The sequence below is a fragment of the Mastigoproctus giganteus genome, chromosome 1 (assembly GCF_048544385.1).
Source record: "Mastigoproctus giganteus isolate SK-2022 chromosome 1, ASM4854438v1, whole genome shotgun sequence".
NCBI classification, from domain to species: Eukaryota; Metazoa; Arthropoda; class Arachnida; order Uropygi; family Thelyphonidae; genus Mastigoproctus; species Mastigoproctus giganteus.
This window is the reverse complement of record NC_143575.1, coordinates 12,442,257-12,586,435: the sequence shown is the minus strand read 5'-3', so window position 1 is coordinate 12,586,435 and position 144,179 is coordinate 12,442,257. Positions and strand designations below refer to the sequence as shown.

The 144,179-nt window shown below is 36.2% G+C and overlaps 2 protein-coding genes and 1 non-coding gene across 3 annotated transcripts in view; all 3 read right to left on the bottom strand.

Annotated features, from left to right (window-relative positions):
* LOC150090556 (adipocyte plasma membrane-associated protein-like) overlaps nucleotides 1-7,375 on the bottom strand; it is a 10,879-nt gene extending 3,504 nt beyond the window's left edge. The window contains exons 1-7 of the mRNA XM_090378747.1: nucleotides 7,325-7,375; nucleotides 4,865-4,985; nucleotides 3,384-3,499; nucleotides 1,448-1,537; nucleotides 1,225-1,341; nucleotides 931-1,102; nucleotides 554-688 (exon numbers count right to left, since the gene is read on the bottom strand). Of these exons, the coding sequence (XP_090234873.1) occupies nucleotides 554-688; nucleotides 931-1,102; nucleotides 1,225-1,341; nucleotides 1,448-1,537; nucleotides 3,384-3,499; nucleotides 4,865-4,985; nucleotides 7,325-7,346 (773 nt within the window). The 5' untranslated portion in view covers nucleotides 7,347-7,375. The remainder of the gene's footprint in view (nucleotides 1-553; nucleotides 689-930; nucleotides 1,103-1,224; nucleotides 1,342-1,447; nucleotides 1,538-3,383; nucleotides 3,500-4,864; nucleotides 4,986-7,324) is intronic.
* Nucleotides 7,376-38,010: 30,635 nt separating this feature from the next.
* Nucleotides 38,011-121,728, bottom strand: LOC150090555 (vacuolar protein sorting-associated protein 33B-like). Its single transcript, XM_090378735.1, has 20 exons — nucleotides 121,621-121,728; nucleotides 119,923-120,003; nucleotides 112,993-113,054; nucleotides 109,228-109,345; nucleotides 105,853-105,993; nucleotides 99,487-99,591; nucleotides 99,110-99,203; nucleotides 97,461-97,538; nucleotides 87,938-88,011; nucleotides 83,878-83,964; nucleotides 73,777-73,867; nucleotides 70,442-70,516; nucleotides 57,932-57,996; nucleotides 53,214-53,315; nucleotides 45,486-45,677; nucleotides 44,835-44,936; nucleotides 44,433-44,514; nucleotides 43,185-43,322; nucleotides 41,624-41,731; nucleotides 38,011-38,196 (listed from the first exon to the last, which is right to left on the bottom strand). Exons 1-19 carry the CDS (start codon nucleotides 121,705-121,707, stop codon nucleotides 41,652-41,654), a joined length of 1,854 nt encoding a protein of 617 aa, XP_090234861.1. The 5' UTR covers nucleotides 121,708-121,728; the 3' UTR covers nucleotides 38,011-38,196; nucleotides 41,624-41,651.
* A 14,780-nt stretch (nucleotides 121,729-136,508) lies between these two features.
* TRNAQ-CUG (transfer RNA glutamine (anticodon CUG)) lies at nucleotides 136,509-136,580 on the bottom strand. Its single transcript has one exon. It is a non-coding gene; the product is annotated as a tRNA-Gln (tRNA).
* Between the last annotated feature and the right edge of the window lie 7,599 nt (nucleotides 136,581-144,179).

Sequence of the window (144,179 nt, the reverse complement as noted above, 5' to 3'; positions counted from 1 at the left end):
GAGGGAGGTACCACTGGGCTTTGAAAGACCAAACGTCTGGCATAATTCATACAGAAAAACTACAGATTATGCGAGTCAGACCAAAAGAGAATTTCTTTAAAGAAATCTTTTGGATCTGCACTTTCGTATTAATATTTCTATTTCTTCTCCTAATTGTGGAAAATTCTTACGAAAACGAATACCAGTTTTAAACTTAGAAAACTTAGGAAAGATAGTATAAGGATAGAAACCTCGCCTTGCAAGTTTTAAATTGCAATCCTCCTTTCTGGGAGAAAGAAACAATCTGCCCTTCGCCTGAAACCGACTAACTCAGCCAAGTTGTGAAAAAGGCCCGTAAAAATTCCTCACGTCATCGATGGGACTCGAACTCAGGTCTTTCCCACCCATGGGGGAAGACGTTTCTACAAACTGCGTTAGCCACGAGCATGGTATACAGTTATCAAATTCATCACGAGTAAAATAAGTTATCGAGTTCTTTTAACCTATGCACCCATCATGCAAACGTTAGCCATAGTCAAAGCATCTTCAGAAGGCCAATGATTTCCTGGATTACCTGAGTACTCGTCTTGAAGAGAATTCGCAGAGCAGCAAAGAATCCCCGTCATGGGAGAGTTGCACTCCGTTGGGAAAGTGAAGATTTTCCACCAGCACTTCAGCCCTCTTTGTAAAGGGGTTGAATTTGATGATTCTGGAAGAAAAAAGAAAATTACTTCAACTTTGACTTGGAACATCAGGATTCAGAAATTATTTCATTGGGAACAGCGCCGGTCTTGGAGAGAAGGGGGAGGTGTGTACTTGGTCAACACACATGGACACCAGATTGAAAGGGCCACCAAATACAAAAGGGGTCTCCTCAGTCTAAAATTAATTCTTTCACCTAGGTCCCCCTACTCTAGGACCGGCCCTGATTGGATTGTCACGTCTGCTTACCTTCCAGTGCTATCGTACTCGGCAACCATAAAATATATCCCATCCAACGACCATTTCATGCTAGCATCGGAAAAATAGATATTTCCTGAATTATCGATATCAAGATCATCGGGAAAGATAACCTTTCTTCCTGCCACTTCTGTGGATATGGGCAAAAGGATTTCACTTTCACCTATAACGAAAGGTTTGGAACTATTAGGTCATTTTATTCCCAAATTATAAATTTCTTTAATAAATATTTTTTCTTCGACATTCTGGTGTTCGGTTACTTTTGAGAGGATAGTGTATATGTACCTGTACTGACGTTCATCTTATAAATTCCAAAGAAAGCATCGATAAAATATAGCATCCCATCTCTACCCATTCTCATCCCTAAGGGTCTTCCGCACAATTTTTCCTCCCATGGTTGTTCTATGGGGGGAAAAAAGTGTAGATATTAGAATGATGGACAGTAACAGCGCAGTATTTATAAACAGCATTGCAATAATAATCTATACAGTATCCAACGAAATCTCACCACAGTCCCTTCCTGTTTGGAAAATGGGCGTTATCTTGTTTCCGGTGACACGAAAAATGTAGCCGTCCATTGTACCAGTGTAGATGCTCCCTATAAAAAAATGTACCCGGTTGTAAATAGGAATTAATAAAAACCAAAAAAGCACATTTTAAAACTTTACGTCTGACAATAAAGTTTCAGAATGATTATTTTTTCGGGCCAGGTGGCAGCACTAGCTGTGGTTTTTGCTAGGGGACTCGTTTTTGTGGCAATTGATTTAAAGCGTAGTGTCGCTCGGTCTTGTTTTGTAGATGTATTGCGAGTTTTTCCAAGAACAGTGAAGAGTTTGGAAGATGGGGAAATTGGGGTATAGAAGTAATCCTTAGGCTTTTGGTGAATTTTTCTTTTTTAATTCGTCCTGGTTGACGAACTAAAAATGAAAGGAGGCTTCAAGTTCGTTCTTTCCTGTCAGACAGCATTCTGGAAGAGTCATGATCTGCTGAACAACATCATTATTTTGAAAAAACAAGCGATCCAGTCAGCTGTGACTGAGGAACTACATGGCCTTCCAGAAAACGACATTGAAGGATGCTTTGAAGCATGTCAGCAGCGTTTCAAGGGTGGATACTCTCAAGGAGATTACAGTACTCCGAAGGCGCCCACAAAACGTAACTGGTAATTTAGAATTCTTTCATTTTGATTTAAATCTAACTTCATTGTCAGGCTTCGTATTCAATCTTAGTATCAAGATAGTGTAACTTATCTTAAATTTTTAAGTGTGCATATTTAGGAGAAAATTTTCAAGTTGCTCCTAAAAATATTATATACTTGATTCAGATAGACACATTTTAATTCATCCTCCTTAAATCTGGCATTCCGTTTACACTTCGTTAAATAACATTCATGATAACTTTAGCCGGTTTTTACAGAAACAGTGTCTTATATTCCGACCAATACGGTAATATAAAAACCATTTATATTCATTACATACTATTACGGTTTAACAAAAAAAGATTAGCTTACAATTTATTTCATAGTCTGCTGTTCGAAAAGGGGCTTCGTTTGGGTTTTTCATCCCACTAAACAGACAGCGTAATGAACGCAGTTTACAGCGTTCATTACGCTGTAACCCAATCGTTTAGAGCCGTTCCTAGTCAACGACGAAAGTGTATATATATATATATTTTTTATTTATTTATTTTTTTTTTTTTCATTCTCGGAGCAGCAACTCAAGCCCACAGATGCAGTGGCGTCTCTTCTGCCTTTTTTTTTTTTTTTTTTTTTTATCAGACGCAATTCCTTCTAGGATTATATATTAATCGCGTTACGCAAACAAGTTAATGAAATTAGTAGTTTTTAAATCATATACCGGCCAGTAAGTTAAAAAAAAAAAAAAAAAAACCAACACGATGTTATGTTTTATCTTTGAAGAAAACCGGTTCAAATCGCGTATAAAGCAGCCCCAGGGACCTCATTTTCCTTTCATTAATCTTGTTAGAAACTGCTCTTAAAGAACTAGGTAATGTTTTTTATTTATTTATTTTTTTTTTTTTCCTTAGGAAGCTTTCATAACTATTGCCGGCAGCGACTGAACGAATTAATAAATCTGCAATATTTTTAAACCATTTCGAAAACAGGTCGCGACACGATAGCTATCCAGAAATTCCTCTAAGGGCATTATTTCTTCTTCCCAATAGACAAAATGAAATATAAAACTCGAATTAATACTTTAAACGCACTTTCGTATTCTGCCATCCTAAAAATCATCCACAAGGTCATAACAATTACCTGTTTAAGCTTATAATATGGCAATTTTATACGATACCCATACCGTATTTTTCGGCCTATACGACGAACTGTTTTTACAAACATGCCTTAAAACGTCTTCATCATACAAACAAGGTACCGGAGGTTCACACGTGGGGGGGGGGATATTTATATTAGGGGTCTGGCTTACCATCATGAAACACTAATGATTCCGGTCCATTCAGCTTTCCCTCAAATAATCGAACGCTGTCATCCAGTCGTCTGTTGATTGCGAATGGTCCTTCAAAAGATTTGGGAAAAGGAAGGCTGATAAAAAGGAAATTAAGCAATTAGTAGATATATTTATAAAATGAACTGCGGAGTAATTCTTTAAATTTTAATTAGTAAATTCACGTTTCGAGATTCATCTTTGAGCATCTAAGAAAAACAGAATAAACTAAAAAAAAAAAAAAAATCGGGGAAACAAGTTTGTCAGTGGAGGTTGCTGTTAATAGTGCTGAAGGCACAGTAGTTCTGCCCTCGTTGGGTAACACAGTTGGTACGATCGTCGTACTCAGGAAAAGACCTGAGTTCGAGAACGGGAGGAATTTTCATGGGTCTTTTTCACAAGGTGGCTGAGTTAGTCGGTCTCAAGCGAGGGTAGCATGGTTTTTCCTCCCTGAAGATCGGGTTTTTCGACCACAGAACACACTCCATTTATGGAGATAATATATGGAGCAATATGGTATTAGTCGCTGATGCTCTTAAAACCCTATTATAACAACAACAACAGAACGTAGCTGAGTTGGTTGGTCTTAGGCTAAGGCAGCATGGTTTTTCTTCCAAGAAACTTGAGTTTTTCATCCCGCAAACAGAAAATCGATCATGACAGACTACTTGAAACCCTAAAACAACAACAACAGCTCTGTCAAAATAATTGAACCATGCAAACAACAAGAAAACAGGTTTGAAGACTAAAAATACACGACTACTCCTACCAGGCTTTAAATCAGGGCCGGACTAAGGTATTTCTACGTCCCGGGTACAAAGATTTTTCCGTTTCCCTTTACTAAAGATATACATTTTTTCCCCTGATTGTTCTTCTGTTTTTGGCGCCCCTTAAAGAATGGCACCCCGGACAAGCCCCTGTTAGCCCGTACCTTAATCCGGCACTGCTTTAACTAAAACTACACTGAAATGCAAAAGTTAAATTACAAACATTTTAATTTCAAATTTCAAAAAGCCAAAAGATAGCAAAGATCTTTTGGCTATTTGCAAAAGCAGCTCACGAACGACACATTTAAATGGTCAGTGAGGTGACTGAACCAACTACACGAAAACCGTGCTGACACGTAGTATTCGACTTTTTTACATATAATAATATTCCTATCTTGGGCAGCGAGTTATGTTACTGGACTATAAATCCAGACAACAAAACCAGTTCTAAAAGGCAGGGGATAATTATCCCCCTGGAAAAGTTGAACAAAGGCAATAGAAAGATAGGACAGACTATATACGTTTACAATATCTGCACCATTACAAAATTCTTAACTTATTTAAGATTTTTAAATCCGATTCCATGATGTGATTCATATTCGATTACATAACAGTTCCACAACCGGCCAGCACGAAGTAATCAATTAAAATTTAGGTCAATACTGGCGCTATCTGAATTTCTAAGCAGATACTTACTTGAAATATGTAGGCCGGAAGTCCAAGAGCAGTGGTGAGTACGCAACAAACAGGAGAACCAACATAATTCCACATAACTGCTTCAACTTACCAGGCCGCTTGTCAGCATTGCTGCTGCTGCCTAAAAATAGTGAAATAAGTCCAATTAAAGCTCATGCTGGCCAAAGTCAAAATGTACAACATTCGTTATTTACAACTCAAACACTGAAAAGAAAGTCATAAATATCCATTCGTAATTCAGTTAGGGTTCCTTGCTGCCACACTTACTGTCTCAATTCTGTTTTGCAACTGTCATTGTTCGTTTATGGACCATATAGGGACAAACATCGAGGTTCCACCTACTGGGAACATTGACCTAGTCGTGTTAAAAACCATACCCGTCTCATGATGATGCATATTTTTAATTTACTGTCACACACCACACTTTTAATAGAAAATGCAGGCCACTGCGGTTGGGAGACTGGTTTTGCTATTCCGACCTTGGGGCCATATTTATAAATAAATATCCTTTTATTTTGTGGACAGCCAGGGAGAGTTTGCGAATAAATCGTGACTACAGACATTGGATTATTAAGGTCAGCCAGTTTTTCAGTGCCACAGTAACAATCTGTCGTTAATTTTTTTGTGGACCCGTACAGGCTCGAACCCACAACCTCCTTACGCTAGCCGATGATGGCCAGCCCATTAATCCTGTTTGGCATTCCACAGGGGTGGTTAATAAAGAGGTCATCGTTCGCAACAGGGAAGTGAGTGAAAACGATACAAAAGGAAGTTTCGACTCATTTCGAAACGGGAGGTTGGGTTGTTCTTCTGAATGGATTACGAAGAAGAAAGATCGATTATTTTCTCTTTAAACTTTCATTTTCGCCTATATGAGTTTAAAAAATAAAATTATGGACAGAATACAAGGTTATATTTATTGTAAGGCTACCTAAAGTTTTCTTTTAATTTCTTAACAATCACTAATGAAAAGTGGGGAACTCATTACACCATGGAACCTTGAAGATTATTAGCTACTGAACAGCCATAATTATCCAAATCCAATTTTATTTCAACAAACGTTTCCATTAATTTCTTCTGTATTTCTCAATGTGCCCTCAAAAATTGGTAGAATCGCCATCTTCCCCACACGGGGTGGAATAGACTTGAGTTCGAGTCCGGTCGATGAGGAGAGGAATTTTTATGGGCTTTTTCACAACGTGGTTGACTTAGTCGGTCTCAGACGAGGGTAGCATGGGTCTTTCTCCAGGAAATTCGGGTTTTTCGTCCAGCAAACAGAAAATCCACCAGAGAACACGAGAAATTTAGTCGCTAATACGCCTGAAACCTAATGACAACAACATTTCTCAATGTATCCCCAGCAATCGACCTAATTACTCCCCCCCTCCAATTGGCGCCTCCATTTTCCTCCAATGTTTACTTGAATCTCTGACACCAATCGGCTGAGTAACCCCAATTCGATTAATAAATGTCATTCATAAAATAACTCGTAGGTTAATCTGAAATCGTGAATAAAAAAACTTTTGTTTTATTCACGCCCTCTTCTCCAAAGTTTTACGATTATATGAGTTAAAATTCTCATATTTTTCTCATATAAAATTCTCATATGAGTTAAAATTCTCATATTCACAAAATTTCTCATGTTTAATTGTAAAGGTAATTAAGGCCATGAGATGTACGTTTTGTCTGTTAATTGCGTCTTTCTATGGTCATATTTTTGGACATATTTGATTTCCCGATACTCGCGTATCAAATTCATAGGGAGAGACATGATAGTGGATAAAAGGGACTTCTAAAAGTCGAATTCAACCTCTTAATTTACGCACGTTTCCATACAATAAAAAATAAATTTTAAATCAATAATCAATAATTAAAAATCAATTTTAAAATAAATCACCAAAGAATCTGTATTTATCTTTACATACATGGAATTATCTTTTAAATAAACGTTTTAACATTTCAATTTTTAACTTTTGTATATTATTAAATTCACTTTTCGTATTATTCCTTATTATGCCTCAGAAACATAATTCTTTCATTCTTTCATTTCATTTCATTCTTTATGTACAAATTCAAATTCAAATTTTAACATGTAATGCTGAAAAACGTATTAAATTAAAAATTCCAGCGCTTCGTAAATAATGACTCCAGCCACATTTCTACCTTCACATTAATCTCAACATACATTATAATAATAATAATATTTTCAAGAATATCGTTATCATAAATTAAACTTTTAAAGAAAACATTTTTTTTTTTCCCTCCTTGCTCGATTTTTGATAACCTCACTTCCTTCATATTTCAAAATCACTTTGTAACAACACGAAAAAAATGATCGTTTAGATTACAAACACTTTTATATATAATATTATAATAAAATATAACTTGTTCTGGTCAATATGCTCAAAGGGATTAGTTTATGAAGACATTATGAGGAAGTAAACAACAGGTTTTTCCTACCTGGAGACGAACTTTTAGCCATTTTCGTGCTGGTATACAAGTCAAAGCAGAGCAGTAGCATATATTCTCGTCTGCTATCGTGCGTCACGTCTTGTGCACCTGCAAAACCAGATGGCGCTTTCGCAAAAAAACCTATACTAAAATCAACGGTGGTCAATTAAATATTTTAATTAACTATCAAAATTTTTAATTAAATTTTGATTGCTGTAAAAGCATTTATCGACTTATATTGCAGCACTTGAAACTAAATTTCATTTTAAGCTAATTATTCAATAACTGTGCTTTAAAAAATAATAAAAATTACTACGCCGAGTTAATACAGATCGGTAAGGAAGGGAAACGAGATTATAAAATTTTAATTGTTTATTTTGATTTAATTAATTCAAAATTAATTTAATAAAAATGTTTTTAGACTAAGGCGCATTTAGGGCTAGAGCCTCAAGCTGCGAACAAATTTAGACTATGTATATAAAGTGCTTAGCATCATAATACACAGCCATTTCTGAATAAACAGAAAATTTTTAAGGTGGCATCGTTTTAGGTTATATCTCATATTGTGAATGCCTTCACAACGAGTTGCCATGATATTGCACTACTTCGAATAAGTAACGCTTCACCTAAGGAGAAGACTAGTGTTACTTATTCTCAGATAGGTACCACCACCCAGACAGCACTGCCTGGGTGGTGGTACCTATCTGAGGACTAAGGTGGTGGCACCTTAGTCTAAATACATCATACACCATCAGGCATCTCTCATATTGTGGAGTTATACTTCATAACTGTTTTTGCCATCATTGCATCACTTGGGTACCTACCCACTCACTGACGAAGGGCCAAATAGCCCTGAAACAGTGCTGTCTGGGTGGTGGTACCTATCTGAGAATAAGTAACACTAGTCTTCTCCTTAGGTGAAGCGTTACTTATTCGAAGTAGTGCAATATCATGGCAACTCGTTGTGAAGGCATTCACAATATGAGATATAACCTAAAACGATGCCACCTTAAAAATTTTCTGTTTATTCAGAAATGGCTGTGTATTATGATGCTAAGCACTTTATATACATAGTCTAAAAATGTTTTTTAATTAATAAAATTTGTAAACTTAAGCGTAAATTAATATTTATATGCATGTGAACTTCAATTGATTTACGAATTAATTAAGAAACAAATCAATGCGTTGACTGTAGTTCGATGTCACGTGTCCACTAAATATTGTAATCGTAGTCCCTATCTTGTAAATCGGTCTTATCCTATGTGGCCATCACGAGTGACAGATGACATATGACCATATAGTCAACCTCCACAAAGTGTTTGCAGCGCCAAAAACCACAAATACAGTACTCATTTCTTTCGACCACCGATTAGTATATTTGCAAAAAAATAAAGGCCAAGTGATGCAAGGATGCAGAATTTTTCTTCAATAGACAGTTCACTTGTATTATTATTACAATAATAAGAGTACTGTACTGAAATATTCCAATAATATTATTAATTTATTTATTATTTAATTATTGATTATATAACATTAGTTTCGTAATTTTATGTGTGGTTTTAACAAATTCAGCCTTTTTACTGTAGTAAGTATTGTGTAACGATGCCATTTTTTGATTCTGAAAAGGCTTGAAATTTGTAGTAGGCTTACTGAACTGTGTTATTTTATAGAAAAATTTCACATATTAAATTTTATTAGTTTTTTAAATCCTTATGCAAAAACTGAGATAAATTATTTCTTTAATTTAAAAAAAAAATAAATTTTCAATAGTAAAATTCCAAATAGTTCAGAATCAAGGGCGCGAATAATTGAGTCCAGGTCTACCAAAAACACGGTAATGTTGTTCTGTTGCCTGTCTAGTAACTTCTTTGCCCCAGTGTGGCCGTTCCTGAATATAAGCAGAATATTTATATAAATTTTCGGATTTCAACTTCAGGTGGAGAAAAATTTCATTCCGCAATTACGTCGAGTAACCAACAAGCAATGTCCAAATCACACGTTGTAAAGAGCTAGTTGGCCACAATAATTACAGGCGGAAACTAATCCTCAATAATTGTACCCTTGTATAATTGGCGTAGAAAAGTCTTGGATAATCTAGTCAATTAAATGAACAGGCCCTCGTGCTGATCTTTGCAGATGCTGACCAGTGTGGATACTGTATAAGTTGGAGCATGTAGGATTCTATGATATGTCCTAAGCAGATAGTTGCGATTAGTGGCTCTTCAAATTGGTGTAATATTAGAAGTGGCACCCAACAAGAATCGGTTCTGAGAGAGATCACTGTTGTTTTTGATTTTAATAAATTTTTTTTTTTTCTGTTTCTGTTTATACTCCGGGACGACCACACGGTCAGAGGAGGTCACAAATAGACAGAATACAAGAAACAGCACCGTATTCAGCAGTCACGGGCTTGAACCCCGGTCACTCAAGGCACGTGTACTTATGCACCCGCGCGCCTGACCACTAGGCTACGGCGGCATAGGGCGTCATGTCAAAATTTCTAGATAATGAAGACTGGGAGAGTTGTTAATGATCGGTACCAAGCGGAATTCCTTCAGGATAACTTGGATAGGGTCCAGGGATGGTTAGAAAAGTGTAGCAAAATGCAAGGTCTTACACTTGTGGTACAGCATTTCTAAAATAAATTATACACTTGGTGGAGCTGAATTAAAAACAGTAGAGGAAGAAAGAGATTTGTGGGTTACGATACTGACGGACATGCAGTTCTCTAAGCGATGTAGACAGCGGCAAGGTAGGCTCGTCTTATCCTCCTGATTCATTGCACATTTTCTTGCAGAGGAGGAGAAGTCTTATCCTTCTGAATAAGAAATTGTAGACCGCACTTGGAATACTGAGTCCAAGTATGGAGATTACATTAAAAAAAAGAAGATATCTAGTTTCCTGAAAGGATCCAAAGATGGAAAACCATTTAGTAAGATCTGCAAAATAGCATCCATATGAAGAAAGACTTAGAATTGTAGGCTACAGAACACCACCTACGTGCCTTAGAGGAGACCTCAATGAGCTTTTGTGAGGCGCTGAGAGAGGATAATAAAATGAATGAAAGCGAAATTTTCACTCTTATAAGTGATTCCAGGACTAGCGGTAAATTCAAAGCTCCAAGGCTCATTGAGGTTTCTATTAGGGAGTCTATCATTAGCAGCCCTCCTGCCTATAGAATCCTAAACATGCTCTCTTGGACCGAGGTCTGGGGATCTGGATGGCTAAATCCATAGAGTTCCATAAGCCTAATTATTGGTTCACTAGGAGAACTGTGAAGGGTTCTATAGATACTGTAATATGCCTGGATGCCAGTCCTTCTACAGATCTTAAAAGCTTCAAAAGCAAGTTGCGTGTTCTGGAGTCTGTAGTGCCTCACAAAAGCCCCAAGTCATCTTTTGCAGAGGTCACAGATATAATACCTCTGCTGGTCTTCAAGAGACAGTTTTAGAATTAATTCCAAGATCTGCTTGCAATGCTGCGATTGTAAGCAGATCTTAAGCAATTTTCTCAGTAAAACGGTATTTGTATAACAATTACACTAATGGCTAACTTTAAATCAGTGGTTCCTGCAATAAAAGCGAAACACAGTTCCTTAAGACTATTTTTCGGGTAGACTATTTTTCATCTGGTTAACAGATTAGGTGCAACTTTGTTTACGAGCCTTACGTAAGACATGGTTTACTTCACAGACTACAAATATTTGGTTCTATTGTAATTTTATTTGCACTGAAAAAGTATGCGCGTTTTTGCGTCCGTTCCTCAGTTTTTGAACATTAGTGTATTTTTGATTTGTAGTAGATAAATTTGACTTTGTGTGCATCCCACAAGATCCTAAGAAGGTCTGTGTTCCAGACCAGAAAAAAATTGCATACCACTGCTATGTAATGCCTGTATAATTTTAAAACCAACGTGAAAATGAAACGAGAAATTACACAGAGAAATAAACCTACTTAAAAATTCAGGTTCTGTCATTTTGCAATCGCATAATAGATTAGTCCCCCACCAGTTCAGGGCACACTTTATTACAACATGAAAAACTGGTCACACCGAAATATGTGATCAAACCCGCGACAGGAAACTAAGAACTGTGTATGACTTACAAGAATCAGGATTGATTGTTTGTTTACAAGAAGCAAGGTAAAATACTATTAAAAAATTACCTGTGCAAGGCCCGGTAATTTTTATTATTATATAAACATTAGATGACATAAATTGAACATTACTGTTTCGAAACGTAATGCAGTTCTTTTACATCATCTGAGTTCATTTTCTGTTTCCATTGATGTATTCTATCATACGCGATTTTTTCTTTCTTTCTTTTTTTTTTTCTTGTTTTACCGCGCCATAGCTTTTATTCTTATTCACCGATGTGTTTTATTCCGTGAAAGTAATCATTTAGTGCTTCGTTTCACATGGCATTGACATTGAAGCATCGTCTGAACAACGTGTCGACTTATCAAGGTCAAATAATGGTTCATTTTCATCCTGAATGACAAGTTCTACGCAACATTTGAAGAATCGAAGGACGATCGCTTGAGAAAATTCAAGAAACTGAGGAAACTCTAGCCATATGAAATTTGTACATCATAGAAATTTCAAATGGCTAGGTAATTAAATAGTATCTTTTATTGCACACAACCATTTCGTACGGTTTATATTTTAATTTTAATGGAAAGAAAAATATTTATTTTTCCTTATCTTTTTCAAGCAAATTTCAATTACTGGTATTCAAAGTGTGCAGTGTCGCACTGTATTTGACTGAATAACACTACATATATTAAGTTCTAAGTATAAAAACACTGCACTCAATGTAATGTAGGGAAACTCAATTATTTTTACAAATAACTGAGTTTGATTAACTGAATTGCCCAAACTATGTGCACAGTACTTAGTTTGTAGCTTAAAATATTTATAAATTCCGACGTGTCTTTATATAAAATGACTATTTAATCAAAAGCATGTACTCTTGTAGTGGTGTATCATCAAAACAATGAGCCTGGTGCAAGTAATTATTAGTGTAACTTTCCAATTTTTCTCTTTACTTTCGAGAACCCATGAACTGCGGCATTGATGCACTTGCACAATAGAATGAGATGCCACTGGATTCTCATTTTTGATGACGCATCGCCTTACAACTTTGAAGATTCAAGCGTAATTTTGTGAATTAACCGAGGTTATTTTTTTTTTTTTTTTCACACGAATTAGCAGCAGAGCATCATTCTCTGTGAAGTACAGAACAGCATAACCTGCACAATTCTTTCGTTTCTTGAATTTCTTCTGCCGAATGAACACCGTCCATCAATGATGGATGGTGTTCCTCTCTGCAAGCTGCACCACTTGCTTTCTGATCATTATGCGATTCAGGAAGTCATTGCTTTCTGCTTTATGTTAAGTTAGGTGCTGCAGAAACAATTCCATTTACAAGTTTCTGTTCATCAGTGACACAACTTCGGTACTCACTTTGCACAGATTTTTCCGTAATGCAGACCATCATGGATGAAAGTAAACTCATCATTAAAATCATTGAATGTTGTACACCAAGCTACCATGATGACGCATGCCAAGGCAATTTCTTCTTGCGACAACTATGTAATCTTTTATTGCGTTTAAAGAATAAAACTGGGGAGTGTCATCCTCCAGGTTTATTCCTTCACGGTAGTCACTCCAAAGCGCATTTGTCCATTCGAGGACGCAATACACAGTTATCTTAAACTTTTTCCATTCAGAAGTGAACTTCTGCTGGGCAGACGTCCACTACGGTAAGAAACCGAAAAAATGCTTTGTAATAACTTAGACACTAGTCATTGTGAACATCATTGTCTCTGATGACACTCAACTCACACAGAACAGTTAACGTGCCAAACTTTAATTGTTTGGCACGTTAACTGTTATTGGAAGTGAACATCTTTATGATGATAACGAAATTTTTCGGGTAATTTTTTCAGATTCTTCATGTTTATTTCAGTTGATTTAGCTTGTTGCTTTTGGATTCGGCATTTGCTGCTCTAAATTGGTCTCCACATTCAGAATATCATTGTCTCTCCCTATATATACACTGAAAACATGGAATTCCTGGTTTCTGGGCAATGCAACATTGTCATCCCTCTCACTAGAGGATGAACCCCACTGCTTGGTACATGCTTCAGTACATTCACATAGACCAGGGGTGGGGAACTTTTTTACATTGGAAGGCCATATTGACGTTAAATACGTTTTTACTAGCGTTATTCCAAAAATTTTGTAACTAAAAACTGTCATGCGAAAAGCGTTACGGAAGCGATGTCATCTTCAGCTTCCGCCAGAAGCGAATTATTGTAGCTTGTATTGTTGGAATCATTCTTGTATGATGGCAACAATAATTTATCTTATACTGGACCAAATTTAATGAAATTTTGCAAGGAGCTTCATCTTAGCTCTATACCAGAGGAAAAACTTTCAAACCTCTGAAAATTGCAGTACTTTTTCCAGTATAGTGGAAAATATGAACATGTGATGAAGGAAATTTTCTCATGTAATAAACGGGATAATGAGGACGTGTAGCATATCGTTGGAAAGCTAAAGAATTTAGAAACAGAAATATTACGGTTTTAAGATACACAAAAACTTTCGGAAACGCATTAATTCCAAAATGCATCTGGTTTCGAGTCACCCGGTATTTTCAGATTGAATGTAATTTTTTTCTTTACAATTAAACTCTGAGACTGGAAAAGTTCTCTACATTTATGAAAACATTCTTCAACTTGGGCATGTCATCAGATCTTTCGATAAATACTACACGTAATGGAACAACTATATTTGTATTTAGTCGTGAACTAAAATCTCTTCAATGTAAAAATTATACATTCTACTGTAGTCACATCACAGACCCATACTTTTATTAACCGATATGTAATTATTATTAATAAAAATTATCTGAAAAAACGTTTTAACGCCTGCCAATGACAAACGTAAAACACGTTAAATATGCTAGTGGTACCTGATACAGAATTTTTTTATTTAACCAAGATACTTATTAGACAGCATGCTGTGAATTTAATATATACAAAAAAAAAAAAAAAATTCTATTTCTGTAGGCATATTTAAATTTTAATTAGTCTGTTATTGTATGAGAAATTTAAATAAAAAATTAGCGACATTTATTTGTTTAGCAATGATGATAACAAAACTAAAAATGGACGAACTTAAACAACAAACCATCTAACTTTTTTTTGCGACTGCTTAATGCCAGATAGTAGTGTGATATTTGGTTCCAACATCGTTGAGTGTAGTTTTAATTCATCCCCCAAGTGAATATTTGAGATCTCAAGCTTGTTTTAATTTATCATATATGAAAATGTTGATTTACAATAGGTTGTGCCAAAACAAGATAGCATTCGACGAGCATGTTTACTTAGAGTGGGTATTTAACAGCATTTATCATATTTGAAGAGGATCCTTCATTGCTTCAAATACACTTCAGAATATTATCTTCTGAGAGGTCAATTAATTCCATCTGTGAGCTGTCGGTGCTTCAGAGACATCAATCAGGTTGTGATTGAAAAGTTAGTTTCAGTGAGAGATATTTCTCAAAATCAGCAAACCTTTCATTTTATTCTTCAATCAGGGAGTCTAGAATAGCTGTGTATTCTTTCACGTTGCATTTCCTTAAACTTAAACTAAATTATATAAGAGAATAACGATAGGTGGATTTTGCATTTGAGAGAAATAGACAAAAGGCCACAACTGGTACCCCACCCCTGACATAGACAGTAATTCAATGTCAGTATGGCTAAATGTCGTGAATTTACTATGAGGGATGATAGTGAGTGCCCAATGCATGGGTCACCCCATCGTGGAAGTGGTACAGAAATTGCCCTATCCCCTTTCAACAGTGTATCGGGAATATGCCATTCCCGAAATAATATCTCATCATGGACATCACTGTGTGTGAAGGTGGTGGATAAACATGGCTATCATGTCTCACATTGTTTCAACCAACCAGAGCGATAGTGGCACAAATCACTGCCGACTTCAATGAGGGTGCCAGAAATGTCTCCACCAAGACCATCAGGATATGGAACCGCTGACCCACCAGTCAGTCCCATTGCTAACATTATGACACAGGACTCTATGCAACTGGGAAAAAGAACATCAGCACTGGACCTTAGATGAATCTCCTGGTCCGATGAGCCACATTACGTTTTGAGCAGATAGGGTGCATATCTGGCAAAAACCGCATGAAGCTATGCCCCATCATGTCAACAAGGAACTGTTCAGGCAAGTGGAGTAACGATCTGGGGCGTGCTCAACTGGCACATGTTGGGACCTCTGGTACACTAGTGTATCTCTGAACGGTCCAGGTTATATCAATCCTTTCAGCCATCTGCATCCTTCATGGTCTTTATGCAACTACAGGACAATGCACCTTCCCACCGAGCCATGGTGACTAGAACATGGTTCGAAGAGCATTCTGCAGATTTTACCATGGATCGGCCTCTCCATTCACCAGACATGAACCCTGTGGAGCATCTTTGCGATGCAGCAGCAAAGTCCGTTCTAGCTTTGGATACTTCACCCAGGAATGTTGCAGAATTATGGACAGCAGTGCAGCAAGCACGGATGGAAATATCTGTGGAACGCTTTCACGAACTAGTGGACTCAACGCGTGACTGCCCTTGTCCGAACGAAAGGTGAGCCTGCCCATTACTAGGTAGATGTCCCATGATTTCTGTCCAAGCAGTGTTTAAGATATCAAAATTATTTTTCCTCATCCAATTTCTTCGTTACTGCATCACAATACCCCAGATTGATCAGACAAGATTGCCCCTTAACAGATCCATGCTGACTGCAGTATAATTGCATTTCTGCCTAGATGGCATGGATTACTTCTTTAATCAGACTCCATTATTTTCTATGGAACAGAAGTTAAGCTAGCAGATCTGACATGTAGGCTAGTGCAAAAGCATCATTTTAATGTAGACATCTACCAAAGTAGTTAAATTAATTAAATTGTCATCGTCATTGTTTTGGTTATATCTTATATTGTGAGTGCCTTCACGAGTTTCCATGGTATTGTACTACTTCGAATAAATAACACTTCACCAGAGGTGTTATTTATTCAAGGTAGTACAATACCAGCAACTCGTGAAGGCACTCACAATATGAGAGATAAACAAAACGATGCCAATTTAATTAATTAATTTAACTACTTTGGTAGATGGTTATGTTAAAATGATGCTTTTGCACTAACCTACATGTTAGTCATTCTACCTCATAGCATGAGGCCTTTGCCCTTAAATATTTTATAGTCTATATCACTGCATACCATCAGGCACCTCTCATATTGTAAAGTTATACTTCATAACTGGATTGTCACTATTGCAACACCAGGGTACCTGCCCACCCACCAAAGAGAAGCCAACAAGCTTTGAAACGGTGCTGTCTGGGTGGTGGTATCTGCTGAGAATAAATAACAGTAGTCTTCTCCACCGGTGAAGTTTTTTTATTTATTCAAGGTAGTACAATACCATGGCAACTCGTGAAGGCACTCACAATATGAGATATAACCAAAACGATGCCAATTTAATTAATTTAACTACTTTGGTAGATGGCTATGTTAAAATGATGCTTTTGCACTAACCTACATGTTAGTCATTCTACCTTGTAGCATGAGGCTTTTGCCCTTAAATATTTTATAGGCTAGCAGGTCTGTAATTACTCATGTTACCTTTTAAAAAAATTCCAATTCTAAAAAATTCTATAACTTTTAAAAAAATTTTGATGTATTCCCACTTTGTGAATTGGGAATACATTAGAACGTCTCCAGTCTACAGGGCCCTCTCCTGAATCAAAAGATGTTCTTATAATTATGGCTAAGGATTTACTTACCTCCTTTGCTACCTCCCTAATATAACTGTATAAGTATCGACCCCCAGGAGTTTTTTTATGTTTAGCTTCAACAATTTCTCTTCCATTTTCCTCTCAGTTATCACAAAATCATTTTAATCCCTGTTAGACTTCTGGCATCCCCTTTTCTAAAAGCATTCTCACAGGCACATGTGAGAATGTAGATGCAAAATTACCTATTTAGTTCGTCAGTAACTTGAACAGAATCATCAGGTTCCTGACAAAATGAATCTGGCAAAGACCTATCACTACTTGAGAAAAAGCGGAAGAGTGAAAAAAAAAAAATAACCCAGAGTTGCCTCTTTTGGAGTTGTGCCTTCCTGGTGGCAAATGCCAAGCCTGACTAACCGCCTATCCTAGTTTTGATACAGTACAATGTTATTTGACTATGATCAAAAGCACTTTCAAGTTTATTCTTGAATCTATGATCTGTTATATGATGTGAAAGGCACAAATCTACCCCACTTAATACTTTGCATCGTATATATATATAATGTGAAAGAAGATGCTGTACAGTATTCTCCACAATTAATTAATCACAAACAATTTTATTACTATTAGACAAAAAGTGGTTATGTCTACAAAACTATTAAACAAAAAGAAACACTATTTACTGTGAAACAAGTAAATGTTACAATTAGGGTAAATTCTTAGGAAGGTGCAATATCACCTATATCCCTAAGACACTCCAATATATTTTATTTCAATATTGGGGTAACTTGGAATACAGGTAGCAATATTTTACCACCCTAAGAATTTAGCATAATTGCAGCATTCACTTGTTATGTGGTAAACACTGTTTCTTTTTGTTATAATAATCACAAATAATGTTCTGATAAATAAAAGCTACAGAAATGTTTTAAAGAAGCATACACACTTAGTGATCACTGAATTATGACCACCCCCATTCATAATGAACTATGTGCATAGCTCACAGTATCAAAAGCCGAACAACTTCATATTTACTATGTCCTATAACTGCTATAACTTGATATAGATGTAGGAAAGGAAAGGAAAAAACTGACTCGAGTAAATAATACAAAGGTCTTTGAAATAACAGAGGAGGAGAAAAAGCAGTATGTACTGGAACTTAAGAACAAGTTTGAGCTTCTGCAGACTGCTCAGGACCAAGATATCGACGAGGAATATTACAACTTTCTGAAAGTGATAAAGCCCAAGAAACCTATAGGGAAACAGAAATCCAAAGAAGAAAAAATTAGTCAAGAAACACTTGTCATGATGAACCAAAGACGACAAATGAAGAGCAAGAAAAACACGGACAGGGAGAAAATTGAGTATACTGAGTTATGCAAAGCCATTAGAAAGAGAATCAGAGAGGACATAAGAAGATTTAACACAAGAAAAGTAGAACAAGCATTAAGGGAAAACAAAGGATTTAAATCAGCAGCCATGAGCAGTAATACAGAAAGACAAATGATACTGAAACTGAAGAATAGCGATGGTGTACTTATAAACAGCAGAGAAGGCATAATTCAAATAGCAGAAGACTACTATAGAGAATTATACATGGAGCGAGGGAATGATACCAGCAGTGGGGAAGATGGATTGCAAAGTAGCAACACATACGACATACCCGATATTCTTCCTGATGAGGTAGAACATGCATTGAAGAAAATGCAGAATCTGAAAGCCCCGGGGGAAGATGAAATTACTGTAGAGTTGTTAAAATTGGGAGGAAGAGACATAACACAAAAACTGGCAAGGCTCTTCACAAAGTGCATTAGAAAAGGTGTGATGCCTAAGCAGTGGAATAATGCAATCATAGTTTTGCTGCAAAAGAAAGGAGATAAATCAGAAATTGGAAATTATAGACCAATTAGCTTCTTATCCCATATCTACAAGTTGTTCACAAGGGTCATTACTAACAGATTAGAAAGAATACTTGATGAGAATCAACCGAAAGAGCAAGCTGGCTTTAGGACAGGATTCTCAACTATGGATCACCTTCACATAATATCACAGCTAATGGAGAAAGCAAATGAATATAAAACACCATTATGCCTGGCATTTGTGGATTATGAAAAGGCATTTGACTCCATACAGCATAAGGGAATGTTTGGGGCACTGGAAAGACAAGGCATAGATACTCCATATATTATGATTTTGAAGAAAATATATGAGAGTGCTACATCCTTTATTAGACTAGACAAAGACAGTAGGAAATTTAAAATCGAGAAAGGAGTTCAACAAGGAGACACAATATCTCCGAAGCTGTTTACTGCTGCCCTTGAGGAAGCTTTCAGAAGATTAGACTGGTCGCAGAAAGGAGTCAATGTGAACGGAGAGTACCTAAACCATTTACGATTTGCAGATGACATTGTGGTCATAAGCCACGATCCCAAAGAATTAGAGGAAAATCTTAATCAGTTATGCACAGTTAGTAAGGATTTTGGACTAAAGATGAATATGGCTAAAACAAAAGTAATGATGAACAAGTATGCTACGGAAAGTGAAATAATGATTGAAGGAGCAGTAATTGAAAAGGTGGAGTCATATACTTATCTGGGACAAGTTATTAGCTGTAATAATGATAAATGGCTGGAAGTCAAAAGAAGAATAAATTTTGGATGGATAGCATTCAGGAAATATAGTCACATACTGAAGAGCAATATCCCAGTTTGTCTGAAACGTAAAATAATGAATCAATGTATACTCCCCACCATGACTTATGGAAGTGAAACTTGGGCACTCACCAAAAGAATGGAAGAGAAGCTAAGAACTACATAGCGAAGAATGGAACGAATTATATTGGGAATCAGACTGTTAGATAAGAAGAGAAACACATGGATTAGGCAGCAAACTCAAGTAAAGGACATTCTTATCAAAACTAAAGAACTAAAATGGTCTTGGGCAGGACACATAGCTAGAAGACATGATGACAGATGGACTAAGAAAATAACAGAATGGTATCCAAGAGGAGCTAGAAGAAAACCTGGAAGACAAAGGCGGAGATGGATAGATGAAATTCATGAGTTTTTGAGTAGTAAATGGATGGCCAGTGCTCAAAACAGAAGGAACTGGAAAGTTGCTGGAGAGGCCTTCATCCTGCAGTGGATTGAAAATAACTGATGATGATGATGATGATAACTGCTACTCTATCACTCTGACTTGCGCAACCAAAAGCAAATTTGGTCGTGTGAGGCAGAGTGATAGAGCAACAGTTATGGGATGTAGTAAAGATATCATGGAGTTTCAAAAGGGCACGATTGTAGAAGCTTGTGCGTCTGCTACTTCCACATTGGAAATGGTACTCACAGCCCACTGTGGTTAAGATGTATAAAGAATGGTGTCGAATGGGTCAAACCACATCCTGCCAACATAACTGTAAAGGATTACACAAGGTGGATGTTTGCATTAAGCGAAAAGTGCATTGTACAGGCTCAACAGCAGGTCACTGTGTGACAGCTGACATCACAATACAATATGGGGAATGCAAGGACAATATCCAAAATGACAATGCGCTGCACACTCAGATGTATGGTATTCCACAGCAGACGACTCAAAGGACACTCTCTCCTCACCACTGATAACTGTGGTGTCAACAACATGCCGGTTGGACACTGGAGGACTGCAAATGAGTGTGCTGATTGGATGAGTCCAAATATCTGGTACAACACACCAATAGATGCTTTTGCGTGTGGTGCAAGCAACACGAGTCCATGGACCCATCGTGCATACTGCCCACTATTCAGGCAGCTGGTGATAGTTTCTTAATATGGGGAATGTTCTGTCGGCGAGAACTAGGATCCCTGATGGATATGGACCAACGTTTCACTGGTGAGGCAGAGTGAAACCAGCAGCTCTTTAGAGACCATGAGTACCCTGACGTATTTTTTCCAAGAAAGAAACAGGATCTTCCAAAATGATATGCACTATGTCATAGGGCCCACACTGTGCACAAGTGGTTTGAAGAACACTGAAGATATCACCCATTTTGATTGGCCACCAAATTTGCCTGACCTCAATCCAATTGAACACCTGTGGGATGTTTTGAAATGGGAAGTGAGGCATGTGGACATGCAACCATTCACTGTGGAAAACCTTACCAGCAGCATGGCTACAGATCCCTATGGACATCTTCGAACATCTAGTGGAGTCAATAGGCGAATAGTGGCTGTTATCCATGCAAATGATGGCTCAACATGGTATTAGGTATATGGTCATAATTCAGTGATCATTGAGTGTATGTTCATGTAAGTGTTGCTTTTAGAAGCTCTCTCTCCTCATATGATATGTGTGCTGTGTGACTGGATAAACGTAAACATTGTTGCTCAGCATACATTATGCATATGGAAAGAAAATTTTTAAAAAATAGTAGGGACATTACTATAGTACTATAATTCTGTATATGCCTCTGTCTGGAATTCATGTATGACCAGTATACAGAGATATTTGTTTTAAGTCGCAATGCTGCGTATTGTGAATAAGCAGAATGTAGTTGCGCACATGCGTATGTGTGTGTGCATGCACCTGTGATACTTCTGATCTTAGTAACAATTCATGCTGTACCACAGGGCTGGCAAACTTACAAAGCTATCACAAATTTTTGTATATTTGTTCCTTACAATGCAATATATTTTCAAATAATATTTAAATTAAATATAGAGTTTAAAAAAAAAAAAAAGAAGGCAAAAATATATACAGCTTTTGTTTGCTGGCTTCAGTTGCATTTCAACTCAAGACAAGAATCGCAGTCTCAATGACCAAAGTAAGTCTGCACTGAATTGTATTTATTGACAGGCTTCTGTGAAAAAAAAAAAAAAAAAAAAGAGTACTCCACTCTGTTTTCATTTTACATCAGTATTTGCAATTTGGGCAGTATATATGGAAACTGGAAATATGCCTTTTGGGCAGTATATATGGAAACTGGAAATATATGAAAAATAAATTTCATATGCTTTTTAAAAATGTTGGCTCAATCAGCAGAGGAAAAAAAAAAACATTCAAATTGAGGAAGGAGCAGCAGAGATTTTCAAGAATGGTGGAATGAAAGATATGTTATGATTAAATAAGATAATAAAGCATTATGTCTTTTGTTCCAAATCAGCAGTCTGTAGAACTTCTTCTGTGAAGTGGCAAAAAGAAACAGTTCATAAATGGCTTTGTGATAAAAGTGAGCAAGAACAAAAGGAACTTATTTCTTGAGCAATCAACAAAAAATGCAATTAAATGTTTTGCAGAAATTTGTTTTGGGTATTTCTGATTTAGTCACTGTTAGAATTTATGAATTTAGTGAATTGATCTCAAAATTACCTAAATTCCAGAATGATTGGAATAATTGTTTTGATGTTTCAAAGATTTCTGCTCAACATGGAAAACCATTCAGTGATAGGTATAACATAATAAAGAATCATGATTTAGAGTGTGCTCCTTTTCTCTTTGATAGTTTTTTCAGAAAATTAAAAATTATTCTGTGAGCTACACAATAACACTATAAAAGACAGTACATTAAATATGGAAACGCAGTGGAGCAATGCAATTAACAAAGATATTAGAACATGCAAGTTACTTCCTATTTGTCTTAATGAGAGTACTAATGTTACATCAACAACTAGGCTAGTCATTATTGCTTTATTCTGTAAAGGTAATGAAATATGTAAAAAATTGATCAATTTGGAAACTTTATCTGACAATACCACAGGGTCTGAAATACACTAGTGTGCAAAATTTAAAGACCAGTCAGGTTTTCACCTGTAGCTTCTCATAAGAGTGGCCTGGATATGGGAAAAGCATAACAAAGGAACCTTGTGTGGTACAGAAATGAAGGAAACAACAACAACGCAAACAAAACGGTACAGAAGGACTTTATTCAAAAATGGCAACATAGCACTGGCTGCCATGATACAGATGCATCACTCCCAAAGATGGAACAGAAGGAAGAAGTGGTTCTCAGTAGGAGATATGGCCATCCTTAATGTCGATGCAAGCTTTACTCTGCCTGTCCATACTTAGAACAATGTTGTTGATAAGTTCTTGTGGTAAAATCGTCCATTCCTCTATCAGCACCATCTTCAGCTGGTGAACATTTTCTGGTGGGTTTGGACATGCAGCTAGGCTTCTCCTCAGAATGTACCATATGTGTTTGATGAGATTGATCGGCAGAACGCACAGGCTAATCCATACGAATGATGTCCTCACTTTCCAAAAGCATATCACAGCTGCAGTACGATGGGGTGTGGCGTTATCATCCATAAATACAAACCTGGGCCCAATGGCACCTCGGAACAGACGCACATGGGGAAGGATTACCTAAGTACTGTAGCATGCACCGGTTACAGTACTGCCTTCCAGTATCTGGAGTTGTGTACATCCATCCAAGATAATGCCTCCCCAGACGAGAATACCTTGACCGCCATATCGATCCCTTTCAGTGATTTTTGCGGCGTGAAACCACGTGCCAACATCTTGCCAGATTAGCTGACGTGCAGAATTGCTGCTGAGACTGAATCTATTTTCATCAGTAAAGAGTACCTTAAGTAAAGATTTGCACACCACTGTATGTAGGGCAGTAGTAAATGAGCTATCTAATGAACAAACTGACCTTTCAAAAGTAGCTTCACTGACAACTGATGGCACCCAGTATGATTATAGTGAGTCAGATTTTGTAAATTTATTTACAAATTATGTTGAAAATCCATTAGTAGCTTTCATCGTATTGTACACAAGAAGGCTTTGTGAAAGAAACGCTGGGCTTAAGGAACTTGAAGATTTGAACGTTGTAAGCAAAGTAGTCAATTTTATTTCTGTGCATACCTTGATCTGAGTAAGTTGAATTCTGTGTACAATGGATTACTCATGTACATAATATTAAATATTAAGGGGAAGTCTTGTCTGACCAATTTGGATACTGTGATGTGGTCAAAAATAAAATGGATGCAAAAATAATTTTGATATCAAATACTTGGATTTTAGGAAAGCTTTTGATACTGTTGCACATGGAAGACTACTGTACAAGTTGGAGCATTATGGCATTAAGGGCAAGTTGCTACAATGGATAAAAGGATGGTTCAGTAGGAGAAGATGGAGAATGGTAATCAATAGATACTGCTCTTCGTGGACTAATGTTATTAGCAGAGTTTCCAAGGGTTTGGTGTTGGGCCCATTGTTGTTTTCTATATTTATCAATGATTTTGATGAAGGTATATCAGGCTTAATGTCCAAGTTTGCAGATGATGCGAAGGTTGGCAGGGTTGTTACTGATAGTAATGACAGTATGCTACTGCAACAGGATCAAGACAAGTTGGGCAAATGAGCTGAGAGGTGGCAACTGAAGTTTAACATTGACAAATGCAAAGTACTGCATATGGGTAGCAGTAACTGCAGAGTAGCATACCAACTGTGCGGCACTACACTCAGAGTAGTGAAGAATGAAAGGACCGAAGTTTTCTGAGCAGTGCAGACAGGCTGCAAGAGCAGCTCATGGTGTCTTGTCAATGATATACTGGAAGTTTGCTAGCAGGAATAAGGAGGTGATTATCTCCTTGTATAAGGTAATGGTCAGGCCATACCTTGAGTACTGCATACAAGTCTGGGGGCCTCATTTTAGGAAGGAAGCTTGAATAAGTACAGAGAAGGGCAATGAAATAGGAGGAGGAACAAAGGGGTGGTCTTACCAAGGAAGACTTAAGTTCTGCAAATTGCAATGTCTGGAGACTAGGCACCCGCAAGTTGATCTGATTGAGGTGTATAATGCCTTGAATGGTTTGGGCAAGCTCAATGCTGATGGAATTCTTCCTCTTGCTCAGATTATGCACCTGAGGGGGCATAAATTCAAATTGAGAAAAGATGGTTGTAGATGCAGAAATTTGCCTTTAGCCAGTAGGTGGTTGATCACTGGTACAAACTTCCATCTGTCATTGTGGAAATTGATATCTTAAATAAATTCAAGGCAGAACTAGACAAAATTTTTGGAATGAATGAATAGGTGAAATGTTTTTTTTTTTTTTTGCTGATGCTGTATAAGCTTGCTTTCTTGCATCAAATGCCTCTACTAATGCTAATGCTAATAATGTTTGTAGCTTAGATGAGGTACTGTTCTCAAATGATGTGTAGACTGGATGAAGCTCATCTGTTTCTGGCAAATTATGAATTTTGTTTTCAAGAATTAACTGATGTTGTGTGGGCTGGCTGAGTAATGTTTATTTATGGATTTTTCCTTACATTTGTATGACTCGAATACCAAATTGCACAGGGATGGCAAAACAGCTGATACTATGTTTGATAACATAAAATCCTTTAAAACCAAACTAAAATACCAAAATGTGATGTTAACTACAGTACTTTTAAATATTTTCCAAGCCTAAAAAAATACATGACTGATCTTGAAGCTAAACCAGACATTCAGAACTTTCATATGCAATTTTCAACCATCTTTTTGATTCAATGAGTACAACGAAAAAGCAGTGTGTTTGGCATGTAAGGAGACTGTGAGTTTTTAAACAATGCTACTGTCGATACAATGTCGGCAGAATCGATTGTGGCTTTCTATGCAATTACAAGGCCAAGTAACGAATAAATGCACTAAATTAAACAGAAAATCACAAAAAATACTATACTAATAAATTAAAATCAAAAGTTATACAAAAACAATAATTTCAAATCGATAAATAAAAAAGTTGACTTAGTGGCTTGTGAACACGACTGGCTCCCACTAGCCTCAACAGCAGACTCTGACATCCATTAGTCATGCACTGCTTGTTTGATGTTTGTGGAGCAATCAGGAATGAGACATGATATTGCCAAGGGGAATGTCTTTGTGTGTGCTTGATGTAAGAAGTGTGAGGAAATGAGGCACCAACTCAGCGTTGTTATGGGCCTTTATGAGAGCTTGAAGAACAGGGTAGATACCCTCGAAGGACTTAAATTGAGGGGGCCCATCAAGCTCTCAGATGCCCACATCAACACCAGAGCTTGCACTTGAACATCAGACAACACAGCAGCAATTCCAAGGCAGAACGTGCTGGTCCCACAGGAACTAGTTGTTGTCAGTGGCTCTATTGCCAGGGAAACAGGGAATATATTGTGCAAAAAGGATAGGTGGAACTTAATTAGCAGTAAAAAGAGGAATACATCACAAGCAGAACATATAAATAAGACTATAAAATGGAACATTCCAGTATTTATTCTTTCTTCTTAATAAATTTAGTATTATGGATAACTTATAACCTGACAATAATATATAAAATAAAATAATAGTATTAGTCTTTAAATACATCAAGAAGTAATAATAACAATTTTCTGTTCAGAATTCACATGGGCATGCACCAATTTTTTTTCATAAACCTAACATTATCAGTACAGGCAACCCCCATATAACACGGTACTTCTACAACACTGTTTTGCTCTAACATGATTGATAAATTGCGTCGATCCTCACACAATACGGTACTTCTACAACAATTTTGCTCTAGCATGGTTTGAGAATTGCTGGAAATCTCGCATAACATGATATTTTTGAGCTTTTGTGCTGGGAAAACCCTACTATGTTAGATGCAATTTTCAATGTTTCCATTCCTTTTTGTGAATCCCTGCTATTGACTCGCTAGTTGTTATCGCCTTCGTGATATTTTTTCAAAGCACATTTCTGGAGGTCACTACATAAAACAATAAAAACAATTTGTAGTTCCCATTTTATTGGACTTTTCTGTTAGTGTAATCAATTATAAACGGTACTAAACTCGATCTTCTTGCATTTGCTATAGGACCGATAGCTGGAATTCTGTGGGTTTTCATGTTATTATGGTGAAAAGTGTTTCCCCTTCCATGAAATATTCAATCATATAAAAAACATAAATAAATGTTCAGAAACTCATTACTCTGTATCTCACTTGTGCGCATCATGTTTGTTGCAACTTGTGCATTCCGTGTTCTTTGTTATTAATTGCTTATGATTTTTACTGTTTTAAATTTTACAACCAAAAAAAAAAAAAAAAAACAGAAATATCAGTTAGTTAGTATGTATGTATTACAGTACATATTAATTAAGTTATGTACATAAGCATAAGTTAATTTTTATTTTGCTAAGTGGAAAATATTCTTCCGATTTTCATGTATAACTTTGTTAATTGGTAACGTAATAAAGTTAAATTTGTGCTTTATATCTAAGCAGGAATACGCTGTATTTTGTTGGGAGATCCATGGGTTAGGTTCTGTGCTATTGAACCTGTGCTTGTTTGAGACCATAAAAAAATAATTGTGACTTTGAAGAGTGCAGTTCATGACTTTTAAAGAGAGCAGAAGGTACATGAAATCGAGATGCTGCAGAAGAGATTTTGCTTAGCAGCGATGAAGAGGAAGAAAATTAAATGAAAGTACATTATCTCACATATAAGTATCACAGTTTGTAAGTTATTACTATTTAAGAGCCAGCGGGTGGTTAATTGCTGGAACAAACTTCCATCTGTCGTTGTGGAAGTTGATAGGTTGAATAAATTTAAGGAGGAACTGGACAAGCATTTGGAGGGAATGGTGTGATTTTTTTTTTTTTTTTTTTTGGCTGATGCTGCATAAGCTCATACACTTGCTTTCTTGCATCAAATTCCACTGCTACTACTACTACTACTATTAGATTGTATGTATAGCTTAGCTTAATTTTCAGCACTCACATCAGAGGTGAGTGCTGAAAATTAAGCTAAGCTATACATATGATCTAGTTATTACATTACAGCACATAAGGACTCCTTAAACAATCAAGAGTTACTACTATTATAAAAATAAAGTTAAAATATTAAGTTATTACTACTATAAAAATCAAGTTTCCGATAGTCACATAAAAAAAAAAATGGCGTATTTTTGTTAGCTTTTGGAATGTAACCCCCCTTTTTGTACTGGTGCTTAGTCTCATATAACATGGCTTCTCATTACACGCGATTTTGTAGGAACCAAACTACTGTGTTATACGAGGGTTACCTGTACACGAATCACAGAAATAGATTAAGGAAACGAATATCAACAATGGGTTTGAAACTGTAATAAATTATGAGTGAGGGAAAAACAAAAATAAATAAGTAAATATTTAAAAAAATAGTTCCAGTGAAAACTATTACTAGACCATAGATGGAACTGACAGTGAACAACAGAGAGCAACAGTGAACAACAGGAGGAAGTAGGGAACAAAGGAGGGGATGGGGAGATTATGCCAGTATTTATGGAATTTTATGTTACAGTTGTTTATTATGATTGTGAAAGTGTTCAGTATGTAATTAGCATTAGTAGAGGCATATGATGCAAGAAAGCAAGCTTATACAGCATCAGTCAAACAAAAAAAAAAAAAAAAAAAAAAAACACCTCCCATTTCACCCATCCATTCGCTTCAAGTGTTTATCTAATTCTGCCTTGAATTTATTTAAGCTGTCAACTCCTATGACAGATGAGTTTGTTCCAGCAATCAACCACCTGCTGGCTAAAGGCAAATTTCTGCACATCTATTCTACAACTGTCTTTTCTCAATTTGAATTCATGTCCCCTCAGGAGATTAATCTGGGCAAGAGGAAGAATCCCATCAGCACTGAGCTTGCTCAAACCATTCAAGGCCTTATACACCTCAATCGGATCACCTCACAGGTGCCTAGTCTCCAGACACTGTAATTTGTGAAACCTAAGCCTTTCTTCATAACAACCTTTGTTCCATTCACTAATCTTGTTGACCTTTTCTGTACTTGTTCCAGCAGCTCTACATCCTTCCTAAAATGAGGCCTCCAAACCTATATCCAGTACTCAAGGTGTGGCCTGACCATTGCCTTGTATAAGGAGATAATCACCTCCTTATCCCTGCTAGAAAAATTCCTGTATATCATTGACAAGAAACTATGAGCTAATCTTGCAGACCATCTGCACTGCTCAAAAAACTTCACATCTGACTGCACAATTAGCCCCCCCCAGGTCATTTTCATTCTCTACCACCCTGAGAGTAGTACCACACTGTTGATACATTACTCTGGGTTTACTATTACCCATTTGCAGTACTTTACATTTGTCAATGTTAAATTTCAGTTGCCACCTTCCTCTCAGCCCATCTGCTCAACTTTTCTATATCCTGTTGAAATAGTGTACTGTCATTGGCATCATTAACAACCCTGCCAGAATAGCACTGAGATTAGCTTGAATTCTGTTGTCGTCCAGGAGCTGTAGAAGTCTGCAGAGCAACTTATAAGAAAACATTAATGTATATTAATGTTATGGATAACTTTTAGTTCTGAGTTTGAAATGACAATAAAAAGATTGGAAACCTAAAATACTGGAACTTACCTCTCAACTGCTTATGTGTTAACGAATGAGACTAATTAAAGGGAGGTGTAGAATTAAAAACTGTTTAAAATTAAATTGCATAGAGGAAAGTGCATCTTACTCAATGCTCATCATATGGATTTCAAATTTGGTTCAACAGTGATTTTATATAGTGAAACCCACATGACGAGCACTGAGTAAGGTGCACCTTCCTCTATGTAATTTTAACCAGTTTTTAATATCCACACTTATTTTTAATTAATCTCATTCATTACCACATAAGCAGCTGGGAGGTAAGTTCTGGTATTTTAGGTTTCCAATCTTTTTGTGAAAACATTAATGATAAAGGAGTAGGATGATGCTGCACTTTAACTGGCAGTATATTTTAATTCACTGTGAAATCTAATGTTTAGGTTTATAATTATCTTGTTAACCCCCTGCACAAAATATGTATTACAATTGCACTTTAGATGATTAATAAATTGTAGTGCATTTTTTGGAAGCTAAAATTACATCATACACATATTCAACACAGTACAGCCTGATTAAACCTATTGACATGTAATGCTTAAGCACATGCAGGGAGTATTATTTATTCAACTGAAATGTTAGTTGTTTTTCCTGAGTGAGTCAGTAATTTTATTTAAGTGGTGATTTAAAAAGGTGGAAAAGTACACACAACAGAAAAATATACTTACTTGATATTCCTAAGTGCTGGAAGATTTTGTAGCTTGTAGGTAGATTTAAGTAACACCAATGATCATACAGTAGGGCTGTGGTCTATGTCCTATTAAAATAAAACTAAAAAAAGAAAAGTGAAGTTGTTTCCTTACCACTGAGTATCTCTTGGGCAAAGTTGTGCACAATGGATTCTTTGGAGTGCTCAGCTGGTGCACTGAAAGTTTCTTTAGCTACTATCTGAGATAAAAATAACAATCAAAATGACCATTTGAATGGTTGCACTGCATTACAAATAAATAACATTATTTGCAATACAACACCAAGGCAACTCCTAGCAATAAATATCACAACCTGAGAGATCAATGCCTACTAAAAGGACTCTCCTTTTTTTTTTTCGGTTACTTTTTTTTTCCTTTTTTTTTTTTTACTAAGCAACTCCACGTGGTAAAAGTTTGTTACCTGGCAGACATATCAAGGGATTAGGAAATTTCAGTTATTTAAATTTTCCTTTGCCTAAATGTCTCTCAAACTAGGAAAAAGAGATAACAGTAAAATTAAAATTTTGATATTTATCAATATAAATTATATTGTAACAAAAAAAAAATAGGTATAGGACAATCAGAACAGTAAAATTCAATTTTACTTTATTAAAAAAGAACTAAGTACTGTACTATATTATCAATGCAAACTAAACATTTTCTCATTCTCATGATCAAATCACTAATGTTGTTGCTTTGTTCAATGCAAATAACTACTAATTCAAATAATTCAATTCTCACAGGCCAATTGGAATGATTAAAGTTCCCTTAATTTGACATGTTGATATTTAAAAAACACACCTTTCTTTGCATTCTGCAATAATAAAGATATGTTATCATAATAGTTACTTGACATTTCATTAATTTTATGCCAAAAAGGGATTCAGGTCTATAATGACTTACATAACCTGAAATACATTGCATATAAAACTAAACATCATAGCCCATATTTAATATGGGCTATGATGGAAACTACTGTAACTGGTGATCCCCCTATTCTAGGATATAAATGTGCTGGTTACTTCCTAGTTATCTAAGTGCTAGATAAAGCTTTTACTCTACAAAGGAACCTTGCACAGTCATAAGATTTCAATGGGCACACTGGATTTAAGTGCATGTTTTAATTCAGTGATGCAAGTGAATAAACAAAACAAAAAAAAAATACAAAATCACATCTGAAATGAATATATTTATCCAAGTTCAACATGTGTGAATTAAGATATAAATATTCAAATTCATGCATTTGTATCATGCTATTTACATATAAATATGAATTCTATGGTTTCTCAAGATAATTGGAACAATCTGTATAAATGGTACAAGAGATAGAGGTAAGCCTATATTACAAAAATTGATAATAATAATCATAATAATAGGCAAACACTATAATTTTTATGATGATAAATTTCCAAGACAAATATTTCCGACATTATAAATTCTGAGACATTGATACATATACATACCCCACAATCACGATATAATATGTATTTACATAATACTTATCTATGAAAAAGGATGATATTTACATAGTTATAATTCCTGGGTTAGAGGAAAAATTATAACAATATCAAATGTTTATAACAAAGATACAACTGTAATATTTATTCTAATCCCTTCTCTCCCAAAACTGAAAGAATAAATATTAAAAGAGAAAGGGGGAGAGGAAGCCTCCCACTTCAGCCAATCAAAATTCAACCCAATACAAGTAAATATATACATTTATATATAAATATATACAAGAATATCCTTAATTTTTCAAGAATATACTGAACCAAAAACACAGCAATACTGTCAAATAAACAGAAACAATAAATATATAATATTTATTCAAATGAAATACAGAAATGCCAATTGGAAGGGGGGAAGACTGGTTTGGACTACAGAGGCACTCTGTATGCACGTGCTGGAGATGCATAACAGTATGTATAACATACATACATACAGATTACAAGTATCCATGTGCATTACAGATGACCACAAGAATGTGTACATTCTCAGCATGTAATATCTCATACATCAGCATTAGCATGGGACTAGTTTCATATACAGTATAATTCGTCATCCAAATACCAGCTATCCAAAACTTAGATTATTTGAAAATTTTTCAAACTTTTTTATCCTAATTTTGCTTAAAGAAATTGACATTCAATATTCAACCAGTAAAAAAAAAACAAAAACTATCATATTATTATAATAAAATCATGATTCCACTTACACAAAGCTATAAATGAAGCAAAGAAGAGTAAACTTCACCCAAGTCACTTCTTTGTAATACACACCAAACCGATATGATGCATAAAAAACCCCACTGCAAAAAACAAAGCCACAAATTTGACATTACATAAATTACAGCAAATAGAAATTTATGTAATAGTGAATTTGTAAGTCATCTTTTAATATTTTCATGGCTCATATCAGTATGGTTATCAGTATGGTATGGTTATCACATGGATATCAGAGACTTGGTGTCACACAAATATAAGGAATGCAGAACTGGAATTTGGGGAGTACAACGTCTACAGAAAAGATAGACTGGATAGGAAGGGAGGAGGGGTTATGCTATTAGTTAAGAAATACATAAAATCCAAGAAAGTGAAGCCAGTGGACATCGCTGGACAGTGCAGTGTTGAGTCAGTTTGGTGTGACATAAGCATTGGGAGATCAAAATTGAGAGTAGGAGTGTGCTATAGGCCTAATGACTCTGATGAGTATAATAAGAAACTGTACAGGGAAATAGAGTGGGCCAGTAAATCAGAGTCTTATAATGGGAGATTTTAATTTCCCAGATATTGACTGGAATTTGTGGGCTGGTCACTCACACACTAGCAAGGCTTTTGTGGATTTATTGGATGATTGTTTTCTACATCAGCATGTTCGGGAGGCAACTAGAGGGAGGAATACTCTTGATTTGATTATCAGCAGTGATTCTTCATGCATTAAGAATCTGCAGATAAATGAACCACTAGGTGGCAGTGATCACAGTGTGCTGAAGTGGGATTTACTCAAAGAGGTAACTACCATTAGGGGTAAAGGGAAGGGTTATTGCTTTCGTAAAGGCGACTACGATGGACTGAGACAGTATTTAAATTCTATACAGTGGGACCAACTGATGATGTTACCAACAGTAAATGCAAAATGGGAAGCATTCAAAGAACTTATCTTGGAAGCTACTAGACTTTACATACCAACTAAGAAATATTGTTCACGGTTTAGGCCTAAATGGATGTCAGATGAACTGATGAGGCATATGGCAGAGAAGAAACATGCATGGGATACATACAAATTAACACATGACACAGAAGCCTATGATAGATACAAGTTGATCTGTAACCAAGTTACAAAGGAGGTTAGGCAGGCGAAGGCAGATTACGAGAAATCTTTGGCAAGGGATGCAAAGAAAAACAGCAAAGAGTTCTTTACTTATGTAAACTCTAGAAGGAAGGGGATGAATCAGATTGGTCCACTTGATATCGATGGGTCAACTGTTGATGATCCTGCTCAGGTAGCTAACAAACTAAATGAATATTTTGCATCGACATTCACACATGAGGAGTTATTTATCGAGGGGAATGCCAGAGGTGTATTCAACTCTAGCAGTAAGCTAGAGAATCTTGTAATAACTGAGAGTAAAGTGGAGGAGAAATTGTTGAAGATAAACACAAGAAAGGCACCTGGGGTGGATGGGATCTATCCAGTTATATTAAAGGAGGCAGCAAAGGAAGTAAGCAAACCCTTAGCCATAATTATGAGAGCTTCCTTGGACTCAGGGGAGGTACCCATAGACTGGAGATGTGCAAATGTGACCCCAATTCACAAAGGAGGATCAAAAGCTGACACAAGCAATTATAGACCTGTGAGTTTAACTTCTGTTCCAGGAAAATTAATGGAGGCACTAGTTAAAGAAGCACTGCAGGATCATTTAGACAAGACTTCAGTTATAGCTCGGACACAGCATGGTTTTGTTAAGGGGAAGTCTTGCCTGACCAATTTGATTGGATACTATGATGCAGTCACAAAGGAACTGGATGCATGGAATAACTTTGATATTATATACTTGGATCTTAGAAAGGCTTTTGATACTGTTGCACATGGAAGACTGCTGCACAAATTGGAGCAGTGTAACATTGGAGGCAAATTGCTGCTGTGGGTAAAGGGGTGGCTGAGGGGGAGAAGACAGAGAGTGGTAATCAATGGACGCTGCTCGTCGTGGACTAATGTTATTAGTGGAGTCCCTCAGGGCTCAGTGTTGAGTCCATTATTGTTTTCTGTATTCATAAATGATACTGATGATGGTATATCAAGCTTAATGTCGAAGTTTGCAGACGATACAAAGGTAGGCAGGGTTGTCAAGGACACTACTGACACTATGCTGCTGCAACAGGATCTGGAAAGGTTGAGCAGATGGGCTGAGAGGTGGCAAATGAAGTTTAACATTGACAAATGTAAAGTACTACATTTAGTTGCTCTGGGGAAACAGCAACCCCAGAGCAACGTATCAACTCTGTGGTATTACACTGACAGTGGTAGAGAATGAAAGGGACCTGGGGGTGGTTGTGCAGGCAGATATGAAGTTCTCCGAGCAGTGCAGAAGGGCTGCAAGAGTAGCTCATGGTGTATTGTCAATGATATATAGGAATTTTTCTAGCAGGGATAAGGAGGTGATTATTCCCTTGTATAAGGCAATGGTCAGGCCACACCTAGAGTACTGTATACAGGCCTGGAGGCCTCATTTCAAGAAGGATGTAGAGCTGCTGAAACGAGTACAGAGAAGGGCAACAAGATTAGTGAATGGAACAAAGGGGTGCTCTTACGAAGAAAGGCTTAAGATTTGCAAATTACAGTGTCTGGAGACTAGGCACCAGCGAGGTGATCTGATAGAGGTGTATAAAGCATTGAATGGTTTGAGCATGCTCAATGCTGATAGGATTCTTCCTCTCGCTAAGAATAATCACCTGAGAGGGCATAAATTCAAATTGAGGAAAGACAGATGTAGGATAGACGTGCGGAAATTTGCCTTTAGCCAGCGAGTGGTTGGTTGGTGGAACAGACTTCCATCCCTTGTCGTGGAAGTTGATAGCCTAAATAAGTTTAAGGCTCAGCTGGACAGGTATTTTGAACGAACAGAGGGGTGAAGTGGGAGTGGTTTTTTTTTTTTTTTTTTTGGCTGATGCTGCATAAGCTTGCTTTCTTGCATCAAATGCCTCTACTAATGCTAATGCTAATGCTAATGGTTATACAGAAGCAGCATGGATAATCTACCCAGCCTGCTTAGCTTTTTTATACAGACACATCAGAATTCTTAATTTTTTGATATACCTTGTTCTTTAAGTTTTAATTGGCATAGTCCCTTGATTTAACCTTTCATAATCATTAATTTTCTCTGTACAGTTTAATGTCAACTCATAAATTCTTTGGGAATTTTAATAGCAATGTTCAAAAGCAGAGAAAAAGCATAAACAGTTCATTAGCTATAGATTGCTTTCACAATGATCTAGGATATCGCTTCTGACAGATGAGGAGGCAGTGTCACCATCAATACTAATCAAAAGAGCTAAATGAAACCCAACTAGTGTATTTGAAGAAAATACAGAATCTTGTGGGGAGGGGGGGGAAGAGAATGAGACGGACATCTTTCAAAAGTAGCAGAACATCAGAAATAATTTTATGTACAAATAATAAATAACGTACAAATAATAAATGCAAATTACTGAATTTTATCTCATTACTTTTTTTCCCTGCTTCCCTTTTATAAGTAGGCACATTTAGAATAGATTACCCAAAAAAATCTGAAATACCCCAGCTCCCAATTGTTTTGGATAACCAAGGTTGTACTTGCACACTGCTGCTAGAAATAGAGGTCAAAACCAAAGACGAGCTTACAGTGGAAACAACAAAGCTCTCTTCTATCAAGGAAGACCACATAATATTTTGCTCATATTTTTTCTGTTATCTCCAAAAACCATTAATCATACAGTTTTTGCCACACAACACCACAATAAATGAATGATACTAAAAACACTATATTTAAGCAGGCAATAGCGGCCAAGCATTCAGACAAAATTAATGTATGTTATGTTACCAAATGACAATGCCCCCTTCTCCAAAAAAATATATACAATAAAGATTACAATAAAAATAAAGGTGTACACTTGAGAGATTTCATTGGAAAGTAGCAAACATCCTCTCTACAGTCTTGTAATCTAACTATGGGACCAAAGAGATAGCCAATGATGTAAAGACTACAATGAGAAGGGGGAAGGCATAAAGAGCAGTTGCATGAATGTTACAACACAGGATTGAATTTTCTTATGTTAACATTGGCAAACTGATTAAATAACTATAGTGAATTTGTATAATTTATAATTATTCAATTTAACATCTCATGCATACAAGATAAGCAAATACAATAACATTCTAGTGTGAACTGCATATATTTATTGAAGTAGTTCACATACAGCAGTTTATGATATCACAACACAAGAGATATTGTTCATGCAAAAACAGTTTCAATATGTGAGCCCTGCATATCCAACAGTCTGCAGATATATATAAATGTATATATAAAAAGTTTTCATATCGGCATCTAGTATTTCTCCATAGTAGCAGTGATTTCGGCTTACACACTGTCCTTAAGAAATTCTGATAAAAAAATAATCATGTAAATTCAAATCTGGTGAGCACAGTATACAGGTTCATCCAATTTCAAAGTATCCCAAATATTAATTGAAGATTGCCTTACCATGAAAATGTTCACTAAGGAAATCACAAACTGCATTTGCCATATGTGTTCTTGCCTTATATTAATGGAAAAATATTTCTGAAATATTAATACCCATGACTTGAATATCAGAATAAAGTGAGCCTAAAGAAATTGCAGGCAATGGTCAAAATTCACTGCCTTTTTTTTCAACACTTTATGATAACAGGTCCCTTCTTTCTGTCCCACATAGCACTGTCCTCTCTAAACTTTTCAACCAACCTGTTAACTGATTGGATATTTCTCTGATTTCTCATATAAAACTGGCAGTTCTATATGAGATTCAGTACTTTAAATACGTACTGAATCTCATATAGAACTGCCAGTTTTATAAAACTTTTTCACACAGAACTGCTCACTGCAAACAATTCTGTTCAAAACTGTTTACAGCATTTCCTGCTGGAAGGCACCATCGACTAGTAATACTCATTTTACATGTTCTGCAACACCATATTAACTGCCTTAGCTAATTAATATAACATAAGTAAGTAAGTAATTAATAATTACTTAAATATTAGCAATCCAAATTAGAGAATATTTTTTTTATTATTACACTGCAGTTTTGTAATTTTTTATGAGCAGCTACATTTGTTTACATTATTTGTTTACCTTCTTACATTTGTTTACTATTTTTAAATTTTGCAATTACATATAATTAGTCATGCCCATCAGCAGCACAGCCAGGAATTATGTTTGGGAAGGCTGGGAGTTTCCATGCCCACTCTTATCTTGATAGAAAATTAGTAAAAGTTTGCATAGTTGTGCTTTAAGCAGTAATGCTTAAAAAAATACTCAAGAGGCAACTAATTGTAATAGCCTAGATGCAAAATTAACCAAACCAACTTATTTCTAGTCTGGTTTTTTTTTTTTTTTTAATGAAATTTTTATATAAAACAATATTTTCTGATGTACATTTCATGGATAAATGAAAGCATAACTCTCAAAGAAGGTAATTCTTTCAAGAACAAGATTAAATCACTTAATTTTACCTTCTTAAGTTGCATAAAATTCATCACTGTTCATCAAATAGAAATTTTTCAATCAAAGAACTCTATGTTGGTTACCCTTGTATTTATACAGTTGGCTTTTGCTAAGTCATTATCAAAAATGTAGTATGGTAGCAACAGGAACATTTCTTATGAAATGCTTTGGTATACACGACATTCGGTAAAACCAGGTGACTGCTACAACGTAAATTTTTCGTCCCCACCTCCTAGATTTTCTTGACATCTTTAAGCGAATAATAGATTCTTCTTATTTGCTTCTTTAACCTAAGGTAATAATAATTTTTTAAAAAAAGAACATATAGTCTGTGTTTTCATGTCATCTAAATGCAAATAACTTCAAAATTTGTAACAGATTACCTTTGCAATTTTTAAATAACAAAAAATTCTTTGGACTAGACTTGTGAACAATATGAAATTAATGCATAAAAAAATAGAATTTTTTAATTCACAACATATGAAAATAAAAATAAAATTTCATATAAAGAGTGCCAAAGGAAAGATGATAAAGTAATATTTTAAATATAGTAATAAGCAGCTAGCAACAGTGATTCCCAATTTTTGTTTTAGTAGCATCCTGAATTTAATCTGAAAACTTCATAATACAGAATAATATATGATTTTCATGTTATATTTGTCATAATATATGATTTTCATGATATCACAGACAACAAACACTCGAATTATTAAGGAAACACTAAACACTTTGCTGTTAATTTTTTAAATGCACTACTTTTATTTTATCCTGTGCAGTTACATAAAAATTAAACAAACTAATTTAGCTCTTGTTAAAATAAGTAAAGCACAGTCCAGATAAACTAATAAAATTATCATACCATAAAACTATAGAACTGTCAGTTTAATCTGTTCCAGGGAAAATAATGGAATCATTAGTTAAATAAATAAAGAAAGAACATCTTGATAGGAGTGGAATCATAATCAGGCATGAGTTTGTTAAAGGAAGATTATGCCTTACAATTCTGATTAGCTACTATGAGATTGTCTCAAGGAAACTGGATACAAACAATTTGGACATCACATATTTAGAATTCAGCAAAGCTTTTGACACTTCCACAAGAAAAACTGCTGTACAAATTGGAACAGTGTGGCATTAGGCAAAAGTTACTGCTATGGACAAAGCGATGATTAAGTGGCAGAAGGAAGAGAGTGATTATAAATGGGAACTGCTCCTCTTGTACTAATGTTTTAGTGGAGTCCCTCAAAATTCAGTGCTGGGGCCCCTTACTGTTTATAATATTTATTAATGATACTAATAAAGACATATCAAGCTTATTGTATAAGTTTGCAGATGATACAAAAGTACTGCCACTGCATGGCAGTAATGCCAGAATAACATAGCAATTAGGTGGTATCACACTCATGGTGATGGAGAACAAAAGAAACCTAATAAATGGTTAGTTGGACATGAAATTCTCTGAGCAGGGCAGACAGGCTGCTTAAACAGCTCATGGGGTTTTGTCAGTGATATACAGGAACTTACCAGCAGGAACAAACAGTGATTATCCCACTGCAGAAGACAATAGTTAGGGTGCATCTTGAGTACTGCATACAGGTATGGAAAGCCTCATTTCAAGAAATGATGTGCCTGGAACAGGTGCAGAGAAGAGCAAGCAGATTAGTCAAGAATGCAAAGGGGTACTCTTGCTATAGAAGACTTCAGTGCTGCAAATTGCAGCACTTGTGGAGTGACCTGATTGACATGTTTAAGGCTTTAAATGCATTGAGTAAACTTAATGGCGATGGCACTCTTATTCTTTGTTACACACAAGGCAATACACAGAAAGAGGACATAAACTTAAATTGAAAAAAGGACGGCTGCAAGACAGATGTGTGCAAATTTGCTTTCAGCCAAAGAGTAATTGACTGTTGGAACAAATTATCATCTGGTGTCATGAAAGTAAGTAGTTTAAATAAATTTAAGGAACAATTAGACATATTATTAGAAGGGATGGACAAATAAGGCTGGCAGTTTTTTTTTTCTGATACTATATAAGCTTGTTTCCTTACATCATTTGCCATTTCTAATAATAATAATACATCAGAATTCAACAGCTAAAATAAAGTGACATTCTTGATGTGCAATATTCTAGATAAAAGCAGTGTACCACTCTCTTCATCCAGACTACAGTTTTGGTGGTGACTCAGAAGACTTAAAACTATCTTCTATTCATTCAAAAAATAAAGACCATTTAAGCCGAGGAGAAAATACAGTACTGCAATTCTGCAAGAAATTAAATTTACAGAAGAAAAAAGTTTTGCTGTTTGGGGATATGAAGTCATTTCCTCCTGACTCCAGCATTATGATTTGGCTGATAAACAATTGCTAATGTAACTGTTTTCAAAGGGGTAGTAGTGAAAATTGCCACTTGCACAGGAAATTAAAAATAAAAATTTAACTGCAGTATAGAAAACTACAATATGTAGTAAAACATCACTAATCAATCGCAGGAAATTAAAAACAGAACCATAACTTTAGTATAAAGTTTCATAAACTATTTCTGAATTTCTTACATCACACTATGAGTATAATGGCTGCAACAGAGATAGAGGAAAGAGAGTAATTGAACTCATGTTCTCAATAGCAGGTCTTTGTCATAGAAGTCACAGGATGGAGTTGATATGTTAGGAATGCTAGGATTTTGGGGTGCTAAACTATCAAATTAACCCTATAACCCTGACCTATAAAACTGTGTTAGAAAACTCTTTCCTGATGAGCCAAAACAGTCCTTTGGCTTTCTTATTCAAAATTTGACAAATACAGTAATGAATACCATACATATAAAATTTGAAATTTGATCCTGCAAATTATGAAAATTTATTTGCTTTTTCATCTATTTATTCTCTGCTCAAAGAAGAAACTGATAATCAATACTAATTTTATGGTATAAGTAAAAAATTAATAAGGATAAAAAATAGTAAAATCAATATTAATAAACTAATAAAATTATTTGGGAAGTACTTACAGCTGCCATTTCAATCAACTTATATAAAGCTATAACAATAGTAATTCTAGTCTAAGATTAATTTAGAAGAGTTATGGTCTTCTGGTATCTCATGAAAACATTGAATAACAGAATCAATGTTATAGCTGAATAGGCAAAATTCATGTTAAATGAGGAAATATTTGATGGAATTCTGTTTTAGGCCAGATTATGAACATCAACATACATGGCCATTAGGTTGGGTTGAAGAAGGAGTATAAGAAAGGGATTAAATTTTCAAAATTGGTCATGAAGGTTTTAGCTAGAAGGGTGGGTGATAAGGAAAAAAGCTGACTTTCACATTTAAAAAACCCATTTTGAACTAATAATAACCGACAGGGTAGCAAGCTCATTTGATTACAGTTGTTGCTTTTATTTTCTGTGCAACATGACTTTTAAACAATATATTAGAATGAAATATCAGATTACCCAGACCTTTTAATTCAAAAATATGAATTTTTGGATTCCTATTTTGAATTAACAAGGTTTCCTGTATTGTGGCAAATCTCAGAGTAGGTTAAGAATATACTGCTAAAAATAAAAAAAAATCAGACCTAGCATAAATACAATATAAAGTTTTCCTCCCATAAAGAAAAAATTTTTTTCATTAAAAAATTATTTTTCTTTAAAAGTATGAAGATTTCTAACTAAAATGTTTCAAGTTATTCAGGTATATATTTGCATTTACTTACTTTTAACAGGGGCTAGGTGCACCTAAAATTATTGTACATCAGGTATCAGAAGCTTCAAGAAAGAGTTCCCATTCACCATTGATGTTGTTGCCACTAAAATAGTACAATCTGAAATGTGAAATATTTTACAACTGCATGTAAAGCCCAACACTAGGAGGAGAGAAAGAGAATATGAAATTTTAATTTATTGTGCAGCTGTGATATAGGGAACATAAAACAGTTACAAGTATTTATGAAGTTTACTAGAAGCTAGCAACTGGAAGCTAGCTGTGAATAGCATCATCCTTGATAGAGAGAAAAGCACTAGTGCAAAATGAAAACAGTATGTAAAAAATACCTGATATGATGCTAAAAAAAATCCTGAGCCAAATGATAATTCAAAGCTTCTTTTGCTGCTTTCATCAACAACAACTTACCAACATTTAAAGATAGAAGTACAAATACACAGTAGAAACACAACTTTAGATATAAAGAACTGTCACTAGTTCATAATTTTATATTATCTCAGTTCTATTTTATTATTATAAGATCTTTTCAACCAAACATATTTTCATAATTCAATAGTGCCTTGAGGAATGCAAGCTAATTCTGAGGGGGGGGGCTACAAAAAATTTTATACTGAAATCAGGTTTGACAGCACATCAGTAAAAGAAGCCACAGTATGCCAAACTAAAATCAGTTCTGCTTCAAAAACTGCACAATTTTTTTATACAAAATGACAACAATTTTACAATGACACACAATTTTAAACAATGACAACTTTTTAATTAAATGAATTATCTCTCTCTCTCTCTCTCTCTCTCTCTCTCTCTCTCTCTTTTCTGTGTTTTGCAACTCAAAATATATTTTTTTCTATCTTATATTTGTATTATTTAATGTAAAATGAGTTCTTAAGTTCATTTTAAACAAAAAAATAAATTACTAATACTTTTTTGATAAAATAACAAACAAAAATGCTCTCAAGGAAAAGGGAGGAATAAAATAGGGAGAAATGCACTGCTGCAACAGTGCTTTTTCTCCCTATTGCTTCGTGCTAATCACTAATGGTCAAAAAATACTGGCTTCACTTAAACATTTTAAATACTGCCTTGTAACCATATATTGTCCCCTATATTACTGCTGCAGACAACATTCCTTTGATGTTTAATTGTTATTTTACAAAAAAATTTTCCAATACTTCTAATGCTTCAAACAAAAAAAAAAACTCCATTAGCTAATTTTGAAACAAAAAACTTCTAATGGTTATTCTAGAATAAAAGCTTGGTTATTTTAAAGAAAAATTATGGCTGCTATACAATAAAGCTTACTTATATCAAAAAATTAATAGACAAAACAAGAATCCACTTCATAGATAAGACAAAAATCTTAAGTATTTAAAAGTGAATTGCTTTTCTTTAACTTCACTCCATTTATAGTTTACTTATTTTGTTCTGTAACATTCTTAAAAGATTTGTCAGACATCACTGTATAAAAGTTGTTTTATAAAAAAAATTGGGCTACATTTTGCATACTAGCACAAGATTAAATGGTTTTTTTATTTATTTTTTTTTATATGACTCACTTTTAAGTTTGCCTAGAAGTCTCAGACTTGCCACTTCTGCATATGTAACCCCACCCAGAAAACAAACAAGGATGACTTTTGATGAACCAGGTTTTAATGATGATGGACTGGACTGCTCTGATGTACTGGAGCTGCCAGCTGAAATAAAATTTCAAATTCACCCATTAGATAAATTATAAGGTAAACAAGAAGAGCTCCATTAAGAAAACAACTCATTGACATAAAATAAATAAATTTTAACTAATTACATCTTTCTAAAATCTTAGAGTAAGAGCTTTATAAAATTCTAAAATCCAAGTAAAATCTGAAAAAAAAAAAAAAAAAAAAAAAAAATCTACAGGGAAGAAAATAACAAAAATCACTTTTGAGCTTAAAACATCAAAATTATTTCATCACCAAACAATGCTATCTCAAGTTATTACAAATTTTCCTTTTATAGGTAAATAGCATTCAGTATCATCAAAACTATCATTTAGATATTCTTGGCCTCAAGTTTATTCAGATTTTCAACCTATTGTAAATGATATTTCTGAAATAGCCCCAAAAGAAATTAACCATATGAAAAGCTGGTAAAATATACGATTCACCTCTACTGTTATATTTTAAGAAAACCATTTCATTCAGAAATTTTGTTTCATTTAAGATTTGGGGATTCCATTCTTAAAAAAAACTAATATTTAAAATACAAAGACAAAAATCTTAAGTATTTAAAAGTGAATTGCTTTTCTTTAACTTCATTCCATTTATAGTTTATTTATTTTGTTCTATGACATTCTTAAAAGATTTATCAGACATCACTGTATAAAAGTTGTTTTCTAAAAAGAAAGATAAAATTGGGGTACATTTTGCATACTAGCACAAGATTTAGTCCAGAACTGAAGGTAAAAAATAAATAAATAAAACTTATTTTTTTAATTCTAAGACATTTCAAAGGAATATTGCACAGGTTATCTTTGATCTGAAGCACTTGATCTGTGTGAAGTTTTAGAATCTGTTTATTGTTAATAGCGTCTATAAACCATTGATTTTGTGGAGGTTTTCTCTCCTTGGCTTTTCAGTGATTGTAATCTTGCTGTCACCACACACACACACACACACACACACACACACACACACACACACACACACACACACACACAGTAAAGCTAACAAATTGGCATAAATAGTATAATTAGCTAATTTATACTAATACTACTCAACAAAAAATTCTTTAAAATAATTAAAAATAAATCAGAAAAGGAAAAATACCTTGAAGTTTATTATTATGTACAAAACCAGGTAGCAATTTTAATGCTTCTTCTATTCCTTGGAAACTTCCTCTCTGAATAACCTAATGATAAGGTAGATATCGTTGAAAAACAGAATCAGAAATATTTTTAGAATAAAGTAAAAATACTGCATTACAATGAGAAGTCATCTACTTTGAAGTTAGTACTCTAAAAACTTATTCACATTTTAGCTGATATACTAGAACTCTGTAGGAATCCCTATACAGGGATCAAAGAGAGAGTTTATCTATTTATCTCTGATCCCATATAGGAATCAGAAATATACAGACAAAACAAATAAAATTTAAAGCACAGATTAGAATTCAGTGTGCAGATAATTCTTTAAATCTCAAGTAATACTAATAATTAAAGAAATATTTACCTGCTCAGTTAGTTTACAAACTACTGGAATATATGCTCCACCATATACATAGCCCAAGTCTTTTGGATTTTTCAAATCATAATTATCATCCATTCTAGGAATCTACAAAAAAAATAATTCATTCTATTAACACACTGAAAAAAAACTATAATGGTGTAGCATTTCCTTTATTGACTGATTACTAAATGGATATACTCATTAATATTATGATTTCATACAAAGGAATGCATCCACATTTAAAATTTTTTCATAAAACATGGGATTTTTTTTCAAAAAGATAAGTAAATTTCAATGAAAAAATATTTTTCCATAATTTTATTCTCAAAAGGAGGGAAATGAAATTTGTTTCAGCATTTAGAATTAAAAAAAAAAAAAAAAGTAAAGGAAAGAAAGGTAGGTACGAGGTATTGATACAGCAATAAATGAAATACAGTCTACTAATAAAAAATGAAATCTTAAAAAGATTTCATTTTTTATTAGTAGACTGTAAACTTCACAATGATTTTTTTCTTCCAACCTCAATAATATGGATAAAGAAAATTTTAATTTAGGAAACTGTGTTAGTTACTAATATCAGCATCAGTTACTTTAATACAGAAACTGTCTTCACAATCAAAATGATAAAACATGGTTTGGGCATGTCAAACTTACCAATGTTAGCTTTCTAGTAATGGCACTAAAAGAACTACGGCGCGGTAAGGCACTAACAGCAGCAACAACCACTTTACCAGCAATTTTATTGGCAGCAGTATTAGTGGTAGAAGGCACCAATCTAGGAGATTCTGTGAACAATCCTAATCTTTTCAGGTGATGGAAGGTAATTAAATGTTTATGACCATGACTCTAAAAACAATACACATCATAATGTACAATTCAATTCACTGAATTACTTAATATAAAATTGAAAAACAAATTACTCAATGTTACACACTGAGTAATTTATTTGTTTTTCAAATTTATGAACAGTTTACAAATATTTACCAAAATAAGTTCTTTAAAACATTAACTTTTAAGGAGAATATTTATTATAAATGTTTCTACAAACATTGTTCTCATTATTCAAATACAAAGGGTAAGGAGAATATTTACTATAAATGTTTCTACAAACATTGTTCTCATTATTCAAATACAAATGGTCTACAGCCTGATGAGGACTGCCAGAGATCCATTAACACTACAAGGGAAGTTACCAATACTATTCATAGCACCACTCGCATATGAACAGGTACATTTTTTGTTCCTTTTTGTTCCGTTTTTTTGTAGTCAGAGATAAACACATTCACACACTCTGATGGCTAACCTATTTAGGTAGTAGTACTGGCATGTGATGCAAGTGTATGAGCTTATGCAGAATCAGCCAAAAAAAAAAAAAAAAAAAAAAAACACACCATTCCCTCCTTAACTTTATTTAACCTATCAACTTCCACAACAGATGGAAGTTTGTTCCAACAATTAACCACCCGCTGGCTAAAGGCAAATTTCCGCACACCTATTCTACATCTGTCCTTCCTCAATTTCAATTTATGCCCCCTTAGGTTCGTAATCTGAACAAGTGGAAGGATCCCATTAGAATTCGGCGTGCTCAACCCATTCAAGGCCTTATACACCTCAATCAGATCACCGCGCAGGTGCCTAGTCTCCAGCCACTGCAATTTGCAGAACTTAAGCCACTCTTGGTAAGAGGATCCCTTCATTTCCCATCAGCAATCTTGTTGCCCTTCTCTGTACATGCTCAGGCAAATCTACATCCTTCCTAAAATGAGGCCTCCAGATCTGTACATTGCCTTATACAGAGGGACAATCACCTCCTTTTCCCTGCTAGAAAAATTCCTATATATCATTGACAAAACCCCATGACCTGCCCTGGCAGCCTGTCTGCATTGCTCAGAAAACTTCATATCTGCCTGCACAATTACTCCCAGGTCTTTTTTATTTTCTACCACTTTAAGTGTAGTACCACACAGTTGGTACGTTTCTCTGGGGTTACTTCTACCCATATGCAGTATTTGCATTTGTCAAGGTTAAACTTCAGTTGCTACTTCTTAGCCCATCTGCCCAAATTTTCTAGATCCTGTTGCAGTAGCACACTGCCATTACTGTCATTAACAACCCTGCCAACTTTTGTATCATCTGCAAACTTCGACACTAAGCCTGATATACCTTCATCAATATCATTGATAAATATACAAAACAACAGTGGACCCAACACCGAACCCTGTGGGACTCCACTAATAACATTAGTCCAGAAGAGCAGCACCCATTGATTATCACCCTCTGTCTTCTCCCACTCAACCATCCTTTTATCCATTGTAGCAACTTACCCTTAATACCATTCTGCTCCAATTTGTACAATAGTCTTCCATGCGAAACAGTGTCAAAAGCTTTCCTGAAATCCAAATATATGATATCAAAATTATTTTTTGCATCCAGTTCCTTTGTAACCTCATCATAATATCCTATCAAATTTGTCAGACAAGACTTTCACTTAATAAACCCATGCTGTGTCTGAATTATTGCTGCAGTCTTGTCTAGATGATCTTGCAATGCATCTTTAACCAGTGACTCCATTATTTTACCCGGAACAGAAGTTAAACTAGTAATTACTGGTAATTACTCATGTCACCCTTTGATCCTCCTTTGTGAATTGGGGATACATTTGCACATCTCCAGTCCATGGAGACCTCCCCTGAGTCCAAGGATGCTCTCATAATTATGGCTAAGAGTTTGCTTAGTTGCTTTGCTGCCTCCTTTAATATAACTGGATAGATCCCATCCACCCCAGGTGCCTTTCTTATGTTTAACTTCAACAATTTCTTCTCCACTTTGCTGTCAGTTATTACAAAATTATTAAGCACCCTGCTACAATTTGATAACCTTCTGCCATTTTCAACCCTTAATAACTCCTCATGTGTGAATGTAGATGCAAAATACTCATTCAGTTCGTTTGCTGTCTGAGCAGGATCATCAACAGTCGAACCATCGATATCAAGTGGACCAATCAGATTCATCCCCTTCCTTTTAGAGTTTATATAAGTAAAGAAATCCTTGCTGTTTTTCTTAGCATCCTTTGCCAAAGATTTCTCGTAATCTGCCTTCACCTGCCTAACCTCCTTTGTGACCTGATTACAGACTAGCTTATATCTGCCATAGGCTTCTGAGTCGCTTTATAATTTATATGCATCCCATGCATTTTTGTTCTCTGTCACGAGTCTCATTAGTTCATTTGATAACCATTTAGGCCTAAACCTTGAACAACATTTCTTAATAGGTATGAAACTTTTAGTAGCTTCCACGATTAATTCCTTGAATGCTTCCCACTTAGAATTTACTGGTAACTGCATATCTCTTTTGCACTTTACAGAATAAATACCGTTTAAGAATTAAGTAATGCAACAGAACCAAACCTGTTTTTTTATTCAATGTACTGAAGTAGCTTTATCATATTAAATATGTTTTATTTCACTTCCCATAATCAATGTTTCTGCAAAATTAAAATAACTGATAAGAGCAACCTACAGATATGATTAAAGTATCATTATTCATTAGTACTTTGTACTCTCTTGCATTCTCATGTCTAACATTAGCGTTAGTAGTGAACAAGAAAGCAAGCTTAAGCAGCATTGGTCATAAAATTATTAGAACAAATTATTAGAAAGGATGGGCAAATAAAGTGTGGCTGTTGCTGTATAAGCTTGCTTCCTTGCATCATGTTGCCTCTACTAATACTAAGTGTGATGTAAAAGTTTACTGATGATACAAAAGTCAGGAGGGTGAGCAACAACAGTAACTTAGATAAACAGTAATAAATTATTTAGTTAGTCTTGATACCAAAGACTTGACCCCAGTCTTTGACTATTAAAGGAGATTACAGTTAACATAATTCATTTTAATACTTACTATTTAAAAAACCTCTTTACCAGTCTCTCATAATGAATTAAAATTTCTTTTTGATCAGGAATTACACTGTATTTCATAAACAGTTGGTTGTAACAAAAGTATAATGCCAATAAGTGTAAGGTTCTATATTTAGTAACAATAATCCTAAACTGCCTGATTTGGGAAGCAATAGACATAAGATAGTTAATAACGAAAAAGACCGGAAAATCTGCTGTCTGGACTTGTCAGTGCAACCAGGCAGATGGTATTGCTAGCCTTTTTAAGTAAATTTCTTCTAGTTTGGTGGTGCAATCTACAATACATTTACTTAAATTAAGGAAGAAAGGAAGGATGGCAAGAGATTGGATATAAGAACATTTTCTTTTACCCAAAGAGAGTAATATATGTTTAAACGTGATGCCTGACCCCTTGAGATAACTACATGAAATAAGACAAGGTATTCTTTTGTTTTTCAAAGGTGACTTACTTTGCAAATATTAATAAAAGCAAAATTTTGCATAATTTTGCTTTTATTAAGGTTTGCCCTTTAATGAAATTAAGGATATTTTCATTATGTAGACTGACATTTTGAGATCTGGTTAAAAATCTTCAATTTAATATGTAGTTCTTCTGAATTGGCTTCTATTATTCCCGCTCTCTCTTTCAAAACAGTCTGAATATGTGCTGCCACCAGCCAATATCCATTTACTGTCCAACTTCAAACTCACAGGACCAACTTTTCATCTTCCTCGTTTATTCATTCAACTGCTGTTTTCTGGAACAACCTTCCTTCATAAGTATTTCCTGAAAATTATAGTCTACAGAAGTTCAAATCTAATGTCAACAAATATCTTCTTTTGTCTTCTTAACCTACAACCCGAGCACGGTACCAAGTACTATAGGTTCTAATACCTCTCATGTTTGGGGTTATCATAAAAAAAAAAAAAAAAAAAAGAACTTTGTGCACCGACATCATCTGGTTGTAAAAAATATTAGCCTAGTTCTTTATCAATCTCTCAGTATAGTTATTAAAACCATTAACAAAATAGTCACATAGCAAATATGATCGCCTTTTCAGAAAATTTTGCGTTGATAATGAAGAACAGTATGTATATTTTAGTGCAGTTGCATCATTTATACACAGCCAATTATAGATTAGCAAATTTGCAATAGCAGCATCGTTTAAGTTACATCTCATACTGTGAATACCTTAACGACGAGTTGCAATGACATTGCACTACTTCGAATAAGTAACGCTTCACCTGAAGGAGAAGAATGTTGTTACTTATTCTCAGTGGATACCAACCACCCAGACGGCACCATTTCAGGGCTATTTGGCCCTTCTTCGGGATAGCCCTGAAACGGTGCCGCCTGGGTGGTGGTATCCACTGAGAACAAGTAACAACAGTCTTCTCCTTTGGGTGAAGTGTTACTTATTCAAAATAGTGCAATGTCATGGGAACTCATCATGAAGGTATTCACAATATGAGATGTAACTTAAACGATGCCGCTATTGCAAATTTGCTAATCTACAATTGGCTGTGTATAAATGATGCAAGTGCACTAAAATATATATAGTCTAACTCTTTTGCAGCTTGAGGCATAAGCCCTTAATGCATTAGGGTCCTAACTTATACCATACACCATCGGGCATCTCTCATATTGTGGAAATATACTTCAAAACTGTTTTATCATCATTACATCACTTGGGTACCTACCCACCCACACAAGAAGGGCCAAATAGCCCTGAAATGGGTACCTACCCACCCACCGAAGAAGGGCCAAACAGCCCTGAAACGGCATCAGGGAGAGCCTGATGATGTCCAGAGTTTCCAAGAATAGGTAACAGCAGCCTTCTACACTGGGGAAGCGTTGCCTATTTGAGGAGTTTTTGAGTGGTATGAGTTGAAGGAGTTACTGTCCCTTCCCTTTCATTCTTCGACACCGTTTCTTTTCCTCTTCCACTCCTACTATTACTTTCCCTCAACCCTTTTGCTTTTCTAAGTCTAATAGGGACAAGTGGATAGTCGAGTTATTATCCCACACATATACAAATAGCCCTGAAACGGTGCCGTCTGGGTAGTGGTATCCACTGAGAATAAGTAACAACAGTGTTCTCCTTCGGGTGAAGTGTTACTTATTCGAAGTAGTGCAATGTCATGGCAACTCGTCGTGAAGGTATTCACGACGAGTTGCCATGTTTGAGATGTAACTTAAACCAATATGAGATGTAACTTAAACGATGCCGCTATTGCAAATTTGCTAATCTATAATTGGCTGTGTATAAATGATGCAAGTGCACTAAAATATACATAGTCTAACTCTTTTGCAGCTTGAGGCATAAGCCCTTAATGCATTGAAGAACAGTATGTGAAGCTTCTTTTACAAATCATTGAAAATTCAAAATCATAAGTTCTAAAGTACAAATCATTAGTTCTAAAGTAAAGCCATCTTTTCTAAATATTTTTCTAAAAACTGTCTAACATGATTTGTTGATTTGTAAACCTTTTTTGATACGATAATTACTTTTTTTAGAAAGTGAAGGAGAGACAGATTTAGCAAAGGGGATCAGCAAACATCAAAACCATATATACTATATGGCTTGTATTTTTTGAAAATGTAAGGAAGTATCACTTCAACTTCAAGGGAAATTAATTATAGTGATAGACTGCAAAACACACAGTAAAAGCCTTCACTGAAAAAACAAAATGTTTGAAAGCAATTTAATGAGAAACAATTTCATGGTAAGGAAGAGTTAGCTGAAATCAATGAATCTCTCACTGAGAATGATCTTAAGAATTATTCAGATCATTTGTGTTCTTTAAAAGGTAAAAATAGGTAAAAATTCAGATTTATTTTGAAGTGAAGCCATGGACGTTAGATCCCATCGAATGCAATGCTGGGTCTGCTAGCAAAGAAATTCAAAAACTCATTGAATTAAAATGTAACAAAGAATGCAAATATAAATTTGAAAAAGGTGGAATGGCTGAGTTGTGGGGAATCCAACTCAGCCATTCCATCTTTATCCAACAATGTGGTCTGAAATGGTGAAAGTACTTGTTTGTTTTCCAACATCTTATATGGTTGAAAGTGGTTTTAGTTCAGTAAACAAAATATTAACAAAAGAAAAGAAACAGAACTGATATATGTTCAAGAGGAGACATTAGAATTAAACTTATAACATTATACCAAACATAGAACTTTTAGCTAAGAAGCATCAGGCTCGGGGATCCCATTGAATAAAAAGAGTGAGTATAAAGTATTTTCTTGATTAAAATTTCATGGGGGACGATTAGGAAAAAAATTGTCTAAAAAAAGCCCTTTAGGGGGCAATAATTAAAAAAAGATTGAGAAACACTGGCTGAGATAAAAATGCAAAATTTCAGAAACTATATCCTGGAAGTCTAACTTACATGTGAAATGATTACAATCAATATATACATATGGTATCAGCCACCAACTTCGACATGTGAAACGTATACAACTTTTGTATACTTCATATTTATCAGATTATTTAAAACTGAAACGTCAAAATTTGCAGTTTGAGAGTAATTGAAAAGATTGAGAGTAATTAATGACCAGTACCAAGCAGCACTTCTTCAGGATGACTCAGACAGACTTCAAAGACAATCAGAGAAGTGGCAGCTATGTTTTAATGCAGCAAAATGCAAAATCCACTTCGAGAAGAGCAACCCCAAAATAACTTATATTTTGTGATACACTTTAATGTTGAATGAAAAGAGTAGATGAAGAAAGGGACTTAGAGGATTACAATCACATAGACACGAAGTTCTCTATATGATGCAGACAGACAGACAGCAAGAATGCCCTGTTGTGCCCTTTCAACGATTTGTTGAATGTTTACTGTACAAGGAAATTGTAAAACTGCACTTGGAATACTGTGTCCAAGTATGGAAACTGCACCTAAAAAATAACATTAAGCTTCTTGAAAAGATTCAAAGATAGGATGCTGTCTTCACAAGAATAGCAAAAGGGAATCCATATGAGGAAAGACTTCAGATATGTGGACAATACAGCTTGGAACTTTAGAGGGGACCTGATTAAAATCTATAAGGTTATGAAGGGGGGATAGTAAAATGTACAGAGAGAGAGATTTGATAAACATGAAATTTTTACGGTTATAAATGATACCAGATTGATGGTTTGGATTTATTAGGAACCATAAATTCAAACTATCAGGTTTAGAGTGCAGGAAGTTTTCTTTTAGACAAAAAAGTTGTTAATTACAGAATAAGTTTTATTTATTATGTTATATACTGTTGTTATATATTAATATTATCTATTATTATTCTTTTTTTTTTTTTTTTTATTTTACTTTTATTTATTTTTGGCTGGTGCAGCAAAAACTTGGGCCTTCCCTGCACCAAACGGCTAATGGACTAATGCTAATACTAATTATTAGTAAATCCTCAATGATACATTTTGTTAACAATACTAATAACTTTTATCTATTAAGCAAAAAAAATTACCATTTCTAATTACCTGAAGATACTGGGTTACTAATGACCTGTATTGTTTTTCTGACAGACCATCCCGAGTAATGGAAAACAGGCACAACAACCTCAATGACATAAGAGAAGTCAACTGAAAGAGAAGCTGATTTTTAAAACTAAAGTCATTAAAAATTAATTAAATTATACAATACAATCAGATGTACCAGTACTTTTACATTTTTTTGAATTTCAATTTAAAACAGTTTAACAATTATCCAATTTTAAAGAACTGTATCATATATAATAAATCATCATTTTTGATGCATTTCTTCAAAATATTTAACACTTAAAATTAATGATGCCTGCTAAAAGTTTAATTTTTAATGGAAAAATAATATTTCCAAGAATAGTAATTATTAATATATCACTTCAGAAATTAACTCTGCCATATGTCTTAATGTCATATTCGTCAAAAAGTAATTTAATAAAAGATATTCCACATTTTAAATGACATACAATTCATTTTAAATATACAGTAGCACTACATAACAAAAAAAAAAAAAAAAAAAACTTTTGTAATGATATTTATATGTATTAACAAAAGGGTACGGTCGAATTGAGTGGTCCTTTAGGCACCTCAGATCACAACTTGGTGATTGTCTCTTCTCCAATGGTGCCATTATCTCATGGCTATTCCCAACCTCATGTTGTTTGGCATTACAAGAATGCAAAATGGCATAACCTGCGAGATTTCTTTTCTTCTTTTCCTTGGTCAGACTCAAAACTTTTGATGTCGTTTGCTTAGATTGTGTCATTGAAATTATTCTTGTAGGAATGGAATCCTTTATCCCACACTCCACTTTAAAATCTCATCCTTTATCTAAACCTTGGTTTTCCAATAAAAGTGCTAAGGCCGTTCAGGAGAAGAATGTTGCACATCGTAATTGGATTGTTTCCAATTCTTCAGTTTCATTTTCTGCCTACATCAAAGCTCGCAACAATTGTAAAAGCAGTTATTAATCAGTCCAAACTAGATTTTGAACAGGCTAAGAGTAGAAAACTTGCTTCTTGCCCTAATGATAGCCGAGCATTCTGATCTCTTGCCAAAGCTATTGGCCGCAACTTTTGTCCATCTCTGCTCCCACCTCTGTCAAAATCAGATGGTTCTGTTGTCACTTCGGCCAAGGATAAAGCTGACCTGCTAGCATCCCATTTTTATTCCAACTCATGTATTAATGATCTTGGTAAAACACCTCCCACCTTTCCCAACACACTCCTTTCAATGCCTCCTGTGGTCTTCCGTCAAAAGGATGTCAGAAGGATTTTGTTGAATCTTGATGCTAAGAAAGTTCCAGGTCCTGATGGTATTTCTCCACTTGTTCTCAAAACCTGTGTTCCTGAACTTACTCTTGTTCTTTGCCGCCTTTTTTCCCTTTGTTATTCCAAAGGTACTTTTCCTTCTGCTTAGAAATTTGTTCGTATCCAGCCAGTTCCTAAAAAGGGTGACAAATCTCTCCCATCCAATTATCGTCCTATTGCAATTACTTCTACTCTTTCTAAAGTAATGGAGAAATCAATTAACTGACAACTCTTAAACTACCTAGAAACCTTCCATCTGATTAATGATCGCTAGTATGGATTCCATCAGTGTCGATCCACTGGTGATATTCTGGCTTACGTTACCCATTTATGAACAAATTCAATGGAAAAGTTTGGTGAAATACAAGCAGTTGCTCTTGACGTTTCGAAGGCTTTCAATCATGTTTGGCATAAAGGCCTTCTAAACAAGCTTCATCTTATGGTTTGCCAATGTTTTTTGTAATTGGTTATCCAGTTTTCTCTCTGATCGCTCACTGAGGGTGATCAGTAGATGGTTCTCTATCTTCTAACTTCTCCACCAATGGTATCCCCCAAGGTTCAGTTCTTTCTGCCACTCTTTTCCTCTTGTATATTAATGACCTTCTTCCATTGACTGGAAATCCTATCCACAGTTTTGCCGATGATAGCACATTGCATTCCACTTTCCATTTTGAGAAACCTTGCCCTGCTCAATCAGCTTCAAATTCTTAAATATTCGCTACCAATTCCTTAAATGCCGATCTCCAGGTAATTCTCCAGTGGAGCAAAGACAACTTAGTTGATTTCAATCCGTCTAAAACTCAGTCTTGTCTTATATCTCGCAAAAAGGATTCTTCTGCTCCTATGCTTATCTTTGGTGACATTCCAATTTCTAGGCAAAATGATATATCTCTTTTGGGAATTACCCCAACTTTTAATCTCTCTTGGCACAAGCACATTACAAATAATGCTTTCTCTGCATCTAAAAAACTTGGCTTTCTCTTTCGCTCTCAGTGTTACTTTTCTTCCAAGCAACTGTTCACTCTGTACAAATCGCAAATCCGTCCTACCATGGAATATTGTTCCCACATCTCGGGCGGTGCCCCCAAAACCTCTCTCTCTCAGGCTTCTAGATCCCATTCAGAAGAGGGCAATTAAGTTAATTGACTCATCTCTAACAGAGTCTCTCCACTCGCTGTCTCATAGACGCACTGTTTCTGCTGCATGCCTTTTCTACAGATACTTCACTGTTCTTCTGAATTGGCTTCTATAATTCCCGCTCTCTCTTTCAAAACAGTCTGAACACGTGCCGCCACTAGCCAACATCCATTTACTGTCCAACTTCAAACTCAGAACCAACTTTTCATCTTCCTTGTTTACTCATTCAACTGCCGTTTTCTGGAACAACCCTCCTTCATATGTCTTTCCTGAAATTACAGTCTACAGAAGTTCAAGTCTAATGTCAACAAATATCATCTCTCGTCTTCTCAACCTCCAACCCAAGCACGGTACTAAGTACTATAGGTTCTAATACCTCTCATGTTTGGGGTTTTCATAAAAAAAATAAAATAAAGAAATAAGAGGTTTTTTTCTTTCCAATTTGCTCTGGCCATCAAAATAAAGGTATAATTCATCTCCAAGAGCATAACTGAGATTACACCTCAGAAGTCTGTTCAAGTAAAACACTACATTTCTCTAAGGAATGGATTACTTAGTGAGAGACTTGGGTTTAACCAAACCTAATGAGCTCCTGATACCTTGTTTAAAAAAGTGGGATCTATTGCATCCCAGCTGAAAGACTTCCACATACTGAAAAAAAGACATGTTGCTTATGCATGTTTTTACACTGTTACATAATTGCTGTGTCACTGTATTGATTTGCCTGATCTCTATGAGGAAATTAGTATTGGTCAAAATCCAAAAGAGTGGTGTCTTTTCACACACAGTTCAAGTAAAAGTTTGAAAGCTGTGTTGCTTCACAATGGGAATATACACTCGTCAATTCCTGTTGCACACTCTGTTCACATTAAAAAAGACTATGGAAAAATGAAGCATGTGTTAGAGAAGATCAAGTATGACCAGTGTAAATGGGATGTCTGTGAGGAGTTCAAGGTGCTGGGATTCCTTCTGGGTTTGCAAGATGATTTCACTAAGTTCCCTTGCTTTCTCTACCTCTAGTGGAACAGCTGGGCGGTAGATCAGCACAACAAAAGAAGATAATGGTCTGTCAGAATTGAGTTTCAGCTGATGCAATGTAGTAAACAATCCCTTGGTTCCAAGAAACACTCTTGATTCCACACTCCATACCAAGCCAGCACTGGTCAAACAATGTGTTAAAGCACTGGTGTTTTAGGTGACACCTTCAGTCATATATATATATATATATATATATATATACAATCTATGTTTCCAAAATTGCTTGATGCAAATGTGAAAGGTGGCATATTTATTGAGCCACAAGTTAAGAAGATATTTACTCCATAAGAACTGAAACAAAATTGACAACCGATAAGCAAAATGCCTGGCAGTCACATCACCACACATTTCACATAAATTCTGATGCAGAATGTCAAATCAAGCTCCACACTTGCATTCTCTCACCTGGACGATGTTAGTGAAGAGATATAACTAGGTCATATAGTCAATGGAGAAGAGATACCAAGGAAAGTGGGAGGAAGCTATGACTACAAAACATAAAGATGTTAAAATGTACATTTTTAAAGAATTTCTTTTATATCATTACAGGTGAGACATAAGCTTTGGTTATGCCTCTGAAACAAAGGTCCACCCTTCACAACTTATCATGGAAAAGTCTGCCATAACAAAAAAAAAGATGGCATCATTCAAATGCTAAAATATTGATCACTAATAATTCTTTGGGCATCAATGAAGTGTACTGAAGAAACAACAAAACTGTATCAGAGTGGCTGCAAGAAAAAGTAAAGAGGAAGCAGCCTGAACTTTAGCATCTCAAGAGCTGGACTTGGAATAAAGACAACATACCAGCCAAATGTGCACTGAGTGATCAAATTTTTGGCTAATGTTGGGCCCCCACATTTCTGCAACCTCTTTATTCTCCAAATCTCCCCTTGCAATTTCTATTTATTTATAAAAATGGAATAACTGCTCGAAGATAAAAGATATGACACGGTTGACATGATTCAAGAAAATGTTCTGAATGTTCTGCCGACCCGCTTCCCAAAAAAAAAAGAAGACTTCCAAAAATACTTCCATAAGTGGAAATTTTTCCAGTATGTGTTGAGGCCCATGGAACTACTTGGAAAGGGACAACCTACCTGCAATAGTTCACAAAACCCATGTTTGTTATTTACAGCCTTAGTCAACAAAATTTTTAATCACATTTCATAATTTTTTTTTTGTCTGATACTACATGAGGTTGCTTCCTTAACATATAAAATCAAATCTCACCTGCCTGTTAATAGTCTCTTCAATATAATTAATACCCTCAGTAACTTCCACACTTTCAAGCAGATCTGTGCATAAAAAATTCAATGTTTATAGAACCTGGACATGCATTTATTATATATATGCAAGGTTTAATTTTTTTTTACAAATTAATTAGTACAAAATACTATAAAAGAAAGTAACGTGTTTAAAAATGTATTCCAGTGAAAGTCACATACACTATATAAAACAAAATATACAAAAGTTTTTTTTCTATATCAACATTGTCTTTGTTTATTCTCCCAAGGTGATTACATCTAAAAGAAATAAATAATATACAGTAAACCCTCATTAAACCGGACTAATAGGGGCTGAGAGGTGTCTGTTTTAATGAAAGACCGGATTATATGAAATACGCTTTGTAATATCTAGTGTGTAACAAAGTTGTACACCTGGTTCAATTGATTACCCTCCTTTTGAATAAAATCATTCAGTTGTTTCCTGAAAAGCTCAACAGCTTCAAAATCAGCACTAAGAATTTCCTCACACATTTTCTTATTTGAAATATTATGCCACCTTCTACATCTAAAAAGCCAACCTGAGCTTGCTTTAAATTGTTCAATTCCTAACTGTTTAGCCAGTCTCTCTGCCGCTGCTTGAATTTCTATTCCTCGCACAGCCAAACCAGATGAACGAAGTTGGGAAAACCATTTGTACACAGCATCATCTAGTGCTTTATCTGTAGGCATCCGTATTTGTTTAACTTTACTTTTTTCTTTCTCCACATTAAACTTGAGAACAAAATTACGAATTTCACTTTTTTTCTTTTTAATGTCTGACATGGTTTGTTTTGCGATGCCGTACTCAAGACAGAGGCCAGACACAGAAGCTCCTTTTTCAAATTTTTCTGTCACCGATAGTTTATCATGAAGAGAAAGCGTGTTATTCTTATGCTTCTGTCCTACAATAGGCTTACTTAAGGACATTGTTTAACTGCACAGATACAAAACAACCGAAGAGAGAAGCGCATAACTGCAGAGCAAACGACAAACAACTGGCTGAACTGCAGCCGGGAACCAGGTTGTTTGTACAGCGTGAGTCATCACGGCCCAATGACCTCAGACACAATACATATGACCTTTGAGCCCGATTGTCATTTGTTTTTATACTTTTAAATTTTTTTAGAGCTGTCTGGATTAATGAGGGTTTACTGTATCCTATATTTTAAACTGATTTAAAAGAACTTACATTTCAAAGATAATTGCATGTCCCTTGTCAGAGTTACTAACATAAATCTTCACTAATATGATAATAACCACTTTTCTGCTTCACATTTTTCTGTCTTTCTGCCTTTGGTAAGTTTTGTTTCCTCCAGTAACAGCAACAGGCTTAGGCAACATAGCCTGTATTGAAATAAGACCATTATTTTGCTCAATCAATCTGTATTGTTAATAATTGTCCACAATAAAGCTGTGCAATAATTTTTGAAATGTAAATACTTTTAATAAATCTCTTTCAGAGTAGAACACACTTCTTGTTTCATTTAATGTTTCTTGTGCCTATGTGGTTGTGTGTTGATGAGAAGTCATATAAGACTACATCTAGGAAAAATTTGTCCACGACTACTGCTATGCAGCATGCACTCACTGAATCAAATACAGTGAAGATTCTTTCAAGCAGAAAGGTTATGTACACAAAATAAAAAATTAAAAGGACCACACACAACAGACAGTGTTAAATACAACCAATTGATAAAGTGTTCCTTACAATACTATAGGATTGCGGGGGTATTTCAACACAATAGTTGGAATCAAATCAAAATTCAAACACTTTACCTGAGTGTGATTTCAATCATGGATAGAACTTTCTGCTCTCATTGAAGACCAAGCACAAAGACCTTGGTGATTAGGGCCTATGCTCAACTTAGAGAACATAACAATAGTATTGTACTGTACAGAGAAAATGCAGCCCAATTCTAGAGGTTAAAGGGAAAAACATAGTTATTTCTTTAAATGGGTTTACTTCCATACACTGCTTAGCTGTTTACTTAGGGAAAAATACATTATTCACAGTTTGGCATATGTTTCCTAATAGAGACTGTCCACCAGCCAATAAGAAACCAGTAAGCTTTAAGACAGCTGTATTGTCAGTATTGGTGGTGGTGTTGTTGTGGTGGTTTGAATTTATTGGTGCACTAGCTACTTATGCCATATTGTACCTTTGATACAATGTTTGCAAAAGAATCTGTATGCATATACAGTTGGTCGTCAACTTACGACCGACTTCTGTTCTGACTGATAGGTCGTAAGTCGATCTGGTCGTATGTCGGCCATATATTTATTAACAGTATTTTTTAACCTTTCTAATCTTTTTATTATCTTTATAATTTATTTTTATCATCTTTTATTTTTCATTTTAAATACAGTAATGCTTTTATCTTTTACTTCGTTTCTACGCCTAGGCTATCTCTCTCTAGGAGGTTAAATTCAAATGCTCTGTACATTTTAATTGGTTTATTTTATTATTTTTTTTTTATGAGAACCCCAAACACGAGAGGTATTATAACCTATAGTACTTAGTACCGTGCTTGGGTTGGAGGTTGAGAAGACGAAAGAAGATATTTGTTGATATTGGACTTGAACTTCTGTAGATTGTAATTTTCAGGAAATACGTATGAAGGAAGGTTGTTCCAGAAAACGGCAGTTGAATGAATAAATGAGGAAGATGAAAAGTTGGTTCTGTGGGTTTGAAGTTGGACAGTAAATGGATGTTGGCTGGTGGCGGCACGTGTTCGGACTGTTTTGAAAGAGAGAGCGGGAATTATAGAAGCCAATTCAGAAGAACAGTGCCCATGGAAGTATCTGTAGAAGAGGCATGCAGCAGAAACAGTGCGTCTATGAGAAAGCGAGTGGAGAGACTCTGTTAGAGATGAATCATTAATTAACCTAACTGCCCTCTTCTGAATGGAATCAAGAAGCCTGAGAGAGGTTTTGGGGGCACCACCCCAGATGTGGGAACAATATTCCATGGCAGGGCGGATTTGCGATTTATACAGAGTGAGCAGCTGTTTGGGAGAAAAGTAACGGCAAGAGCGAAAGAGAAAACCAATTTTTTTAGATGCAGAGGAAGCAATATTTGTAATGTGCTTGTGCCAAGAGAGATTAGAAGTCAGGGTAATCCCCAAAAGAGATATATCATTTTGCCTAGAAATCGGAGTGTCACTAAAGATAAGCATAGGAGCAGAAGAATCCTTTTTGCGAGATATAAGACAAGATTGAGTTTTAGAAGGGTTGAAATCAACTAAGTTGTCTTTGCCCCACTGGAGAATTACCTGAAGATCGGCGTTTAAGGAATTGGCAGCAGATTTTCGAGAACTTGAAGCTGATTGAGCAGGGCAAGGTTTCTCAAAATGGAAAGTTGAATGCAATGTGCTATCATCGGCAAAACTATGGATAGGATTTCCAGTCAATGGAAGAAGGTCGTTGATATACAAGAGGAAAAGAGTGGGGGAAAGAACTGAACCTTGGGGGACACCGGCATTAGTGGAGAAGTTAGAAGACAGAGAGCCATCTACCATCACCCTTAGTGAGCGATCAGAGAGAAAACTGGATAACCAATTACTAAAAACAGTTGGCAAACCATAAGATGGAAACTTGTTTAGAAGACCTTTATGCCAAACACGATCAAAAGCCTTTGAGATGTCAAGAGCAACTACTTGTGTTTCACCGAACCTTTCCATTGAATTAGTCCATAAATGGGTAACATAAGTCAGAATATCACCAGTGGATCGACACTGACGGAATCCATACTGGCGATCGTTGATCAGACGGAAGGTTTCTAGGTAGTTTAAGAGTTGGCGGTTAATTGATTTCTCCATTACTTTAGAAAGAGTAGAAGTAATTGCAATGGGACGATAATTGGATGGGAGGGATTTGTCACCCTTTTTAGGAACTGGCTGGATATGAGCAAATTTCCAAGCAGAAGGAAAAACACCTTTGGAATAAGAAAGTGAAAAAAGGTAGTAGTAGTAGTAGTAGTAGTGGCACATGATGCAAGAAAGCAAGTGTAGGAGCTTATGCAGCATCAGCCAAAAAAAAAAAAAAAAAAAATCACACCATTCCTTCCAAATGCCTGTCCAGTTCCTCCTTAAATTTATTTAACCTATCAACTTCCACAACGACAGATTGACATTTAATTCAATAAATTAAATGTCAATAGTATTTGAATAGAAACTATTAAATAGAAACAGTGAAGCGTATTACTATACAATTATGCGTTAGAGCTACCTAACGCATAAGGTGGCAAAGAATAGGAGTAAGTTCAGGAGCACAGGTTTTGAGAACAAGTGGAGAAATACCATCAGGACCTGGAGCTTTCTTAGCATCAAGATTCATCAAAATCCTTCTGATATCCTTTTGATGGAAGACCACAGGAGGCATTGAATGGAGCGTGTTAGGAATGGTGGGAGGTGTTTTACCAAGATCATTAATACATGAGCTCGAAGAAAAATGGGATGCTAGCAGGTCAGCTTTATCCTTGGCTGAAGTGACAACAGAACCATCTGGTTTGGACAGAGGTGGGAGCAGAGATGGGCAAAAGTTGCGGCCAATAGCATTGGCAAGAGACCAGAATGCTCGGCTACCATTAGGGCAAGAAGCAAGTTTTCTACTCTTAGCCTGTTCAAACTCTAGTTTGGACTGATTAATAACTGCTTTACAATTGTTGCGAGCTTTGGTGTAGGCAGAAAATGAAACTGAAGAATTAGAAACAAGCCAATTACGATATGCAACGTTCTTCTCTTGGACAGCCTTAGCATTTATTGGAAAACCAAGGTTTAGATAAAGGACGAGATTTTAAAGTGGAGTGTAGGATAAAGGATTCCATTCCTGCAAGAATAATTTCACTGACACGATCTGAGCAAACGTTGACATCAGAAGTTTTGAAATAGTAATCAGACCAAGGAAAAGAAGAAAAGAAATCTCGCAGGTCATCCCATTTTGCATTCTTGTAATGCCAAACAATACGAGGTTGGGAATAGCCATGAGATAAAGGTTCCATTGGAGAAGAGACAATCACTAAGTTGTGATCTGAAGTGCCTAAAGGACCTCTCACTTCAACCTTGTACTTAGAAGGGTTGTTTGTGAGAAAAAGATCAAGCGTATTGGCTGTATGATTAGGATTGTCCGGTATTCTTGTAGGTAAATGAACAATCTGTGCTAGGTCATTAGTAATTGCAAAAGCCTCAGCATCTTGACCTGCTGGGTCGGTGTGACTAGAAAACGGAAGCCAGCTGGAGTTGTGAACATTAAAATCACCAAGGAAAATTACCTCACTGTTAGGAAAGTTGGACTGGAGAAAGTCAAGTTGCAAAGAGAGGAAGTCAAAGAGCTCCAAGTGATTAGTGGAGTTGGGAGAACGGTAGAGACAACAGATGAATTTTACACAATGAGGTAGAGAGATTTTAAGCCAGAGAAGATCAAAGAGAGGAGATTCCAAATTGCCAAGTCTCTGACAGGGAATATCAGAACGGACATATGCACAAGTACCACCTTTGAGTCGAAAGGAATCATGCAGCAAATAATTTGGACATCTGAGATGAGCAGTAGTTGAATCAACTGATAACTGAGATTCAGTCAGAAAAAGTACATGGGGTTTGGAAGACTGCAAGTGGAAATGGACATCGTTGAGATTAGAATTGAGACCACGTATATTTGTGAAATGAATTAGGAAGTCCTTGGGAGGTTTAGATCTTTTCGCAGATAAGCTTGCTCTATTATTTTGACAATTCATGGTGTATTCAATAGTAAGAAAAAGTGGGTGGGACATGCTGTATGAAGTAATGAAATTTTTGGATATGGCGTACATGTGGTAAGAATATACCCAGATCTTTGACATAACGTGGCCTCGACAATGCTTCCCGCATACACACTACTCGGACTCCCTCCAGTCACTATCTGGCAGAGTAGAGGTAGCAAGATTATACACTAGCTGATCCGGAAGCTTCCTAGAGAGTTACCAATAGGTTCAGTCCAGTGTACTAACTAGCGGCCGGCCTGCGAACACCGTTTTAGAGCTGTACCCTCGAAATGTAAGGAATATTGGATCTCGCCACGACATTCATCATAACCTCAAAAATCATCAATCATACTGCATGATGGAAGAGATAGGGAAGGGTTGGCCGGAACTTAGCTCTAGAGACTAAACATGGGTTCCACCACTTCAAGCCTCCAATAAGCAAAGTGGTGGTATTTCACCGGTTGATGAGAGTCATCTACCACCTAGTACTGCCTGGTAACATAGAGGGGCGGCGTTCCTCCATGTGGTGTGGGCGCCACACCTCGACCCCTGCTTACATTGGTTCACACCTGGGTGGTCACCCACCATGTACTTGTGCATGAAGGTTATACCCAGGATTACTAACAGTCCCACCATCATGAAGGTGCAAGCAGAGGATTTGGCTGTCATAGACCGTCCGGACTTCGCCGAAATTGGGTCCACTTTGACTTGAGTGTCACCCGAATATCAGTTCCATCAGCGTTTTAGACTCCCAGGTAGCAAGAACAGCTTGTCTGGCATATCTGAGAGAATGTCTGTGACAACCTCAAGGACCAAATACTGTTAATAAAAAATACAAAACTACGATCTATAATTACATATACAGTATTGTCATAATTTGAAAAATAATACTGTACATAATGTACTGTAAACACAAAAATACAATCTAAAATTAATGTAAAAATTAATACAAATGAAATTTATAAAATCAAATTTTTTGTGGTCGTAAGTGCGGCCGGTCGTAAGTCGACGACCAAGTGTATTTGCTTACAAGTAGATAGTATGAACCAGAGCTGTAATGCTTACAAGTTTATATTTTTCTTTTGCTTTGACATATTAAATCTGATTATAATAGTGAGTAATTCTTAAAAAACAGAAAACTTCTATGATGTTCATTCTATCCTCTAACATTTGTTTTAGGGTCAAAGTACCATACCTATTATAGAGGGAAACAAACTCTCTTTGCCATTCCTGTTAGTATATATGACAATCAAGAAAAATATTATTAACAGAAAGTGGAATTTGGCAGTGGAACATAGTGCGGATCATCCTGATTAAGTACGTACATCTGCACTTCAGATATAGCAAGATTCACTTCAGAAACCAAACAGAAACTACCCACCAGCTGATGAGAAGCCATTGAGCTCTGAAACGGCTGTACTGTCAGTATTTCACCACCCACAGCTGACTGGACTCACTCCCGGACAACATCCAAAGATCTCAGCAGTCCTCCTTCCATACCACTGCTCTTCCAAGCCCCACAGTTAAAGCACCACCCCGACGTGATAAGAGTATCCAGAGTCCTCTATACGACGGTCCCCATAAAATACCAGTCCATATTTCGTCAGGAAGTCGCGCCGTTCGCTCGAGAACATGCCAACTCAGAACACCTCCAATTAGGACGGAAGTTCGTCGAACGCCTGTCATCAGGGCGTACTTCCAAAATATCAGGTCCATCAGGAACAAACTAGACTCAGCAGAACAGATCTTCCTCTCCCAGGTCGCTGACGTGGTCTGCCTCGCAGAAACGTGGCTTCAACCTAATCAAGACACACTCTTCTGCTCAGCTATTGCCGGCTACCACATGCTGTCTGCCTCCAGGGAGCAATCTAGAGGCGGTGGAGTAGCCATACTGTACAACACCTCCCTATTCTCATATGAGAATTCGACCTCAACTACAACTCAAGCTTTCGAAGCGATTATAGTCTCGCTACGCTTCCACTCCAGCCACATTGATATCGCATCTGTGTATATTCCCCCAGGGCCTACAATTGAAATTATTGAAGATCTAGGGAACCGGCTCTTAAACCATCTTCGTTCATCCGCACAACGCCTTGTTTGTGGTGATTTTAACCTGCCTCCAAACCGACATCACCTCTTTATCAGGCTCTGCGAGTTCTTCAAATCCATCAACATGACACGGGTCAATAAGAACCCCACCAGGGGATTGAACCTACTGGATCTCGCTTTTGCTTCAACACCATGCACAGCTGAGGATGATCCCGTCGCACTCTTCCTGTCCGATCACCAGCCCATAGTTTTGACATGGTCATTGCAGGTGCCAAACTTCAACATCCCTGACAACAAAATAGTCAAATACGTTTCAGCACCTAAATACCTTAATCCTCAACTCTGTGTAGAAGCAGCATCCTGCATTCTTTGGGATGTCCTCATTGACTGAGACCTCAGCCTCGCAGTGACACTCTTGTCCAACTGGATTAAATCCGTCACCGACTATGCTGCCACCAAACGAGTAATAGTAACTCCCCGTTCCAGATCGTGGTGGACTGCTGACCTCAACAACAGCTTCAAAATGAAACAAGTCCTACATAAGAAATGGAAACTTACGAATGGCAGTAAAGACAGAATCGCCTTTTCCTGCACCAGGGCCCATTTTAATCGAAAGAAAGCTGCTGCAGTTCAAGTAAATCTAAACCGCACTCTGAGGAAAGGAAAGCCATTCTATGCTGCCCCACATGGTGGATTCAGTCATATGCTTGACCCTCAAGAATGGCTCAAATACATCGCCAGGTTTTCAAATACAACAACAGTCCCATCTACAGTTGTCCAGCCTGACTATGAAAACCCTTCAGATGTCCTAGGGACTATCCAGATTACGAAACAGGAGCTCATACGTGCCATCAATTCCCTTCCCACAACAGCCACTGTTGGGGAGGATGGAATTCCGCAATTTATGATCAAATGCTTGAGCACATTCATCATAAACCCTCTTCTCTCGATCTACAACAGATGCCTCGCTGAGCATTATTTCCCACCTGAGTGGAATAAGTACAGAGTGTACCCCGTCCCTAAAAACCAATTTGCCACAAACGTCAGCCAGTTCAGCCCATATCAGTTGCCTCTTGTCTGTTAAAAACGCTTGAAAAGGCTTTGCTACACACAATCACTCAACAAATCCTCCAGACTAAACCACCTGAAATTCACTATGCCATCGCAGGAAAATCATCAATCACTAACTTGGCAGCCACCACAGAACGCATCCTCTCTGCATTCGAACAAAGAGCTGAGCTAGCAACCACTTATCTCGACATAAGCGCAGCCTTTGATGCCGTGTCGATCCCGGCCTTGCTCCTCCTACTTAAGGAGAAATTTCACATTTGAGGTGATATGCTGTGCTTTTTGGAATCTCTTCTCTGTCACAGGGTACTTATTCTCCATCGGCAACAACACACCCTATCCTGCGACATTACTGCTGGAGTACTGCAGGGGGGGTGTCCTATCCAGTGTCCTGTTCACAGCTATCATCGTGCCTATTATTGCCTCAACGAATGGTCTCCTATGCTATGCCGATGACCTCAAACTACTGAATCAAATTAACCCTGGTAACAACCCCGTCCAGCTCAGCAACAGGATCAATTCCCAACTTAAGGATCTAGAATTGTACCTGGCAAACTTCAATCTAAAAATCAACCCACTGAAGTCTGCTCAGGTTATATTCTCCCTTAAATCCATGCCGACAGTACTCAACGTTTCACTCGCAGGGGTACGAATACCAAACGTACCCTCACACAAAGACCTTGGCGTTCTGTTTGACCAAAAGATGTCCTTTGCCAACCAGATTGACAAAATCAGTACCAGATTTTCTCGTCTATGGTGGATCTCAAAGCAGCAGCTGCTACATGTCCGACATCCTGTCACTGTTAAAAGATTCATCACCTCCACCGTCTACCCCGCCATTCTGTATGGTGCAGAAATAAGGGCCTCTGCTGCACCTACAAACCTCAAGCGGGTATACACCGCTGAGTACTGGCTACTGAAATGGGCCAATAACAAGCTTCGGCTACCTCCCGCTACCACAACCACTATGATGGCACAAGCACTCGACATCCTGAGGTTGAAGTTCCTGATCGTGGAAAAGAGGCTGGTCTTCACAGCCAAACTCATCACAGGCCAGATATCATCTCCAAATATTTGGAACGCTTGCTCTTGGAGGATTCCACAGCCAAGCCTAAGGTCGGTACCAGCACTCGTGGCTCACCACAACAGGCTTGTACTCACTGACAGATTTCTTCCCAAGCAGATGCTCCCCGTACTCAACCGTGTGGATGCCGACATCGACAGCATAATAAGGAACAAGAAGGATAGGCACAACTTTATCAAAGCCCTTGAACCTTGATATTTATTTATTTGTATTTCTTATGTATTTATTTCTGTATTTGTGTCTAGCTCTGTTTTTATGCTGTATTTGTATTTCTGTTGCATTTGTGATCGGTTTTGTAGTCTTTTTGTATGTTCGCTGTATGTTGTAGCCTTTTGTATTTGTATGCCGTACTTATCTAGATGTGAACCCCTGGCGCTCATCGCCGTGATGGGATATTGTGCTGTAACTCTACTTCACAATAAAGATTTATTTATTTATTTATTTATTGTTGTTGTTGTTGTTACTGTGGCTTGGATTTATTGATGTACTAGCTATTTATGCCATATTATTTTGATCCTTCCATATCTGTTGCCATTTTTCTTTGGCTGTGTTTTGTATTATAAACTTATAACTCTTATAAGGAATTCTGCATTGGCACTGATTAGTGGTGTGACAGTTTTAGTAGCAAGGCATGCTTGTAATAAACTTAAATTAAATCAACACACAGTGTGAAGCACCTTTTGTCATCCATCATGGAGAAGAACTGTTTGTATATGTACAGTGTAAACTGCAAATTGTACACTTTGCTTCCTGTTCATCAAAAAAGAATAAAAGCAGTTTTGCATTTGACTTTTACTATATGATACTGCTAAATTTCTGACTGGAAATTAATTTTTTTGATTGCAAATTGTTTTTTCATTTTATTTATTATTTTCTGGCTTATGCAGAATAAGTTAACTTCCTTGCATATTATAATACTAAGCAAAAGCAAATTCAGCCTTTCATTAACTGTAATTTAAACTTGACTAAATTTTAGTCACAGATGACCAGTTTTAGGAATACTCATTTGGAATGATTTTTAGCCATATGCGTACACAAAAAAGTTTTTTAATCAATAATCTAAGGACACACTTCTAATTTATGACGGCTGCTCAATAAACAATCATCTTAATTTTTCATGAACAAATGTACCACAATCTATTTCTATCTAAGCTGCAGTAAGTAAGACCAAACCAAGCTGCATCACATAGGAACTGCACAACTGACTCATATGCACAGTGTGACCTTGGCAGCTAGTCAAGTTTATGCCTGTTCAGTTTTGCCCATGTAACAATGGAGGCGACATGTGAAGAATAGTATACGGCTCTCAAATTTTGTTTCTGTCTCAAGAAAACATCAATTGAAGTGTATGAAATATTAAAAGAGGCTTATAGTGAATCTACACTTCCGTATAGCACAGCTCATAGGTAGTTTAGAATGTTTAAAAATGAATGTGATTCAATCACAAAAATCAGCTGTCCTGTAGCTCCAACCACTGCTGCCACCACAGAAACCATAAACACCAATTCTGTAATCACGGGAGAAGATCATTGTATAACAGTAAGACAACTGGCAGAAATGTTGAGAATATCAACAGAAAGCATGCACAGTATTCTCTATGACCATTTGTATATGACTTGTGTTTGTGCATGCTGGGTTCCAACACTACTCACAATGATCAAAACAAGTTTGCATGGAGGTTTGTCAGGAGCTGCAATGGAAGATTACTGAAGATGGTAAGGTTCTGCATGAAGTAATAACTGCAGATGAGACATGGCTTCATCATTTCGTAAGTAACAAAGCTCTGTTTGGAAGTTTACATCATTGCCAACACTGAAAAAAAGGAAAAGTTGCGACTCCTTCAGAAAAGGTTATCGTCATCTCTTTTTTTGTGACATTCAAGGAATGGTTTACCAGCATGTTGTGGCATGCCATATGATTGTTACAGGACCTCACTACACATTGTACAGCACACTTTGTGAGATCACATTCATTACAAACAACCACAACTGCATGCTGCATTACAACAGTGCAAGACCTTACACTGCTCATATGCCTACAGACCTGACCTTGCACCCTGTGATTTTTTATTTCCAAAGTTAAAGAAGGAGCTGCAAGGAAAACATTTCCAGTCATCAAAAGTTGAAAAGACATTGGAAATGATTTTCGAATGCACGTTAAAAAAAGGCTTCCACCATGTCTTTGAAGAATGGCACAAGTGCTAGAGTAAGTGCATTTCACCAAATGGGGACTACCTTGAAAAGAGCCATTAAAATATGGATGATTAATAAAGGCATATTGCGCAAAAAAAAAAAAAAAAAAAGTTATGATCACGGTTTACTGAACAGTCCTCATATAAAACTCCATTTATGGAAAAATCTATTTCACTTAATGTTGTTCCAGTTAACATTGCGTTTTCTGGAAATACATCTGGGATGTTAAAAAAAAAATGCCTTGTAGATAAAGATATGATGCTAGTTACAAATCAAATTCTCTTTTATCACTTTTGACTAATTAAAACACAACGTCTATTATTGTTAGATTTTCTTAATACTTACTGCGTTCTGTTCTTAACTGTTCTTGACATCCAGCTTCTCCCTTTTGATTCATGATAACTTCACATGCGCCAATATCTTAAAAAATGATATCGTTAAAAAATATTTTGACATATACTGCATACATTATTTATAAATTTTTATACATGTATAAATTTTAATATACATGTAATATATTTTAATGCAGTTAAAACTATTTTCCATTCAGTTCTGCCAAAGGTTGAAAAATACTTCTTGGTTTGTTGGGCATATGTACAACTGTTCAAATGGTACTGCCATTGAACTGTAACTGTAATGTTCCAGTAACTGGAAAATGCCTTCAATGAGGAATGGTCAAGAATTCCCCCAGAATCAGCTGACTGTCTAAATCCAAACACATCATTTTAGGGATCCACCTTCAAGATGTCCATTAAGTTAGTACTAATTTTTTTACACTTTCATTTATTCATTATTAAAGGCATTTGTTTTTTTTTTCCTTTTCCTCCACTCATCAATTTGTAACATATTCACACTAGAAGATTCTCCACAAATTACTTTTTAAACTAAACCATATTTATTCTTAAATCTATCACTCCACCCACTGGAAGGAATGAAACCCACTCCAAGCCTATCAGCAATTTTGATGCCCTTCTCTTTCAACAAATTGCCATTAACTGGAACATTTTCAGCAGATATCTGTTTGAACGAAACCACCAATGCCTGCTCCACATCTCCATATTTTCAAGTTCATCTCCTTTTAACTTTATATGAACATTAAGGGCATTTGAGTTCAACACTTCTTTTCATGACATAATTCCATTTACTGTAGAAACTGCCATATTAAATTTTTTTGCCACCTCAACTCGTGTGCAAGAGGGATTTAATTCCACCGTTTTTATGATATCAAGTTTTTCTATTAATATCAAAGCCTTTCTTTTTATTGCTTTGGAGTTCAATCTTCTAAATTAGAAAATTATAATACAGCATTAAAATAAAACTTCCAAGGAGGGACAAATAATTAGAGCCAACACAGTAGATAGACAAAAATTCAGTATTCTTTAAAGAATTACCAAAAATACTAATGGTAATCTACAGAAATAAATAAAGCACAGTATTATAAGTTCAGCTTTCAACATGGTATGTTGAAAGGTCACAATTACAACAAGACACAGCAACAGTCCACTAAGTAATTCAGAACCGTGGGAACTTAGCGGCAAATGCTTCACTGTGCTTCACATGAAGAAATAAATATAGATATAAAGAATTTCTATATTTAAAAAACATTAAGTGGGAAGACATCATTATAATAATAAACTGTGTATTCTTTATCATGAACTTTTTATGCAGGAAAACTTTTTCCTGGGAAACTTCTTATGCAGGAAAATAATATATTACGATATATAGAGTTGAAATTGGGACTTTAGAAACTAAACCTAGTACAGGGAAAACTTCTTATACGGGAATTTCTTATTCCAGTTCTGTGCATATACAGGGTTGTTATAATTAAAGTATCCCTATGTAGAGGGCTCTGGAGCAAGTTCTAAGGCTCATACTGAAGAGAAATTTGGACAACAGGTACAATAAAGAATGCGCTCACCATTTATTGTAAAAAAAAATTAGTTACAAAATTTTTCACTATATGGCACTGTGGCAATACAAATCACTTGAACAGCACTACAACTGTTCAATGTGTCCTCCATTTTGGTCAACAACAGTTTCCATTCGAAGAACAGCAGAACGTAACATGTCAACTGGAATAGCCAGCACATGATGTCTAATGCTGTCCTTCAGATCTGCCAGAGTTTGACATCCTTCCCGATACACCTGGTTCTTCAAAAAACCCCACAACCAGAAGTCGCATTGCGTGAGGTCCAGTGATCAGGGTGGCCAAGATGTCTGGAAACAACGGCTGTTGACCAGTTCATCTGTAAAGTGTTGCCTTAGCAATCTTTGGACACAATGGTGGATGTGGGGTGGCACACCATCTTGCATGAATATGGCATCCTGAAGGCACACACGTTGATGCAGCTCTGGTATTGCGAAATTTGCCAACATTTCATAATATCGCTGTCTAGTGATGGAACAGGTGCAGGGTGTTACCTGTTCAAAAAAAATATGGCCCAATTATGAATGCAACGGGACCTCTTGGTTAACTCGAGGGTTTTCTGTTGCCCAAATGCGACAGTTGTGCGTATTCACTTGTCCATTTAAGCAGAAGTGGGCTTCATCACTCCAAAGGATGTTCCATGGCCAAGTGATATCCACTGTCATTTGTGCCAGAAGTTGAATTGCATATGTGAAAGGAATATCTGCATCACCATGCTTTAGCTGCTGTCCATCTTGTAAGGATAGTACTGCAACACCTGACGCATTACTAGCCTTACAGCAGAATACGGCATGTCCACTTCATGAGAAACAGCTGGCACACTTGCGCTACCACATGGAGATTGACTTGATAAATCCACGACAGCCATAGCCACATCTTCAACATGAGGAGTCCACTCGTTTTCGACCTCTACCTGACTGAACACCAAGATGTCCTGTCGCTTCAAATTTCGCAATCATTTTGCGGACAGCACAAACAGTCATAGGTCCACGCCTTATGTGCTTCTGATGCCAGAATTCTCTGATAGCTGCAGCTGCATTGTTGCTGTTCTGATAGTACAGCTTCACTAATAGTGCCTTTTCCTACAATGTTGTTGGCATTGCTGCTGTAGTGCAGGCAAACATCTACTGTATGATTTTGAAGAGACTGCTTTGCTTTTATACAGTACAGTAGAGCTGAGTAGTTGCGCTGTGGCAAAGTAGTCTCTTCAAAATCAGGTTATGCAAATAACGTAACTATCTTAGTTACATTATTTGCATAATCATAACTAAGATAGTTACATGCCATACAGTGACAAATTTTGCAACTATTTTTTTTTTTTAATAAATGGCGAGCGCATTCTTTATTGTACCTGTTGTCCAAATTTCTCTTCAGTACGAGCCTTAGAACTCGCTCCAGAGCCCTCTACATAGGGATACTTTAATTTTAACAACCCTGTATATATATCTCAAAAAAATGCAGGAGAATTAAAATTATACAAATAATAATTCTATTGAAATTTTCTGTGATATTCATTAGAACAAAATTTCAGCACAAAAAAAAAAAAAATGACGATTTGATTCTTTTAAAAATCTTAAATAATTTTCACAACAATTTGACAACATTATTTTCAATCACTAAAAATGAATATTAGTTCAGTAGGACAAAATTTCACTTTGATTTAGATATAAATAACAATTAATTTGTATACTTTTTTATAGCAGATTCCTTTTCTGCTGCATCAAGATGAAGTATAGTATAAAAATAAACTTACGAAGGGCCAAAGACCTATGCTGTTGCTGAAGATCCTTAAGTTCACGAGCAACAAAATTTTTCATGTCATCCAAAGTCATTCCATGCCTTTCCTACATAAAGGAGGAGAGGAGAGTTAATTTTTTAGAATAAAATTCGTAAGTGCTCATTTCATATTGATGTTAGCATCACTAAACATTTCCACAAGAAAACTATTTCCCAATATAAAAAGTGAAATTCCTCTTCCTTAATATGTTAGTGATTACCTCCAAAATCACAATTCCAATAGAGAATTGACCGAATGCTAGTTTTAAATGCTCATGCACTTATGAGCATTAGCAATGAATTTTATTTACCATGGTCAGTAATACAATCCAGCTTGTAACATTAAAATATCAATTTTGTAATGGCAGTAGTCAGTTTTTATAAAACATTCCTAAGTACTATTTCAGCATTTGTTTTTTTTAAGCTGTCACTTGCTTTTAATGTATTCCTTTGTTGCAGTGAAGTTAATATTACTTTCCATATAAGAATGTTCATGAGGGCCATGTCTCTGAATAATAAATGGCATGCATTCTCCCTATTTTCTTCTTAAGATACAGGCCAACTCTGCAAGAAAACAGCAAATAAAATTTCACACAAATAGTGGCACATGGGTATCAAATGATATCATAAAAACAGCTGCCATTCTCTTGACAGGTATCCAAGAAAGGTATGTAAGTGAGCAGCTTTCTGTAAAAGGGTTTGGATGGCTTACTGCAGGAGTGGAGTTCAAATCTAACAGTGCACTAAGTTTTAGTTTCAGACAGATATACTTTTACCTTGGGGACAAAGAAGATAATCATTAGTCAAACTAGGATTCTCTATTACACTGACCTTGGAACCCATGCCACAGATTGCATAAGTGAGGAAACCCAAGGCTGACAGTGCAATAACCCATTCCTGACTGAATCATGATATCCTGTGTTGAAAAATTCAAATACTACCATGTAACAACGATCAAGGTAAGAATTAAACTTATAAAATATTACACAGAAAATAACTTTAAAATATTAAATTAATAAAATATTACAAAGATTTAAGTGGTTAACAAAAATGTAGCCACTACATAAACTAAAGAATTAAACTCATAAAACGGAAAAAAATAAAATAAAATAAAATAAAATAAATTACAATTAAATTTACATAACATCACAGATAATAACTTTGCAAAATTATAGACATTTACAACATCTAAAAATTGTAAAAATGAAAACTGTGCATAAATGCTTACAAATATTAATTTGTACTTATTTTGACTTTCCAGCTTTGTAGCCCATATTAGAATAAAATTAAATCAAAATTTTTAAAAAAACCTACAAAAAATTTATTAAAAAAATACATTTCTTGTAATTTCTTTCAGTCATCTTAAAATTTTTTCTCGCAGTCATCATAAAATTAGACCATAGCTGAACATTTAACTTCTTTAAAAATCTCTGATAATATAAACAGATAGAATAAAATCATCATATCAAGTAAGATAACTCTCTGTGGTCTCCTTTTAATTGGTGTTCAAAGTACTTCAGGGGAATACATGGTAACTTCATTATTTTACAAATTCTAAGAAACAGGTTTTAGAAGAAAATTTTGGGAAAAAACATTCCATTGTATACATCAAAAACATACATTCACAAGTATTTACTAAACAAAATGACAGTGTAAAATAAATTTACCCAATACAGAATCTCTAAAACTTGCTAATATCATACTTGTCATTATCAATGTCATATTCTGAACTTTTACTTTCTTCAAAGATTGTATCATCTTCAGTGCCATAAGCAGAATTACTGGTTCTGCTCGTGTTGAAACACTTGAGGTTTACAGAAGGAAATATGATTTTACTTATCATTTATTTGGATAAAGGACAAGTTTCTGTGAGACATGTAAAACCTCACTGAGACATACTAGGCAACAAAAATATAGTCTGATTAAAATACATAACAAATATATATATATCACTGCTTGCACCTAATATACCTTCAGACCAAAGATTCAAGAAAATTTTTATGCAACATTTTCCAGAAAGAAAAGTGCATCTTATAGTCTGTAAAATATAGTATTCTTTTAATATATCAATATCATGTCTCTATTGCTCTACTTATCTCTTTTAATAAAGACTCCTTATCTTTTCCTCATTAGTTCTCCTCTGCACACTCACAATAATTGTTCTGGGCTAGCTATTTGGCAAATTTTCAAGGTTAAATGAAATGTCAGTGCCGTTGTTGTTGTTGTTATGGAGGATAAATGACACATAAGCTGCTAAGGCTATAATGTGCCTATTCACTTATTATATTAAAAGATAAGAGTTCCCATAAAGTTAGAAGAAAATCTGAAATCAGAAATAATTAAAAAGCCCAGTTTGCCTGAGGAAGTAAAAAAATTCAGAAATATTTGCCTCATCACCAATGAGATTTTCAAGAGTTATTGGTTTATGAAGATTAACCAGTGAGATCAAGGATGAAGTTCTGTCTTGTTTATAGTAGGGGCAGCCAATAAGAATATGTTTAACAGTCAAATTGTTAGAACAATGTGTACACTGTGGTGGATCATCTCCTGTGAGTAAATGAAGGTGGGTCAGATGGGTATGACCTATTCTTGTCCTTGAAAGGACTACTCCTCATCTCGATGTACGGACACTGGAGTGCCAAATTTTCGGATCATGTTTAAACTGAAAGAGTTGAGTGCTGTCCATTGTGATAGGCCTGTGGCATTTACGGTTAGTGCATAATCTGATGCTGGAACAGGGATATTGCTTAAATCTAAGGTAGTTGGATTTTTTGCAGCTTTATCAGCCAGTTCATTGCCTACAATACCGGAATGTGCTGGAATCCAACAAAAAGTAACCAGTTGGTTGCATTCTTTAATTTGCAGTAATAAGCTTCTGATTTCATCTAGAACAGGGTGAACTTTATCTGAGGAATTACATAACGACATGACTGAGCTGAGGGAATCAGTAATAACAGATTTTAAGGAACAGTTAGAATAGAGATTTTCTAAAGCTAGTTTGATTGCAAATAATTCAGCTGAAAAGATACTGTATTCAGAAGGAAGGGATACTGATACAATTGTATTTGGAAACACTGCAGCTGCTCCAACATTTGAATTAGATTTAGAGCCATCTGTATAAATTGGGGAGAAATCAATATATCTTTGAATGTGAACTGCATGAAGATGTCTGACATTTGATGCTTGCAAAGTATTCTTTCTCCATTGGCAGAGGTAAGTGACACAGGTCGGAAGAGGAGGAGGAGCCCATGGTGGTTGAGTATAAATTGCTACCTGCTGTATGGAATGGATGGAAATATTTCAAACCTGTGCCAGTTCAAGAAGGCAAAGACCAGCTGGTTTTATTATGCTAGGTTTGCTTCTGTATAGGTTTTCTAACAGTGGGTTGAAAAGGTATGACCGAATGGGATGAGTGGCACAACTTTGTATCTTGACAGCATATTTCAGTAACAGTGTTTTCCTGCATAAAGTTAGTGGGGCTCATGAGCATCAATGTAGAGACTATGTGCTAGCGACGTTCTTAATGCACCAATTGCAATTCTCAAAGCACTGTGTTGAATGGGATCACGCCAGCATAATGCGCTGTCTGGTAGAATCATAGATGGGAGCACCATAATCGAGACGGATCTGATTAATGCCCTGTATAACCAAAGCAAGGAGGTACGATCTGCACCCCACATTTGGGCAGATAAAGCTCTGAGTATGTTTAACTTTTTTAGACAGGAAGTTCGTACGTTTTTAATATGATCTAGGAAATTTAACTTATTATCAATAGTTAATCCTAGAAATCAGATGTTGCTGGTGACCGGGACAGAGACATTAGAAATTTGAAGTTCAGGATCTGGATGAAGTTTGCATTGTCTACAGAAATGGACAGCAACTGTTGTCTTCTGCGAGAGTCGATAGCCATTGTGGCTCGCCCATTGTTGTATTTTATTAAGTGATATCTGAAGCTGTCTTTCAATAGATCTCATGTTTTGAGAATGACAGGAGATGGAAAGGTCATCTGCATAAAGGTAAGTCTCAACTGTATTTGGAAGCTGCTTAGTGATAGAATCTATTCTAAGAGCAAAAAGAGTGGTGCTCAGTACTGATCCCTGTGGAACACCTTCCTGGATGAAAGTTACGGAAAGGGCATGTTGGTATCGCACTTGAAATGATCTAGTATGTAGAAAGTTCTGAACAAATATAGGAAGGTTGCCTCGTAGTCCGAGAAGGTAAAGATCACTAAGTATACCATACTGCCAGGTGGTATCAAAAGCCTTCTCTATGTCTACCGAAACCATTACTAGATGTTCATGTTTGACAAAAGCATTACAGATGGCAAATTCAGCCTTGACCGTAAGATCTAAGCATGACCTGTTTTGACAAAAGCAATATTGACTATGGCTCATTAGCTGTTCTGACTCAATGATCCAGACGAGTCTTCTGTGGATAATTTTCTCAAGGATTTTGCTGAGGCAGCTTGAGAGAGATATGGGTCTATAGCTATAGGGGTTGGATGGATCTTTTCCAGGCTTCAGGAATGCCAAAACTGTAGAGTGATGCCAAGAAGCTGGAAAAACATTTTCTAAAAATATACGATTGTAAAAGACAAGGAGGAGGCACAAAGCTTTGTCATCAAGGTGTTGCAGCATGACATAATAAATCCCATCTGGCCCCTCAGCACCATTGCGAGCTGTTCTAATGACATGTAACGGTTCAGAATATTGCAGAAGTTTGTTATATGGGAGAAAGCGGGCAGTTTGAAAATTAATAGCATGCTTTTCTTTAGTGTTTTTAATTCGTTGGAATCAGGTAGTATAGGCTGATGTTGATGAGATTTCTGCAAAGGTATTGCCCAAAGCATTAGCTATATCTACAGGATTAGATAGATCTTTCCCATTCCAGGAGAGGATTGAAGAAAGTATGGTAGGAAACTTACCATACAGCTGTCTAATTTTTTCCATATTATTTTCATATCAGTGTTTCTGTGAAAACTGGATGCAAAATGGGTCCAGGATTCTTTCTTGGCTTGTTTTTGTATGAAGCATGCTTTTGCCCTTAATTTCTTATAATTAATGAGATTGACTGTGATCGGACATTGCCGAAACAAATTCCAGGCATTATTTTTTTCTCTCTTTGCTTTGGTGCATTTCTCATTCCACCAGTAATTATAATGCTTTCGGCACGGTGGATTTGATAGTGGTATTGTGTCTTTAGCCACATTTAGGAGATGCGACGTGATGTAATCTGTTGGAGGCGAATTTTTTCCTCATCAAGGGCGATTGATGACTGAAATTTTGCCCAGTCTGCTAGGACAAATTTCCATTTTCTGCAGTGTTGAATTGAAGGAGTCTGTGCTGTCAAAAAGTTGCATACTATTGGGAAGTGGTCACTGCCCATGGAATCATTTATTACATACCACTCTATGGTCGGGACCAGTACTGGTGAACAAATTGAGAGATCTATTGCTGAGGTGTGTCCTGTTGGGTTGTTTGTTTGTTTGTTTGTTTGTTGTTTGGTTTTTAGGAGCATTAGCAACTAAGGCCATATTGCTCCGGGAATATGCGGTGGTCATTCCCTGACCTTTCCGCATCCTCCGTATTTGGTGGCGACGGGCTCGAACCCCGGTCTAATCAAGAAGCGTGTACTACGCACTGTTGCTCCTTCCCACCTGGCTACGGAGGCGCCTGTCCTGTTGGGAGCTGTATGCGTGTCGGTGCACCAGTATTGAGTACAGTGAGATTTAGTGCCTCTAAAAAGCTTTCAATTAGGTTACCTCGTCTATCTAATTTAGGAGAGCCCCATAAGGGGTGGTGCTCATTAAAGTCCCCTAATATACAGAGAGGTGGAGGTATCTGTATAAAGAGATCTTCAAGATCTTTTAGAGAGTACATACAGTTTGGTGGTAGGTAGAATGAGACAAGTGTTATTGCACTGTGAAGAGTTATACGAACAGCAACAGTTTCTATTTCAGTTTGAATGGGGATATGTTTAGTTGGGATCTTCGAATTTACTAGGATTGCTACACTACCATGTGTAGCATTAGCTGTATTTCGATCTCTTCGATAAAGGCAATAATTCTTTATCGAAGGAGAAATTTGTGAGGTTAGGTAAGTTTCCTGTAAGCAGAAGGCAACTGGAGAATATCTGTTAATTAGGTACTGAATATCGTCAGTGCTGCAACGAAAACCTCTGCAATTCCATTGTAAGGCACCTCTGTAGCCAGGTGGGAAGGAGCAGCAGTGCGTAGCACACGCTTCTTGATTAGACCGGGGTTCGAGCCCGTCACCACCAAATACGGAGGATGCGGAAAGGTCAGGGAATGACCACCGCATATTCCCGGAGCAATATGGCCTTAGTTGCTAATGCTCCTAAAAACCAAATGACAACAATTCCATTGTAGGATGGTGTGGTTCATTTAGATTTAGTTGAGGATGATTCGTCTGACTGTTTTTTGTTTGAGGAGCATTTTTTTCGGTCTTTTTTTGGAAAGGTGGGGCGTACAGTATCCATAGTGTCACTTGTGTGAAGTTCTAGTATGGGTTCCTCATGATCTGGGTGTACATCTATTTCCATACTATTGGTGGATGATTCAGGTTTCTTATTGTCTTTAGTAGTTTTTAATTTTCCTTTGTCATGCGGTACTGTCCAAGTATCAGTTGGGATACTGATTTGAGTGTTGGTTGATTCACTGATTTTAGTTTGATGTGTGTCTTTTCCAGAGTTTGATAATGCATTTTTAACCGAGTTAGCTAGAGGTGTTAATTAGGTACTGAATATCGTCAGTGCTGCAACGAAAACCTCTGCAATTCCATTGTAAGGCACCTCTGTAGCCAGGTGGGAAGGAGCAGCAGTGCGTAGCACACGCTTCTTGATTAGACCGGGGTTCGAGCCCGTCACCACCAAATACGGAGGATGCGGAAAGGTCAGGGAATGACTACCGCATATTCCCGGAGCAATATGGCCTTAGTTGCTAATGCTCCTAAAAACCAAATGACAACAATTCCATTGTAGGATGGTGTGGTTCATTTAGATTTAGTTGAGGATGATTCATCTGACTGTTTTTTGTTTGAGGAGCATTTTTTTCGGTCTTTTTTTGGAAAGGTGGGGCGTACAGTATCCATAGTGTCACTTGTGTGAAGTTCTAGTATGGGTTCCTCATGATCTGGGTGTACATCTATTTCCATACTATTGGTGGATGATTCAGGTTTCTTATTGTCTTTAGTAGTTTTTAATTTTCCTTTGTCATGCGGTACTGTCCAAGTATCAGTTGGGATACTGATTGGAGTGTTGGTTGATTCACTGATTTTAGTTTGATGTGTGTCTTTTCCAGAGTTTGATAATGCATTTTTAACCCAGTTAGCTAGAGGTGTGCTGGGAGGTATTGATACATCTGTTTGAACTGCTGTTGAATGAAAGCTTCGAGCGTGAGATGCATATGAATGACTGGGCATGGTCAACATAACCCATCTGTGTGCTTCAGGGTATGTGACTTTGTGCTCTATTTTATATTTTAAGATTTTCTTCCCTGTTTTCCAGATTTCACAAGATCTGGAAAAGGCTGGGTGACTTTCTTTGCAGTTGGGGCAAATGGGACTTGAGGCTGAACAGTCTGCTTGTGTATGCTCCTTGGAACCACAAATAGGACAGATGGCATCACCTCTGCATGCTTGTTGTCCATATTTTTGGCATTTAAAACAACAAATGGGATTAGGAATATAAGGCCAAATTCGGCAGTTTAAATATCCAGCTTTTACTGAGGATGGCAAATCTGGGGTGCTGAAAGTTAAAATGATTGATCTAGTTGGGACAAGATTTCCATCTTTTTTAGTCATTATGCATTTGGCGCCAATTACTTTTTGATTATTCAGTTCTTGAACTAATTCCTCTTCAGATGTTGTAAGTAGATCCCATTCTGTTATGACGCCTTTCAAGGAATTTGAGGTGTTATGTGGAGTAACAGATACTGGCAGCCCACCGAATGTCATTGTTTTGAGCAGCCACTCAGAATGTTTGGAGTTGGATGTTTCAATAAGTAGGTCTCCAGATTCCAGTCATTTAATCATTTTTGGTGTTCCAGCAATGGATTCCAAATATCTTTAGATGACAAATGGTGATAATTTGCTGACAGGCTGGTTGGTGAGAGAGAGAGAGTGCATCACCAGAAAGTTTGGCATCTCGTTGCACTGCACTTCTCTTTGGAGCCTTTTCGGTTGATTAAAGTCTTCATCATTGGGTTTGTCTGGCCTCGAGTTTGAAGGCTCTAGAGGTGGATAGTCATTTGTATTCATCATTGCTCCTTTTCGCCCTGGAGGATAACTTTTCCCCCAGGTTACCGGCCCTGCCACGTGGAGGCAGGAGCAGTGCCACCTAGTGACCAAGCAGCTGGAGAGGTTAGTTTGTTAGTGAATAGATTTATAAATATATTAAGAAAAGAAAGGTGATTTTCCTTTCCGGGTTCTTCCTCAAAGTCTGTTAAGTAGAGAACCACTTACAAAGAACTCAGGGGATACAAAAGGAACTAGAAATAAAACAGAACATAATCACTGGGAAAATCACACTATATATCGCTCAGGAAAATTCGCTTGGCACTCGGGGCCTGTCGGTGCCGTGATAGTACAACTACATGAATTATCTATAATCCTGACCACTGCAATCAACAAGCATATTCAATACACGCAAGGTACTCTTATCATTTTCCTCCTTCTTTCATTTCAGTTACAAGAGATGTTTAAATGACTGACTAAAAGAGCATTCCACAGCCATCATGAATATAAACTGTAAAAAATATGATAGATTACTTATGGCATGCTGACCATACAATCAATCCAATGAATGCATGCACAGTGGATGCTGCCCCATTGCAGTACCAGTGGAAGTGGCTAAAAGGCTAAAATATTAAATGCAGTCAACACTTTTGAGGCTCTCAACAACAGGAAAATGGCAAAATTGAAAATGGAGTATTTATGACAAACTTGCACTCCCCTCATCAAGCACAGCATTACTTATCCTCAGCTGTGAAACTTTCCAGAGAAGAAACCTTTTTCAATTCCATAAAAATGTTTCAAATGAACACCTACTTATTTATGCCAGAGACAATTATATATCAATGTAGCAATTGAGGTTTATCACTGATAAATGCAAGGCACTGCATTTGAATAGCAGTAATCTCAGAATAACATACCAATTGGTTGGTACCTCGCTCAAGGTAGTGAAGAATAAAAAAGACCTAGGATAACTGTACAGTCCAACATGAAGTTTTCTGAGTGGTGCAGACAGGGTGTTAGGTCAATTCCTAATGTTCTGTCAATAATATACAAGAATTTTTCCAGCTGGGATAAGGGGGTAAATATTTTATCGTACAAGGCAATAGTCATGCTGTATCTTGAGTACTACATAAAGGTTTGGAAGTCTCATTTTATGAGAAAAAAATTAAGATTAGTCACAAGCACAAAGGGGTAATCTTACTAAGAAAGACCAGAGTTCTTTAAATTGTAGCATAGGGAACTAGGTACCTGTAAGGGGACCTGAATGAAGTATTTAAGGCTTTAAATGCATAAACTAAATGCTGATGGCAATCTTAATCTTTCTTGGGCTACACACACACACACACACACACACACACACACACACACACACAAATTTAAATTAAAAAAGATGGTTGCAAAATAAATGTGTGATATCTGCAGGGAGTAACTGATTGCTGGAATACATTTTCACCTTTTTCCAACAATCCAATAAAGAAATCTGAAGAGGAATCAGACAAATTATTAGAAGGGATGGGGAAATGGAGTGAGGTTTTTTTTTTTTTTTTTACTAATGCTGTATAAGATTGCTTCCTTGCATCATTTTGCCACTACTAATACTTAAAATGGCTTCAACATAAAGATATGTTTGCTTGCTTGGAAGAATAAGGAATCCCTAATTTTAAAAATAGTAAAAAAATGTCACAGAAATGCTAATATGCAAGCCTCTAAAGCACAAGATAATTTTTTGAAAAAAAAAAAAAAAAAAAAAAACACATAAATGTAACAATCTTCTTTTTTTATATTATAATAAAGATACATAGAATAAATATTTTAAAATTACTTACATCATATTTGGATTGTATATGCTTTGCTTTGTCCCTAAGAAAGCCAAACACATTTGTGAAATGTCGATCCCTAATTTCCTTATAAACCTAAAAACAAAGCAAGCTGTTTACACTTCTTTATGCATATAAAAATTATTTCCCAGAATGCTACAAAAAATACTGATAGCAAATTAGTATGCCTGAAATTCAAATTACACTAACTGAAAACTTAATAAAACAGAAGCTTAATTCCAAAGTTTATACTTTTAATGTTTTAAGTCTCTTTCAAGTGAATATCCATCCCCAGTAGAAGAATGATTTTGAAGAAAGCCATAAGAAGTGCTAATGGTTATGGCATACATATTACATTACACCACCATTATAATACTCAAGAAAATATATAGCTAAAGCTTTAGGCATACAAGGGCTATAAAATATTAATATATATATATATATATATACAAGCTGGCAAAAGTCTCATTTGTGTACACTTATTTACAAAAATAAACTTAGTTTGTTTTTAGTTACATATAAAATTATGCTTTTGATAATTTGCACCTTAATCAATGAAGCAGAAAGATATAACCATAATAATTAATAATACCATACCAAAATGCTTGTGTATACATTATGTACCACTCAGCTGCTGAAATGAAGGGTTTGCTCATACAACAGATGTTTAAAATGCCTTCTGTGCATGTCATAGCAAGCAACAAGATGGCAATGCAGACTGCCAATACACATGCAACTAAATCTAAACTTAAAAAGATGAGTCAACATAAATATTTTTTTTCAACTGGCCATAGAGAAAATAATCAAATGGATTCAGATCAAAACCTGAGTAGCAAAGTTATAGGACTGCCATTGTCTATCCATCTCTCAAGGAATGCAGTATTGAAGTGATGGTGGACAGTGGTATCACTATGTTGCAATCAATGTACAGCATCCAGCCAAGGGCATGCCACATATTAAGTGCAGTAGTACAGTAGATAGGGGTCAATGATTTTGTTTCCAAAGATACCAGTCCATACAATGATTTCCCAATTAAGTTTAAATCATTGCAGAGTGGCTAGATGCAGATTACGACTATCCAATACTGTGAAACTTCCAAATGCCCTCTCATGCAAAACGTTTCATTAGACTAAGGATACACTAGTAGAACTATCTGTCAGTCATCTGTTGTTGCAGTGCTTGCTCACAGCAAGACATATTATGTTCATTATCTGCAGGCAAGGATTCTTGAATATGGCAAAAGAGATGCAAACTACTTCCTCTCATATTTTAAAATTATGAACAATACCACCATTCAGTGGTGATACACTGGTGTGCAAAATTTAAGGACTAGTTAGGTTTTCACCTGTCGCTTCTCATAGGAGTGGCCTGGATATGGGAAAAGCATACCAAATGAACCATGTGAGGTACAGAAATGGTGAAGGAAACAACACTGACACAATATTACGTTCTTAGCGTTTTTTCACCAACCTTTCATGGAGTAAAATAAAATTAAAATAAAATAAAACAAAACAAATCTTGATAACTATATTTACAATAACCTGTATTTACAAAATTAATATACGATTACAATATTAAAAGTATTAAAACACAAGATTAAAATGCATTAAAATATACTAAGTTAAAAGCGATAAAATCCCGTAGCTTTCAAAGGCTCCAGCCTTCTTCTTCAGCAGTACTCTCTATTATTCAGTACACCTTTAAATATCAGCAGGGTAATGGTAGGCATCACGTTTCCATTCTCACGTGTTCCGCTCTCTTGCATTGTGGAACCGAAAGTGGCTCGAACAGAAGTCGTACGGAACCGTTCATCCTTTTTTAGGATAATAGTCTCTAAAAGGGGGTGAACCCCCTTTCATTCCGTTCAACCCCCTTTTCATTCCCCCTTTCATTCCGTTTCATTCCATTCCGTTTCAACCGTTCATCCTTTTTTAGGATAATAGTCTCTAAAAGGGGGTGAACCCCCTTTTAGAGACTATTATCCTAAAAAAGGATGAACGGTTCCGTACGACTTCTGTTCGAGCCACTTCCGGTTCCACAATGCAAGAGAGCGGAACACGTGAGAATGGAAACATGTGATGCCTACCATTACCCTGCTGATATTTAAAGGTGTACTGAATAATAGAGAGTACTGCTCCCCCTTTTAGAGACTATTATCCTAAAAAAGGATGAACGGTTCCGTACGACTTCTGTTCGAGCCACTTCCGGTTCCACAATGCAAGAGAGCGGAACACGTGAGAATGGAAACATGTGATGCCTACCATTACCCTGCTGATATTTAAAGGTGTACTGAATAATAGAGAGTACTGCTGAAGAAGAAGGCTGGAGCCTTTGAAAGCTACGGGATTTTATCGCTTTTAACTTAGTATATTTTAATCTTGTGTTTTAATACTTTTAATATTGTAATACGTATATTAATTTTGTAAATACAGGTTATTGTAAATATAGTTATCAAGATTTGTTTTGTTTTATTTTATTTTAATTTTATTTTACTCCATGAAAGGTTGGTGAAAAAACGCTAAGAACGTAATATGAATATACCCAACCTCAGAGGCCTATTTGAGGAACACTGACACAACAACAGAAACAAAATGGTACAGAGGGACTTTATTCAAAAATGGCAACATAACACTGCCAAAGATGGAACAAAGGGAAGAGGTGGTCCTCAGTAGGATATATGGCCACCTCTAATGTCGATGCAGGCTTTGCACCGCCTGTCCATACTTAGAACAATGTTGTTGATAAGTTTTTGCAGTAACATCGTCCATTCCTCGGTCAGTGCCATCTTCAGCTGGTGAACATTTTCTGGTGGGTGTGGACATGCTGCTAGGCATCTCCCCCAGAGCATCCCATATGTGTTCAATGGGATTTAGATCAGCAGAACGGGCAGGCCAACCCATACGAACAATGTCATCACTTTCCAAAAGCATATCATAGCTGCAGTGAGATGGGGTGTGGTGTTATCATCCATAAACACGACCTCTGGGCCAATGGCACCTCGGACATACATGGGGAAGGATTACCTCAGTACAGTAGCATGCACTGGATACAATACCACCTTCCAGTAGTATCTGGAGTTGTGTACGTCCATCCAAGATAACGCCTCCCCAGACGAGAACACCTCGACTGCCATATCGATCCCTTTCAGTGATGTCTGCGGGGTGATACCGTGTGCCAACCTATCGCCAGATTAGCTGACATCCAGAATTGCTGCTGAGACCGAATCTACTCTCATCAGTAAAGAGTATCTCAAGTAAAGATTTTATGGTTGTAACCTTTAGAAATAGTGTTGGTCCTTAAGTTTTGCACACCAGTGTATGGTTCATAATTTTAGTGGTATGGTTCACTTCTAATTATCCAGCTGATGCACTCATGCTACTCACTGGATCAGATTCCACCGTTTATTTCATGCCAGACATCCATGGTGAGTGGGGCCTACCTGCCTGTACCAACCATAGGCATGATGCTGCAGTCACTTAGATGTTCATCATCTGATGACATTGGTATCAAGATGGCACAGCCTAAGTACTGTTGTACTTATGCACAAGTGAAGCCGTGTGCACTTTCTTGGCATTGTTCCAACATGAGGTATATGTTGCAGTACTCATTACAGAATACAGTTTGCATGTATAACATATGTTCATGTGCAATTTGCAGGGAATGCATTCAAACTGCCTTTTCAATGCAAATTGCTCAGCCTGGAGGAGAACATCATCACTCATTTAATTGCAAATATCATGTTAAATAAGCATCAAATCAAAAAATTATTCAGAATGTTTTAGGTTTATTTTTGGCTAAGAAACATTTTTCTTGCCAATTATGCAGCATGTTGTTAATATGAAACAGATAAGCATTAATTTTAATTAAAATGTTAATATATCAAACTTAATGTGTAAATATGGGCAATTTAGAGTTACACTAACAAAATTGTAGCTACAGTTACACTACAGGCTTTAGAGTTATGTTAACAATTTTTGCCTACTCTGTTCAATTTGAATTTAGTTTAATATTTTTCTTTAATATGCTTTAAAATATTTTTAAAAAAACCGTCAAAATTTCAAGGACTTACAGCATCACTGCTATTAAGGATAATCTTCACGATTTGATCTTTCCCAGTAACATTATTTCCAAATGACACCTTTCCTTAAAAAAATTAAAAAAATATCAACATTTATAACAACAACACTTATAAGAACTAAAAGGAGCACTATATTAAATGATTCTATTATGACCGTAACAGATTCACATGCATCATACATACCAATCACTTAAGAATAAGCTTGAAGAGAGGTGCAGAAGAATGGATTATAAGATAATTTGGTGGGAAAAGGATTAAAAAATGCAGTCAAAGTAGAAATACAAGGTCTGTTCAAAAAGCAATCAGAATCGCTATAATATAGTAACAATAAGCAAACTTACAAGGTGAGTGTAAGTTTGCTTATTTTGTCACTCTTCTTTTCTACATACTCTTAATTTCTATATAACTCTTTGTTTCTCTTCATTTCTATATACTAGAAACTCTACTTCTGGAAAGCGATTTTGAAATAGCTGAATGATGAGTCATCATATTATTTATTAATGTTTGTAGGTCATCAAATCAATGTCCATTCAGGAATTTTTTTCTGTCTAGGAAACAAAAAAAGTCACATGGAGCCGTATCTAATGAACCAGGGAATGCTGACTTAAGAAATTTAATGTTTTGCCAAAAATCTTTGTACATGTAGGAACAAATGTGAGTGCATCATTGTGATGAAGCAACCAGTCTTTCTTTAATCGGCATCATAAAGACATGTCAGAAATTTAATGTAGAACGCTTTACTGTTTTTCCCTGTGGTTCACATTCATGGTGGTCAACATTCTCACAGTCAAAAAATACTAGAAACATGGCCTTCATTTTTCTATGCATTACTGCACTTTTTTGGGTGGGGCAGGATGGGAAAGAAGGCCACTGTTCAGCTTTGGGATCACACGATACACACACATTTCATCTTCAGTTATGATATGCTTCACATATATCTTGTCATTATTCACACATTGAAAGAAATCGGAAGCAACTAGTTGGTGGTGTTTGTGTTCACACTGTTATGTATGTACAGATGAAGCAAAAACTTTGCAGAAACACACCTTGTGTTCAAAGCTTTCATTAAAATTGAATGAGATCCAACAGATACAATTTTTTTTAGCAATTTCTTGAACAGCTGATCTTTGATCATTTCATACCAAAGTTGGAACTTGAGACACAATTTCATTTTTTGACATTATCATTTGTTGAAAGTGATTCACATTCAGCTGGAATGTGAATCAGCAGACTCCCTACCCTCTTTGAAACAATGGTGCCAGTCGAAAAGTTGTGGACAACCCATTTCAGAGTTCCCATGTGCTATATTAAGAAGATAAAATGTTTCACTTGCAATTTTTCCAACTTTAAAGAAAAGGTTAACACATGCTTGTTTGTTTGTTATTTGATTTTTAGGAGCATTAGCAACTAAGGCCATATTGCTCCGGGAATATGCGGTGGTCATTCCCTGACCTTTCCGCATCCTCCGTATTTGGTGGTGATGGGCTCGAACCCCAGTCTAATCAAGAAGCGTGTGCTATGCACTGCTGCTCCTTTCCACCTGGCTACGGAGGCGCCCGTTAACACATGCATTATTCAGAGCATTCCAACATTTTGATATGATGAGGTGTGAAAAAATATCTTCATTATCAGCTGATAATAACAGGCTACCATAAATGAGTAAACAGCTTACTGCGTGAAGGTAAGGATGACACAGCAATATGTTTTGCTTATGTTGCAGCACACTTTACTGTCTCAACCTTGAACAACGAGCATAATTCGGATACTTTTTAAACAAACCTCATATCTAGCCATATATAACAGAACAGATTGTAGAAAAATATTCTTTGTTTCCAATAGTATTTCTCTATCTTTTTCAGTGAGGAAAAGGATTAGAGGTGAACACAAGGATGATATAAAGGAAAATACATACATACATACACATAGAAGATTTTTAACTCTCAGACTAAGCAGACAGTTACAAATAAAGGTAAAGAAAATAGTCTGACAGCTCGTCTTTGTGTGAATCTGTGCAGTTCTGCATTGTCCTTGTGCCCATTTTTAATCCTACTAATGGCGAAGATGGGAGAAATTTTGCTGGAATGAGAAAAATTCATCTTTATCCAATACATTATCTATTGTGCTCATTCTTTATGGATACTTCTGCGTATCCATAAAGAATGGGCACAACTGAATCATTTCAAGCAGGAAAACGTTTCTTTTAATTCTTTGGCAATAGCAATTATATTAACAGCACTAAACAAAAGATCACTATGACAACACTTGGTCGAGGTTTGTCACCACTAACCATGGTAGTAGATATATGATTTTCACTGAGAGTATTCTTTAATGTGATTAAATAATAATTTAATTACATAATACATTTAGATCAACAGACTCAGGTTACATAGAAGTTAACTAACGTATACACAGTCAACTACTAAGTAGTTGAAAATGGCATCATTTAAGTATATCTCACATTGTGAATACCTTCACAACGAGTTACCATGACATTGCACTACCTCGAATAAGTAACGCTTCACCAATGGAAAAGACTACTGTTACTTATTCTCAGCGGATACCACCACATATAGACATGATGCTCTAGCACTAACTTATTGTGATGAGTATGATGAGAGTCTTTACATGCAGATGGAAAAGGCAAGCAAGTGTGAATGTCATATCATGGGTGACATCAATCATCCCTTAATTAATTAGAATAAGTGGGAGGAAAACTCACTATGGGGAACAATTTTAAATAAACTAAGTGATTATTATTTCTACTGGCATGTCAGAGAAAATACTAGCAACAACTAGGGGGTTAGAATACTCTAGACGTTATCATTTCAAATCAGATGACATCACAGGGCTTACAGTATAGGAACCACTGACAGGTAGTGATCAAGCAGTATTTGGATGGTAGATGAAGAAAGATGTTGCAGTAGTTAAAGGTAAAGGAACGAGTTTTAATTTCAGAAAAGGGGACTATGACAGTTTAAGGTGCTATGTGGCATTTATTAATTGGGCAGATTGCAGAGAGAGGTAAAATACATTAGAATTATGGAATATCTTTAAAGTAATAATCACAGAAGCCAAACATATATATCAGTAAGAAAACATAGCACAGTAAGAATGCTGAGATGGATGAATATGAAGTTGGCTGGTTTAATAGGGCAGAAAAACATAGCATGGAAAAGTAAGAGGAAAGTACTGAAACCTACAACAGCTGCAAGTTGATCTGTAACAGCACCACAAATAAGATTAAAAATGAGAACACAGCAGCAAAAAGAGCAAAGAATAGAGTTTTTCTTATATGTGTATAGGAAGAAGAAAACAAATCAGATTGGACCCTTGGTAATGGATATGGGAAGGTCTTAGATAACCCAGCTGATGCTGCTGATAAATTGAATAGGTACTTTGCAGCATTCTTTACTGAAGAAAGATTCTTAATGCTGAGGAGAGGATGCATGAGTGAGGCTGAGTCATATGAAATTAGTGATGTTGTAATTACAGATGATTGTTTATTAGAAAAACTTTTGAGCATAAAGGCAAGTAAGGCTCTTGATTTGATGGCATATACCCAGTAATTTTAAGGGAAGCAGCCAGAGAGTACATGGAACCATTGAGGTTAATTATGAAGGCATCATTGGATAAGAGAAGTGCCAATGTACTACCAAGAGATAGAGGTCAGTAACTACAGCCCGATTAGTCTGACTTCAGTGGTAATAAAATTCTTGGAGGCAATGATTAAGAGTTCAATCCACAGGCATTTAGATAAAAATGGCATTTTGAACGACACACAACATGGTTTTGTTGAGGAAAAATCATGTCTGACTAACCTGGTAAGCTATTTTTACAGTCTAATGAGCTGGATATTGGAAACAATTTCAACATACTCCTTAACAAGCATGATGTGCAGGTAAACTGTATTGTTTGAATATAATAAAGTACTCAAAACTTACATTGGTATTATCATGTTTATTTCTGAATTGGAAATATGCACAAAATCAAACGTTTTATAGCATTTTCTTACCACTCCTTCAGTGACAGCTGTCTTTGCAATATCACTGTCACAAAATGTCATTCTGGTCACAAGAACTTGTTCCACAAAAGATCACTTCACAAATTCTTGTGACTGAAGTGATCTTTTGTGATGGTGATATTGCAAAAGACAGCTGTCGCTGAAGAAGTGGTAAGAAAATGGCATGAACAGTTTGACTCCATTTCTACATATTTCCAATTCAAAAATAAATATAATACCAACATACATTTTGAGTGCTTTGCTATCTTCACACAATTTCAACATAGTTTATTTGGATTTCAGTTTACTTGGACTAAGTCCCCCAATGACAACTTACTGTATAAGCTGGAACATGTTGGGATTATTGGAAAGATTCTAAGATGGTTCACAAGGTGGCTGCAGGGCAGAAGACAAAGTATTGTGATTAATGGATATTCGTCAGACTGGTATCCTAGGGAACCTCACTTCTGATATTCATCAGAAGTGAGGCTCCCTAGGATCAGTTCTTGGACAACTGTTGTTTCTGATTTTCATAAACGACATTGACAAAGTGACAGAGGGCATCATGTGAAAATTTGCAGATAATGCAAAGATTGTGAGAATAGTTAATGTTCAGTGCCAAGCAGCATCCCCTCACAATGACTTGAACAAACTTCAAGAATGGTCAGAAAGCAGTAGCTGTGTTTTAATGTAGCAAAGTGTAAGATCTGACACTTTAGGAATAGTGACCCAAAAATAACTTACACACTTGGAATTGAATTAAAAACAGTACAGGAAGAAAGGGATCTGTGAGTTATTATACAGGCAGATATGAAGTTCTCGGAGCAGTGTAAAAAGGGGGCCAGGAAAGCCTATCGGTGTCCTGTCGATAATTTATCAAATGATATTCTGTAGAAATGGGGAGGTGATAATACAATTGTAAGATTGCATCTGAAATACTGGGCTGAGTAATGAGACCACCGGAAAAAAAAAAAAAACATTAAATTTCTTGAAAGGGTCCAAAGACAAGCAACTCTCATATGGTAAGATCATCAAAAGGACAACTATATGAGGAAGACTTTAATTATGGTGGCTACAGAGCTTGGCAACCAGGCACCTTAGAAGGGACTTGACTGAGGTTTATAAGGCTCTGAGAGGGTTAGTAAAATGAATCAAGGCTACATTTTCACTGTTATAAAGAATTCCAGAACTAGGCGCCAAAAATTCAAATTACAGAGGAAGAGGTTTAGACTAGATTGTTGTTGTTATGGGAGTTTAATGCCACATAAGCTACTATGGCTATAATGCAGACTAGATTGTAGGAAGTTTCCTTTTGGCCAGCGAGTTGTTGATTACTGGAACAAGTTGTCTCTGCAGGTAGTTAAGGCTGCCAGTTTGAAGCTTCAACTAGCTCAAATACAAGGTCAAATTTACCTACAAAGTTACCTACATGAGGAAGGAAATACATAATTTGTATTTTCTTATTTATATTTTTATTTTTTTGACCAGTGCTGCAAAAGCCTGTGGTTTTTTTTTTTTTTTTTTTTTATGTGAACCCCAAACATGAGAGGTATTAGAACCTATAGTACTTAGTACCGTGCTTGGGTTGGAGGTTGAGAAGACGAAAGAAGATATTTGTTGACATTGGACTTGAACTTCTGTAGATTGTAATTTTCAGGAAATACATATGAAGGAAGGTTGTTCCAGAAAACGGCAGTTGAATGAATAAATGAGGAAGACGAAAAGTTGGTTCTGTGGGTTTGAAGTTGCACAGTAAATGGATGTTGGCTGGTGGCAGCATGGGTTCGGACTGTTTTGAAAGAGAGCAGGAATTATAGAAGCCAATTCAGAAGAACAATGTCCATGGAAGTATCTGTAGAAGAGGAATGCAGCAGAAACAGTACGTCTATGAGAAAGAGAGTGGAGAGACTCTGTTAGAGATGTATCATTGACTAACCTAACTGCCCTCTTCTGAATGGAATCAAGAAGCCTGAGATATAGACCTCCATCCCCAGTGTCCATGTTCCAGGCATTATAGTACTCTCACCTTACAAGAGGTTATGTACTAATGAGAAGAAAGCATGTTGCATGTCACCTACAGCCCTAACATCTCAGAGAACCATAACAATGGCCATAAACTTTGTATGTACCATAATTCAACAGTGCCATGCTCAACAAGACCAGATGGAACTGCCATGGCTTAAGCCTAAGGAATATCTAGAGTATATAGACAATGGGGAGTATTCACCCTGGATCACAGTAGTATTACATGAACAGAAGCAATGACTGTGACATTGAAAACAACAAAACTAAAATCAAGGGACAAGACACTGACCTACATACACAGTGTCTATGTTGCAGACACCACAGTACTCTACAATAAGTAGACATGTGATATTAAAAACAATGCATAATGACCACAGACCTGTCATCCCAGAGAACCATAGAAATGGTCATAACCTACGGAAGAACCATAAACTACCAGTGCAATGCTCACCAACACCAGGTAAATCTGTCAGTGCCTGAACTTAAGGAACACCTAGAGTGTATAGGTAATGGTGAAGAATAATCCCAGATCACAGTAGTACTGCTCGAACAAAAGTAATGACTATGACATTGAAAACAACAAAAATAAAACCAAGGGGCAAGATATAGACCTACATCCCCAGTGTCCAAGTTCCAGGCATTACAACACTCTCACCTACAAGAGGTTATGTGCCAATGAGAACAAAGCATGTTGATGTTACCTACAATCCTAACATCTCAGAGAACCATAACAATGGTCATAAACTTGGTATGTACCATAAATCACAAGTGCCAGGCTTAACAAGACCGGATGAATCTGCCAGTGCCTGAGCCAAAGGAATATCTAGAGTGTATAGGAAAAGGTACACACAAGGACATATCCAGGAAAGAAAAGAGAGGAAAGAAGGAGAAAAGAGGGAAGAAGGGAAGAAAGAAGAAGAAGGAAAATGGAAGAGAGGGAAAAAAGAAAGACAAGAAGAAATGGACACTACCATGCCAGATTGCGTACCAATATGAACTGATCACATCATTCCCACTCTTGGTCAGGATTGAGCCCTGCAAGAGATGGAATAGTACATCCCTCCCACTCTTGGCCAGGACTGAGCCCTGTGAGAGATGGGGTATAGGGATATCGAAAAGTAAATGATAGTCCTTATATTATTATAGTTTAATTTATTTTATTTTATTTATTTTATTTTAATATATTTTACTTTATTTTATTTATTTTAATTATCTTATTTTATTTTACTTTACTTTATTTTAATTGTTTTATTTATTTTATTTTACTTTACTTTATTTTAATTGTTTTATTTATTTTGTTTTATTTTATTTTATTTCATATCTAAGGGGAAATAAAACCAAAAAAGTGTGCCCTGGTAATTCTGAGGGGACCTTCCCTGATGCATTACCCGGCCACACAGGATTAACTTGATGGGACATCAGACGTCCAAAAACTTAACCACAGGACCGGATCAGTCCGTGTCCTCTTAAGATAAAGTAGATCCTGGCTGCCTCCATGTGGCTAGGGATGGGAGTGAGGGGCTGTGACACAAACCTGCCACAGCCCCCTACTGCTAAATGCCAGGTGCCGGCTAACACACAACGCAAACACAACACTAATGCACACCTAATTACATATTTCATCTATCAGATGCATTTTTTTTTTTTTTTTTTTTGTTTTGTGTTAAATATATACGTGAAATTTTGATGCTCTTTTAAGTTCTTTTCTAAGCCGGCAACTTGGCAAAAAGCCTAACAAACGGCGGATATAGGGGAAACCCTGGAAGCCGCTAATAACTTACAAATACACTTTATCTGTATACATGTCGCGAATGGATATATATGTGAGAATGTATATAAATTGTATATAAATCTTGTATCATGTATATATAAATGGATGTATATAAATCTTGAGAATGTATATAGAATTGTGTGTATAAATAAATGTAAAAATGTAGAAGAGGAATGCAGCAGAAACAGTACGTCTATGAGAAAGAGAGTGGAGAGACTCTGTTAGAGATGTATCATTGACTAACCTAACTGCCCTCTTCTGAATGGAATCAAGAAGCCTGAGAGAGGTTTTGGGGGCACCACCCCAGATGTGGGAACAATATTCCATGGCAGGGCGGATTTGCGATTTATACAGAGTGAGCAGCTGTTTGGAAGAAAAGTAGTGCTGAGGATGCTACTTTTCCTTTCATATGGAAAATACCTATACTAATACTGAAAGTCAAAAAAATAAGAACACTGTAGCAACACCTCCACACCAATTCCCTTTTATCAAACGATCACAGTCTGCACAATGGTAGCAGACTACAGTTTGGCAGTTACTGTAATAAAAAAGCAGTTTTTCACAACAAGGGTCAAGGCATGGTAGAGCTTTTTCCATAAAACATAAAATATATGTTTCCTTATTCAAGGCTACCACGTGGTATAAAGTGCACAATGAGAATAACAACATTTGTTTTGCAGCAGAACAGCTAACTAAAGGCTTTGATGGAGCAGTGAATTTTGATGTTTTTACTCTTATGAATTTTGTTTTGTTTCTAGATCATAATAGTAAATTTATGTCTCATCACCAGTCATTACATAATTAAGAAATCTCCGACCTGCTCAATCAAACTGTGTTAGCCTGTCCTGACATCTACCTGAACACAGTTTTGTTAATGCTGGGTATCTGCTGGTATGAAATCTAGCAAGCACAGATCCTCGGCATTTTCAAGTGTTCTTTCACAGTTGCACAAGCACTGCCTCGTGTCATCTGGTTAGACTACAAACTGTGATTTTCTAGGCTTGTGCAACTGAGGTAGTCAAAGTGTTTGACTACCATCAGTGCATCATCAGACAAAAGTGCTTATCCTAATTTGAAACATCTGCAAAAACTACAGCTCTCTTCAAAGTGATCAGTGCAAATTTCTGCCTTTTCTTTAATATATTAACAACACTCAAACCTAGCTGATCATAACAGTATATGACATACCACTTTTCAGCCTCAAAATCTTCACTTATGAAACAAAAGAAAACAAAATTAAATAATGAAAGTTAACAACAGTAAAATTAAATTGATGATTCTAAGTAACTGAAGGCGAATCAGAACATGTAATTGCATGACAGTGTGCTTAGACAACACTTCATATGTTATGAAATATGAAAACATAGCAGTACTACTACTTATCTACAAATTAGATGACAACCATCATTTTGCCATTTTACTAAATTAGAAAGTTGAATATCTGTTAACAGCATACTCTTCTGCATAAATATCTGGCAACAAAAACTCACAATATACTGCTTAGCCTATTGGACACCAAACATTACAGAAAATTATTCCATATTTTTAACATTATTATATAATTTATATAGACAGATACAGAATAATTTTTAGAATAATAACAACAAAGATATTACACTTGGAACTGCAAAATGCTTTTTTTTTTTCCTTATCAATGCTACTACTTGGCCATTTGAAAACTTTAATAATTCTAATATTTAATAAAGAAAATAACTTACCACTTTTAATACCAAAGGTTTCATCCAGGAGCCCTTCGTATGTCAGCTGGGTTAGAAGCACAGAGGTAAAATCAGTATCTGAAATAATTAAAGTATTAAAATAAATTAAATTCGGATAATAAATATATCATAAAAATATATGAAGGAGACAAAGAGTCTTGTCAAGAATCCTCTTCAAAAAAAAGGTAAGATTTCTATAAAAGTTTAACTATAGTTTATTAGAGCATAGTTACTAATTCATAAAAATTAGCTCAGAGTAACTCATGCTTCTGTATTATGACAGAATGCTAGCTTATAGCAACTCAATAAACTGAAGGCCATTTCACCCCTGAACATAACTGATATTTGCAATATTTTTTTTAATAAATTTTCTTTATTCAAATAAGGAAGTCTCAAATGTTTTCACTCGACTGATAATTTCAAGGATGATCAATTAAACACATTTAAATAAGAAATGCAAGTTTAAAAGCAAACTGAATGGTTATTTTAGTTCATAAATTAAAAACAGAGAACACTTCATACGTTTATCTTTGCTGAAAAATTAAAAAACAACCTTGAAAACTACATATCATGCTTCTAAGGGGAGGAAAGAGTTTATGTCAGACCTCACAACACAGTGCAAACAGCAAAGTTACAGTCAAATAAATGTTGTCACTTTTTTGTCACAAACAAATAAACTGGAAAGAAGTTAAAATTCCTACAGTGTCGCACTTTTTAGGCATGAGAGCATATATGCATAATGAGCCTATTGCCTTCATCATGTTTGTCTGTCCATCCATGCATATAATAATTCAGCTCGTAGTGGATGGATTTTTGTGAAATTTTATATTAGAACTTTTGAAAATATATGTCAAGCCATCTCAAATTTCATTAAAATCAGACCAATCTCCAAAAACCTAGCAATTATTATTTCTTTGTCCATTCACGTATTAAACTAACTACCAGTGGATGGAATTTCATTGAATTTTATATTTGGAGCCTTTTAGGATCTGTCTGGCCATTCCAAATTTCATAAAAATTGGACCAATAGAAATCAGGCAATTATCATTTCTTTGTCCATCACTATGCATGTAATAACTTGACTTCCAGCAGATGGATTTTCATGAAATTTTATATTTTGTACTTCTACAAATTTCATTAAAATTGGGGCGATACAAATCTGGCAATTATTATTTATTTTTTTTATGCACCACAGCCTATCCATATACTGTAGCTGAAGCACTGGATATTATGTTTTTGGCCATGCATTGATTGGATTTCTTCAATCAGTATATCGCAAAGAACAGACAATGTAGTAGATGAACAAAAACTGAATGTTCTTGGTTTGCACATACAACTCATTGCATTTTGCTTCTTTTTTTTTTTTTTTTTTTTGTTATAAATCACGAATTATTACTATTTTCTAACACACCTGAAATGTGACCTACTGCATATATTAACTAACTTGTTTTAACTACACAATGCATATATATAAATTCTGAGCTAATTGGTAGAGTACCAACTTTATATTTTGGCATAGTCCAAATCAGGAGGAATGTTTTTCTACATTTTGTTTGTCAAGTAGCTTGCATTTCCTTCATACTTGATACACAATTTAAAAAAAAAAAAAAAAAAAAAAAGAAGAGTTATTTTTTAATTAGCACAAATACCTCGATCCACAAGAATAAGATGATGAATGTGAGCCTCTTCTGATTTTTGTGGCTTCCTTTCCTTTAATAACATTTCCATCAGATCTGAAACCATCTGAAAGTTAAGAATGATTTCTCTTAGAATTATAAAAAGTTACCCTATTAATTTCAAGTGATATTGTTTAAATTAAACATTAAACATTATTTTAATAAACAGTAACATAATTTCATATAAAAATATTAAATGTCCCAAATTACGAATCATCTTAATATAATCATCTTCACGATATAATATGGCATCCACTTTCATCTTAGAAAAATAAAAAAATTATATCATGCTGAAAAAATCTGATTATATCTCTTATAAGTTAATAAAAAAATAAAAAAAAAAAACACACCTTAGCAAAGCGGCCTTGGATGTGCACATTTGGTATGGTCCCACAGAGCACTTGAAGCTGAATTAAAGACATCGCTACAGTATGCACCCATGTCTGGTCCCCATTCTAAAAATAAAAGTTTGGTCACATGACATTTCACACCATATATTGATGACTAAGCATTTTCAATCAGTTTAAACCATATGAAATTTATTGATTAAAATGATCATATATTTTTTTCTAATTAATGCAATCAGACCTACATATTCCAAAGTAGCAATATAATTATTACAAAAAAAAGCAAATGCTAATTTTATATATCTAACTGAAATATATTGAAAATTAATATTTTGAAGGCTAAACGCACAAGGCATAATATGTTATGGGTTGAGATTAACTATATAATATTGAGGTAAATACACCATAGTTTACCCATAAATGTAACAGCATCGTTTGATTTAATTTACTCAACAAGTACAGGTCAATATTGAAAAAAAGTCGCGAGTTAGGGTTGAATATGAAAGTGTCTGCAATTCTGCCCAGACACGATAAGAGGGAGTATATGATGAGAGCCTTGTCGATCAATTTGGCTCTGGAGAGATTGTGCAAGGCTCAAGGGGTAGAATTTTTTTCAGCCTGGTCTGAGCTTGTTGACAGGGGAGACTGCTTCTACAGGGATGGGGTACACTTAAATAGAAAAGGTGCAAGAATATTTGCTGATGCTATCGAGGCAGTGTTAGGTGGGTCAGAAAACTGCTGGCTTGGGGGGGATACACAGACTAAAAGGTTAAGAGTGGCCACAGGCAGAGGCAAAAGTGATTCTTGCACAGCTTCTATTAGAATGAGCAGCAGCCTGGAAAGCAAGGTAATGGAGATTTCCGGGACTGCTGGGAGTCATAGTTGAACAAGTAAATACATGGGCTGTGTTAGGGTAACTAAGAGTAGGAACAGGTGCATGTATACTTGCGTGTACACCAATGCTATGAGTATAGTTAATATTTTTGATGAGCATAAAGTGCTAGTCAAGACATCAAAGGCAGATATTATTGGGATATCAGAGACGGGGTGTCACACAGATATAAGCAGTGCAGAATTGGAATTTGGGGAATACAATACATACAGAAAGGATAAACAGGGCAGGAAGGGAGGAGGGGTTATGCTGTTAGTTAAGAAACACATAAAATCTAAGGAAGCACATCCAATTGATGTTGGTGGACAATGCAATGTTGAGTCTGTTTGGTGTGACATAAGCACTGGGAAAGGAAAAATGAGAGTAGGTGGAACAGATTTCCATCTTTTGTTGTGGAAGTTGATAGCATACTTTGAATAAATAACACTTCTCTAGTATAGGAGACTACTATTATTTATTCTCAGTTATACTGTTATTAACTTCGCAACCGTGATGGCATGTCTCCATTATCAGGGTACCTGCCCGCCCACCGATGAGTGAGCCAACAAGCTCCGAAATGCATCTGGGTGGTGGTGGCCACTGAGAATAAATAACAGTAGTCTCCTCTACTAGAGAAGCATTATTTATTCAAAGTAGTGCAATACCTGGTATCTCGTTGTGAAGGTAGCCACAATATGAGGTATAATCAAATGATGCTGTTACACTACTTATGTAGTTAAATTTGTGGGTAAAGTATAGTGTATTTACACCAATATTATATTGAAAATTAATGAAATTTATATCAGTGATTCATAAATGTGAAAAAAAGCAGTAAAGTATATTAAACACAGAAGTTAGCAACCAGCTTAGGGCAAAAAAAAAAAAACAGGTATCCCTTTAAACTGACCCTCAGATGAGAAAACTGTATCCAGATGTCTAGGAACTCATTTAAAATATGAATACTGTTATACAATCAAAATAAAATGAAGAATGTATAAAATTGAAAATAGTACCACATGTTTAAAAGAAATCCAAAATGTTGATCTTCTGTGACTAAAAACACATTTGAACTGATAAAAAATGAGCCATGCTTGCATTGTGTTATAAGCAGAATTGCATTCTAACAAATCTAGTTTTAATGGGTTTCAGCTGTATTATTATTAAAATAATAAAATGGAAAGGGATAATGCCTCTACATTAAACAATAAGACAACAAAGGGCAAAAGGCTTCACATTAAAATCTGTAAATTTGAGTGTATTCCAGAGTCAGTTTGCCTGTTTGTAGAATGAAAAATCTGATTTTTATTTTTCATCTTTACTCATGACTAATTAACTTGGCCACCATACAAAAAACACTCATTAAGGGATCCTACTATCCAGTAGGGAAATATCCTATATTGCCCTGATGACACAAATTGAATCCATATCTTTCGATTTCATGGAGGACTGCAAAACAGGAAAGACCAAAGTTTAATGGGCAGAAAATAAATTCAAAGGAAAAGATAAATAAAACGATTTACACACCAACCAATATGCAGAATGTTGGCATGGTTTTAATGAACACAGTATACAGTAGACTACTGATAATCCAGAGTGGTTGAGAAATAAATTTTCCCAGATAATTCACATAACAAAAGAAAAACTCAATAAATGTGATAAAATATAAATTTATTTACATACATACTGTATTCATACTTATAAATGTATACTATTGTGAGATAATATTTAACATCAAATTTAATATGAACATATAATTCTTTTAAAAAAACAAAAAGGATTATGTTTGATAAGCTGAAGTTTTTATTCAATAGAAAGAACAATTCTTTTTCATTTTTATCATAACAGATGCACACAGACTCAAATTAAAAAAAATTGGAGAAGATATTAAATTTAACTGTACAATATAGAATTACTGAAATGTGACTAAAATGGTCCAGTAGAAAAAAAGGCAAAGATGGGAATGTGGTTTCTGAGTAATTCAAGTCTTATATACAGAAAAATGGAAAAAGGAAACAAAAAATACCCATAATGGATTCCACATATTTCTTTTTGTTATCTGACTTAGACTGAATGTTCTTACATTCTTTGTACTGGAAAATCTCTGACAATCTCTAACAATCCGTTGGAGGAAGTTTGAATTAGCATTAGCATTAGCATTAGTAGAGGCATTTGATGCAAGAAAGCAAGCTTATGCAGCATCAGCCAAAAAAAAAAAAAAAGAAACCCACTTCCACTTCACCCCTCTGTTCGTTCAAAATACCTGTCCAGCTGAGCCTTAAACTTATTTAGGCTATCAACCTCCACCACAAGGGATGGCAGTCTGTTCCACCAACCAACCACCCGCTGGCTAAAGGCAAATTTCCGCACGTCTATCCTACATCTGTCTTTCCTCAATTTGAATTTATGCCCTCTCAGGTGATTTTTCTGAGCTAGAGGAAGAATCCCATCAGCATTGAGCATGCTTAAACCATTCAAGGCTTTATACACCTCTATCAGATCACCTCGCTGGTGCCTAGTCTCCAGACACTGTAATTTGCAAAAATTAAGCCTTTCTTCGTAAGAGCACCCCTTTGTTCCATTCACTAATCTTGTTGCCCTTCTCTGTACTCGTTCCAGCAGCTCTACATCCTTCTTGAAATGAGGCCTCCAGACCTGTATACAGTACTCTAGGTGTGGCCTGACCATTGCCTTATACAATGGAATAATCACCTCCTTATCCCTGCTGGAAAAATTCCTGTATATCATTGACAATACTCCATGAGCTACTCTTGCAGCCCGTCTGCACTGCTCAGAGAACTTCATATCTGCCTGCACAATCACCCCCAAGTCCCTTTCATTCTCTACCACTGTCAGTGTAGTACCACAGAGTTGATACGTTGCTCTGGGGTTGCTGTTTCCCATGTGTAGTACTTTACATTTGTCAATGTTAAACTTCATTTGCCACCTCTCAGCCCATCTGCTCAACCTTTCCAGATCCTGTTGCAGCAGCATAGTGTCAGTAGTGTCCTTGACAACCCTGCCAACCTTTGTATCATCTGCAAACTTCGACATTAAGCTTGATATACCATCATCAATATCATTTATAAATACAGAAAACAACAATGGACCCAACACTGAGCCCTGAGGGACTCCACTAATAACATTAGTCCACGATGAGCAGTGTCCATTGATTACCACTCTCTGTCTTCTCCCCCTCAACCACCCCTTTATCCATAGCAGCAATTTGCCTCCAATGTCACACTGCTCCAATTTGTGTAGCAGTCTTCCATGTGCAACAGTATCAAAAGCCTTTCTAAGATCCAAGTATATAATATCAAAGTTATTCCCTGCATCCAGTTCTTTTGTGACTGCATCATAGTATCCAATCAAGTTGGTCAGGCAAGACTTCCCCTTAACAAAACCATGCTGTGTCTGAGCTATAACTGAAGTCTTGTCTAAATGATCCTGCAGTGCTTCTTTAACCAGTGCCTCCATTAATTTTCCTGGAACAGAAGTTAAGCTCACAGGTCTATAATTACTTGTGTCAGCCTTTGATCCTCCTTTGTGAATTGGGGTCACATTTGCACATTTCCAGTCTATGGGTACCTCCCCTGAGTCCAAGGAAGCTCTCATAATTATGGCTAAGGGTTTGCTTACTTCCTTTGCTGCCTCCTTTAATATAACTGGATAGATCCCATCCACCCCGGGTGTCTTTCTTGTGTTTATCTTCAACAGTTTCTCCTCCACTTTACTCCCAGTTATTTCAAGATTCTGTAGCTTACTGCTAGAGTTGAATACACCTCTGGCATTCCCTTTGCTGAATAACTCCTCATGTGTGAATGTCGATGCAAAATATTCATTTAGTTTGTTAGCTACCTGAGCAGGATCATCAACAGTTGACCCATCAATATCAAGTGGACCAATCTGATTCATCCCCTTCCTTCTAGAGTTTACATAAGTAAAGAACTCTTTGCTGTTTTTCTTTGCATCCCTTGCCAAGGATTTCTCGTAATCTGCCTTCGCCTGCCTAACCTCCTTTGTAACTTGGTTGCATATCAACTTGTATCTATCATAGGCTTCTGTGTCATGTGTTAATTTGTAAGTATCCCATGCATTTTTCTTCTCTGCCATATGCCTCATTAGTTCATCTGACATCCATTTTGGCCTAAACCTTGAACAATATTTCTTAGTTGGTATGTAAAGCCTAGTAGCTTCCAAGATAAGTTCTTTGAATGCTTCCCATTTTGAATTTGCTGTTGGTAACATCATCAGTTGGTCCCACTGTATAGAATTTAAATACTGTCTCAGTCCATCGTAGTCGCCTTTACGGAAGCAATAACCCTTCCCTTTACCCCTAATGGTAGTTACCTCTTTGAGTAAATCCCACTTCAGCATACTGTGATCACTGCCACCTAGTGGTTCATTTATCTGCAGATTCTTAATGCATGAAGAATCACTGTTGATAATCAAATCAAGAGTATTACTCCCTCTAGTTGCCTCCCGAACATGCTGATGTAGAAAACAATCATCCAATAAATCCACAAAAGCTCTGCTAGTGCGTGAGTAACCAGCCCCCAAATTCCAGTCAATATCTGGGAAATTAAAATCTCCCATTATAAGACTCTCTGATTTACTGGCCCACTCTATTTCCCTGTACAGTTCCTTATTATACTCATCAGAGTCATTAGGCCTATAGCACACTCCTACTCTCAATTTTGATCTCCCAATGCTTATGTCACACCAAACTGACTCAACACTGCACTGTCCAGCGATGTCGACTGGCTTCACTTCCTTGGTTTTTATGTGTTTCTTAACTAATAGCATAACCCCTCCCCCCTTCCTATCCTGTCTATCCTTTCTGTAGACGTTGTACTCCCCAAATTGCAGTTCTGCATCCCTTATATCTGTGTGACACCACGTCTCTGATATCCCAACAATATCTGCCTTTGATGTTTTGAGCAATACCTCAAATTCATCAAATTTATTTACTAATATTAATTACAATGAATTACAACATACCACTCCCGTTAATTTTCAAACTCATCAAATATGACTGCAACAGCACCAGTCCAAGAACTTTATTGCCACACCTCATATAACATTACTTACGTACAATTTTGGATTTTATCCAAACGTGTTTTATAATTCACAAAGTGTATTAATTCTTAAACATTGCCTAAAATTATTTATTCAACTTCTTCTTGGCCTATTATCTGTATTTAGGATTATGGCAAGTAACAGGTTAAGAAGTAGCACAGCAAATGATGGTAAATGTATTTGCCACTCCCCAAAAATTCTTGATAATTGAAACAATGCAATTTTCATTTTATCCGATCCCCTGCATTTTGAATTAACAAGGTTTGACTGTATTTGTATTTCTGATCATGATTAAACTTAAATAGAACTAATTAAGAATGGAATAAACTCGATTCATTAATTAATAAAACCTAAAAGAGGCAATCTTTATAAGTTTCCAAAAATATATACTTATAATCATTAAAAAAATTAAGTATACTTACAAGGAAAGATGATGGGAAAAAATCCATTAACTCCAAAGAAAATATATCAGTATCAATAGGAATGAAACCAAGTGGAAATTCTAACACTTTCACATTTCCATAGACTCCTTCTTGTTCTAAAATTAGGTCGCATACATGAAGCTAATAATATAAAAAGTAAGGTAATTTGAATTTATATATATTAAAAAAAAAAAAAAACCAATGTCTATAAGATAAAACAAAAAGGTTTAAAACCAAAGCTAGTGATATATCTTTGGATGGAAAATGTGAACAATTTTGTTATTTTATAAGAGTGAGCAAAGCATACAAACACATGCTTTATATGCTTTGGAAACAATGATATTATAAATTTAGCATTTCTTGTGAGGCTCTACACAAAAAACAAAATCAGGATTCTGGCATTTATTCCAAATGGCATAATACATTCAATGCAATCTTACTAATCAAAATGTCCTTTTTTTCCATTCTGTTCTATAATAAACAGGGTGATAAGCTGTTGGTTATTCTTTACTTTTACAATTTTATTAACATGAAACAGGTTAACAAACTTGCGTGTGCTGTTCATAAATGAAACATCATAATTAAATAAGTATTACATATTTATGACAATGAATAAAAAAAGTGTGTAATAAATAAGTAAATTTTCATTATGAAATATATATCAAAAGAATAATGTAACAGATGATGTAACTACTATTATTTTATTCAAATTGGCATTTTAAGATCTAGTTTTGTGGAACCAACATGCAGTTTTAATTTCATTTATCACAAATGACCACACTAGAACAACTGGAGGAAATTAAGAAAACACAGAGCTTTGAAGAAGAAAACTATACATTGTGAAATATGAAAATTAGATTAATAACACAATCATAGATCATGTGATTGTTCTAATTTTTAATGAGAACTATTCTAATTTAGGTATAATATTCATTCTATTTTAATCAGGACTATCGACACCACACATACATATTAATATTTGAGTATATTATACCATTTAAACTAAATGACAGATTCTTGAGGATTTTTTTAAACTAATTAAATAGAATGAGAACAATGCAATTCTGAGTGGGGTGTCACAAGTGATTGCTAATTTCCATACATTTAATGATATAAAACATTTAGTGATTGCCAGTCACTCAAAAACATAGCAACTACAATAATATTTTACAGGGTGTTTTTAAAGTCATCAAACCCATACATTTACATATACTCTTGGTTACACTTGTGGGAATAACATATAATTCAGTTGATGTGAACATCTGTTGCATAGAGTCATAATGCATTATACACTATGGTGGATGTGTCCGTCATTCTGTGCTAAATGTACTTGAATCCAATAACAAATTTTTGGTAAAGCAGCAAAGCATGTCCTAAGAAAAGTCAGCAATTAACTTGCAGAAGGCACTCTTTAGTTCTTCTGCTGAGTGTGCATTACTCACAAATTCCTCCTGTTCTTTAGGATATAAAAAATCAGGAGAGTTAAGGTCTGGTAATGATAGTGACCAGACCTATAATACAGTCCCATAGAGATCACATGACCTTCAGATTTCATTGTCTGCATTGCCACCACAGATGTGTGTGCAGTTGTGACACCTTGTTGGAAATACCTTTTTCTGATATCCCACATTGTCTATTTGGTCAATGAAACTCAAACATTTCCAGATATATCTTGAGTGTTCACTGTTTCTGTAAAGAAAATGGAAACAATGATCTGGCAAGGCAATATGGTGCAGCACGCATACACAGACTTTGTGGAATGCAGCGATATCTTATATATTGCATATGGGGTTTCTGTTACCCAGATTCTCGTGCTCTGACTGTTCATCTATCCACTTACATTGTAAGATTGAACTCATGCTTTCTGTACAAAAAATGTGCAATCTAAGATTTTCATCCCCACTGCTACATATCACTGGAAATACAGTATACAATATGCTTTGCTTCCTTTTTATTGTGCAAGTGATGTTATGTGTATATGACATGTGCTGCCATTGGTTATTAAGCTTCCAACTTATATGTCAATCAAATTACTGTTGTTCCTGGAAGTATTACTAGAGATAATGAAAGCAGCCTTCACTCCAAGTGTTCATCCTAGATGAGAGCACTGCTAAAAAGTTATCAGAAAATAAAACGACAGAAGGATTTTATATCAAAAATATGATCTTTTTCATATATTTGTATTATTGTTTTATCTCTCTCTCTCTCTCTCTCTCTCTCTCTCTCTCTCTCTCTCTCTCTCTCTCTCTCACACACACACACACACACACACACACACACACACACAAACTTGTGAAACTATAATAGAGAAAATTGGGCTTTAATTATGATCTTTATTTCTGAAATTACAATTGCATTTTATCAATAACAACAACAAAATAATAAAGAATTAAACTTAAGAGCATGGAATGAAATTATGCTTTCAAATGTACTAAAAATGCTATTATTTCCACATAGTTGCTGCTCTTGCCTATAATTTGTGCTATTTTCCAACTGATTCTTAGCGATGAAATTTTTGATTCATAGGAATGCATAAGAAATTAGCTTTAATGCAACTAACTATCCTATGTAGATGTACATATCACATACAGTTCAACAAAACTAAGATCTAAGGAGGCTGACAAACAACTAACAGATTAACTTTGCAAGACAAACTTTCCATTGGGTCTTGATACTGAAACTTTACACCAATACATAAGAAATTAGCTTTAATGCAACTAACTATCCTATATAGATGTTGTTGTTGTTTGGTTTTTAGGAGCATTAGCAACTAAGGCCATATTGCTCCGGGGATATGCGGTGGTCATTCCCTGACTTTTCCGCATCCTCCATATTTGGTGGTCATGGGCTCGAACCCCGGTCTAATCAAGAAGCGTGTGCTACGCACTGCTGCTCCTGTCCACCTGGCTATGGAGGCACCTCTATGTAGGTGTACATATCACATACAGTTCAACAAAACTAAGATCTAAGGAGGCTGAAAAACAACTAACAGATTAACTTTACAAGACAAACTTTCCATTGGGTCTTGATACTGAAACTTTACACCAATGCATAAGAAAAGACTTCAAATATATTATTATTCTACATAATTAAAACTAAGTTTTACAACATTGGAATTCTAACTTTCGTTTCACAACTGTCATTTGCTTTATGCAGCTATATTCAATGTGTAATTTTAATTATTAATTGCACATTAATTTTCATCAATTGTAAAATAACTATATTAATTATTTAGTGATTACAATATAATACATATTACAGTATTATAATACATAATACTTAAAACATTATATGTAATATGTGTAAGTTTAGAAGTATGACCCTTTTATATAAAGGGTCATACTTCTAAGAAACAAAAAAAGAAGTGTTTCTGACCTTTCTAGGAACAAAAATGATCCAATATTTAATATCCCTTTCAGAATGTAGACTAGCATTAATATGATCAGTGATAATTCTGACTGACTGAACTGTTGCTCTCACAAGATAAACACATCTAAAGCATGGAAAAGAGGTATGATCAGTGGAATTAGTATTAGTAATATTTAATAATGTAAATATTTATCATTTTAATCATTTTGCACTCTGGAAGAAAGTAAATGGTTTGAAAGATTTGTCAATGTCACTATTAACTTTCTTAGTCCTACTAATACACTGAAAGGACAGAATTCATGGAATACCTAGTTCCTGGGCAACGCGATGCTGTAACCCCTCTCGCTAGTGGACGAACCCACTGCTTGGAGGGTATATAGGTACACTGCATTCACGTAAACGGTTGTTTGTTGTTTGTTTGTTATTTGGTTTTTAGGAGCATTAGCAACTAAGGCCATATTGCTCCGGGATATGCAGTGGTCATTCCTTGACCTTTCCGCATCCTCCGTATTTGGTGGTGACGGGCTCAAACCCTGGTCTAATCAAGAAGCGTGTGCTACGCACTGCTGCTCCTTCCCACCTGGCTACGGAGGCGCCACGTAAACGGTAATTCGATGTCAGTATGGATAAACATCATGAGTTAATTGACTTTGAAAGAGGGATGTAGTGAGTGCCCGATGCATGGGTCACTCTGTTGCAGAGGTGATATAGAAATTGCACTATCCCCGTTCAGCAGTATCAAGAGTGTATAGGGAATACGGCATTTCCGGAATAACATCTCATCATGGAGAGAGCTATGGGCATTGTCTGTCACACATTGTTTCGGCCAATCAGATAGCTACAGTCGCACAAATCACAGCCGATTTCAATGAGGGAGGTGCCAGAAATGTCCCCACCAAGACCATTGGGCGATCATTAGCCACAATAGTTTTGGGAGTTGCCAACCCACCACAGTCCCATTGCTAACACCATGACACAGGACTCTATGCCTCAACTGGGGGAAAGAACATCGGCACTGCGCCTTGGATGGTTGGAGATGGGTTTCCTGGTCCGACGACTCTCATTTCCAGTTATTTTGAGTGGACGGGAGGGTGCACATCTGGGGGGAATCATGTCAACAAGGAACTGTTCGGGCAGGTGGATAGTCGGTAATAGTTTGGGGCATGTTCGATGGCACACGTTGGGACTTCTGGTACATCTAGACACATCTCTGAATGGTCCATGTTACATGTCAATCCTTGCAGATCATCTGCATCCCTTCATGGTCATCGTGCACCCACAGGGCAATGGACTCTTCCAGCAGGATAATGTGCCTCCCAGCAGAGCTGTGGTGACTAGAACATGGTTCAAAGAGCACTCTGCAGATTTTACCACCATGAAATGGCCTCCCTATTCACAGACATGAACCCTGTGCAGCATCTTTGGGATGTTGTGGAAAGATCTGTTCAAGCTCTGGATCCTCCACCCTGGAATTCAACAGAATTATGGACAGCGGTGCAGCAAGCTTTGATTTTTGATTTGATTTGGTTTTTAATGGCACATTGGCAACTAAGGCCATAATGCGCCAAGTCAAATGCAGCAAGCATGGATGGAAATACCTGTGGAACGATTTTGTGAACTAGTGGACTCAGTGCCACACCATGTGACAGCCCTTATCCAGACGAAAGGTGGGCCTACCCTTTACTAGGTATGTATCTCATGATTTCTGTCCACTCCACTCGGTGTACTACCATTAATGTGATAATAACTATAATAAGTTTCACTCCAAGGGGGTGGGCAACATGTGCTTTTGCAGGAATCTGAAGACAACAAAATTTCAAATATATATAAAGATATGCCTAAATTATACAGTAGGGCCCAGCTTTTCGGTATTCTGCTAATACGCCGGTTTTCAATTATATCCATGTTTCATTATGTTCAGCACTTGTTTGCTGCTATTGTGTCTGCAAGCAGTATAGCTGTTAACAATGCATGACATTTCATAGGATTGGTCATGGGATCAAAAGAAAAAAGCAATAAATGCAGGACAGCTACAAGTTGAGAACTATAATAGTAGTTTACTGTGTAGAGTCAATTCAGATTGGATGAACTTTTATGCACATTTTGTTCTTTGCCAAGAAAGTTGTCAATGGCTGTAGAAATGCTGGACTGCTAGACATCTATTACAACCAAAATGATGGACAGCATCCTCTCCTGATATCATTTGTCACTACAAAGCATTTCAGTGTAAATAACCAAGGAATTGGATATCTCAAGGTTGTTGAGTGCAACTATCACTTTCTGATTATAAGTAAGTCTTCCATAAGTCTTTCTGATTACAGATAAGTCTTCTATAAGTCTTTCTGACCGTAGGTGTCTTTCTGATTACAGGTAAGTCTTCCATAATGGTCATTCTGTTCAAATGGGAATATTTAATAAGCACTTACAAAACTATTAACAATTTCATACATAGCAAAAAAGAATAAGAAAAATCCCACAACAACTAATAAATTTTTTAAAGATGACCTGATAAATCTGTAATTATCTTGAATTGTTTCCTGTAATAGTTTTATCAAGAATATCAAAATCCATGAGCCTGGGAACTAATGAATTTAACCGCTTCATGGAATATCCCGAGATATCTCATTTTTAGTTTTAAAAGTTATTTAGAACAACACGAAATATCTCGGGATACAAAAATACCCGAAGCAAACAATAATACCTCCAAATTTAGGACTGAAACGTATTTTCTCTGGCATTTATCTGGCTAATTTTGCATTAGGCAGGTAAATCACGAGTTTTCTCAGGATTTTCTTACACCTGGCAGCAAACGACTGGCTTTCGTTTTACTTATATTGTACAGCAATGGCAGAACAGTAGTGCACATTCCTGTGACGCCAATAAGCAAAATATAATTTGCTGCCCTAAATGCAGAATATTGAACCCACGAAAATAATTCACAAAAACAATATTGAAAAATATTTCGGCATCCTCTTGAACTGCCGCACATAAGCAACGCTTACCTCGCCTGTCCACTTGTGGCGGCCGTGTGTCAGAATGTAGCTAGTTCGCCATTACTGCTTGTGGCAGGAGGTTACTGCTTGTGCGTTCCAATTGATTTTTTAAATTTATTTATATAATGAATAATGAAGACTATTTCTGTGCCTTTCTTTTAGCTCAAGCACTAATTTATTAAAAAAATCTGTATAATTTGCACACTTTTTGGTGTACACGAGATAACTTGGGATAGCCCAAATGGGTTAATTACTCCCATGTATTTTCTACGAAAAAATTAATAAAAAACACAAAAAAACTATACAATGAGTATTCGCATGTTGCATACTTTTAATCTGTAAAATGAAAAAAGGCGATCCGTTACGGCACAATTTCCAGAAAAAAAATGTTCCGGGAAGGAGTTAAGGACATTCTTTTTAGGATGTTATAAATAAGCATTTGTTTCAAATTTGATTTTTTTTTTCCTGAAGAGCCAATAATTCAACTTTAGTTGCCACTAAATTAAATACATATACTTATATAAAATGGAAAACTGTCAACTTGTAGTGTAAACATGGGACCCATAAAAATGAATTACTACAAACTGTGATTTATTCTGCAATCATCAGTTTTACCCTTACGGCATATTACAAATTACAAAAAATATTAGTTATTATCATCTGCAATAACCAGGAATTCTGAATTTTACAAATTTACAGTATTTGATATTTCATTTAAGAATTAAAGATTAAACTTTCTAGAAGGAATGAAAAGATCCAAGGCTCTTAAAATACATACCTTGAAGTTGCTCCTGGAGAACTTCCAGGCTCTAACTTGAATATTTTTTCCACACCACCTGACTTTAAAATGCAGAAAAGATTAAACACATTATTAATAGATAATTTAATTGTATACAATAAACTACAGTTTCATTTTGAACAGGAAAGAGTATCTGAAAACGATGAGTGTCAGTTAATTTGGGATAATGAATTATTATTAATAATTTTTGAAACTATTTTTAATTATAATTCACTTTATCACAATAATTATATTTTAAAACTTCTTTATTCTAAATTTTATATACTGTACTTAATGGTCAGATTGATATAACTAATTGAGTATGTAATAAATGCCATCCTCAAATCTCTCCACCTCTCCTTTAAGCTAATTACTTTAATGTGTTTATCCTTGGCATGTGTTTACTCCAATCATATTTATTTAAAATGTGATCGACTGAATAAAAAATTATCTTGGATTTTTTTTGTGATATTTTCGGCAAAGATGTCTAATTTGTGATACTTGAAACTAAAAAATTTAAAACAAAAATATTCTTTTTGGAATGTTATGAATAATAAAGTAATGAATTCAGTTTTTTATAAGAGCCAGTAATTCAACCTCAGTTACTTTTAACAGCCTTAAGCAATAAGTGGCATGCTGCCTAGTTGCTTTTGCAAGCTGCAATGGGCAAATTAAAAATATAAAGTACCAAATAACATCCATTACAATGTACTTTTAAATGACAAAATTCTGATTACATCAGATGTAACAATGACACTTTTTTAATTAAACTACAGAAGGTTTAAGATTAGTAGGGGCAAATGATGCGAAAAAGCAAGCTTATACAGCATCAGTCAAAAAAAAAAAAATTCCACATCACCCATCTGTTCCCTCCAATAGTTTGTCTAGTTCTTCCCTGAATTTATTCAAACTACCCACATCCACAATAACAAATGGAAGTTTGTTACAACAGACAATCACCAACTAGCTGAAGGCAAAAATCCACACATCAATCCAATAACCATTCTTCCTCAATTACTGGTTTATTATCAGTCAAGGTCCTCTGTTACAATATAGTTGGTTTGCCATTTGTAACTTCTTTGGAGAGGTTCAGGTGATAAACCTGTAAGAGGTATAAGTTTAAATTCCATAAGAGAACAAAGGAATCTTTATAGGCCTCTTTGATAAGCTCTAGATCATGCAGTTATTACACAGTGTGTGATAAACCCACACTTTTCCTCTTGCAAAAACAACATAAAAAATTGATGATCTAAAGGCAGGGGCTAAGGAGCAAAAAAAGAAAACAATAAAAAAGATGGAAGTTTGACTGGAATTGGAGAAGATAACAATGTATATATTCAACATAACTATTCCAAAATAAATAATAAAATAATAACAAGACAGAAAAAAACTGGCAAATAATAGTATATTTTTCTGTATACACTACTTCTCAGATTATCTACTTGTTCAGAAACAGTATACGTGATAATTCCCTCAAGCTGATAGGACTGGATATTTAGGACCTATATCAGCACCTCCGTAGCCAGGTGGGCAGGAGCAGCAGTGTGTAGCACATGCTTCTTGATTAGACCGGGGTTCGAGCCCATGCCCACCAAATACGGAGGATGCGGAAAGGTCAGGAAATGACCACCGCATATCCCCGGAGCAATATGGCCTTAGTTGCTAATGCTCCTAAAAACCAAATAACAAACAAACAAACAGGACCTATATCTAGATATAATCTCTAATTTGTGGTTCTCAAATTCCCAACATTTCCAGTTGGAGCTAGAGAAGTTCTCCTTCACTAGCTCCAAACTGTGATGGGTTGTTGTTGAAAGTTCAGAAAATCAGACAAAAAACACTCAATATAGCTGACATAAAAAAGGTTGACAGCTGATTTTTGTCCATGCCAAATTAGTTTGCTCAATGCTAAATAAAGATTGAGGCTATGTCCTACTTATACAACTAAATTAAAGGTTAAAAAGTGCAAAAATGTTGAAGAAAACAAACGAAACAAAGAAAATCCAGGTGTATTTCATATGCTCATTTCTAATCTCCATCTATTATAATAAAAATTTATTTTATTATCAAAGAATATGATGATAAAATAAATACAGCTGAAGTTGATTCTGCATACAAATCAAATTTTACACATTGAATAGCTGTACCAAAGCTGATACATCATGTGACAACAGTGATGAATCAGCTTTGGTAATTCAGCGCCATTCTTAGCACCAACCCTCTTCAATTCCTTATTCTCAAGGAAAGTGAAGAGGGACAATGAAAATAATCTGCATTTTTGTGGATTATTTTCATCACCCAATTCCACTTCTGCCACTAGCACTACTGTTGTCGGCATTTATACAGTAGACTCTTGATTTATCCAGGGGCAGATTAACTGGGATCTCTATGAATCATGGAAATCTAAGTCAGATAGCAAAAAGAAATATATGTAATCCATTACAGGTACAGTTTGTTTACATTTTTAATGTTCTGTACTTTTAATTTTAACATTATTCTCAGAGTTGTTTTTTGTTTTGTTAATTGCACCAATAAGCATCTATCAATCTTTAAAATGGAAAAAGGTTGCACTTGCAGTTGAACAAAAACTCCAGTTCCCCTATAAACACAAAAAAAAGTGCCAAAGTATCAAGTTTAATGAGTTGGCACTTCAGCACCTCTATTCATGATTGGACTGGCTGTTTTGGATAGTGATGATCATTGCCTGGCCCAATCCATTCCTGTCTCCATCCGATTACATGGAATAGCAAGGACACATTGCCCTCACAGACATGATTCTGCTTTGCAAATTACATATCATCTGTAGAAAGGCAAATAAAGAGAAAAAGTGTAAACGCCATTGCTTTCCTTTTTTCAAAAAAAAAAAAAATTATATCTTTGTATTAAATTTTGTGTTAAATCTTCTTACATTTTTATAAATAAGAATACAGCATTTATTAAAATAAATTTAAGTTTCTGTCAAATTTACAAGTTTTTCTTTCATATTGCAGATTATCCAGCCAATTTATTTCCAGTCCACCCTGGATAATCAGGAGTCTACTGTAATTCTAAATTTTGTTTGTATACCCAGACCTTTCCATATCATTGCCAATCAAACAAGCCTTATTTTAAAATGTACCTTACTGTATTCTCTCATGAAAAGTAACGAATTTTTACAAGTACTGTGCCTTTCAAAATGTGCAAACATATCCAATTACATGTAAAATGTTGTAATTAACGTAGCAAAAGCTTAAAATGCCGAGAATTATGATTTTATGCAGAAAATATGCACTTTAGTCAAGGCTTAATATAAATGACACTAACCTCAATACAGAGGATGTGGAAAGGTCAGGGAATGAACACCGCATATTCCCGGGGCAATATGGCCTTAGTTGCTAATGCTCCTAAACACCAAAACAACAACAACTAACCTCAATAATCCGTTGTAGTTACATGAATTGTGAAAGGGATATAGGAAAGTCTCTAATTAAAAACTAAAATCGAAAGTTAAGAATCGTGGGTTATCCCCTAGTTGTCCATTATAAAACTTCGTGAACAACGGACTTTCGTTAAGATTATCTTCAGTTGGCACTAGACAAGGATGAAGGACAGAGATCGGCATACACTTTAAGTTCCCAAAGTTATTTTGCTGAACGTGATATTTTAACGCGTGCGAGATTCCAGATAGGGGAGAAAAAAACCGGACATTTGGTGTTTAGGATGTTGAGGTTGGTGTTAAGACAGCAACATTCTATTATAAGGGTTTTGTATTGAAGGAGCTCGTAGCTTGAATTTAATTTAATAATGGTAATTGCAGCATTAACTGAGGGGTTATGGTTGTGAGTACACACGTGCTAAGAAGCTCCGTGTTTCCTTGATGTGTCCAGAAACTATTGACTTGATAGTATGCGCGTGTATTTGAGGTGGTGGATGATCTAAATTTGTTGGTAGCGTTACTGATGTAACACACGTTACAATCAGATTAGCATTTGATTAAATGTTGATGTAAATGTTGTCTATTGAAATACAAAAGTGAAATTAAAAAGAAAGTAGAGTAGTGTAGCAATATCACTTGCTTATGCTCCAATACATATATGCTTGTTTCCAAAAGTTTTAAAAATGACAATGAAATAGCACATGTCAAGGTGCACCAATAATCGATAACATAAAACAAACAATGTTTATTTGCAAAAAGAGAAATAAGAAAAATTAAATTATTAAATGTATTTTCATATTACTATCATTGTATTTCCCTATATTTAACTTTTTTTTTTTTTTTTTTTTGGCTGATAAGCTTGTTTTTTTGTATCATATGCAACTACTACTATTACTAATAATAATTATTATTATTTAACTGATGGCTGTTGTTGCTATAGCAGGGTTTTAGGAGCATCAGTGATTAAGGCCATATCGCTCCATATATATTGTCTGTAAAGTACATATTCTGAGGTCGATTTTCTGTTTTCTGGATGAAAAACCTGAGTTTCCAGGAGAAAAAATTATGCTACCCTCACCTGAGACAAAATAACCCAGCCATGTTGGGAAAAAAGGCCCATAAAAATTCCCCCATCATCAACAGGACTCAGACTCAGGTATTTTTCACTCAGTGTGGAGAGCACAGTGATCCTACTGTGGGGGGGGGGTTATTTTAGATAATGTTATTTTATATATTTGGTTATATTTATTATTTCCCCTATTAACAACTCCCCTTTATAATAACTCCCCACTTGCGCATCTGACTATTTTACTTCAGAAAATTCCAAGTTCTAGGGGAAAATCTCCTTGATGAGTTTAATTCCCTTTGGATAGGCTTTTTCTCAGAATAACAAAGAGACACACAAATGTTGTATAATAAAAATACAGTTTATTGGACACCTTTACATAGATACATCAAACAAAAGAAATTTATTAAACTCATGACCAAATAGATTTAATTTCATCTTCTTATAACAGAATGTAAATGAGCAAAGTAATTTGCCTATTGAGCAAACTCAAGGAGGGCTATTTCCTTTACATAAATCATAAACAACTATCTCCTCCTTTAAACTAACAAAATGTTTCTACTTCCTTACTCCTGAGTTCAATTGACTTTCAAAAGAATCTATTAACATTCTCCTTTCATTACAAAACAATTCCTACTCCAAATTGATAAAGCTCTGATACTCTTAATTTCAGTATAAATCATTACTCTGTTTTCTAACAGATTATAGCCTACAACCTTCTCTAATCTAGGTAATTATTACTATCAAATTTCTACAATTAACTACTTGCACATTCGGGGGTTACTGACATCCGTCTATCCCCTTCCAAAATTCATACTTAGTCATTCACTTATTTAACCAAATATTAACAAGTATCAATCACATCAAAAATTTTATATCTATTCCCTTCCAAAATTTATTTATATATATATATGACTTGCCCTGGGTAATGTCCTTCAGTCCATAACATTCACTAACTTATTCATTACAATAAAGTACTACTTATACATATGTGTTCAATCAAAAGTTCTGATAAATTGGTTATCGAGTGCCTATAGTCGGTGTGATGTTGAGAGTACTTAAACAAACTAATCACTTACTTACATAACTTGGCAGACTTCACGGTACATCCTTCTCTAAGCGAGTAGGGGATTCTTTCTATCTGGGTCGCATCTCACAATCACTGGGGGAGTTCGATATAAGATACAGGATTCCTTCCTGGGTACCTTTTTATTTCTTTATGGACGCATTAATTTCATCTGATCAGAATGGCTGTACTCTTTTTGTCCGGCTTCGGATTTCATCAGCTCCAGCGTACTTGCTCTCAGAATATCAGGCAATCTCGTTCCTTCATAATGGAGTTGACTCCTTCTCATCTACTTTAAAGATGTTGAAAAATTTTCCCTCTTTTCTATGGCACGTGTTCATCTCTCACTTCGAAACTCAATCTACTTTTGACTGACTGTCCGACCGACTTCTGCACCTCAACTTCATCTTTCCACTTACTCGACTGCCTCTCTCACTAACTTATTAGATTAACGACTTAACTGTTCACTTAAAGCTTATCTCCCCTCATACTGACTACACATTAAACTTAGCCACTTTTCTCCACCGGCTACTCTATCTAAAAGAACTCATTCCTTTCTTTTCTTCTCCAACTCTCATCTTACTGCCCCACTCACTGACACTGACCCACTCTCATCTTACTGCCCAACTCACTGACCCTGACTCACTCTCCTTTTTTATTTCCTACCTGTTGACATCCGTTGAGCTCTTTCATGTAGGCCGAATGCATCAAAACAACTCCTTCTGTGTCATCACAGCTTGTCTCCATAGCACTTCAGAAAAACCACAAATTGTGACACTAGCTACTATAGCGTCTATTTTTAGAAACTAGTGTGTGCGTTTTGCCGTATGCGTTTCCGGTGCGTGACCCCTCATAAACTTGTTGCGCCGTACCACCTGCTGGGCTTGCTATAGTATTTTCCGTCAGTTTTCTGTTTTTGACGGATGTAAAGCTAATTTTCTGTTTTTCGTTCTTCCTACCTTTTAAGTTTTACAATCCTTACTGGATAATTCTTGTTTATTGAAACTGACGCTATTAACATTTCTCCCAACGGCAAGAATCCAAAAAGGAAAACTAACTTCAGAAGTCAAAAAAAATATTTTATTTTTGTAAGATTTTCAGATCTTACACTACCAACTGTGCTAGACAAGAGGGCTTCAACAGATGGATTTAACAATATGAGATGTTATAACAATGATGCCTAATGTACAAACTTCAGCTTGTCTTAAAAATTCAACTATGTAATAATTATGCAATTGCACTAACAATGCCCTTCTTTGATTCTTTCTGCCCTAAAATATTATTAGTCAATTGATGGTAACACTGCCAATGATAAAAGACTTCTCATTATAGGCCATTTGGTATATAATTCAGTAATACAGATTCTTCTTTTAACCTACTTACCTTTAAATCTGTGACACTTGCAACATGATCCAGTGAACAAATTAATTCATCATCTAGTATTAAGTCCTTTTTTCCAGCAATCTAGAGGACAAAATAAGTGATTTAAGTCATTTTAGGTATTTTTTTTACCTAAACATCAAATAAGAAGTTGAACAAAAAATATACCTATTAAAAACAACATCAGAAATTAGTAAAATGGAATTAAAAGATTTAGGTGACTAATTATATTCTAGGTAACATAATTATTAACTAATCATTGAAAATAACTTAAAGTAAAAATATATGCTAACTGTAATAAAACTAACTCAATTTACATTATAACCCTTATAACCATGCAAAAAGCAGGTGACAATATCAAAATTATTTGAAATCATTTGTTTATTTTGCCTTTGGAGTGCAAAAAAGAAATTCAGCTTATACAGCAATTCTAGATGCCCCTTTTAACTATAATGAATAAAAAGATTTCCATGAATCATGAAACAACACAAAAATAGAGCGATATATTGCAGAAGGAGCAATTTCATAATGTGGGAAGATACTGTCATTTTAATATATAATAATAACCGGTACAATTTCCAAGTGCAGCACACTTGTTATTGGAGAGTCTGTAATAATGTTTGCTATGGTATATGCTTTTTACAGGTATCCTGATATGGCAATTACCTTGCTTAACATCTCCAGATTACTTTGACAATACTACAATAATATCTAAGAGAGTGGATATATATTATGTATGTCAATTGATGTGCTTGGTCCTCCTTTTCCCAATTTTAAACTCACACGGCATAGCCAGAATGCTTAATGTAACGCATGCAGTTACTGTTGTCATCATTATATAACTGATGCCCTCACTTTCAACATGAAGAAAAGTTGCAAGGTATGCTGCTGTGAATGAGAATTATGCTTCATACAGATGCCATCTAACATATATGTTCAAGGGCATCAATCAATATGCAGAGTAGTGTTAATTATTCCTAGCAATCTCCAAATGACTTCTTATGCTTCATATTTTGCTATGCTCATAAACTTGACCAATAAATTAGTTATTTTTGTGCATGAATCTGTGTTTATTTGCTTCATACCAGTCATGTACTTTCCTATATTTATGGAGTTTGTCTATATCTAATTACATTCAGTAATTCTTGGCATGTGCACGACTAAAGGCACTATACGAACGATACAATTAACAACCATTGATTCCGTCCAAATCAGTAAATCAAGAGCAAAGAATATTTTTCTACAGGATCTGTAAACCTGTCACCTTCAAATAGTTCAAATTTAAATAATTAAGGAAAGCGTCTAATATAAATGAAGAGGGATTTGGGGAGGGGCGCCCAGCAATTTTTTTTTTTTTACTACAGGTCTGTAAAAATGAGCGGTGACAGCATAATCAACATGCAGGTGGCACGATGCTGTTTAAGAAAACAGCATCAGTATAAGCTCAAAAATGGAAATATGTGTACCTATTAGCAGCGGTGTGAAAACAACCCAGTACCGAGAGCAAGGAATTTGTAGGGGCAAATGTTGACATTCGGCGCCCCTATGCACCAACCAGTCGTACACATGTTAAGTGGCAGCTTCGTTCTCAGCATGTGAATACAGTGCATGCTTCCTTACATCATGCAATTCAGTCAACTGTAACGCCCACCACGTCAGCGACTGATTAATATATTTAGGAAAATTAGAACAACGACTTACTGATTGTAATAATTTAACCAAAGTTTCTGAGGAAATCTGTTTCAACAAGTCACGTAAATCGGAACCTAATACTTCCTTCCTATCCATTGCATATTCCTTACTTGTCACTTGAAGCACTCCACAGCACCAATCAGGAAGAAACAGTCGTGTAACAGAGCCATCTAGTATCCAAAATGGGAACTACAATAATATTATACTAAAACGCATACGAAAAAGTAAAATATTACTACGTCTACAGTGTATTTAGCATCCACATATTAATAGCGGAAGGACACAAGGGAGCTGATCTCATGTAAGGTATGAATTAAGGGCCAAAGCTACTAAGGTTATGACGCTTCAGTATGTTAAGTCTGCAATTACGTATTTCACCAGTCGGTTTGCTCTTTGCTGGATAAAAAATCCAATCTACCGGGAGAAAACACCGGGTAAATTGTGACCGACTGACTCAGCCACGTTGTAAAAATCCCCCCCCCACCATGAAACTCATATTAGAGTGTCATTTGAAGAAAAATCCAAGTTTCTAAGATAAAATATCTCGCTTTCTTCTCCTGATACGGAATTATTATTATTATTATAGCCATATGGTGCAAGGAAGCCTGGGGCTTATGCTACACCAGCCAAAAAAAAAAAAAAAAAAAATTTCCACGTTACCCTAAGACAGACAGAGAAAAGTAGAAGGGAATCACCAAGAAAGCAAGAAAGAGAAGAATGATGATATCCAGCTCAGGACCCTGGGTTTGCTAAGCCCATACTCACCAGATGTCAGCCCCTGAGATAATGAAAGAGCCGACAAAAGTTCCTCCTCATTTGTAGAAATCGAATCCGGGACTTTTCCACGATGTGGGGAGGACAGTGATTATAACCCCTTTGTTACCCGTGAGGCAAAGCATAGGTAGCATTCACCTTAGAAACTAATAAACAAAGGTTTAAAAATATTGTATCGCTATTAGTATTGGAAAAATGATGCAAAGAAGCGCCATTAAGCCAAAACAGCAAAAACCCGCTTCATTAATTCATTCCTTCCAATAATAATAAAAAATAATAATAATAATTTTTTCCCTCCCCGTGACAGGTAGTGGTATGAATTTCATGGGGTAGATGGTTGCATCCGTTACTATTATTATTACTGTTAGTCGAAGAACTCTCTAACTATCCTACAGGTGTTCTGAATTGGGACTTTCTGGAGTTCATTGTAGGCGTTCTTTAGGACAAGCCATTGTTGCTCGGCTCCTGTGTAGGGCACCATGCCAGTATTTGGCACCATGATCTGGATTTCCGACCATCGTGTCAACCACCGTTACTTGTTCCACATTCCTGTCTTAGGTCTGTGTACTTTCTGATCTCCTCGTAGGTTTTCTAGAGGCATTTGTCTAGTCCAAATTCCATCCTCGTGTCATTGCTGAAATCTTGGACGATCCGGAGTAGCTGTTGGAGTTGCTTCCCGGTTTCCCAGTAGAGCATGATGTCATCCATATACATCAGGCGGGAGAGGAAGGGTGTACAGGTTGTTTCTTCCTTCTTTGAGGGTTTATCTGTAATTACTCTTGTTCAGCAAAGTAGATAGCGGGTTGAGTGCTACACATAACCACAATGGGCTCAGGAAACCTCCCTGAATGATTTTTCTCCTGATGGGCATCAGCCTGGTTGTGATGTTTTCGACCTTCATGGTGGTACACCATTTTGCCATGGTAGCTTCTAGGAAGTTTGTCGCTATCGAATTGATTTTGCAGATCTTCAGCATCTATATTAGACAGTTTTATGGCACAGGATCGAAGCCCTTGCAGTAGTCGATACAATATACAGGTTCCGTTGCTTCTTATAGGCTTCCAGTGGCATCAATGATTAATTGTTCCTTGCCTTCTTTGGTCGTCCGCTTGCATCTCGGCCTTAATGTTCTGGCCCTAAAAGTAGTCTGATATCTTCTTGTTTACACAGGTGGTCGGGATATTGTACATTGTTGTCTGACAGATGATCGGCTGTATTTCGCCGGGATCTTGTATCTTGTTTTTGGCCTTCGGATATGTGATTCCTTGAGGAAGAAACTCTGGTATTGTCGCTTGGTGAGTTATCATCCAGGTGAACTGCTCTGCTAGGTGCTTGTGTGTGCAAGTGAACTTCTCATTCCAGTAATTGTGGATGTTATTTTTTCCTGGGGTTCGCAAGTTTTGGAACTTCCTGATTGCCTGTTGAACTGTTTTCTCATTAATCTCCCATTCTCTCTTTTCTTGTGTCCTTGGTTTTCTTCCATTCTAGTTCGATCCAGGGGATCGAACGTTTTATCTTACTTCACTGCTCTGAATGTTGTGCCAAAAACCCTCGATCGGCTTCTGCTAGATTGGACCATTACTTTCTTCCCCCTCTTCTCCGATACTCCTTTAGAAAGCTCTTTGGTTTTCATCGACGATTCGGTTGTATGTTTTCCTCTAGGAGCTATCTTTATACTGGCATCGTCTCTTTCGAGGAATTTCTGCTTTAGTGTTTCTAAGTATTCTATGATTTTTGGTGTCATGTTTACTGTGGATGTTGTCTTTCTTAAGGATGCTCTTCACTTTTACAATTAACTTCTAACTCCTATTACCCCGTTGGAATACAGTCAATTGGCATATCTTGACTCTTAGTCCGTCTATCTTCTGCTGAAGCCTTCTTTCCCAAGCTAGCGGTTCCTTGTTTTCTCGTTTCTTCTGTTGTTTGTTTCTCGTTTCTATTCCGTTGATCCTGGTGTCAGATACAGCAGCACAATACACGGCTGTGTGGACAGCCCCCACCGTTTCTCCATTGCTGTTGAGTTAATGTATTAATTTCCGATTGAGGTAGTCTGTGACTTGACACAGAACTCTGTTGAGTCTCTGCTTCTTTATGGCGTGGATCTTTCTGAGGTCCATTCCCTCGAATTCTGTTAGGGCCTTCTTCCACTCATCTTCTGTGCTGGATATCATGACCTCGTCCGTTTCCGCTTCAGCTGTCTGCGCGGGTAGCACAGTGGTATCGTCACAGTCCTCCCCACACCGGGTGGAAAAGGCCTGGGTTCGAATCCCGTCGATGACGCGAGGAACTTTAGTGGGCTCTTTTCACTCTGTGGTTCAGTTAGTCGGTCTCAGGCGTAGATAGCAAAGTTTCCCCCCCCCCTAGAAACTGGGGTTTTTTCGTCCAGCAAACAGGCATATCAACCAGAAAACACACGCAATTTACATTCAAAATAAATATGGGTAGATGTAATCATTTACAGGAGATCCTAATATCATAATTTGGTTTCTGCTTCAGTTGTTCTGGGTTGTATTTCTTCTTGCCCTTCCTTCGCTGGTGAGATTTTGTTCATATTCTTTGTTCTTTGTAGTTGGTCATCCAATATTGCAGAAACCATCAAGTTCTTCTGGACGATAGTCCTTCTCTAGTCTGCTATTCGGTGACCTGAACAGTCGGGATTCGTTCCAATCACTTGGCATGGTCTCGTCTTCTACATTGTCATATCGATCCCAAGTTTTATTACTTCAGAGTAAGTTTTCATGATGAACGTATTCATTTCGATGCTCCACTTCATACTCTTTCCTCTTCCTCATTGGTGGTGGCAGTTGCTCAGGAAGACTTCCAGTTGGTTGGGCTGAATGAGTTTACCCTTCCCAGTGCCATTTGCTCCAATGTCTTCCTTGGAAGGCTATTTCCAACTTTTCGAACGGACCCTTCTGCCTAAAGCCTGAACGCGAATGATATTATTCTGCGCCACACTCGATGCAGTATGTTCATTGCTTGTCTTCGACATCATCCATCTAAGGAGGTGGACTTTTTTAACTTCGGCTTGCATCCAGTGGTGGTGCTAGTCCTTAGGAATGACACCAGATGTCGCAAGTGACCTCAGCGGTCACTTCGATCTTGGGGGAAGTGACGGTTCCGATGAACGCGACGATTATTTTTATTATTATTATATATATCATTATTATATTTTGTTTATTATTATTATTGCGCTGGTCTCCCAGCGTGATGGACACGCATTCTCTCCAGTCAATGCGGGAATAGTACCTGGGTATATCAGGCTAGCATTCTAGTGTCAGGATTATTGGGCCATCATGTCCCTTTATTATTATTATTATTATTATTATTAAAACTACTTTTTCTCCTTTATGCGATTTTTTCCAGTCCGTGACGGGTACTGGTACAAAATGCATGGGACGATTGGTTGTGTTCGGTTACTATTACTATTACTGATGATAAAGGAACCCTCTTACTGTCCAATAGGTATTCAGGAACACAGTTTTCTAGAGATCCATGTAAGTGTTCTCTGGGAGGTTAATTGGGTTCTAGGTTCTAATGGAGGCTCTTTGGAACGATGCCGGTGGTTCACACGGTGATCGGGATGGTCATTACCTGTTCCACATACCACATATCTTTGATTTCTCGTCTTAGATCTGAGTACTCGATACTCGATAAAAAGAATAATTTTGATACTTGGATTTCAGGAAAGCTTTTGACATCGTTGCGTATGGAAGACTACTGTACAAATTGGAGTAGAATGGTATTAAGCGTAAGTTGCTACAATGGATAAAACGATGGTTGAGTGGGAGTAGACAGAGAGTGATGATTAATGCACGCTGCTCTTCGTGAAGTAATATTATTAGTGGAGTCCCACAGGGTTCGGTGTTGGGCTCACTGTTGTTTTGTTGTTATTTGGTTTTTAGGAGCATTAGCAACTAAGACCATATTGCTCCGAGAATATGCGGTGGTCATTCCCTGACCTTTCCGCATCCTCCGTATTTGGTGGTGACGGGCTCGAACCCCGGTCTAATCAAGAAGCGTGGGCTACGCAGTGCTGCTCCTTCCCACCTGGCTACGGAGGCGCCTTCACTGTCGTTTTGTATATTTATCAACGATATTGATGAAGGTATACCAGGCTTAGTTTCGAAGTTTTCAGATGATACAAAGGTTGGCAGGGTTGCTAATGACAGTAATGGCAGTGTGCTACTGCAACAGGATCTAGAAAATTTGGGTAGATGGGCTGAGAAGTGGCAACCAAAGTTTAACATTGACAAATACAAAGTACTGCATATGGGTAGACGTAACCCCAGAGGAACATACCAACTGTGTGGTACTACACTTAGGGTGGTAGAAAATGTAAAATACCTGGGAGTGATTGTGCAGTCAGATATATGAAGTTTTCTGAGCAATGCAGACAGGCTGCCAGAGCAGGTCATGGGGTATTGTCAATGATATACAGGAATTTTGATAGCAGGGAAAAGGAGATAATTATCCCTTTGTATAAGGCAATGGTTAGGCCACGCCGTGAGTACTGCGTACAGGTCCGGAGGCCTCATTTTAGGAAGGATGTAGATTTGCTTGAGCGTGTACAGAGAAGAGCAACACGATTGGTGAGGGGAATGAAGGGATTCTCTTACCAAGAGAGGCTTAAGTTCTGCAAATTGCAGTGGCTGGAGACTAGGCACCTGCGAGGTGATCTGATCGAGGTGTATAAGACCTTGAATTGGTCGAGCAAGCTGAATTCTGATGGGATTCTTCTGCTTGCTCAGATTACGAACCTAAGGGGGCATAAATTCAAATTGAAGAAAGAAAGTTGTAGAATAGATGTGGGGAAATTTGGCCTTAGCCAACGGGTGGTTAATTGCTGGAACAAACTTCCATCTGTAGTTGTGGAAGTTGATAGCTTAAATAAATTCAAGAAGGAACTGGACAAACTTTTAGAGGGAATGGTTGTGTGAAATTGATTTTTTTTGTATCATGCTACATAAACTCATACGCTTGCTTTCTTGCATCACATGCCTCTATTATTACTACTATTACTACTCTTAGAAACCCAAGCTAGCAGTTTCTCGAATAGTTAGAAAACTGCCAGCGTGAGGAGATACACAGACTAATAAGTTAACTAGAGCTGCAGACAGATGTGGAAATAATTCTTGTATTGCTACTATTGGTACATGCAGAAGACTGGAAAGCATGGTGCCTAGGATTTCAGGCCCTGCTGTGAGTCATCATGGAACAAATGAATACATGAGCTTGTTAGGGTAACTAAGAGTAAAAACACATGCACGTACACTAAACCTAGGAGAACTGAAAATAAATTTCATGAATTTGAAGTACTGATTAAGTCATCAAATGTAAACACTGCAGGAACAGAAGAGACGTGATGTCACTCAGACATAAGAGATGCTGAATATGAATACGGGGAGTACAATGCATATGGGAAGGATAGACAGGACAGGAGATGTGGAGGGGTAAAGCTTAGTTAAGCAGAATATTAAATCTAAGGCAGTGGCTTGGGCAACGAGTGCAATGTTGGGTCAGTTTGGTGTGATATGAGCACTGGGAAAATAAAATTGAAAGCAGGAGTGTGTTATAGGCTTAATGACTTTGATGAGAATGCGAAACAGCTGCACAGAGAAATAGAGTGGGCCAGCAAATCAGAATGTCTCATAAAGGGGTGATTTTAACTTTCCAGATATTGACTGGAATTTGTAGGTTGGTCACTTCCACACTAGCAAGACTTTTGTGGATGTCTTGGATGATTCTTTCCTACAGCAGCATGATAGAGTGGCAACAAGATTAAGCAATACCCTTGATCTGTTTATCAGCACTGATTCTTCGTACATTAAGAATCTGCAGGTAAAAGACCTGCTGGGTGGCAGCGATCACAATGTACAAATGAGGAATTTAATCAGGCATAACTACTCTCGAGGGTAGAGAGAAAGGCTTTTTCTTTCGTAAGGATGAAAACAGAGGTCTCAGACAGTTTTTAAATTGTGTGCAGTGGGACCAACAGAAAATTCTAAATAAGAAATATTCAGGGAAATAATCAAAGAACTACTAGGCTTTTTGTACCAACTAAGAAATGCAGTTCAAGGATTAGACCTAAATGGATGCAAAAAATAACGATTGAGTCATGTGGCAGAGAAGAAAAATGCATGGGATGCATATAAATTAGCAGGTGACACTGAAGCCTGCGGAAAATATAAATTAGTCTGTAATAAATTCGTCGACCGGGCTAGCCCGGTGGGTAAAGTACCTGCCTGGCAACCCAAAGGTCGCGGGTTCGAATCCCGCCTCGGGCTTCGATCAGAGTAGAAAATGCAAAAACTTTGGGAGGTGCATTATGGCCACAGAAGCCGATGGTTAACAAAAAAAAAATCAATTCGCAAAGCAGGTTAGGCAAGCTAAGGCAGATTATGGGATGTCTGAGGAAAAGAAAGCAAAGTAAAACAGCAAACACTTCTATGCTTGTATTAATAGTAGAAGGAAGGGGTTGAACACATTGGGCCGCTTGATGTATATGGGTTTAACTGTTGATGACCATGCATAGAATGTGGACAACTTGAATAGGTATGCTGCTTCTACATTCACGCATGAGGAATTCTTTAGGGAAGCAGATGGCAGACGTTTATCGCACTGTAACAAGGAGCCGCATGAATTTTTTTTAATAATTGATAGGGAGGTAAGGAGAAATCGTGAGGATGAACCTAAAAAAAGGCACCTTGGGCAGATGGAATCTATCGCATTATATGAAGGGAGGGAGTAAAAAAAAATAAGCAAACGCTTAGCCATAATTATGAGAGTATACTTGGACTCAGGGGAGGTCACTATGGATTGGAGAAGTGCGAATATATCCCCAATTTATAAAAGGGGAACGAAAGGCGACATTGACATGAGTAATTACAGACCTGTTAGCTTAACGTGTGTTCCTTGGATTCAGGGGAGGTCCATTTGGAGAGGCATACAATTATAATGCAATAATAGCACGGTTTTGTCAAGAGGCGATCTTTTCTAACCAACCTAATAGGTGACTATGATGCAGTGACCAAGGAACTGGATGCAAAAAATAATTTTGACATCGTATACTTGGATTTCAGGAAGGATTTTCATACTGTTGCACATAAAAGACTGTTATACAAACTGGAGCAATGTGGCATTAAGGGCAAGTTACTGATGTGGATAAAGTGATGATTAAGTGAAAGCAGACAGAGAGTGGTCATCAATGGGCACTGATCTTCATTGAGTAATGTGGAGTTCCCCAGGGTTCAGTTCTGGATCCATCGTTTTCAATATTTATCAATGATATTATGGAGGTATATTAGGCTTAATGTCTAGGTTTTCAGATGATACAAAGGTTGGCAGGGTGAATAAGGACAGTCAGTCATCAAGGTGAGTTACGGCATCAAGAGCTAGGAAATTAGGGTCGATGGGCTGAGAAATGGCAATTCAAGTTTAACATTGACAAATGCAAGGTACTGCATATGGGTAGCAGTAACCCCAGAGTAACTTATCAACGGTGTGGTACTACAGTCAGTGTAGTGGAGAATGAAAAATACCTGGGGATAATTGCGCAGACAGACATGAAAATCCCTGAGCAGTGTAGACATACTGACAGGACATCTCATGGGGTTTTGTCAATGATATACAGAAACTTGCTATCAGTGATAAGGAGATGATTATCCCTTTGTATAAGGCCATGATTCATCCGCATCTTGAGTTCTATATAAAAGTCTGGAGGCCTCACTTTAGGAAGGATGAAGATTTGCTGGAATGGGTGCAGAGAAAAACAACCAGATTGGTGAAAGGAACAAAAGGGTGCTCTAACCTAGAAAGGCTTCAATTCTGCAAACTGCAGCGTCTCAAGAGTAGGCAGCTGCAAGGAGATGTGATTGGTCTTTAAAGTATTGAGTGGATGAAGTAAGTTACTAAATGTTAATGGTATTCTTCCACTTGCTGAGACTACACACACATGAGGAGGCATAAATTGAAGTTCAGGATGGTTGCAGCATAGATGTGAGGCAGTTTAGCTTCAGCCAGCGGGTGGTTGATTGTTGGAACAGGCTTCCATCTGTTGTTGTGGAAGTGGATGCATAGGAGCACTAGACTTCTTGGAAGGTAAGAATGGGTGAATCGTTTTTTTTTTTTTTTTTTTTGGCTGATGCTATATAAGCTTGCTTTGTTGCATTATTTGCCATTACTACTACTAGTATTACTACTACAGAAGTCGGTGCAAGATGCACAAAAATATGGTCACATGACATCATTAACTTATGATCCTCCCAACCAGAGGTGGCCCTAAAACTTACTGGGGAAACCCAGGTGGGGCGGAGGCCGGAAGCCAGTGTGATTTTGGCCATAAACAATATGGATATAAACACTAGTATGAGGCCGCTACAAGTTTTCCCCGGTAAGAATTTTTGACCCAGTCCGCCTCTTCCTCCAACGGCTAAACAGGCCTGACAATGGTGAACTATGCTCAATATAAGGGTGTGCATAAGATTTTGAGACAAAAAAATCCCCTTGTTCCACCAGCGCAGACCTTAGCTCACTAAATGAATAACGAGTTGGTCTGCGGCGTGCAATGCGATCTGTGGGACGCCCCCAGGGCGTCCCACCGATATTCGATCGTGGCCAGCACGACTTTTGATCGTGCTGGCCACGGCAGTCGTTGGATAACTTCAGTTTCAAGATATTTCTCCGCCAATTGACTTCCATGAGCAGTGGAGTTGTTGTGCATGAAAAGAAAATCTGGGCCAACTGCACCCCTAAAAGTCGCACATAGGGTTCCAGAATCTGTTCTCGCTACCTTTCCACAGTTGCAGTACCATCAAAAACATGGAGGAGTGCCGCTGTTGATCATTATTCTGCCCCACACGAGAACACCGCCGTCTCCACCATAAATGTCCTTTTCTCTGATGTTGGAAGGATGGTACAACATTCCTCGTTGTCTGAAGATGATATAACGTCTAGAATCTGTATATAGAATGAAACGGAACTCAGAGAACAGAACTGTACCACATTTGTCAGCGCTCCAAGTCACATGTTCATCGCACATTTCGACGAGTTCTCCGGTGGTTTGGAATTAATTGGATACAAATCACTAGCTTCCTTGCATAGAGTCGACTTGAATTGAGCCTTCTTAGCACAGTCCGGTTGGAAATGTTTTAACGTGTGGCCCAGCAACTTCAAGAGACATTTGATGACAGGGCATCGTAGGGTTCCTTCTTGCTGTTATAACCAAATAGTGGTGTGTTCTGGTTGACGTAGCCCTCGGGCGACCTTGGCCAGCTCTTCTTGTAATGGTTCCTGTCTCTTGAAATTGCTTCCGTAGTCCGAGACGACACTGCGTGTCACATTAAATCAACGTGCCACTCCACCTGCGACTATCCTGCTTCAAGTCGTTCAACAGTCCGCGATCTCAAAGAATCGTTTAAACGACATGACTTACCATCCTGAGTAGTGGAGACGTGACTTTCTCACTGAGCAAGCCAAAAACCGGGAATGAAGTGATGTGGTCGCAACCCGTGTTTTTATAGGTATATACACTGCCCTACCATTAATATCCGGACACTCCTCCATGGATGGGAAAACAGGTTCTAAGCATGCAACACATCAGAGTACCTGGTATAAATATGCACACTGGGCTTCGAACAGACAATTGCAAAAGTGGGCATTCAAGATGACACGTTCAACAGAATTACCTCAACAATTCAACAGAATTTATCAACTCAACAAATACTAGACGCCTATTAACATGGTGTAAGGAGCGCGGTTCCTGAAGTTTAGCGCAGTGGAAAACAGTGCTATGGACGGACGAGTCGAGGTTTGCACACTACCAGTCTGATGGCCGTTCCTGGGTGTGGCGAATTCCAGGGGAACAGTTTCTTCCCGATTGTATCCTCTCAACAATGAAGTTTGGTGGAGGCAGTGTCATGGTATGGGGCTCCTTTCATGGTTTGGCTTGGGCCCATTAGTCATTATCAACAAACCATGAATGCTGTGCAATACTTGGACAATTACGCACTCCCAACATTATGGCAATACTTCGGGGAAGGCCCATATGTATGAGCCTGTATAAGCAAGGCAACACACCATACCATACTGCTCGGGTCGTAACAGAGTAGTTTGAGGTTATGGGTGTGGAAAAGTTGGATTGGCCAGCCCAGAGCACTGATCTGAACCCTATCGAGCATCTTTGGGATGTATTGGATTGTCAGGTAAGTGCACGTCGAGATCGCCCAAACAACAAGGCCGAACTGGTGGTTGCGTTAAAGGCCGAGTGAAGGAACATATCATCTGACATTTATAAAAAGCTGGTTGAGAGTATTGAAGGCCGTCATGAAAGCAAAAGGTTTCAGCACAAAATATTAAATCACATAATAAAAGCTCTTTTCTGTCTAAAGGCAGGTGTCCGGATATTAATGGTAGGGCAGTGTATCATTTGCATAGTGTGCGACTTTGTAAGGTGGTAAGTCGATTTCTATTGGACACTCAGAATTTGCATTCCAGGATGCCTATTAGATCAAATATTCGCCTTCAGCAACACTGTTCACAATATTCATGAAAAACATTTTGTTCTGTTAATTTTTTTCGGAGCAGTCTATTATATTCCATTGCTGATATCTTTACATTTGTTTGCTTTTCTTTATTGAATTACTGCCTATACTCTGAATGCTCCCTTGCACTTTGGCTGTAACAGGGCAAACCTTTTGAAGAAGAAGAACTATTGTATACAGAAGGCACGTGCACAACACCCTTCACGACTACAAAAGACACCATCCACATTATCCACTTGTAGCTAATTTTCAATTTTCTGTTGTCACTCAGTTTGACAGTAATTTCATTGTAACCTTCCATGATGCAGTTATTTCAATGCTCTTCTGATAGAGCTGTACTCGTGTAAATTTTCTGATTGGTTGGTCTTCAATGTCACTTAGTCAAAGACTGATTTCTCCAGAATCATTACAATATTCTGATAATGTGTTGCTAATTGTATGTGTTTGATGGATCAATCCCAGAAGTTTCTGACAGGCCCTCACACACCATAATGTTTAATTACTATTATTATAGTGTTCATTGAATAATTATCCCATCATAATTTTCGCCCATTCTTATTTTAACAATTCACACTTCGGACACTAGATGTCACTAGAGAACGCTAGTCAAAACAGAAGATAATGTAAGAATAGGCACGAAACAATATTATAAAAATTAGGAAATAATTATTAAATTTAGTCACTTAAATTTAAACGACTTGCTGTTATATGAATAATTATTGGATGAATCAGCAAAGAATATACTATATAAGAAACCATATACGAATACAGAATATGCACAGTATTTATATCTATTTCCTTTTTTTATTTAATTTCTATTTTTAACAGTTTATATTTTAGACGCCAGATGTCACTAGGTGACACAGAAAATTAAATTTCTAAATTTAAGTGGCTTAGTAATAATTGAGTGTCTGTGCAAAAAAATATTCTGTCTAACTAATTATACAAATTTATTAAAATAAAATGTTAAAATATTACAAATGAATTTATCAGCATTAAAGAAAATTGTTTTCTGAACAACTACATAAATTTGGTTATTGAAAACTGCATAAACTAGAATAAAATTATAAACAGTTATTATGCAAAAATAATATCCAGTAGAGAGCTCATAGATACACTAAAATAGGTTTATGCAAACTCTTCGGATCATGGAGTCTTAAGAATGATTATTTTTTAAAAGACAATGCCGATTTTAATATTTTTAAGATTTAAGCTTTTAACGCCCGTTGGAACTAAAGTATAAAGTATCCAGTGTTTCAATAAAACATATCACAAATTAATTCATTTTTTAAGGGATAATAATTGAAATTTTCAGCGAAACTTCGAGAGCGTCTTATCAATAATAAAGAAAAAAATTCTTATCAACGTGGGTCGAAAACACTTAAAAATTCATAAAGTTCTGCCACGTTGTCAATTCCGGACGAATGCACATGAACATGTAAGATAGCAATTGGTATTCGTATAATTTTTAACACACTAATTTCATGACAGAACAACAACAAACTTGATTTTTTTGTGTCTGGGGGTGGGGGGAAAGAAATTTAAAGTGAGGTTGTCGTTTAATCGCATCTGTCTTTTGTGTTACCACTAAATCGTTACCAGAGAAAACCACATTTGAATTTGAAAACAACTTTACGAATTTCCATGTATTACTTATGCTTGGCGTGACTTCCAAGAAGACTTTGGTCATCAATGCATTTCAAATGAGGTCTTGTAATGAATTCTTTGGCTAGCAGAGGATGAGACACTGGAAGAAAGACGGCGAACTGGGCACAAAGAGAAAAATCCATAGCAAAAGTAAAAAAAAACTCTGTGTTTCAGCATAAAACAGGATAACATAAAAGCGCAGCAGCATATTTCGTGACTTTCAAATAGTATTGGTCTTTAGAAAATTTACGATATTCTTTTATGTTTCGTATTTAGTATGTCTTTTCGATTTAAGCCCCGACTGTGTTAATATGATAACACTGGAACATGTTTTTTATTCTTGGATTCTTGTAGACACAAGAAATAGTTCGTCTCATTTTGGGAAGCAAAGTTGTAAACACATTGGCGAGGTTCTGGATATTTGTTTGTCCAAGTGTTGGGAAGCACTGTACAGATGCAGTTTTTCTTGTAATTCCAAAAAAATTCTCCTTGTAAATCAGATTTAATATTTCAAATCTGCTGTTGTTCCGAAGACTTAAAAAATGCATTCCAAGTACCAATGCATATTTTAATTGGAATTTTCAGACTTTTCTCTTCGATGTTTTCTTTTAGCAATATTTTATTGTCAGGTTTATGTTTTCCTTGATGAAACATCAACTATTTTTAATGGAATATTTTGATTATTTCTTCTTTTGGATGCACTGAAAAAAAATAGCAAAGTTCCGGTTGGCATGATTCAAAACCACGAATTAAAAACACACACCAAAAAGACAATCTCCAAGCTACGAGCGTTAAGGAACAGAAAGTAAAAGGAAACATCGTTCTGAATGTTTTTTTGCAATTTTTCCATTAAGCAGAATTTTTTATTTCTTAATCTTTTACTAAGAAAAGTCCCAATATTCCATTGTGTTAATCTTTTGTGTTGTATATTTGATCTAAGTCATCTCGCGTGCTAGCCATTTTTTCTTTTCTCTCTATCTCAGAAACATTTTGGTTAGAGTATATTTTTTTAGTAGCTAAGCTATTTTCGTTTGCGTGTCTCTCACTAATGTAAGAGAGAGAGAGAGAGAGAGATGGAAGTACGTTTAAAAGAGCTGCTTCAACGCTGAGGGATTCTTTACCCCACCCCACCCCCATCGTTTTTCGATATATATATATATATATATATTTTTTTTTTTTTTTTTGATAATGACTTTCCACATTTAGTTCATTAAATTTATTTAATAAAAAAATAAAGGGCGTAACAAATTATGCCTTTCATTTTTTACACCGATAAGTTTGGCTTCTGTTATATCAATTTTATATATTTTAAAAATTACATTCAGTAAAACTGAAGGTCAGTTTGTATGAAATAAAAGCTCCAACAGTATTATGCAAAGTTAACAGTTAAAGCACAAATTCAGAATATGCCTGATAGATGGCAGCACTCTAGAACCATGGATTTCCAGAGATTTTCGTTAAATTTTTCAATGAATTTAAAGATAAACTTAAATTATTGTTTAAATTAATATATTATATGCAAATCTATTAATAATTTAATTAAATGCTATTTATAATTCATTTTATACTGTCTTGGTTATAGCAACTGTTGCTAAAATAATTACTTGGCCCATATGAATTGAAGAAATTTAATAAAAAATAACTTTACCATCTGTTTGTTAAATAAAGCTGCCCCCCATTTCTAGTTGATCTATCAATATTAGTTTCGCACATAATTTTATAAACAATACAAATAAATAAATTTTTTCAGTAAATATAAATATTTACTGAAAAAAAAAATTGAATATATTGTAATTAATTGTGACAATAAAAATTCATTATTTAGAGTTATAAAAGTAAATAACGTAATTTAATGGAGTCTTCATTGCATTATATACAATTACATCTATGGCACAATAATTCCATCTTATGGGCACTAAGTTAAAAAGATATGAAAGGTCCCACCGAGATTTGAACTCGGATCGCTGGATTCAGAGTCCAGAGTGCTAACCATTACACCATGGAACCACACTACCAAACGCTCCTTTCTTAGTCACATGTGATTAACAGAGTGGCAATATCGGCATCTCAAGATTTTTTCACAATACAGAGTCAGAATTACCATGGAGCCCAGCTAATTCATGGTACTTTCCAGTAGATCCCCACAAGATCTGTAGAATAGACTAAAAACAATGGAAAATGTATTTGTTCAATGGTACTAATCCAAATACACAATTTCTTTACTATAAACGACCTGCGAGGATTCTAGTAGTAGTAATGGCAAATGATGCTGGAAAGATAAGAAAATAGGAAGTGCATATGTGCTGTTGTATATGCAAAAAGTATTGCCCAATAGATTCATAGCACCTTCCAAGCGTCAAACGCCGAACTGCATGTTCAAGGGATGGTTGTGTGGAAAAATAAATAGAAGTGAAGGACCTGCTAAAAATGAGGCCCAAAGCCATTTACTATAAAATCGTAGCAAGTAGTGCTTGCTGCCTACCACCACAACGAAAGAGAACGCATCAAGTTTCAAGTTGTTATTTGAAATTCGGCAGTACGAAGTAATCGGAGGAAGAATCCATCGTTATTTTTATAAAACTTATTGCCATCCTGCAGTACAGTGAAAAGAAAAGTAATTAGGTTTTTCCTCAGGATCCAAACCTTCAGTGAAATTTTTTGAACTTTATCAGGAAACAGTTTGCCCACCGCTGATCTAAAGATGAGATATGAGAGATGGCATGTAGGATTTGTAGAAATTAATATTAATTAATTAAACGAATGAACTTTTTTTTATATTTATTTGATCTATTTACCTAAAAACAAATATACTAATTGAAAAAAAAAAAGGTTAAATTAAATTAAGACTACACAGACATCATCTTTGAGCATCAATCTTAGAATGATTACTATAAACTGCACTTATTTAATATTTGTCCTCAATCGAAACCCAGCCCTCGTGGGTAGCACAGTTGGTATAAAAGATAGGAGCTTGAATTCCGTCAATAATGAGAGGAATTTCTATTGATCTTTTTCACAATAGCTATGTTAGTTGGTCTCAGAAGAGGACAGCATGCTTTTTTCCCGGATACTCGGGTTTTTTGTCCATAAAATAACGGTAGGAATTTTTATGGGTCTTTTTCAGAACCTGGCTGAGTTAGTCGATCTCATGCGAGGGTAGCATGATTTTTTTTTTCTCGGAAACTAGGGTTTTTTGTCCAGCAAACAGAAAATCGACCTCAGAACACAAGCAATTTACAGATAGTATACACGAAGCAAAATGGCCTTAGTCGCTGATGCTCCTAAACCCTATTACAACAGGACCACAACAACAACAGGACCACAGAGTACAAGCAATTTACAAACATAATATATACAGTTCAATATGGTCTAAGTTGCTGATGCGCCTAAAACTCTACAATAACTAACCAATCGAAATCCATGTGAGGAAACCGTAAAGCAGGTCAACCATTAAGGTTATCATCACAAACATCGACCTGCCAGTTAATGGATTTCGACTTATCGTGCTTTATCCTCTGATATAATACTGCAAGAGTTTAGTTTACAATTCAAATATACTTAGTTTCTAACTATAATATTAAATAATAACAGTGCAGAAATGGCTTTGTAGAAACGAAATTACTGTTGCCTCTGTAAATAATGTTGGTCACTTATTTGGAAGGAAGTAAAATCGTCAGTTTTTCTTTTCTTGCAACTTATAAATATCCAACTGGTGATGATAATTTATCTTTGATTCATCTCCACTCATATGTACGACAAAAGTAACGCAGCTAGGAATACAGTATTTGATCGCTGTGATTCTAAACATTCTTAAAGGAGATTTGCTACACGACACCAGTCATAAAATCCAGCTTTAACAGAAACGGAAAAGTAATAGGAGCGGGCAGATTGGTGTGATAATGCTTTTATGATGTTTCTTGGAAGCTTACAGTCATCCATTTCCTACCAACGGTACAAGATTTATCGCCAAAGTGACACAAATGCTGCATATGCTCATCATTAAAGACAGAAGTCGCACTGCCAAGACCAAATCCTCCTATCTGTCTGTGCGAGTCTTTTAATCAATAGAAAATCTTAATTAACATAATAACAAGGTCGTTGGTATCTGGTGATGTGGCGAGTTGCAGACCCATGAAGTAAAATTCACCTCGATTACAGATGTAAACTTGATGTCAGAGAAGACACTAATTGCAGACAACTCAGTAATAATGGCTTTTTTGCATGCTTCATTACTTTAATTAACTGAGATACGAAAAGTTCGCAAGATTAATGCCTGTCCAAGGTATCAGCGAGCAGAAAATATATCGTAAAGAACTTTCAGAATAATAATCATAAATTATGAAAAATGAAAAGGGTAAAAAAGTGGAATTTTTATCAAAATTGCCAAACTAAATATGACTTCTTTTCTTATCGATGCTAACTTTTCAGAAATTTACTTATAAATACGTTTAATCACTTATTCTGGGATCATTAAAAGATCGAATTAAGAAGCTATCTTTTTCAAATTTTCTGTGCTGTATTCTCAAAAGTTCAAATGTCTTATTTCGGAACCACTTGTTTATTCAACAAATACCTTTCATAGTGATTCTCATCGCTAACAGGACTTCAGTTCCCCCCCCCCCCATGCTGAATACTAAAATCCCAAAGATTGTCAAGAACTAGAGACCCATTGCTATTTCATCGGCCTTATTTGAAACTTCTAAAAAAATAAATTATCCCAACACTTACATATAAAATCGTAACCTCATTCTGCCACCATATTCACTATTAAAGAAAAAAGTGTGTCAACAACTTCGAACCTAATAGGAACTGCATTTTTAGTACCTAAAGAAAGTGATAAAAAAACCAATTAGATTTAATTTATTCAGACTTGACATCTGCTTTCGACGCTGTTAACCATCAGTGTTTGTAGACCTCCTGCTGTCCTATTCAACTGGCGGTGCTCTGCTTCAAGGCATCTCTTTTATAAAAATCTATTTTTAAGCCCAATACTCGTAATCACTTTTCATCTCCAGAACAGAATTATATAACAACCCGAGGAGGTAGCCCTTAGCACGATAGTTCTAAAGAATTCGTTTATTGGATAGATCTTCCCAATTCCTTCCATAAATATCATCATTGAAGCTGATGTAGATATAATCAAATGCTGATTATAGCCATTAAATCTCAAACTAGTCAATGATTCAGACAGAAATTGCGCAAGTTCTGTTTTATTTTTCCTTTTTCTAAAAACAGATTCTTTTGAGAAAATTACCATGGTCACTCATCTATTTCGGTTAAGCAATAGTTCACTATTATGAAATAACATTGCTGGTGCATGCGCATTTATCTACAGATCTAGTAACAGTTTTTTCTTTCTCATTATTTTTTTTCCTACTTACAAAGAGACATACAGTCTGTTTCTACGAGGAACTGTGGTCGAAAATGTTCCATACGGTCACTGATACACCTAATGTGACGCGCCATCAAATACTAAGGGCCCAGACAGTTGAATGTCAGACGTGAAACAGATATACGACATCCAAGTCTATGCATCATCCTCAAGCTTTGCCACAGCTATGTGGAAGGAGGAGTTTAAGAATTTATAATTCTCTACAGACTGATAAATACCATAGTAGATTGTCTTATACTGTTCGAATCTGTCAAGTTTAATGTGTTTCGCCCGGCATCCGACAGATCAATCTTCCGTCCAAGCATCCAGCGAATCAATTAAGGACGACACAGTCCGTTAAACCCCATGCTGTGGAAGGCGAATGCTATGAAGCATGACTTTGGGATGTCTTCTCTTCTAAAAGAATTCTTAAGAGCAGCATATTGCGCATACGTCTGTTTAAAATGCACACACGTTCAATCTTGTCTACTATCTTATTTTATTCATTTTTAGGATATGGAGTGAAATACTTTCACAGTGGCCGAAGGCAGTTGCATTGTGACAGCAGAAGCGCTTGAGGGGCAGATTCTTATTAATTTGCATCCAGTAACAAACACTGTCGCAGAGATTAAACCTGGAAAGGCAAATTAATAAATCTTAGTACAGGAAAACAGTAGAATAAACAAGAATACTTTCCTATACTTTCTAAACAATTTTAGCCATAAAAAATTTGAGGATTCATCTCAGAAAGAATTTTTTAATCTACACAAACTGCAAATTTTGAAAAAATTACTGGCGATATCGAATATAATTTCGTTCGGTGTCAGACCTGTTTTTTATTTTAATAAATGAAATAGAGGAGAATATATCTTTCTGTCAGCCATCAAAAGAAAAGAAAACTTAATACAGCAAAAACATATTCTCAGTAGGAGTGTTTATAACGATAAAAAACTCTTAACGAAATAAAATAATTCGTAGAGTATCCTTTTGAGTTTATAAGTCATAAAAATGGTGGAGTACACCCTAGTGTCGCCAGACGACATCAACTCATTTTAGCAAAAGAAAAAAAATAAGAACCAAACGACACTTGCAGTAAACTCAGAAGACACGCGTCAAATAAATTAACAAAAATAAAAACTGACGTTTTCATCGACGCAGCCGTTACATAATCTAAAAGTTGCCCATGGCTTCCATCATGCACTGGCTGTGTCTGCAGATCTGTTCTGACAGTTTTAATCAATGAAGATAAAGAGAAACACAGCTCACAGTAGTGTTCACTAATTGAGGAATTTGTTGAAAAAGAACGTCCGAGCCAAACTTCTGACAGAAAAAAAAATAATAATAATATACTATGCAAATGACCTGATGCTACTTCCAACAGCTAAAAAATTTAAGCCTAGAGGATAACGCTATTTAGTTCTGTGCATACAAACGTCAATTAACAACCAACTATCGTGCCCTATTGAAAGTTTTCGTCTCTCACACGTCGACAGAAATTAAATCAGCGCTCAGGTTAGTTAAAAGGGACACAAAAGAATAAAAAGGAATCAGATACTTAAGCAGATACAGGAGGGGAAAAAATTCTTTCAGCCAAATGAGATATAAACGAACTGAGTTCGAAAAGACATATTTAGGTTACTTAACAAGTTCTGCTTGATTACACCGCTCCGAGAAACAAACCCTAAGATTCATCGTGAATTACGCTAAAGTGGTTTTGAATGTAGAATAAAAGAAGCAAACGTCCGAATGAATCTAACTTCTCGAACTGTTTTAATTAATTAAGCCTCTGGAGCCGAATGTTCGAGCTAAGACATTTATCGTAATGGCTGGAGTGTCTTATTTCATCTCCAAGTGCCTGTTTTCCTTCTTTCTTATCTGAACTGGTTGTCTACTGGGATAATTACCACTGCTTCAAGCCTATTAATCACTGCCACCAATCTCTGTATGATTTTCTACTCAAGTAGCAGCTCTCGATATACCTGAAACAGGTAGTCTCTCTACTAAATGTCTCTGCGCTTTCAGGCTAATTATTTCCTTCCTGACAGGTTGATGACCCTTCACAACTGTAACGAGAGAATCTTATAATACTCTGTTATATTTAACAATACTTCTCAATTTGTGTACTTTCTTATTACATTTTTATTTATTATTATAAACATTTAACCTGTCTACAATACACAATAAATTCAACTTTCGAAAGCTATTTATTTTTGAAGAATTTCTTGCGCATGTGCAGTAAGAAACTAGGTTTAGGTGACCTCTTCGTGACTTTTCACTTCACTTTCTCTGCATTTCTGTTATTGACAAACAACCAAAACATCTTCTTTCGGCTTCGTTTTACTTCGATTCTACTTGCGCGGAAATTCCAGAGGATTTCAAAACGTCAGTCTTTTTTCAGTAAACTCCTATAGCTTTTATTTGGATGTTTCCACTTTCGTTGTGACGTGAATCTGCTAGTTGCAGTACAAAGACGAAATGCCAAAGAAGGTACATAACAAAGTTAAGCCTTAGATTTTACCTTTCAGATATCACCAAGAAAGGAAATATTTCTTTATAAATAAGCTAAAACTTTTCTTAGAAGTCAGGTAAACAACTTACGGTTTAAATTTCTTAGACGTTCAGCATGATTTGAATTCTTTTTTTTTCACTTTGGCTCTCAGAATACATTTCTTTCTCTGGTATTTGAAACCTAGAGACCTTTCACTCACATTTAAGGTTTAACAGCGCATAACGTGTTGATCGCAGCGCCCTCTCATTGTTGATCATAATTTGAAATTGAAATTCTCAAATTAAAAACATGGTATCCGAAGCAACTTTTATTATAGAAATAATTTATAAGTTTTGAATGGATTCGTGTAAATATTTTATTTTAGAATATCTCCAGCTTTGATTTACTCGGGATTCTAATAAACTGAAGAATTTTCAACAAGAATTTATATCGGGAGATTGTTTATTATACTACATGCAATTTTTCGAACATAAACATCATCGATGACAATTTATAAATAAATAAATAAATTTTCTGTTTATACTCCGGGACGACCAAACGGTCAGAGGAGTTCACAAGACAGACAGAATACAAGAAACAGCACCGTATTCAGCAGTCACGGGCTTGAACCCCGGTCACTCAAGGCACGTGTACTTATTCACCCGCGCGCTTAATAATAATAACTAGAGAGCTTTGCCCCTACTCACTTTGCTCGCCAACCCCTCCGCCCGAAAGTCAAATCTTTTCTACATAAAAGACACACCTGTCGAAACACACTGATCGAAAAACAAAAACAACAGAGACCCTTCTCATTTCACCCCATCCACTCGCTTCAAATGTTTGTCCAGTTCTGCCTTGAATCTGTTTAAGCTATCAACTTCCACAACGACAGATGGAAGTTTGTTCCAGCAATCAACCACCCGCTGGCTAAAGCCAAACTTCTGCACGTCTATCCTATAACTGTCTTTCCTCAATTTGAATTTATGCCCCCTGAAATGCGAAATCTGAGAAAGAGGAAGAATCCCATCAGCATTGAATGTGCTCAAACCATTCAAGCCTTTATACACCTCAATCAGATCGCCTAGCAAATAGTGACGCAATTGTCCCGCCCATTTGTACCACGTGGCCTACATCCCTCTTCTCCCATTGGCTACCCCACCCCAACCACACGGCATTCTCAAGATGGAATAAATATCACTATGTAATTATTTACCTGCGTTTACATAGATCACTTAGGAAAAATCCTTTTGCTTTGGGTTCCATAATGCATGAGGAATATTGTTGCATCCGAAAGGGCAAGACTCAAATATTTCCAAACTCTACCTACAGATATTTAAAATATTTACAAAACACTAAACTATTTATAAATATACAAACTATATCGGGTCCCTTCATCAGCTGGCATTACAGTGGAACGTCAAATGATGCTGGACGTGGTCATGTATATTCACCCTGATGGGGGTTCCACCCTATGACGGGTACTGGTACTAAGTGCACAGAGTGGTCTAATAATAATAATAATAATAATAATAATAATAATAATAGCAAGACATAAAAACTAACCCATGCATTTGGTACCAGTACCCTATACTGGATGGAAAAAATTCATAAAGGAAAAACAGAAGAAAATAATAATAATAATAATAATAATAATAAATAAAAATATATTTAAAAACAGGTAAAATGTTGTACGGTTTGCTTTTCGCATTGAAGTACAGTAGCATTTTATCCATTTCACAAAATTTCA

What these genes read in the sequence shown, in the direction of transcription:
- LOC150090555 (XM_090378735.1), bottom strand. Translation starts at nt 121,707, where the DNA reads ATGGATAGGAAGGAAGTATTAGGTTCCGATTTACGTGACTTGTTGAAA. An exon ending in TCTTATTCTTGTGGATCGAG is followed by an intron (nt 97,539 to 99,109) that starts GTATTTGTGCTA and finishes TAATTATTTCAG; the next exon opens with ATACTGATTTTACCTCTGTG. An exon ending in TTTGTAAACTAACTGAGCAG is followed by an intron (nt 44,515 to 44,834) that starts GTAAATATTTCT and finishes CCTTATCATTAG; the next exon opens with GTTATTCAGAGAGGAAGTTT.